The sequence below is a fragment of the Channa argus genome, chromosome 15 (assembly GCF_033026475.1).
Source record: "Channa argus isolate prfri chromosome 15, Channa argus male v1.0, whole genome shotgun sequence".
Lineage (NCBI taxonomy): Eukaryota > Metazoa > Chordata > Actinopteri > Anabantiformes > Channidae > Channa > Channa argus.
Window position 1 is genome coordinate 12,973,382 of NC_090211.1, and position 142,241 is coordinate 13,115,622.

A 142,241-nucleotide genomic window follows, 5' to 3' on the forward strand; every position below is an offset into this window, starting at 1 on the left:
GCGCCCTGTGGAGAACAGAAGGAGAGCTTTGAAGATCTTGACCTTCTGGAACAATAAAATGCCATCATCAAACACTCTCCTAAGACAGACTGCTGACCCAAAAATCCAAGTGTCTCTTTGAGATAATTCATATTAAACTTTAGGGATCACTGTGTATGGCTCGACGTGTGTGTGTGTGTGTGTGTGTGTGTGTGTGTGCGTGTGCGTGTGTGTGTGTTGTGGTTGCAGGGGCACAGTGAATGTGGATCTGGACTAGGTCTAATGCTCCTAAATGACAACAAATTCACTACCACTATCTGAATCTAGCGCATATTTGCATATTCAATGCATATTTAGCATACACACTTATCTGATCTTATTTTAGCATTATACTATTGCCATTAGGCTAAGAAATGTTTCTGACATAATTTTAGAATTATTTAGTCCAGTGAATCATTTTGGATGTTCCAGTAAGCACAGTGGTCACACTCTTATTATTCAAAAAGATTTTGAAGATGTTGAAGACAGAACTATTCTGCAACTTCATTTTTGATTCCTCCTCACACAGAATGCACAACTCAAAATTAGTTAAACAAAATAAACTAGTGAGGCATAATTTAACGAATACCAACAGGAACATAAATAAAATGTACATTTTAAGAGTGATTAGTGACATGAAGAAGATTAGAATGAAGGTGATCTACCGAAATTAGCCATTAATGGCCATTTTGAAATCTACTTACAGCCCAAAATGTGCTATTAGCTTCCCTGATGATGGTTGTTGCCACCTGAACTGTAATAGTTCCCAAAGTCAGTTCTATGATGTCACGGTTGGGGAGGGGCCGGAGGGTTTGGCTGAATTAAAATTTCAAATTAACAGACAAAAAACAGTAGATTTGATCAAAATGTGAAAGATTTCCTGTATGAATCAAAATAAAAAAACAAACAAACAAAAAAGTATTAGGGTGTAGTACCCCTTAAATTAATGATCTCTACTCGTCCTATCAGATTTTTCTAATCACCAATTTGTTTGGCTGCTTTTATTATAAAATAACTGAAGTAATTTAACAAAATATCAACTTATCTGTTTTAGTTAAGTAAACACAGCAGATGTGATCACAGACGAATACTACGGTCTTTATGACTCAAAATACCTTTAAATGAGGTAACAGGCACATTGAGTCAGCTGAGGAGTCTCCAAATATAGGCACATCCGTGTGCAATATGGAACTGTCTGTGTCTTCAAGGTCAAGGCCAGACCGCCTTCCCTTTGATGGCAAAAGGAGGAAAGGCTGCTGTTGTACACGTAAAGAAAGCTCTTGGATGGTTTGCACAAAGTGGAAGAGAAGCTCAGTACAGAACAGAAACCAACCTGGTAAAGGTGGTAATGACCAAGCACCTTACTGACCCTACTGACAGTTTCTGTGCTCTTACAGAAAAAAAAAAGAATAAAACGAGCCTTTGATGTTAAATAACCTTACATTAGCATAAATGCCAAGAGGTGTTACGGGGGAAAGATGCCAGCTGGGTCCTCTTGCTGCTCCTGCACAGGGCTGAAGGTCTCCTGTCTCTGTCCACATGTTAATCTTTACAGGGCACTCAAGAAAGTGGCATTGACAGCCTAGATTTGAGGTCAAAAGGGGGTCAGGGGTCAAGCACTTCCTGCTGACATGAAAGCACATCCATGCACACCTTACTCTTGGTATCTGCCGTCCGCCCGGAACATCTGTACCTACATAATCTGGGGCTCATCGGGGCCCAAACAAAAGCCATGTGTTAATTACCTTTGAAGGTGTAATGACTTCAGGGCCACAGCCGATCTTCATCTGCTTTCAAAGTGAGGGCCAGACAACAGGTTATCCTTCAGACACGTTACAGTTGTCCTCTCTCCTTACCTAGCATGCTCTCATTTTAACCGATGAACCATGACTTTTGGTTTACCTTAGACACAAATCTTCTCCACTTTTAAATCCACGGGTACAAAACTGCCTCACTAGCACTTTTATAGGCTCTTAAAGATGTAAATTAAAGGATGGGTTTAGAATTTTTGAAGCTGGTCTTACTACAATATTGGTGTGCTTTTATGTACATGACAACAGCTCTTGGTTGCTACAACTGTCTCTGTTTGGAACACGTGTTGTAACAAATTTCACCTGGAACATGACTACGCTGTAAGAAATAAGGGCCAAGATGCACGGCCATCATTTTGTTCAAAATGCTCTCCAAATATCAGCTGAGACTCATAAAGATTCAACTGCCCAACCAAGTTCAACTGAGTCAGTGTCTTTAAAAGGTAGTGTGTTACAAACACTTTTCTGTGTGGTTGTCATTCTTGCACGCTTTGATGTAGGGATATATCTACTACCCGTTATGTGTGGGTTTGTTGTTCTAATCTTCGCTTTTTACTTCAGAATATGTCAATGGTGAACGTGAAAGCAAATTTGTACTATGCAGATTCGATAGCAGGTTTTTTTTTCTTCTTTCTTTATGGTTTGAGGGCCCAGATAATTTAATAAAACTGGCTCTGACTCTGTGTTTGGATTATATTTGTGTGTGTGACAAGAGTCACTCCAGCATTTCTCCTGTTGTCACCCAGACATCCTGCATTGGTTTCTGCAAAGGCAGTTCATGTTTGCAACTATGCAGGTTGTTTTGAAAGAAACAAACGATGGGTGAAATTGTTTCCACAGAATTACCCTGAGAGACCCTGAAATGTTCAAGTTGTGGCTGGTGACGGTCAATATGGACATAAATATACCATTTGCCAGAAACAGTTCATTTCTTTGCAGCTGTAACACCACAAACTAACAGCTGACGAAGATACAAGTGCAAATAAACAAGCTCTCTTTTGTTTTCCATGAATCAACCAAACTAAAGTCGCCATTATAACAGTTTCTAAAATGCTTACCATTCATTGCTATTAGCATCTCACCCACACTACACTGCCACAGTACGATATTTCCCACAGCTTTGTAGAAAGAGTAATATATTATTGTAAACATGAGAGTTTGGGAAAGTGTTTATGCATTTATGTTTCCACCTGTTTTCATTGATGTGTTCTGGTTTATACGTGTACATATTGCTATTTGAAAACCTCAAAATCACACGTGAGTAAAAGATTTGCCTCTGATGCAGCTAAAGGGCAGTAAAAACAAGTAGATTTGTTTTAAATAGGGTGTATCTTTAAAAAACAACAGCTCGGTTGGACTTAGTGGGGCTGTTGAAGTTTTTTTATGGGTCTCAACTAAACTTTGAAGTGCATTTTACGTAGAAAAAGCACTGTATCCCCTGCTTCTTGCAGCATAGTTGTGTTCCAGGTGAAATTTCATGCAGCATGAAACTTCCTACAGCTTTCCAAAAAGAGACAGTTGTGAGCCCCCTGGCATTGTATTAAGACGGGTTTCAAAAATCCTAAAATCCTAAAGGCTCTGACACATGAGAATTAGGCCTACACTTGTCCTCCAGATGTGAGGCCATTCACTCTGATGGAATTTCTTCCTATTCTCTTGATGTTTGGTCTTAATTTTCTTTGTAATGCCCACTTCTAGGAACACTGCTTAATGTGCCAATTATTTACTTTTGTGGTTTACATCAATTAGTTTCTCAGTTTACAGACCTACAGTGATGAGAAAAATAATTAAGTGCAATTAGTCATGGACTCACTCATACAAATAGCTCCCATTTATTCCTTTTCCTGCACTTTTTTGGGGGAATGTTCATACAGGTCCACAAGAAAAGGTCTCATAACTGAGATGTGAACTAATAAAAGATTTTTAAAAACTATCAAAAGGTGCTGCTAGTAATCTGCTAATTAGTCATCACAAACGAGATGATGTGACCCACCGTTGGCTCCTCTTGCTCTCCTTATGAGTAAAGACTGAGTAACACTTTCTTCTTCCCACAAATGACCACTTCTTCCTGCCACAGGAGAAATGGAAGTGTGTGCCGTATATTCCCAAACAGATATGTTACCTTGTTTTGAATAAATGTTTCCACTGGCTGACCACAGGTGACCTCAAAAACAAAGATGAGATCTTTACGGGAAGACTCACAGATCTCAGTGGCTTAGGTGGCTTTGTAGGAAGCATACTCTATCTCAGCCAAACTGGCCTCAGTATATCTCTGTCTGTGTCTCTAATTAGATCACACAATGATTATTATACTTGCCAGTGTTTGTAAGAGGATATTTGCTGTATGCATCTCAGTACATCAAAGAGCACGCGGACTTGGCAGCAACATGAGTTACTGTCTATCCCACTTCAGCCTCATGAAGATATGCAGTCATCCTTTACATCCTTTTTGTTGAGAATAAACAAACACACTCCCCAGTCCTTTGAAACTGTTTTTTTTTTTTTTTTTTTACTTTTGAAAATCTTGAACTCTAGTTTTCAGGCAGGAGGTGGCCAAGGGGCCCCCAGACACCATTTGAACCTCAGGTTATGTGCACGACAGTCTGTAAGATATAGAGAGGAGAGCTGAGCTCCTGACGTACAGGTAAAGACAGACAGTGGTTCCATGAAGCTGACGATCTGCAGAAAGGCAGCACAGCCACCAAGGTTGGTCAAAAATATTCACCTTATACAGCAGTTTCCTCAGTTTCCTGCAAAGGCAAACACTTCAGATTCTACCTTGTAATTTATCAACTTTCTCTTCCCATGTGGTGGGAAAATCAAAGGAAGGGGAAATGTGGAGCTGAAAGATTGCAGTGCATAAAGATATTTTTTATTTTCCATGTTCATTTTGTCTCTTCGTGCTGGCAATTAATATTTATCGCGCTCCATCTGGTTTCACTAGCGTCACAAAGCACACCGAATTAAAGAATCTTCAAAAAGTGCCAATTCTGTTGCAGAAAGAGGCCACACAATGTGTGTCTCAGATGTGTTTCTTTTATTTTGAGACTGATGGTGTAAAGGCCGTGATGATGATTTCAGATTCATGGGAGAAAATTCCCTGGTCTGGAAGAGCCCATGGAAAGTAATCAAGTAGCAGAGTGATGTCATTCTGATGAAAGGGAGTCTGTCAGATGGTTGGCGACTATGGGTGCTGTTTGGCATGGGCCACAGCCCGCTATACTCCAAAATATGACATCAAAGCAGGTACCAGGCCAGGCCAACAGGCTGGCACTAATCATTGTCTTCTCTGATTACAGCAGAATCATCTTCTTGCATAGAGGATAAAAGAAAACGGCTGCTTGGTGTTAATCGAGTGTCAAAAAAATAATGAGGCACATACCATGTTCTAATGGTGCCCCAGTGACTCAGTAGACTGAAGCGCATACTGTGTACTAACAACATTATGGGCCAGTTTCCCGGATTAAGTCAGACTACAGTGCTTTCAGTGGATGTTTCCAGCGAAATTGGCCTTTAGTCTCAGTCTGATCCCCATCTGAAAACCTGGCACCAGGTTTTGACCACACATCAGATTTATGTTGAGTGCCAAAAAGTCTTTATCCTACGCATGAAACCAAAATTAAACAAATCTTTCTAAAATAATGGTACATTCTTTAAAGCCTACAGACTCAAAAACTGTTTCAAATAGAGCTCTCATATAATTGAATAATGGCCATGTTTTACAGCAGGGTGTGGACTTCAAAAGAATTTCCCCATAGAGACCAGGTTAAAGGACAGAAAATTAATACTGTGTTATGGGTCTACTGTCATGACCTGTAATAAAGACTTTTCCATGTCCTTTGGCAAATCTGTGGCTTAAAAATTTCCAAAACAAACTGACACGAATCTCCTGTCTCCGTGGAGATGAGAATAGGCACAGGGGAAGCAGACCTGCCGCCTCTCTGATGATAATAATAGCAGGTCTCAAATGGTAATTGGTCTCTGCGCCCTCCTCCGTCGCTACCTGGCAGAGGGCATTACATAGGGTGATTCAGGTACTAGGCATGAATGGAAAACTTCTGCAGCAAGGCACCACATGCACGTGTTTGTACCTCCAGGACAGCCTGGTCCACCTCACTCATCTTCTAGCCAACACATTCCTACACCCATGCAGGCACACAGGCAAAACTCGCATGTACCCCCACCCCGACAGACACAAACATTCGTCTTGCTTAGTGTGACTGACGTGACAGAACTGTTTACAGGCAACAGCAGCTATTTTTTGGCCATCATTCAGATGAAAGATCAACAACAAACAGCTGACCTGGCAGCTGAACTATTTGGTTACCTCTTGGTGCCAGAGAGACCCCAAATACAAGCACTCGTATCTTGAAAGAGTTCATTTTTATCAAACAGGGCATCATCTGTATCCAATAGACATCCTCCTCTTACGAAATGAGAGCCTGCTCGACAGATGTCTCCTGCTTCTCTTACTCTCTCGTACTCCCCATTTACATCCACATCTTAGATGGCACCTCTTGACTTCAGTCAGGATCAAGGTTGTTTACAGATTCTCTGGGCAATATCAGGAACATGTGGTGAGGGTACATGAAAGGAACTCAACGGCGCGTTAATACCCAAAAACTCGGTGCGTGTTTGTTTTGGGGTTTGAACAATAGCTTCAACATGAAATTAAAGGGGACCTGCTTCCGGAGGTTTGCCTCAAGGTGACACAGAACAGAAACGGAAGCTCAAAACAGGAGTGAAAAGCCTGAAATGTCAAAGCTAATAGTCGGATCAACCTGTGATTGACATTAAAACGTTGGCAAAAATCTATCTTATTCGTTTTTCTTAAAGTGCAATCCAGTGACTGCTTTTTTTAATGTTAAAAACTGAAGAACTTAAGAGTCAGTACTGAAAAAAACACAAAACTCATCAGGGTCTTAACAACACTTGGACTAATTTGTAACACCTGAGTCATACATTTCTCATTGCCTTTTACCCCCTGGCTTTTAGCAGATTTACCCACTTTAACACTTTGTGGTATAATACCACTAAGTTTCAGGCTCTGCTGCTGTGACCTTTGTGGCATTTAGAGCTGCGGTTGAATCCCACAATTCCCAACCTGATATATATATTATTATGCAGGTTTTTGTGCTCTGTGTAGGAGAGGGTGTCAATTTAAAGAAATTTTAAAAATCTCTTCTGAAAATATAATGAAATATAAAGGTTTTATAGATGGTGCTCTCTCCTTTGTTCTTCCATTGAGGACCTCCACCTGTTTCTGATGATGTGAGCCAGAGCCTGTCCCTTTCAAGAGGCTGATCCTGCTTGATCTCTTTGATGTAACCTGACCTAACAGGTCCAACTAGCAGGATTTGATGATCACGGATGAACCCTTGACAACAGCATGTGCAAATCAAAAGTAAAAGGCACAGGGAGATAGACAACGGGGATGTGTGAGCACAACTGGCAGGCTTCGTATATGGAGAGCGCTCACAGTGCTATGATGTGTCTAAACGCCAGGCAGGCAACGGTCACATGATCAACGCTGCCAGCCCAGACTTAAGCAGTAAAACCTGTGGATCTGTGAGGGCACATGCAACTGATCGGAGATGAAAGACAGGCTTTGACTTTCACAGGAGGCCTGGAGTTGGGGTTCGGGCTATGGGGGCACTTCTGAGAGACTGCCATCAGAAAAGCTGGGTCATTTTCAAATGACCTAAATCTAGGATTAACGGACTCGGACTTGCGTGGTTACATCTGTGTCTATGCAATACAGACAGCGGGAAGCGAAGAAAAAGGGAGAGAGAGAATTACTAGTGAAAGCTAGAAAGGCTTAGCACTCAGAGTTCAATCAAAACACAGTAAAGAACAAACCACTGTGCACAACCAGTAGCAAAGCCAAGCCAGTCTCCAGCTTCATACCGTTTTAACACAGTATCCTTCATGTTCCCTTTCCCTTGAAGTTAGACCATATGCAGTTCACACTTCTTATTCACTTGGGTCAGAGGACATTTTGACTCACCGCTGGGGCATCTCTTCATAGTAGTGAGTGTGTCAGAAGCCAGCATCCATCTGCGAGTGATTTACATTTTGGAGGATGACGTGTGATAAAACAGAGAGGTATGGGTCAAAGTGACTAGACTCAGTCTGTGACAGAGCCTCTCCTCCTGGGCCCTACCACATGTTTTAATCTATACAAGCATCTATTTGAAGTTCCCAATGAATACCATCAGTCCTGCTGGCGACTTTATATCCATCTTACCTGGCTCAAAACGATCCAACATCCTTTAGGCAGCTGATAAACCATGGAGCTGTAGCTAGTAAGACGTTCTTTCTGAGACCACATCAGGCAGTTTTACTGCAATGCTGTGGCTTAGTTTCTGTCAATATTATTCACATTATATCTCGTAACATGTTGTCTAGAGTTACAAGCCCCCTCCCCTCCCAGCAAAGTGTCAAATTAATTTCCACTTCCATCATGGTACGCTTGTGGTTTGTCTCTACTGTCACAAGAGGGGAACCTCCTTAACAATACACTGAACAATACACACTCCATTAATGCCATTTGTTTCACCAAGACTAGTGACTCTGGCAGCTGCTTCCATAAAAATCACCTTTTTGGGGGGACTCAGCAGCCTCAGTATGAGCTTATGTTCTGCATATTGATTACTATTGAACACCACATCCCTGCGGCACTTTACAGTGTTACATCCACAGACCTGATACAGCATTAATCAAGAGGCTGGAGTTTATATTAGAGCTACAGTATAGTAGAGATGACATAAAGCTGAGTTAAGTCATTTTAATCTGACACAACATCACTGGCCTGTTACATGAACAAATAAGCACAAATGCATCAAACACACAAAATTTAGAAGTGTGCATAAGTATTAATAAATTGTATATGTCTCACAAATCCTTTCAGTCCTTAAAAAAATGAAGAGATTGAGCTCAGTCTAAGACTAAAGTCACCAAAATACCACTACAAGTGTTACAAACCATGTTTGGTCTGCACTTCAATGTGAATGTGTTCTTAAAATGACAGGTTGTTCAAGGAAAACCTACCTCAGCCTTTAGGAAGCATTCATTTGTTAAAAGCAGGCTTCCCATCAGGATGTTCTGCTCAACTTAAAATATACAGTAGCCTAGGAAAGTTTGGAAGAGACTGAAGTGGGAGGAAGGAGGCGAGGGGGGGGGGGGGGGGGGGGGGGGGGGGGTAAGACTGATGGTTGCTTTGATCTTTGGAGGCCCTGTCTGGAGATAAAGAAAAAGAAGTGTCCAAGTCTCTTCTTTTCTTAAACTTAACAAAACATGAAACATGAGCAAGTCCACTATACAGAAGTAAGAATTTAGTTTTTTGTGAGAAGGATGAGGACACTTCTACTACTGTTACTATTTGCATAGTTTCTCTTAAAAACAAGAGAAACTGAACTTTTAGTTATGATAACAACAATAACTTTGCTTGTTAATGAATTTACAATACTTTCCCGGCCAAGCATTGTTCTCTCTTTACGTGTTTTTATCATTTTTTGTTGTTGTTGATGTTGTTTTCACTTGATTTTCAGGCATGTGTGTAACAAGATGCGTATTCTCACTTCGTAAATTTGTGAAGGAATGGGAAATGGGCAATAAAAGCTGCCACATCAAATAAAACATCGCGGATCAAAAGAACCAACGCCGGGACATTTTTCCCCTCTATAAATTAAAAAGGGGTAGTCTGCCACGCTTGATCATGCCCCCGAGTCCTGCCCCGCTCTTGTGATTGGCTGGACGGACACACAAGGGGGGAAAGTTTGAATAAAATACAAGAGCATGGCACAAGTGTTGTCGTTCAAGCTGGTGCGCTTGGTCCAGCAGCGCTTCACTTGTACTGTGTAGATGGGCAAAGCCATTAGAAGTTTGAAATATACCCAGACGATCCAATGAATGATTGTAACTAATCTGAAAGTACTGGTAATTTAGTCAATATTAAATGTTGATTTGAGAAGAGAGGACGACAAGTGTATTTTAAATCGTGTGTAATAGTCGCTCCCTTCTTAGCTCCATCAGTAGAACCTGTTGCCTTGACGATACGCTGAATTTAGAGGAAAGACATCAAACGCTGGGACAGGATGACGGCGATCAGAATGGTTTCCACAGTGCTGCTGCTGGTGCTGATGCAGTCTGGAGCTCTTTGCGCACGGAGGTTCCGGGGTGGCCGCAACCCGCAGCCACGACGCCCACCGCCTCCGCCGACATACCGCGCAGAACGCGGTGACACCACGGAAAGCTTCCCTTTGGATTTCACCGCCGTGGAGGAGAACATGGATAACTTCATGACACAAGTCAAGAACCTTGCGCAGTCCCTGTATCCGTGCTCGGCGCAGAAGCTCGACTACGACATGAAGCTGAACTTTTTGGAGAACACGTCAGTCACATGCAACGACGGAAGTGTGGCGGGGTAGGTACAACTGAAAATAACATTGTATCACCGACAGGTCAAAGCAGGGTCAGCTGTGCAGCGGCGCCGTGGGGCGAGCAGGAAATTTTACTTTACATAAAGTCACTTGAGCAGGACGCACCACGTCCTGTTATCCAAAGTATCTCTCATGTGTCTGGCTATAAGCCAGTTTGGACAGTGCGCAAAACAGATTCGTTCTGCTTAACAGACAAACATTTAAATAATAAAATAAAATAAAATAAACAAGTAAGTAAAAACAAACCAAAATAAAGAAAAGGAAATCTCAATATTTCAGGACAAAATCAAATTCAGTCGGGATAAAACAGACAGCTGCTCTGGGTCAGCAAAGCGTGAAATTTGCGGATAGCCACATGTCCTATGCTTCATTTCCTTTGCTTCAAATTAGAATGCAGGATTTGCTCCGCAGAAAGTTTAGATTTAGGTTTTCAGACCCCCGCCCATGTCTATGTCTTTGATCATTTCACCCAGTACACAGACTGTCAAGTGCTGTTTTTACAGCAGTTTCATTACTTTCTAGTTAACAATTTTTCACTACTTCCCTTCTTTGGGTAACTTAAAGATGCAAAACTCCATCAGTGGGTCCTGATGGGTCTGAGTTTGGTAAAGATCTGTGAGATCAACAATAGATCAATTCAGCAGAAATCTATTTCATCAAATGTTCATCTTACATCTCTCTTTTAATCCATAAACAATGTTCAACCATATAAACAATAAACCACTTTCCTTTCTGTGTCAGGAGTCAAATTGTGGGTAAAACATATCTTTATACAAACAACACCGTTAATAAAGCTATGGCAGGTGGGAATGACTTATAGAAGGTGTATTTTTTTCATTGTAACTATGGCCAAGGACTGTAAATTTTACTTGTCTCAAACTGTCAACATATTATTCAGAACTGAAATTGCTCATTAATATGTGTAGAATTACTATGATTTGCAATTTTATTATTCTGTATGACTCCTTGGTAAATGCTGCCTGTGCCATAACTTTGATGCGTGTGCATGGGAAGCTATGGGACCAGTTCAGTGATGTGCAGGCTGGACTGAAATTGGTTTTGTTACTGTATGTCTCTGTGTATGCCAATTTGTATACTGTCTAATCCCTGTTAAACCCTAAAGTGCCTGGTAGAGAGAGCTGTCTGTTCAGTAAAGCTCTCAGCTCCTTAGAGGCGCACAATGAAGACGAGCGCAGGGGACAGTTATTGGCAGATGGCTGTTCATTCACTACGGTAGATGTCAGTTGAGATGCAAATCCTTCATCTGCTAGTGTTATTTCTAGAGAGATATTGTCACAGGTACAGAAGAAAAGCATATAAAGTAAAAAAAATGAAAAAATCATTCATTGGTCAAGAAGGTCAAACTGTGTGTCTCTTCTTCTGTAGTTGCACTTGTTAAGAGTGAGTAGGCTAAAGCAGTGCCTTCCCATCATGGCTTGTTCAGCTTGCCAAACCTGCCTTCACTTTGTTGTTTGAAAGTAGTAAGCAGAGTGCACTGTCCTCAGTCTGCATTATTGACTGTGGTCACATAAAAACAGTATTAACTGCAGCCAAAATGTCTGAGCAAAAGCTCAGACCTTAGGCCAAGTCTGTTTTCTTTATAGTCACTGTAATGTTTTTGGCACTCGCATGAGTTCATTCATTGTTAGAGTCCAGTGGATTCTCAATGAAACAATAAAAATTGCCTCATAGATACAACTAGAACACTTCACTCCTGTGGCCAAACCTGCTTTACAGACTGTTTTATTACCCTCATTTATTATGATTACGCTAAACTGCCATTGATATTTAATGAAAATCCTGTAGAAATCCTATCAAAATGTCCTACATGGGAGAATCATAATAGCATTGCCCTCCTCTGGGCTGACAACATACAGCACACAACTCATTAATTCCAGCATATATGAACTGGCATACAAATTCACTTCATCTCACCAAAGGTGCATTCAGGGGGAACAGACTTGGGTGGGTCCTACTAATGCAACAGATAGCGTACTCATCTTATCATATGATTAGCCTGAGCAGGAGCCCTGATATTCAACAACCTTGTGTGTGAGGACCCTACTAAAGACTGATGAGCTCAGAGAGAGAAAACTATGATGGTACTTTACCTATTTATGTTACATTAAAGATCAAAAGCAATAGTGGAAATTATGTTTTTGATCACTAGATCACTTTCCTAAGTGTGCGCACATACACCTCTTTGTTCTTATCTTTGCACTCACTGAATTTAAATTGGTGCAATTCCACCTTTTTCTGTCACCCTTTAGAGATAGTAATCAATAATTTAACATGTCATCCTTGTGTAGACAAAAAGGTGATGTCATGTGTATTTTTAAACCATCACTGATGGTGGAAACAGTGAGGGCTTTGCCTTTTAGCATTTATCTCCCAGTGTTTGTGGCTCTATCTTTTTAAGATACCATCATGCAGGGAGCGTAAACTAATCCTTTAAAAGTATCTAATCAGTTTCAAATATTATTACAGTTTGCACACAAGTCGAGCATTGTTAACATGCTCTGACAGCATGATTTCATATTCCTTGGTCTCTTGTAGGTACTACCTGAAAGAATCCCGAGGCAGCAGACGGTGGTTGATATTCTTAGAAGGTCAGTACTGATGACTAACTAAACTCATTTACTTTTATGCCCAAGCTAAGGTTGTGTAAAAAACATATCTAGCTGTGTTTTTTGTGTGTGTATGTCTGTCCAGGTGGCTGGTACTGCTTCAACAAAGAGAACTGCGATAGCCGATACGAGACCATGAGGAGACTGATGAGCTCATCCAAGTGGGCGCAAACTAAAAGAGGTCAGGATCACATAGTCTGTATAGTTCAACTCATACACATAAGAACCACTGATACTCCACCTGTCTGTACCAAATTCTGACCTCCTCACATAGTAAAGAAATGTACCCAGATCCAACTGTAACAGGTAATTAAAAGGATCGGATGTATCTGTACTCGTCTGCAGTGTTATTGAGACTGACACCCGCTTATATAGCTGCAGTGCAGGGCTACCTGGCGCCCGCATCTGTACGAGCAGAGACGCCTCCCTCTCTCATTGCAGTGTAATGACTGTAATCCATGGGGTAATGATGATGAAGAAGCAGAGGATCTGTCTGGGAGTGCCAGGAAGCCTAATGATACATGTTGATCTGTCTCTGCAGGCACGGGGATCCTGTCTCCGCTGCCTGAGGAAAACCCTCACTGGTGGAATGCCAACATGGTGTAAGTTGATTTGTGTTTGTGTGCTTACTGATGCTAAATGTTTAATCCCACCTGGCACTTTACCATTATGTTGCTTATGCAGTTTCATCCCGTACTGCTCCAGTGATGTGTGGAGTGGTGCTGCAGCCAAAACTGAAACAAGTAAGAAATAACTAAAGACTTAAAAAAAATCTAAACATTTTTCTGTCCTCACAGGAAATGTTGTTCTACAGTTCTATTCCTGCTGTTTTGTGTGTAGGTGGCTATGCCTTTATGGGATCGCTGATTATTCAGGAGGTTGTGAAGGACCTGCTGAACAAAGGTCTAGACAACGCTAAGGTGCTACTATTAGCAGGAAGCAGGTATGTTCATGTGTGAAAATGTGTTTAGAGATTTGAAATTCACATTGTTAATGTCGCTCATATTTAATTTTAGGTACTAATATGAAAATGTGTGGAAAATGTTTCTCCTTGTAGTGCGGGAGGTACTGGGGTCCTGCTAAATGTTGACCGGGTGGCCGAGCTACTGGAAGGCCTAGGGCACACTGGGATACAAGTGCGAGGTCTTTCTGATTCTGGTTGGTTCCTGGACAACAAGCAGTACCACTGTACTGACTGCGTGGACACTGTCAGCTGTGCTCCCACTGAGACCATTAAGAGAGGCATCAAGTAAGGGAGCCAATCAATCTAATTATAACATGAGAAACATCACCATCTTGTGAACTGCATATTTCAGTAAGGTGATGAAATAATCAGGTTGCCAATTTATACATCATGTCCTCTGTGTACTTTTCACCTGCCTCAACAGGTATTGGGGAGGGGTGGTACCAGAGAGGTGCAGGAAATCCCATGAAGGAGAGGAGTGGAATTGTTTCTTCGGATACAGAGTCTTCCCATCAATAAAAAGTGAGTTTGTGTTGTTATGCAGAACGGGGCCTAGTAAATGGTAAATGGCCACTTATAAAGCGCTTTACAATGTGGATTCTCATTCACACACACACTCACACACCGATGGCGGTGGCTGCCACACAAGGTGCTCACCTGAGCCACCGGGAGCAACTTGGGATTCAGTATCTTGCCCAAGGACACTTCGACACATAGCCAGGACCGGGGATCAAACCACTAACAATGTGGTGCATGGACGACTGCCTTACCATCTGAGCTACAGCTACCCAGGTGAATCAGTGGTAGAGCATCCAGTTGGAATGCAGAAGGCCACGAGTTCAAATCCCACCCACCAGGTGTGGCCCTGGCTAGCCACCAAGCATCACCTTTGTGCCGGTCCCGATCCCGGATAAAAATGGGGGGGTTGCGTCAGGAAGGGCATAGACTCATGCCAAATCAACGTGCGGAACACATTTAGCTGTGGACACCCCTGGAGGGACAAGCCAAAAGCCGTTGACCTCTGGGTTTTTATGCAGTACATGCACATATTATACATGCTGATGCTATTGTGCTTCAACAACGTATCCATTGCAAACAAATCTTCTTGTCATATTTTCTAATACATGCTTGATAAACACAACACTCCTCTATTATTCCTCTATTTTCTTTGTGCAGGCCCTGTGTTTGTGGTGCAGTGGCTCTTTGATGAAGCTCAGTTGACCGTGGACAATATTCAGCTTACAGGCCAACCTGTTCAGGAAGGCCAGTGGCGCTACATCCAAAATCTTGGCATAGAGCTGAGAAACACACTCAAAGATGTCCCGTAAGTTTATGACTCTGTATTAGAAGGGGAATTTAGGGAGGCTTATTGCACACTAACTTTTAATGTATTTCTATATTCAGGGCTATGTTTGCTCCAGCGTGCCTCTCTCATGAAGTTATCAACAGAAAGTGAGTACGAATTCATTTTTTACACCTCTGTTGCCTATGTACAATCATCAGGGACATGAAGCTTTGTGCTTGAGATGTTGCACCTGTGAGCTGACAGCACCCCCTTGTGTTGTGTTCTAGTTACTGGATTGACGTGCAGGTTAAAGGAACCTCCTTACCCCGAGCGCTGCACTGCTGGGACCGCAGCCTGCACGACAACAGAAACAACAAGGCTCCGCCTAAAGGCTGCCCAGTGCACCTAATTGACAGCTGCCCATGGCCACACTGCAACCCCACCTGCCCGACCATCCGGGACCAGTTCACTGGACAAGAGATGAACGTCATTCAGTTCCTCATGCACATGGGCTTTGATGTACAAAAGATGGCCCAGCAGCAAGGCATGGACCCTAGCAAGTTACTGGGCATGCTCAGCAGTGGCAGCTAAAGAGACACAAATACACTCAGTATCTCCAAGCTAAGCCCAAGCAGGGCTGGCTGGTCTCTCTGGCCAGTCTCCCATGCCAGATACCTCCAAGTACACATTCACTCACATAACCCATTCTACCTATGATTATTACCGTCTAACTTTTTTGTTTACTTTAGCGAAAACCTCAGTCACGCAAAAGATCGTAGATTTGTCCCACAATCCCTCTCCTCACAACTCAGTAATTGCAATAAATACAGGGGAAACTGCTGTTCTCCATTTAAATTATCTTTTGCTTTGTAAAAGAAAAAAACACATATATCATGAATGTAATCCAGTTTTAAGGATGCTCAATGTTGTATTGTTTTTTTTAATATTATTTCCATCCTTCCATTTAGATAATATTTAGTCATTGTTATATAAAAAAAGAAAATGCCACAATGTAAAGATGCTGTAATCTAACCAATATTGGGTAAATCACACAGTAAACTACATCAAGGCAGAAACAGGGAAAAGGTGACAAATGCACTGGATCAGGAATGAGATTTTGTCTTCAAGACTAAATCGATGGCAGGAATGACAGAGATGGACAAAATACTCACTGTAATAATCATGTGGTGCACGACCTAGTTGGATTAACACACTTACAATCACATAGTTAGGCCACATAAACAACAGCCACAACCACACAAATATCAAATGGTATTAATGCTAATAAAAACTACTTAAAGGAAATAGTTACAGGGAGGAACATGTCAAAAAGATAAAGAGACAATGCTCCACACTTTGTATTATTGTTGCAATTATGGTGGAATACAAGAGAATGTTCCACCACGGAGGAATTTCTCATCCCTTAAGGGGTTGGGATTTAAGTGAACAAATGTGAAGATGCCGTGATGGCTGGTTCAGTTGTGTTCCGAAGGTGATTGTGGTGCTAAAGTGGACCTGGAAACACTTTACATCCAGTCCAGCCTACACCTCTTTGTCACATATCACTTCATCACACAAAGACTCTTCAAACCTGATCAAAGGGTACACATTCACGTTAGGTTCAGCAATACTCAGATCAATGCAATGAACTTTCAAAGGGAGACAAATATTGTGTATTATATATATTTTTGGGTATTTGTATATGTTCTTTCAAGTGTTCACTATTGTAACTCCCTTCTTATATTTCATAATAGAGATCACTTTATAATATAATGACAATGTTGTATGTAATGATGTTTTTAAAGGACCTCTATTTCGCATCCCACCAGAGAAGGAAAGGTACTACAAATTGTAATTTTATTCTGTAACATATTTTTTTAACAGAAAAAAAACTCAAGCTACATTGGTATTTTACATATTTATTTTGTTATGTAAATCATATTTATAAGTGCTATATTCACAGAGAAGTGATTCTTTGTAAATTGTAAATACATTGCTGTTTTTTTTTTCATTGTGTTGATTGCATGTCTTTGTATCAGACATAAAAGAAAGGACACATTACATATACTATGTAAATATTCCCGTGGCATTTTGATGTTTTGTTGTTATCATGGTAAATTTTATTATTATTATTATTATTACTATTATTATAACTAGTAGTGTACTGAGTTAAGGTAACAGTTCCATCAGGCTTCCTACTTATCTTATAATAGATATAAGCCTGTACACATACTGATAATCCAAGCAGCTTGTTAAATCTAAGAAATTGGTCAATGGTCAATTTGCTAAAATAGTTTATGCTAGATAAAAATAGATTTTTTGAATTAAGAAATGTTGGTATTTTTATTGAATCGAAAATGACAATTATACAAGAATATAAAACAACAAAGGTCTTATATTTACTTGCTAAAGCAAGTACCCGATTTGATGACATTGGTGCCTTGGTACTGAGCTGAAGCCATTATAAACTTCTGATCTTGTTGTCAAAATCACAGTCCAGGACAATTTAATGTGCCAGTCACAGAGAGGTGTGTAAGCTAATTTAAGTTATTTGTAAATTGATCTGTAAGGTCGCCAATGTCTGACAATCTTTAAAAAAGTCAGTTGAACTGTGGTCCCTCGCAACCTGGACCAGGATGAGTGGTCAAAGATAACTGATGGATGGACAGATGAACTGTGGTTAATGGTCTCTTTTTATTCCACATGTTCTTCTTACATGTGAAACACCTACACACAATGTAGCTCAACAGTTTGGTCAGCGATTCCGATGTGTTACACTAGAAGCTGCAAATGTAGCTTTGAGGAACATGACTGACACAGACATGAGGAGTGGGCTACAGAAGTCTGATTACTCACTTCTGTTTGTCTCCACACTGCCAGATCTAATTTCAGTTTACATTTATAGTCTTCAATAACAACTGAAGAAAAAGTTCCCTAGGTTTCATCTGAAGCCAGACAGGGTTTAGCTTTTTTTGCTTTGCATCTTCAGGACCTGTAAAGAATTTTACATCCGTGCTTCCCCATAACAGATATTTAACACAATCTATACCCTTATTTAGAACACGAGGCCAACATGGAGCCCAGTTAAAGTAATCTAATTTATATTAGTAATCAGACGTGATGTTGTGCACTGTACTTCAAAAAGTCCCAGCACACTAATAAAACATTTTATAGTATTCTTAGTAACTGCTAATCCACATCCACTTCCCTCTCACATGAATAGCTCAAATCTGTCATCACTTGTGTATAATCATGCCTCTGCACCTGTATGCAATTTCTGTCTCTAATGCGAGTCTTAGCCTCTCTCCCTGTCATTATGCTGCACATAAATGCCAGTTTCTTACTGAGGGAGCTCTGACGCAGCCTTTCTGGGTGCTCCCTAGAAATACGACTCTCATACTGCCTGCCACATGTAGGCTGCCACCCCTCTGTGGAATATAGACCCCCTATTTATAGATCTGGCAAGGCCTGCAACCCTGGGCTCGGCACAAACTTTCATTTAGACAGCCACCCCTAGCAGTCCACCAAGTGCACACTGACAACATAGGAGGGAGAGGGAGTCTGTTTGTGTGAGTAAGAAGGAGTGGACGACTAAATCCAAGAGGCAAAAGCAGACTGAAACAGCAAGACAAAGAGCAAGTGACAGACCTAACAGTTTGAGAGATTCTGATGAGCAGATAGGAAAATCCAAGGATCGAGTCATTGAGAAATGGAACTTGACTGACAGGACAAGAAACTAGTCCACCTGTTTGGCACTGAGGGGTTTTGTTGGAAGAGTGATCTGAACAGTGGACAGCTTATTGGACAAGACCTTACTTCACTTTGAACTTTTGATACACTGGGAAACTTGGTGAATGAAGAGAGCAAGGAAAGGAAAAGGAAGATTTCTGAGGACTTACAACCTTTCAGTAAGAGCAGGATCATCATCTTATTCTCTAAACCATTATACTAAAAAAGTAAACACTATAAAGAACTGACACCAGCGTGATTTATAGGAAACACATTTTATATGTTTAGTTTATAGACAGCCAAGAAAAGCAGTTTTAATTTTTAAGACCGATTTAGGTGCCCTTTACTATAGCAAACTACTCAATGAACTTCTACTTTGCAGTATATAAATGTAACTAGATCTTAAACACACTGCTGTAATTACAAAGCAAGATCCTTGAAAAATTACAGACATTGGTAATTAGGGACCATCTATAAAAGGCAACCAAGGAAAGGGTGAAGTCTGTGACCAAGGAGACATTAAGAATCTAAACAAGGAAAACAGCCGATTCAAACGCAAACCATGGATTCTCACGGAGGACACTACCTCAACAAAGATGCCGTGTTGTCACCTTTAGGTGCTGCCCGAATGTGCCAGCTGCTTCTTGGCTGCACCATAATGGCCCTTGTGTCCCACAGTGCAGGCTACACTGCCACCTACGGAACCTTCTGCATGTTTGTGTGGTGTTTTTGCTTTGCTGTTACACTGATTGTGTTCACCTTGGACATCACGCGGCTCCACACATGCATGCCCATTTCCTGGGATAACTTCACAGTGGCTTTTGCCATGCTGGCAACACTCATGTACATCACTGCCTCTGTAGTCTACCCTGTGTACTTCCTCCAGACAGATTGCTCGGCTGAGGCCTGTGAGGTCCAAATCTATCGCATTGCTGTCACTGTCTGCTCAAGTGTCTGCTGCTTCCCCTATGGAACTGAGGTGTTCCTAACTCGAGCTAAGCCAGGGGCTGTGGTGGGTTACATGGCCACTGTTTCTGGCCTACTCAAGGTGGTCCAGAGCTTTGTGGCCTGCATCATTTTTGGAGCCCTGGCTAACGATAGTGAGTACAACAAATTCATTGCAACACAGTACTGTGTGGTGGTATACAGCCTGTGCTTTGCTGTCACTGTGATCGTGATCATACTGACGGTCTCTGGGAGGACCTCTGCCCTGCGGTTTCCCTTTGACCGCTTTGTGGTTGTCTACACGTTCTTTGCTGTGATTCTATACCTCAGTACTACACTGATTTGGCCCATCTTCAGCTTTGATAAGAAGTACGGGAAGGTTGCTCGTCCTGATGACTGCCCACGTGGACATTGTCCCTGGGATAGTAAGCTGGTGGTGGCAGTTTTCACCAGTGTTAACCTTATCCTGTATTTTGTTGACCTGGTTTATTCCCAGAGGATTCGCTTTGTCTCCAGCTCGGCTAACTAATAAACTAAACTCAAGACTATTTAGCCTTTAACTAAGGGAAGGCAGTATTTAATCAATGGTGTCATTTATATGTGTGACTTTTTTATCATTAGTAATCATCTGGTACTGAGTCTGTGTGCCCACCAGTAAAACTCACATTACCAATGATACAAACACTACACACAATACAGATTTCAACGACTTTCTCCAGTTCTGCAGTGACCTACAAGTGAGAGCCTGCCAGGTGTACGGATAAGCTGATCTCAGCAATTCTGTCCACGCAGGAGCCCGAGATATACGTCCATCACAGCACCATATACCCTCGTCCTCTCCAAGCTGCTTTGTTCTACTCAAACAAGGTGGTCCCGTGGGAGTGTGTTATAAATTACTAGAACAGTGTTGCAGTATAGACTAAGCCATTAATTTCAGTATTTTACATTCAGATTGTGCACTGAAGAAAGCTTTTGGTTTTGACTTTGTAGCCACTTTCTGTATTTTCTTCCAATTTGTATTCCTCAAATATGTAAAGTTAAGGAATATTAGGTTAGTCCTGTCATCCAAAGAATGTTAAATGTACCATGTACTTTAGTTTGCAAGGCAAAACTTAAACAACAGTATAATATAGTTTATTTGCACAATTATATAGTGTAACTTTTTCCTTTTGCAACGTTTCTGATATTTAATAAAAGCTAATATGTTTTGATCTCTTTGATTTGCTCTGCAGTAAGTGGGACTTGTTTAATATGTGACCTGTTACAACTTTAAACGTACATAACATAATAAGACCAGAAATCTAATTCGTAACTTGTTAAAGGTCTAGAATTCAAAATAATTATATGACTTTTATATGTCTTGTAATATTTTGTACATTAAATTGTGTTAGCTTTAATTGTCAGATTCTGGCGATGCATCAGAGTTTATATCTGTTAAATGTGCACAGTGTTAGAAAACACTTTTTTTTTCTTTCCTGAAAAGCCTTTTTTAAGAGTCGGAAAACCTCTATCACACCAACCATTACCGAAGCATTACATTACTACTGGTGAATGCATCAGCAGCTTGGAGATGAGCCGGATTTTCAAGCTTTTTGCCAGTAGGTGATCCTGCAGTACTGGAATCCCGGACCAACTTCACTGTCCCACGGAAAAACCTGATGCAACTGGCCCGTCATTTACAGAGCGTGTTTTTATGTCTTTAATTGGTTAAATGTGGCACGTGTCAACAAAGTATGCGAGCTGATTGGCTTGCTCGCATGTCAATCAAAACTCTACCCTCACGTACAGTATAGAACAACACAGCTGGACCACGTTGACTTGTTATAATTTCAGGTAATTGTGTTAAGGTTTTTCTACAGGCTGTGGTTTGGTTCGGTGCTAAAATTAAGGACACTTTGGCAAAATTGTAAGGGGTTTTCTTAATTAAACCTTTGCTGTAAACATTGTAATACTACTCCTACGTGTTGTTAGTCGCCTCGCTCAATAAGGAAGTAAGTTTGTTTGTAACCACCACGCAGAGCAAAGAAGCTGCATAGAATTGTTAAACTTGGAACAATAACACAGTTATTGAGTTAAAATCGATTTCTAACTGCTGACGTTGCTGTTTAAACTCTGTACACATAGGTACAATGAGTGTAGGTTTCATAGGAGCGGGCCAAGTGGCCCACGCTCTGGTGAGAGGCTTCACAGCTGCAGGTGAGATTTCTGTATCATATGTGCAATAACAGTTATGTATGTCTTCAGATTTGACTTGTGTTAATGTATGTTGATTGCAATCAGACACGAAAGTGATACTTGGACGTTTTTTTTTTTCTTTGCCCCTCCAAGGCGTGATTGCCTCCCACAGAATCACAGCCAGTTCCCCAGACACAGATCTACCTACGGTACAGGGACTGCGGGTGGGTAAACCATAAAGGATGGAAATTAAAGAGTCTGTGTCATCAAGACCGTATTTAATAAAGAATGCTTTTTTATGTTTTAGTTTTTTTGTACAGTACAATATTAAAAGATCTGTCGTTTGTACAGAAACTGGGTGTGAATTTTACCACTAGCAACAAAGAGACGGTGAACAAGAGTGATGTTCTCTTCCTTGCTGTCAAGCCCCACATCATTCCATTTGTACTGGATGAGATTGGACCAGACATCGAAGATCGCCACCTTATTGTGTCCTGTGCAGCTGGTGTCACCATCAGCTCAATAGAGAAGGCAGGTTATGGCAGACCTAGGTGATAATGGAAAGACATCGTTTTCTTCCACTCAATAGTCACAATGCAGTACTTTTTGGTAACGGAGCTAGTGAAAGCACAGGATTAAAACTGCAGGATTATACAGGCAAATGATAAATGCTGCATGTAGATAAATTGTTAGTTCTAGTAAAATAGAAACTTGACTACATAATGATAATACTGTCTTTTAAACTAGTATTAAGTGTGATTTGAACTGTAGTGTAGCTCATCATTAAGATAATTAAAAATACCCACTAAAGCCTAGGTTTACAATCACATTGACCCACGTGTCCCACCCAGCTCTAGATAATGGGTGATGCTGGTGAAATAGCGCCTTTTTTTTTGGTTCGGCTTTTTGGCACAATGCTACAAAATATTGTCAAGAGGTTTCCACTTTATTGTTGAGGTCTGATTTCAGCAGACCCTGGGGGTTAAACAGTGTCTGTGGATTCTCTCCTCCATTACTAACCACTAGAAGTTTACTCAAGGGAATGACAAGCATACAACAGTAGATGAGAGCACAGGTACAGTATTTCTGCCTGCTAGACATTGTTGTCTGTTGCAGCTCTGCTGGTGTCATCAGCTGGGAGCCACGCTCAATTGGTGTTTACTACATTTGTAAGACAGAGAAATTTGATAATATATTTATAAATGCAAGGAATCCTTTCAGCCTCTTTTCTTCAGGCTGTCCATGAAATAGTGCATTCTCACCCACTGTAGAAGCTGCAGCAGTATCGCACTTCTCCCAAGGTAATGAGATGCATGACCAACACTCCAGTGGTGGTGCGTGAAGGGGCCACTGTGTATGCCACAGGCACCCATGCACAGGTGGAAGATGGAAAGCTTTTGGAGCAGCTGATGGCCAGTGTAGGATACTGCACTGAGGTGGAAGAGGACCTCATTGATGCGGTTACTGGCCTGAGTGGCAGTGGCCCTGCCTATGTGAGTACATTTTATAATTTGTAGTGTATTTTGCAACCCTGCTTTACTGGTTGCAATTGTGAAAAATGTAATTGTCATTGTTGTCCTTCGCTTTGGCGGTTGTGGCCTTGCAGGCATTCACAGCGGTAGATGCTCTCGCTGATGGTGGAGTGAAAATGGGCCTGCCTAGGAGACTGGCTGTACGCCTTGGAGCCCAAGCACTGCTGGTATAACCTTTAGTTTTTTAAGAGGGGTGTATGTGTTGTCTAAATTTGCACTACTTTTCCCCTAGATTATGTATGTTAGTCTTTCTCTAGGTATATGGGTATACTTATTTTAATGTTCATAATCTGTTCAGATGGGAATCTAATATTCTGGCAAATCAATGCAGACAGAAATTATCTTCTCGACTCAATCTGGCACATTTTCATTTTAAAAATAGGTGTATCTGTGTTGACCGTTATGTCATACTAATGTGGATCTCCCCTTGTTTTTCTTCAAAGGGAGCTGCTCGAATGCTGCTGGACTCAGAGCAGCACCCAGGGCAACTCAAGGATAATGTGTGTTCACCAGGGGGAGCCACCATCCATGCCCTACATGTCATGGAGAGCGGTGGCTTTCGCAGCCTCCTGATCAATGCTGTAGAGGCCTCCTGTGTTAGGACTAGGTAGGTTGAGAAGATAAAATGTGAGAATAGGAAATCATAATTTCTTTCATGGGGATGTACAAGAAAGGATTATAAGATAATTATTGTACCCAAACAACATAGATATAACCTTGTGAAGTTCATAATTCAGGCAGTAGATGGCGTTATTTGCAAAACATTTTATTAAGTTTATTTCTTGTTCCTGATTATCTAGCAAAAAGACTTTTATTAAGCTACTATATTATGTTGTAGTTTATGCATACTGTATTGTCTTTGTCTCTGTGTTCCTGTCTTTCTCTAAAAAGGGAACTTCAGTTTTTAGCTGACCAAGAGAAAATCTCCCCAGCTGCCATTAAGAAAACAACTCTGGACAAAGTGCTGCAGCAGCCAGGAGTAACTGCAGACGATGTTGGGGTCAGATCTCATGGGATCAGCGTCTTCAACAACCGTAAACCCTGGACCAAAAAGAACTGATTATTTTTTGTAAGGCTGTGAAACTGCAGACTTTGATGTGACTTGGCACATCTCTGGCAATGCAGCATTTTATGCCAATAAACCACTGGCAGGGGACTGTTGAAGCAGAAGCTAACCTAGTGGATTACTTTTTAGGAACAATATCTGCTTTGGGGGTGACACTTAATATTAGGAAGGACTGTATGAGCACAATTCTATTTTTATTTTGTAAAACATGTCCTTGTAATGTTTTGTGGTTTTTAAGCGGTGAACTTATTATTTATGTTTGACTTCTATGCTATTTTATACCCTCTCTGTCAGTTACTGGAAAGAATAAGAATTTGCATACCTGTGGTTGATATGGCTTTTTAAATTTTAATTCACTTGGTCTTGGTCTCACTTGGCAACATTTTGCTTATTATTTAACCACACAAACAGTGGATTGCAGTGAAATACCAAGCTCTGTACAATGTTTTGTTCTGGCAACATGTGGGACATGTATGTTGTGATTTTGTGATTCAAACGCCCAAGAAAAAAATCCAAGTAGAAAAAGTCATACAGGTGTTCTGTGTGATGTAGGTGATAGATTTATTGTACCTTTTTGTATAGAATTGTACAATACAGGTTTTTGACTTTGTCACAATGACAGGACATAGGGGTTTTCTGAAGGTGGTGTAACAGTTCAATTTGCATTTGCATTTATGCAAAGTATGTATTTCAACTATTATACTAATTAAATAATTAGGCTTAAAGCTACATTCCTCTGACGCAATGAGTTTAAATGTTTTCACAACCTTATCATTAAATATTAATGAAAACTAAGTAAGTGTAAGTGACACACTTGAGAAAAAAAACATGATTTTCTGTTAATGTGTTTTTTTAGTAAGGAAGTAGGAGCCTTCATGAATGAAGACACGTGACCAAACACGATGACGTCTGGCTTCTATACAAGAGAAAGGAATCAACAAGGGGAGCACGAGCTGACGTTTGGTAACGCTCCTGTCAGTGAAACTGAAATTCAGCTGTGCCTCCTATGTGTGCTAGTCCGCATGTTGTCGTAAGAGGAGCGCCTTGACAGCTGCAACCTCAGAGAGCGTCGTTTTAAGTCAGGTGGGGTGTGTAAACCAAGCGGAGTCGGTGGTGTTATGCTGAGTGTGCATGCCTTCGCTGGTAAGCTGAACGATGCTAGCTGTGTGGTTTAGCATACTTAGCTGCTTACACTTGTGGTCTATGCTAAAACTGGTTTTCAAACTAAGAGTGTCCGCTGTACTCAAGCGACTAACACGCATTCCCACACAAGCGGGAGTTTTACTTTGAAAACACGTACCGGAAGTTGTGTAGTCGGTGTGAAGCGACAATGATCGGGTCCTACTATGCTGAGATGGCAGCTAATCTTTTGTACACACTCATGAGCTGCGACTAAAACGTGTCATTCAAGATTTGGGATTTCTTGTGGCGCGGCGTGCAGCTGGTTCGCGCTCGCGACCTGCGATTCCCCCCAGCTGTGGAATTGCTCGCGGTGCTCCGTGTTGCTGCTCTTATAGTAGGAACGCAGAGCACGGGGATTTCCTCGCTTGCTTGTTTTGTAGGCGGGGAGTTGTTTGCCACTTTCACAAGCAGGCGTCGGGAGGTTGGAGACCGGAGTCGTAGAATGTCAAAACTGCCCGACTGGGCTGCTTTTGTCAAACAGTTTGCGGAGACGTCTCATGTCCACTGTATCCAAGCGATTCTCGGTGCTTTGTCAACTCATGCGCTTCTTGCTGTTCAAACCTGCTGCTTCATCACCCCGTTGTGAAAAGGAGCAAGAGCAAGCCGAGGCAGCGGTTTAGCGAGATCAGGTTGGTTGCAGTGTTTTCTCGTGTCACATCTGTCAGAGATGAATGTGATTAAGTCGGGAGGCATGTGTTTTTGGCCAGATGGAAATGCATGCATGCATGGATTTTAATCTTTCAGGAAACGCATCCAAACCATCGTTCCGTATTGAATTGGTTAACCTGAAGTGACAATTCATTTAACCACCGGTTAAATTGTAACAATAGCAGCGCCAAACCAAATCCCGCTGTCCTTGGCTTTAATAGTACAACCAGGCAGTTAACCATAATATTGTTTTAGTATCAGATCCAACAAACAAGCAGCGGTATTTTTATCATGCTGAATCATCACAATGATGTATTTAGACGTTCTCAGAACCCACCCCGAAACATGGCACCACCGGACAAAGGTCTGCTCGGTGGACAAGGGTCGATGTTTATCATCAAGCCGCCGTTATTAAGGAGATGAGTCGAAATGGTGCTGATCTGCCGTGCAAGTCAGTCAACAAGCTTTGAGCATCAAGTGTTGACCATCATGCATTTATCAATAGCCTCGTCTATATTCAGCTGAGAATGTGCCTTTTATTGGAGTGCTGTCATGATGTATGTCAACAAACAAGATGTTAGTACATTTAGACTAAGTGCTTAGGTTTCAGCTGCGATGTCAAATTCATTTTTTTTTTTTTTTAAATTGCACGGTAAGCAATATATTATGCCTGTGTTGTAATGGAGGCCTGCGCTGAGTGGCTGTTTTAAATTGGGTCATGTGTATATGGGATGTATATGAAGTTAAAAATACTTAAATTACGTAGTATTTCGTAGTGTATGTGATATGTTGCAAATGACTTCTATTTTTTGTTATGAACAGTACACATAATACTACAGAGAGCCAGTCGTATCATGACATTATTCAATGTGGTGTTGTACTTCTATTCTGTAGCTTTTTTTCTTTATTTGTTTGTTTTTTTTTGTTTTTTATATTTGTTGTTTTTTTTTTTGACTAGACAGATGCTCTTGTTTTCCTGTGTGTGACATGATGAAATTTGCTGCCTATTAGAGTGCACGCCTATTGAGGGCAGGTAATGAATTATCCATGGAGAATCTCTGTGCAATTTGAAAAGTCACCTTGGAAACTGTTGAGCATATAGGCAGGGCTAAACGGAGAGAAGTTGCCCATTCTTGCTCAGATATCCAACTTATTTCATCATCTCTGTTCATGCAAGCAGGGCATTGAAGTGTGTTTAGCAGACAGGCCAGCCCTACATCACAAGCTCGGATTTGCAATAAAGCGTAATGCCCATCTCTGCCTTTCTCTGCAGGTAACAAGAACAGATGAGGGCACATATCAGAGTCCAATGGGGTTGGCAGTGGTGTGTGGATGGAGGCAGGGAGTGGTGAGATCAGCTTTGAGATTTATCACCTCTTGCGTTGAGGTAGCAAAGATAAAATAAAGCTGGATACCACAGAGGTGAATCGAGTGCACAACTCATACTCAGTGGCGTGGTTTAAAATGGGCAGCCGATGGAGGGCGGAAAAGGATATGTGAGGTTGATGAAACACGAGGCAAGACTTTACAAAGCACATAGTACACTCAGGCCACCAACACCTCTGTTTTGCCAAAACAGCTGTGCCATGGGAGTAGTTACACCTATTCAGGACAATTTATAGCTGCCGGAAAGGAACACAAATGTGGGATTTGTCCACAAAAGTGCTGCTTAAGCTGCATGGGGAAATGGGAATGCCTGGAAGGAAGGGAGAAAAGGATCAATATAGTTTTTTTGCAATAGGGAGGGAATGTTGGTGATGAAACCTCTTGCAAGTGTAGTGCGGATTATGATTGCTTAGCATTGCGATATGCCCGCGCCACTTCTCAAAGTAATACTTTTATCCAGACAGGGTAGTAAGTGTCTTTGATGAATTTCTTTTTGGTGCTTCAGTTAGACTTGGCATGTTCATTACTGCCCTCTAAGTGCTTATACTAAAGATTAACCAATATTGGACAGAACATGGTCAGCGTAAACATTGAGCCGTTCACTCGCTGCTCTTTTACATGTTACCTACTTTTGTCTTGTGATGAATTGACATTAAAAACAAGGAATTTAACTGTGCCCACGTTTGTGTTAGAAGTTAACTCAAAATGAAACTAATGAATCATGTGGGGAAGAAATTGTTTGTTTCCTTGTAAAACGAAATGTACTGTTCTCCTGATATTCTGATGTGTTGTGTGCTAGATATGTATACAATTTGCTGAGGAAATGTAAAGATGGACTTTCATAAGGTAAGCGGTGCTAAGCACATTGGAAAGAAACATATCAGAACCTTTTGTAAAAGGTTGTGGGTTTCCCAATTGAATATATGACATGTTTGTAGTCTCTCTTGTTAAATGCAGGAGGAGCAGGTAACAGTAAAAATGGCAGATTAAAAATGAGTAAACCTGCTCCTGGGCAGTCTTGATTCTATTATTTATTTAAGTTTGTACTGTACAAATAGTAAGCAGGGTTTGGTTTAGTTTGTTGTTTAGTTTATGGGCTGACATTTTCCACTGTGAATGGACAGACTGGCCCATGTGAGTCTCAAATCTGGATCCTTACTGTGAGGAACAAAAAATTTAAAAAACTCCCAAATAAAAAGGTGTTTTCAGCTGGTTTTCCCCACTTAGATCATCTTTGTTGTGTGTGTGTGTGATTAGGAAAGCATTTCAATCTTAAATTCAGGTCTAAAATTAAGGAGGAACTGAGATGAGTGTCACATTGATTAACTCAGATCCATGTGGTCTGCTATACTTAAGTCTCGGTACTGAACACATGATTATTAATTCTGACTGTATTATGGTATGACGTAATTGTGTGGGGGTTTTGTGGACAATCACACTGAGGATGAGGGTCCATCAAATATCCTGTATGCAGACATCATCAATCACTTGCCATAATTTGAACTGAGTGGTGGCAGTATTATTATTAGAAATTAGCATCTTTGTTACTTTCCGGTAATAACTCCGCTAATGCTCAGAGCCCTCCACAGGAAAAATAAGATGAGAAATTTGTTACATCTTTTTTTTCTTTTGTTTGGTGATGCTACTGAGCTCAGTTTGTTTGATGACCTTTTCACACAGAGCTGTTTCAGTTGAAGATAATTCACTTCAAAACACATACGTGCTGTGGTACAAATTATATGTGTGTATCATTAACTTTACATTGGATTAAAATGTGCTGAATTGCACTATGTTGGCCTTTTTGTTGTTGCTAAGGCTGTGTTTTAGCTGTTCATTGACATATGCATTTAGTATGTATGCAACCAGTGGTATGAGGCTCCTGGCTGTTTTGCCACTGTGTGGGCTGCCTGCAACCTTTATTTCCTCTGCCAGTGCAAGGCTGGAGTATCGAGCTATTCTCTTCCTGTTTAATCAAATCCTCCAGGCAGATACTCTAAGAGGCCAATGAGAGTTCCCTTCTCCTTTCTTACTACCTATACTAACATACCCATGTGTAAACAGTAACTATCAAGCTTGGAAATACATTTTGTACGTATTGAAACATTGGTTAATGCAAATCAGCCTAACTCAAGTCTCTTTAAATAAGCCTCACATTATCAGTGACTTCGGAAAGCAGAAAATCTCTTGAGGGCAGTGATTCATGTTTTCACTTTAAACCACATGAACTGGATGCATATTTCAGACATAAATGTGCCACATGCTCTTCTGTGTGACATAATCTACTTTCTTTTATATGGCAGTTTTGTTTTTGGAAGGCATCACAAGGCATCCTTTATTTGTGTATTTTCACCTTGTGACAAATAATGTTCATGTATTTATATTTAAAGATATTATTAATTTTAGTTTGACTTTTACCAATTTAGCTCGTATGTATGTATGTATTTATTTATTTATTTATTTTCTTATCCCGTCTGCTCTGGGTAGCCACAGTGGATCACACTGTCCGCATATTGATTTGGCACAGGTTTTACGCTGGATTCCCTCCCCAGTTTTGCCGAGCTTGGGAGCAGCGCTAAGATGTGCACTGGCTTGTCCAGCCTCAGTGGCTGAGGTCGGCACTTTTGGGGTTCAGTATTTTCCCTAGGTACGCTCCAACGTGTGACATCTTCATTTAAGGCAACCCTAGCCGCTTTAAATGTAGATGCCACCATTATAATTGTTCATCATTCATATTAAGTCTACTGGTGCAATGTAAATTAAGGCATCAAAATAATAATGTTACACTCCAATTTTAAACAGGTCAATTCTAGACTCTATTTAATCTTTCAATTAAATATTAGTTTATATATTATATGTGTTGTTTATCCTGGTCCTCGTTAAAATGCAGCCCGTCGTAAAATTTAAAAACACTGAGGCAGCCAAAATTACCAGTCCACTTTTATATACAGCTAATCTTGTGCAGCAATACATTTTTAATTTTACTAACTTACCATGTTTTTTTTTTTGTTTGTTTTTTAAACAGTAGGTCTTAATTTAATTTCAGTCTTCATTTACTTTTCAAATTGTCATATGGGAAAAGGGCACTTCTGCAGGAAGGTGCCAAATCTTTTGATAAAACATCAATCCCAAATTTAGTTTCAAAATTTTGTTGATTTAAAATAAGTTGATTATTTATTATTATTATTATTATTACTATTATTATTATTAAATTTTGTTTGTATACAGCGTCTGTCTTTTCAAACTAACGACAACATCTGCAGACCAGGACAATATAATGTACAGACTGTTACTAACAGCTGTTTAACCCTCCTAATTATAGGCATGCTTGCTACTTTAATATTGCTCTAAGCCGCCACTGGTCAAAGTATTTTCTTAGTATTTCCTCTCTACTACAAGCGTATCATATTCCCCTCTGAAAGGCGCTGAATGATTTCCCCTCTCCCTCTTTTTGTCACTCTTATTTCACGCTCTGAATACTTAGTAGTTAATAGCTTCCCTCCCCTATTCCCATCCTACCTTTCTCTCACACTGTTGTCTCAATACGTAAGTTTACACCAGTCTTCCAGTAACTCTTCCAGAACTATCAGAGGAGACTGATTTTTAATTTGCAGTTAAATGGCGCCCAACACATGCAACTTGGTTGATAATTGACTTCACTCAGCTGTAGGGAGGAATGATTAGATCTGAATATCTAGGCGATCTTTTCAACTCTGAATTAGAAGGGAGGGAGTAAAGTTGTCTCTTATCAGGCATGAAGAGAGGAGAATGGCTATTTATGGCATACAGAGTGAAAATGTTGGTTGGGCATCTCAAACCTGAAAGAGCAAGTGGATAGGACAACAAATAGGCAAGTAGAAATTAACAAGACAAAGCACAATAATAAAATGCTGATAGTTCTCTTTTTTTTTTTTTTTTTTTTTTTTCAACCACTTACCTCGTCATGTACTTTTCAGTATCTTTGTGGTTATCATCATTCTATTTCCTGTGGAAAGTCCATGATAATGGAGTGAGAGGCTAGAAGTCTCATACATTATTGATTGGGGAAACTGAATAGGTGATCATACTGTCTTCACATCCAGCTCTTTTCTTTTGTGTTGTGTTAATCATCTAAGATGTGTAGGTTTTTCAAAGACAGAGAGTTGAAAGCACGGCCAAAAATACCCAATACAGTTTTGTTTTGTCTTTTTTGTGGCTGTTCAGACCGGCTTTGCGAGTCTGGACTGGACATTGCAGAAGAAAGAATTTTAAACTAGGGCTATAAGCAATACGAGCCGCATTGTTTCTTTTCTTTTCTTTTGGAGTGTATTGCATTGTTTGGTGTGAGATGATATTCAGCTGTTAGTTTCCCAGAACTGAGTTGCCATTGTTGGATGCTGCCTCTGCCTTCCTGAAAACAGTCTTTCATCAGCATGCACCTCCACTGTCTAGTTTTATTCACTTCATTAGCAAGCTGCCAGTGCCAAGTGCTCGGACGCTTCTTTGAAAGAATTGATCAAGACAGCTTAAATGTATAAGTGCTTGTGCGTTTTTTGTCTCTGTGTGGACACGTGCGTGTGATTACTTAACATTTTTTTTTTATGTCATTTATTCAGGGCAGGTTCACTGCTTCAGTTTTGCAGCAATGCTTTAATCACATTCCCTTCTGGAGCATTCTGAATTAAGGTCCTTGCTCAAGATTTTGTGTGGGGGTGCAGTTGAACCAGCAACCTTTCAGTCACAAGCTCACTTCTCTAAACACTGCCCTACATGATAATCAATGCACTGTTAAATCAGTAAAGCCTACGTCCTGTTATTTCTCCCCAGCCGTGTTTAGTATTCAGAGAGCAGGCACTGTCGTAATCTGGATTCTGAGACAGGTTGCTGGGGTTTTTGTTTGCTCTTATGGCCCTGATAATCTTGTTACACTGCTGTCAAGTGGAGCTGGCTCTCCCTGCTGCAGCCCTGAACCACCATGCGTGCCACCTCCAGCACCAGAAATCTACCCCCCTCACAACCCCCACCAGCCCACCGCCATTTTGAGAGCGCAGTTGATGGAAGAGCCTTGGATGTATCCTTGAAGAATCACCTCCTGAGCATCTTTATTCGGCCTCCCACCCCCACCCCTGTCTCCGACCCCCACCTTAGGCAGTGAATGACAGTGATAAATATTCATCAGGGGATGCAGTGCATGGTTGCTGTAGCCCCCATTCCAACTTAACAAAGGGTCCCCTAGCTAATGGTGTCCATCCTTTGCAATCCCCTGGAGAGATCCTGTGGACAGGATGAGATCATTAAACCATGACACAGGCTCAAGGCCGGACCTATCATGTCACATCAGCATTTATCCAACTGGAGTTTTTTTCCCCCCCTTGAGTCTCAACCTAAGCCGACCCCACCTTTGTGCGGTGGCCTCTATAGATTTAGATGAACACAGACAGCTTTTGAAGGTTGGCTGGGTTGCTCTCATCGTGTTAGTTCAACTTCACAACTTCCTAATTGGCACCTTGATTTTGGTCCTTGCTGAGATCAGTATTTTCTCTCAACCTGTTCTCAAGCTCCTCTAAATGTGTCTAGCATGCATTTTTCACAAGGCCCTCTATTTCTTTTTTCTCTCTCTCTCTCTCTTTCATCCTTTTACTTCCTCCCCTCTCTTTCTGTCCTTTTCTTTCTCTCTCTGTCCCTCGCATCATCCTCTCCTTCCCTTTCTTTGGGTAACCACACTCAGCATTTTCTATTTCCTGTGGGTGTGATGTCTCTCCTCCACAAGCAATCAGCTCTGATTTGTCAGCGTTCTTCCAGGCGATTCATAAAAATTCAGCAAGTACCTACAAAAGACGTCTGTGTCCCTGCGGTGGCTTCCTACCTCCCCTGCCCCTGTGCTCCAAGCTGCTGCTTTCACCTCCTCCTCTTTTTGCTAGACGTACACAAAAACCTGGAATCCTTCATAGGAGGTAATGCATTGGAAAACATTGGTCTCTATTGGTGTCATTGATTTTGGTTATCGGCAAATGCAAGTGCATTCAGTTGTGATCACATCAGTGCAGGCACAGTGAAATTTCCCTGTCATTGTTTGTGGAAAATTATAGGTGTGTTTTTCTTTTCTTTGACTCTGTTTTTGTGTTAGCATGCCTCTTTGTGTCTGTGAGGTATGACATGCCTGGTAGTGGAAAGGAGCAGCTGTGCATTGGACCTTGTCTGTGTTGTGCTGCCATGCCCTGTCATTGGTAGCCGTCTGTTGGCAGCAGCCTGTGCTGGAGGGTTACAGCCTGGGCACAATCCTTCCACAGTGTCATATGGTGAGCTTTCAGCATATCAAGCCATTCCTACTACATTACCCTGCACAGCTGTGTGACAGAATACGCCTCCTCAACCTGGACAATGTGCCATCTCTCTGCATTTTCAAGATTCCAACTGCTTTTGAACAATGTTGGGTCTAAGCTGCTGAGGAGAAAATGATAGGCTTAATATGAAATTTGGAAGATGCTGCCTTTTTCTGCTCACATCCCAGTAGCTATTAGTGGAGTACTTTCCTTTCTATTTTTCCATTATCTGTGCATCATCAGGCAGATCATTATCCCATTATGTTTTGCATCTGTGGTCCAAATGCTTACTGGAAATTAGTCACTCGAAAGGCTGGTGAAAGGTAGGTGTTACTATCACTCAGCTATTCATAGCCAGCCCAACAGGGATGAAAGTATCACATTTAAAAAGTCCTCTGCAGAACTTGAAAGGCTTTTCATATGGGCATCTGCAGCACAAACATTGCTGTTTTATGAGGAGCCAGAGGACTTTTTGAAGGGAAAACATCAAGAATGCAAGTCACAATCTGACCTCATGTTATGTCCCCAGCCTGTGTGATAGTGTCGTATTCAGGTCATTTTTAACAAGCGTCTGTCTCTCCCTGTTTGGCTCAGGTGACCAGTCCACCTGTAGCACCCTTTGTTGCCATGGAAATATTCTGGCCATCTTAGTGCACTTCAGAGCTCCGACTCATCTGTTTTCTTTCCTTCCCTCACTGAGCTTCTCTGCACACATACTTGATGACTAGTTCAGTGGGCATGAAGGCTATAAACACATGCACACACTAACAGTAAATCTTTTTATTTTGTTTGTTTGTTTGTTTCGCATTAATTTGTTTCATGCTTTGATGCTGAAAAGTTGTAAGAGTCCACATGCATTTGTTTATATGTACATACGGCTGGGCTGTGTAAATCAGCTTACTGAGGCAATGTGCTGGCTGGGCTGACTGGTGGGTGCCCGTGTTGCTGACACGGCATTAACTGTATGTAGTGTAAAGCACCCAGGGCCACAACTGTGTGTATGTGTGTGTGTGCATGTGTGCATGCTCACATGGTGGAAGGCACCCAGCCTTCTGTCTGTCTCAACACCAGCAGGTTTCAGTAGAGTTCTCGCCTGCACAGCTTGTCTTGGTGTTCCCTCAGTATGGATGTGACAGAATAAACTGCAGTGCAGCCCTGTTATTCTGGACGGTCGCTGAGGCTCTGCAGTGGTTACAGCATATCCCTTTTTATTGATTCATTGGATTAAAGTTGCTCACAGGCCAAATGTAGACAGGTGTGACTGTCTAGACTGGATAGCTCACACAGTAGATGAAAGCCCACCCAGTGTCCCCATGTGAGCCAGGGTTGTATGTACAGCAGTCAGACTATCCTCAGCTGATTCTGGCTGCACTTAATGGAAGCAACGTATCTTAGGTTTTGATTTCCAAGACATTCTAGATTGCTGCCAGCCAGATGTCCCTCCCCCCCTTATTGTGACTCGCTATGCTGCTGTCGGAATGTATAGCAGGACTCAAATGAGAGCTTTTTTCAGCACTTCCCATTGAATTGTCGTACTAAACCTGACCTGTCAAATGTCACAAAGTTATTTCTACAGTCTGACAGGTGCAGTAATACTCTGAGTACCTCTCGCAGAACAGTGCATCACTTAGAAGGAGCTCTGAAGTCCTTGACCCACTTTATGTCTCTTTGTATTTGAGGACTTTGGTGAATTTTCTGGCAAAGAAGCAAGACAAAGTTCATCCAGCATTTCTTTTTTCTTGTATAGTGAAATACTGATGTATTACAGCATTACTGTAATACTTGTGACTTTTCTTATCCACAGACCAACCAGCAGTACAGGTGGACGCGGCTCTCGTGGAATGACTACCACAAACAAGGGAAACAAGGCCTTGAAGGTAAAAAGCTTTCCTGAAACAGTGTGTGTGTTTGTGTGTCCATGTGATTTTATAAATGTTTTTAATATTTTAACTTAACGACACTACCTAATCATCATTTGCAGGTGAAGCGGGAGCCGGGGGAAAATGGCACCAGCCTGACAGATGACGAGCTGGTGTCAATGTCAGTGCGGGAGTTAAACCAGCATCTACGAGGGCTGTCGAAGGAGGAAATCCTGCAGTTGAAGCAACGGCGGCGTACCCTGAAGAACCGGGGCTACGCTGCCAGCTGCCGGGTGAAGCGTGTCACCCAGAAAGAGGAGTTGGAGAAGCAAAAAGCTCAATTGCAGCAGGAAGTGGACAAGCTGGCCACAGAGAATGCCAGCATGAAGGTGGAGCTGGACGCTCTCCGTTCAAAGTACGAGGCCCTTCAGAGCTTTGCCAGGACTGTGGCCCGAAACCCTGTCACTTCAGCTCGGGGGCCTATGGCCTCTGTCATAGGGCCCCTCATTCCTGGCAAAGTAGCTGCCACCAGCGTCATCACCATCGTCAAATCCAAAACGGAGGCTAGGTCATAGTAGCAGAAAAGGAAGGAAGAAGATCTACACGACTAAACTAGTCAGTGCATTGTAACATGACACAGGATTGTCTGTGTAAGTTCTCAGTTTTAGCCCTTGTCACTAACACTAACAAAATGTTTCCCAAATTCACTTGCAAAGTATGACTCATCTCATCAGTCTGTGCTTGTCAACAGACATGTTATACTTTAGGGTGACACAATAACAATAACCTAAAATTCTAAAATTAAGAATATCACGGCTATGAAAAAAAAAAAAAAAGAAGCCTCAAACCGTTTCATTTAAAAAGTGAACTAATTTAATACAGCTACTAGACAGTTACTTCATGCCTATCCTCCAACAAACTGAAGACAGCTCGAACGTACATCACTCAAACCCCCTTTGCTTGTTACATGCACTGACTTAAAATAGGATTACAAACTCTTGGTGTGGATGCTACAGAGGTCTTCAAAACAACCTGACTAATCCAAAACCAGTAAATTAGTCTAATTTGTTATTTGTTGGTCGTCTGTAAAAAAAAAATAAGCTTGTTCTAATGCTCCCAAATCTAGCATTGATTTCTGTTTATGCATCTGTGACAGGCTTTAATGAACTTGTCATTATCAATATGACTGGTAGATGCAATAATATATGTATGCACTGAAAATACAAAGAGGTCTTGCATATTTATGGTGAAGTGGAAACGTTAAAAATGATCAGCAGTTCTTTAGCAGTTCAGCAATGATATTGTTCCAGAGCTGGGTGCCATTCCAATATGACAAGATTCTTCTACAATATCTGAAAACCTGAATGTTATTACAGTAATATCCTCGGACTTTGTGGGGACAGTGAAATCCACAAACATTTTGAAACATAATTTTTGCTCTTAGAAAAACTATGTTCAAGTTTTTTTCTTTAATAGATCTAAAATGCATTTTTTGTAATTGTTGACAGGGCCGTCAGATATTTCCAAAAGAAAATCTTTACATAAGCTTTACTGTTTTGAATTGTTAAGGTGTAGAAAATTTTGTCTAATGTTGAGTTTTTGGTTTTTATTACTAGGTAGATTACCTTCCATTGTTTATAGAAATACAGAAAAAGAAAACCTTTAAAAAAAAAAAAAAAAAAAAAAATCCTGTGACATCTTTTTTGCAATTGTACCAAAAGTGGCTTACTATTGAAGTCTGATAGCTTTTTCTAGTGACTAGGCGCGTACTGTGGGGTAGCGCGTGATGTGACGTGTAAGTGACAAGTTGGCAGTGTCGTTCACTGTATAGATGTCAATGCTGTGCTATTTAAAACAAATCTGTAGAGCTAAAATAGGTGGTGTAAACAAGGTCAATTGTCTTTGTGCGTATTGGCATCTGTGATCTCCTCCGCTTCCTCGGTGTTAGTTACAAGTCATATTGTCATTAAGAGTTTACCACATTGAGCCATGTAAGACAGAATTGGGTGAAATGACATTAGCAAACATTATTATTTTACCTAAAGCTAAAAGTGATGCTGTCATTACAGAATCAATGAAGCTTGCACCTGGTGGTTGATGCCCTCTGAAAGCACCTTCTGTAACCTGAAAGTAAGTTACCTTAATAAAGGGAGGATCTTATTATCATATTCATCTCAGTTACTTATTTGGACTGTGTAACTAGTAACCCCTCAAATTTAGCTTTTGACAAATTGTGCAGGTAACAGAACAGTTTACATGGGCAAATATTTTTTCTCTAACTCTTAAGAAAAAATTGCATAATAAACTATAAAGGTTAACCCCCAAATGGTGCGGCATCACTAGTATAGATTTACCCACTGGTCTTCAGATTGTCGGGTGAAAAGCGGTAGGATCTGGCTAAAGGTTTGTATGCACTAAGCTCCTGCTTGTTTTGCTCAGGACAAAACAGGTCACTCTAAAAATGAACAAACCGTTCTAAATGAGAAGCAGGGAGGCATGGATGGCAGCTCTGTTCATTTTTCTTCCCCTTGTTTTATAATAAGCATGTCATAAAGGGCTTCAATCCATACTCAGATAGAGACACAGCACGACCATGTAGAATTACAATCAACAACAGCTGCCAGCAGTGCTCCTTTTTGTGCCAAGTGTCGCATCACTCTCCTGGTCCTCTAAAAGGAATTTAACAGTGAGGCAGTTTTACACCTCAAGGTGAAAGTAGTTGTGTAAAGACATTAAGAGAATGCACTTCATTCAGATCTCACTCTCCTGCTGGTCAGAACGTCTTGCGGTGTTGACGCCTCAGCAAAAATCCATGCCAGAGACCTGGGCACAGGTTATACTGTCTGTGCGCAAGTATACTATCCTCATTTTACACGCTTAGCTATCTACATTGACTGGTTAACTGTGGGAAAATATATATCTGATTCTTGACATAGCCCAGTATTGATGTTGGCGTCCTTATTGCTGTGGCAGTCTTGTGGAGTGAATCTTTTTCGTGTCAAGTGTCTTTAAGGTGTTCGAGTGGCACCGTCGAACAATCTCTCAATCTCCGCTAGGGATGACGACGCTCTTTCTCACACATACAGGTGTGTAGTGTGTAACTCCAGTAGATATTAATGACCATTGTGGAAAAAGTGACCCTTAATATGCAACTCAGTGGAAAGGTGTGTGTGAAAGAGTAGACATAAGAGTATTCAATATTGTCAAAGTGACTATGGTCTGTTATTTAGTCATTCTTGATGTTTTGTAGTTTTTTGTTTTTTGGTTGGTTTGGTTTTTTTTGTGTTTTTATGTTGCCCTCAGATTTTGCATCTCTGAATGGAAGTGCAGTTGGCCCTTGCTTTTGTTTGTTAACAATGTTAGAACAGTAAAAATGTACAGTTTTTCAAGCCTCACTCACTAATTATGTTGGTCTCAAATTAGCTAAATTGCAAGTTAATGAATTGGGCTTAAATATGTGACTGAACAATATTGCTGTCATACATACACTATGTTAGATTTTGTGCAGTGACTAAAATTTTTGCTACAACAGATTCTGTCATAAGGGCCACATGCAATATTATTTTTTTTGTTTGTTTCCTGTGGAGTGACTGTGCAAGTGAGCTTGTTTGTGTGATTGAAGTTCCTCTGCTGCTACACCAGTCATTGATGCTCGTCGTTTGCTGTAGCATCATCCACAGCATTTATCTCTTCTCACGATCTGTTAAGTGTGTATTTGAAATTGATCTTAACACTGTAATTTGTTCTGCAGATTTCATTTTTAATTGGTTATGGGGGGTTTGTTTGTTAGTTATTTTGGTTTGTTTTTTACAATTAACATATTAGAGAGGATAAATAACAGCAGTTGTGTGGCAGTTGAATTTAACAGCTGTCCAGACATTGACATTTTTTTTTTTTTCATGAAATTATGCTTTGTAAACAATTGACTGTGCAGGTTTTTTCCTCTTACTCCATGGAGTGGGTCTGTGTTTAGAAGGTATACAAATCTGACTAAAGTGAGTAATACAAAGTTAATAATCTGTTTTGTTATTTTTCTGTATGGGTTGTAATAAAATATTGCAGTAATTTGTATGAAAACAGACAATAGTTAATTGTAACTATTTATAAATTAAATTATTGTACTTTTTGCAATCTGTAGATAAGTACTATGTATTCATATATACAGTAACAACTGTGGATTTAAATGTGATTCTCTGAGGTGTCTAAGTTATTGATGTATATATTGTATGTTTGTTGATACAGCTTACTTTATTTTCTATAAGACCAATAAAATGTTTTGAAAATGATTCTGAAGCACTCCTGCTGGCTTTGGAGGCTTTTAAACACAATTGAAATTGGGTTTTGTCATATTCTGTGGCGTCATTGACCCATTTTGATACTTACAAAAATAAACTGGCGGGGAAGGCTTTTTGCCATCCAGGGTGGGTTTCAGAAGACAGCCATCATTTAGATGGCACGATTTCTTTTTCTGTGATCCAAAAAAAGCCATTGGGCGACCCACTTTGGCTAACCTCAGTGGACATATTTTTGGCCCGACACGAGTAAAACATTAGAGTCATGAAGGATGTCTAGGTGTGCTTGTCCTAGATTAGGAGGAGTAGTGAGTTAGTCATCTGTGCTCCCTGTGGGGCTCCTAAACCCCCTCTTTCTCAGTGCACCTCATCAAACATCACCTTCCGCAGCAGCATTTCATCCTCAGCACATTCATTCTCATGAGAGAACATGCAGAGACAAAGAGACAGATGGCTGAAGACAAGCTACATCTTACCACTCCATCCTGCAGGCCAAGTATAAACCCCAGTGCCTCGGCACCAATGTGGCGTGGCATTGTTTCTCCCTTCTCTTAAATGGAAGGAGGCTCCTACAGGTCTGTGTGACCTGTGCCTTAAAACAGACTCCTCTTCCTCCTAGGATGCCTGCCCCAGACAACCGGATGGCCTCTGAAGAGTTGATTAATTTGGTGGGTTGGGTTAAGGTGAGCGGGTGGGCAATCTAGGACAGCATTCTTCATCTTTACCCACTTCTGCAGCAGGTGCCTGCCCCAGTTCTCCGATCACAGCTTGTTTTACAATTAATGTTGCTCACGCTTATTTACCCACTCTATCCTGCCAAAACTGGTGTGGGGCTCCACTCTGCAAATGTCAACATGGCAGAGGACATAACTGTTTGTGAGAGATGTTACACTTTGCGAGAGGTGCATGTCTTCTTGTTCACATCTGCTGCTATTTAAAAAAACCAGAGTGATGCTGCAGAAGGGGGAATCTAAAATTCTTATCTTCAGATTAAACACCGTAATATTTCGGATGGTCACTGATATCCAGCAGTGAGAAAAGCACAATGTGCATTCCTGATCTGATGAAAAATGCCAGACAATATTACAGACATGAGTTCGTTCAATTCTGCTGCTTTTCAGGAGGTTAAGATGCACCTGCATGGCAAAAACGTGGGCCTGGGTTTCCCTCTGCTGGTGCTTTAGTGTAAAGACTTTGTATGATTTAATAGGGTTTTTCCACAAGATGACGCCACATTGTCTCAACAGAAGGATTCCCCTGCAGTACAGCACACCTTGAACAAGCAGAAATGAAGTTCAACCATGTGTTGAAGTATGAAATCCTCCATGCTGTGTATGAGCTGCATTCCTTTAGTCTTTTTTTTTTTTCACTTTGACTCTCAACTCAACTCAACTTTATTTCTAGAGCGCTTTAACACAACCGGAGCTGAGCATAGTGCTGTACATAGATAGTCAAATAAAAACACTTTAAAAGCTAAACTTAAATACAATAACAAAGCATTAAATTAATAGAACACTAGAAACAATAAGTAAAACAATAAAATCAAAACAAGGGAACAGGAACATAGTCTCAGGCTGAGTTGAACACCAGGGAATAAAAATGGGTTTTCAAATGAGTCTTAAAAATGGACAATGAAGGGGGCCTGCCTAATGTGCAGAAGTAACATATTCTATAGTTCTGAATGCGGTCCCCCGTGTGTGTCCCCTCCCGGTACCTCCAGGAGGAGCTGATCAGTTGACCCGAGGCCCCGGGAAGGAGTGTAGGGCAAAAGTAGCTCAGTGAGGTAAGGTGGGACGAGATTTAAAGATTTCAAAACACATAAAGAGTTAAAATGAACTCTAAGATGAACGGGCAGCCAGCGGAGAAATGACAGAGTAGGAGTTGTGTGGTCCCACCTGCGCGCTCCAACCAGGAGACCAGCAGCAGCGTTCTGCACCAATTGGAGATGTGCAAAGGAAGACTGGCAGTGCGTTAGTCGAGCTGTGATAAAGGCATGGATTACTGTTTCAAATTGTTCCCATGCAAGAAAGAGTTTTACCTTTGGCAGGTGCCTAAGATGGAAGAAAACATGCTTTTTGCAACTGAGAAATGGCCTGCTGTCAAAGAATTCGTGTTAATGTTAAAAGGTAAAAAGAAAATGACCCAAAAGAAGCAGCAAGACTCACACACGTTGTTCTGTCAGATAAATAGGACCTAAACCATTTCAAAGCATCACCACGGATGCCAACTAGGTGCTGTAGCCGAGATACTAAAAAATTGTACTAAATTGATTCTAGTGATATTCTATATCAAAAGCGGCGGTCAGATCTCGCAGGACACGAATTACATGACCACCAGCCTCAGCTGCCAGAAGGATTCATTAAAGACCTTTAGCAGCGCTGACTCTGTGCTATGCAAGGTTTTAAAACCAGACTGGAAGACCTCCAAAACATGTTGCTTGTCCAGGAAAGACTTCACCTGCGTATAAACTTCTTTTCTTTCCAAATGAAGGGCAGCTTGGAGATGGGCCTAAAATTAGCCAACACAGTTTAACCAAGGCCAGTTGTTGAGTGACTGAGAAGAAGTAAAGCATGTTGTAACTCACCTGTTGAACGGAAACATCTTTTATAGTGTGAAGCTTTTGCTTTCATTGTGTTTGTTCATCAGTTTGAGATGTAATAGACGTGTGTGTGTGTGTGTGTGTGTTTGTGTGTGTGTGTGTGTGTGTGTGTGTGTTTAATATCCAGTCCCTCTCATTTATAGGTTGTAAATCATATCACAGGCCATAAACGTGTTAACAGCACTTGTCTTTACTATGATCACATGACCATACTGGTGTTGCTTTACTATTAGTGTTTGTAGAACATTAAAAATGGGAAGGTTAAAAATATGTCTGACTTTCTGTTTTAGTATATGTTCGACATACAGCCTGTTTGTTAGAAATATAAGGTGTAAACATACATTCGAATTCTGGTCTGTACTTTTTAATATGTTACAGTTTGTCTCCAACATTTCTCAAGCTGGTTTTACTTCTGTTTTATTGGATCCTTACCGTTTGAGTGTAGTATAAAAACAAACTTTTATGCTAGTGAATTTACGGGGATATCCTGCCATCCAACATGGGACCAACTACAGTCCATGCAAACGTTCTGCTCTTTCTGTGGGAATCCAGATATACAGTCACATGACTGTAATTATGTAACAGCATCGCATGCGTGTACCGGCACTTCGTCGTACGATTGTCCCGTCGTCAAGCTTGTCATTATAGTCCCGAGCTTCACGTTCGGACTTTTCAAAATAAACCAAGACAGGCCATCGATGTGTTACGTGGGGTTTCGTGAATAGCTCTTCCTTCCTTTGTGGCTCATCTGTTGCCTGTAGCAGACTTGACGCATCGAGCGTCGTCTTGCGTCGCCGGCAGAGGAGGCGTTGACGCATTGCGCAAGTGCTGCTGCTGCTGCTGCTGCTGCTGCTGCTGCTCACACAGACATCTACTGTGCTGCACTGGAGAGTTGTGCCTCATCATATCAATTAGGGGGGGGGGAAGTCACCTTTTTTGAGCAGTAAGTTTAACTTTTGGAGATTTTCGCAGCAGCTGCACAATGATCAAGAACGGACATCACCACCACCAAATAAGTACAGCGGCCGGGAAAGACGCAGGGACGACTCCCGGCGCTGCAGCTTGCAGTCCCGAGAAGAGGAGGAGAAGAATCCGGGTGTGGTGTGATGGCTGGTGAGTATCTTACTGGACGGTTGCTTTTGTGATGGAGATGCTACGACACTGTATGTTTCCATCCGTCGGGCACGTTTGAATATATGTGTGAGCCTTGGAACCTATGACTGGGGCAGGCCTGCTGCAGCTTGCAGGGCTCTCACGGGGCTACTCGGTTCTCCATAGACATGTACGAAGAAATTTCAGGAGAATATTCTGTTGTGTGTATGTTGTGATGGGAGGAATCTTTGCCCAATAGATAAGCACCGTAACTCAAGACTTGACATTAAATTTATGATAATTCTGGGGCATCCCAGTATCTCAGTTTTCTATCTGAATAGTCTCATTATATAATAGAAGAAGCTTTATATTGAAATTTTTTGTTCCATTTCATCAGAGCCTATAAACATGATCAGAACATAGTATTTTTTATTGTAATAACTGACTGCAAGTATTCCCTTAAGTCACAGGTAACAGTGATTAGATTAAACAAGACATTAAACAAGGATAAACAAACCAAAAAAAATACAGGAAACCTTTACTTTTACAGTTTTGCATCTGACTTGAATTTGTGATTTTATTGCTATGAAACTAACATTGTCAAAGCAACAATTAGATTAGTGGCAATTCTGTTTTACAATTCAAAGAGACTTCGCCTTGAGCCAGTGAAGTAGTCATACTGCCATAAAGATCTACAGCAGGTGATAACGATGATATGTAGCGCTATCAGTGAGATAGAAACATATTAATCTTAATTACTGATGCGTAGCTCCATGTCAGTTGAGTCATTAAAGGCTAAAAATATCTCAAAATACCATAATCACAATACAACTTTCCTTGACAACGAATGTGGTTTCTTTCAGTTGACACAACATCCGCTATAACTGTATAGAAACAGCATGCATCCATCTACTGAGTTCGTCCTGATGTCTATTTTTGCAATAATGACAACATACCTGTAAAGCAGACGTTTATTATAATCCATAACATCTTTGGCTTTTTATGCCACACCTATTTTATAGGTAACAATGTGATTCAGTTTTAGGGTTCAGATACTGAACTACTAGGCCGCCAGCGCAATCTGAACTTTGTTTAGTATCTCTCTCATGTTTTTTTTAAATTTCCTTTCATTATTCCATAACAACACCTGTGCAGACATGGTGTCTTCTTTCAGCCTGATATAATGAAATAAGTATAATTGTGTTATAGTTATTAAAGCGTGGTGCTCATGCAGTGCCAGTCACAGCCTTAATGGCAATACAGGAGATGGATTAATGTGAGCACACAGATGTGACACGGTCAGCCACAGAAAATCATAACTTTAGGTCACATTAAAGGGAAAAAAAAGATAAAAACCAAAGCTTATTTGCCTCTACTCCTGCACCTTAATGTTTGGAAATATATATATATATATATATATATATATATATATATATATATATATATATATATATATATATATATATATATATATATATTTAAGATTGTAGTTTATTATACTGCATATTGCATATGCAGTTTGCTTTCCCATTAAATATTTCTTTGCTGAATCTGAGTTTTACATGTTAAAATGTTAAAATCAAGATGACCTTTCAAGGAATAGTTCCCCCCAGTATAATATACAACATATTATACCCATGCAGACAGTTTTAGTTTAATTTCAGAAGCTTTGACTTTTGTTGCCACTCACTCAACAGATACAGATGGAAAAGTATTGGTAGCATTCATGGCATTAATCAATAACAACTTGCCTCTCAAGAAACAATGTGCACAGGCCTCGCTCTGAACACTTATGTGAACTGGAAGAATTTCCTGCTCCGAGAAGCAAATACACAAACCTGTTGACACTGAGGTCTTTGCTTATCAAATGTAAACTGGACAAGGCTGAAAAGAAAATTCCTTTCACCCCTAGTGTATTGAGTTGACAGCAGAATTATCAGACACCTCAGATATCTGGGTAAAAAAACAGCAATCAATAATTGATTGGTTGATTAAAAGAAAAGAAAAAAAAACGTTCCCTACTAATATTTTAAGACATAGGACTATGATACAACTACAGACTGATTAACCCTAAACTTTGACTGAAAAACACCCCCTGTGGGAGTGACACCAATCTTAGGTGGTCTCTGACTTCGTGATGCAGAAGCAAAATAAATGTTTTGAATTTCTGTGTAGAAAGGCCTGGATTACAGTGGCTTTCTCTGGTAGAATTCCTGACAATTAGGTGTGGCTGCCTGTCCATGGTTTGATGAAATGTTGCAGAATATTTGGGATGCCTGAATATTAGCCGGTGGGGTGAGCTTGCAAAGAGTACCAATGTCAACAGAGCTCATGTCATTAACCCCTCTAACCCCTCCGGCCCACACCTGCTACGACCACTGCAGCTCGTGCAGCAAGGCCCGTCAGTGAGCACATTGTTTCCCGAACCCTGCTGGACTTCGCCCCGCTCGCTCTGACATCCAGCATTGTCAGCAGGATAACTCCAAGGAAAGAGTACAGTCAATTCATCTATTGAGACATCTCTGACCCTGACCCTGACTTTTTTTTTTTTTGCACAAAGGGATTTTCTGTTCTTATTTGTGAGCATGAAAAGAGGTGACAGGGGTTAAAGATTAGTTGTCAGAGAAGCATCATCAAGAAGGCGGTTAAAGTCCTCTTCCACTGTGTATCTGCTGAGGTAGTGTGCACATACTGTGCGAGCCCATAAACATGTTACTTAGAGGCTGGGGTGAAGTAATGGTGATGTGTTCATTCATTCAATGCTTATCTGAGGTAATTGGTATCCTGAGAATTATCCACGAAGAGTTCAATAAAATGCATCAGCAATGCGTCTCCAGTGTATTTTAATTTAGAAATCTCCAGTTAAACAGACGGCCCTCGTGAAAAAAACCATAATTATCATTTCTGTGCTCCCTGTTGCCATCAGTGTTTACCTTCACTTCTGTTTCGTGTCCCGTTTTATTCTTTCACAGTGTACACAGATGTCTGTCTGGCTTTGTCTTTAGAGGCCTAGCTGCTGTTTGGGTATCTGCTAACAGGCTGTACTAATTAATATTTCATCATGCCCCAGTGATACTGCCATGATCTATCCCTATTAAAAAATAAAACAGGAATACGGTCACATGTGGGGCATCTAGTTAGTATAACACCACAAAAGCAGCCTCCTGCTCTTATGTAACTGTCTGGATCTCAGAGTTTTCTTCTCTCTTCATTTACCTCCAAATGCTCCCTGCTACTACATTCTTCTAGCCCTAGCACTATCGCCTGGATCCCATTCCCACAGATTGACAAGGCACACAGAAAAACCCTTGGTTTCCCTTGGCTTCCTCAACAGCAAGACCTCCTCCAAGTTTTTTTTCCCAAGGTGTTTTCACTCAGGCCGTGTGCAGTGACACTGTAAGAGGGTGCAGATGCTGTGTTTCATTAACATAGCCCGGGGATAAAAACAACCTGGGATGCTGTTGCCTTCTACATATGTGATGTAGTATACCAGAAAAAGGACACAAATGCTAATTTATATATATTTTCTTCATTTTAGAGTTTAATAATCATTTTGTTGTCATTATGGTGACTCCAAATTACCTGCTGAGAGCGAATGGCTGATGAATATAATTGACACTGTTACTCAGTGGATATTATGGAGTTGCTTTATGATCAGGTCCTAATAAACTTAATATAATCTACATATCTGCAATTACATCCAACAACCAGACCATGTTCCTGTCATTCTTTAAACATTACCAGACCGATGCTACTGTTGGCAGTAGTAATAGTGATGGATGGCTAATGCCCATCTGTTCTCTATTACTGTGCTAGATTACCTTGTTACTTGTTATCTCAGTTTCCAATCTGCGCTAATGTGATTATCTACGGACGGTCATAGATCATAGTCTGGGTGGTGGGAGGGGGGTGGGAAAACACGAGATATCTCAAAGATTGTTTGATTGCTTTTAATGTATTTTATAGACTATTTTAACCCTTAGATGCATGAGTGACTGGACGCTACCCTAAATGGTTAAAAATGGATTTTTATGCCACCTTTGGTTAAAATATTTTTATTTTTCACTTTTTAAACATTTTTAACATTTTTAAAAGATTTTGAAAATTTGAAAAGAAAATTACACAACAGCAATAGAACAATGTCAACATCCATATTGCATTTGTGTGTTTCCGTATAAATGTTGAATGGCCACTTATACATACAGCGCTTTGTTTTCAAAGTGCTTTTTAATTTTGCTTATCATTCACCCATTCACACACACGCACACGCAGATGGCGGTGGCTGCCATGGAAGGTGCTCAGCTGACCTACTGGGAGCAACTTGGGGTTCAGTGTCTTGCCCAAGGACACTTCGGCACATAGTCAGGAGGGTCCAAGAATTGAATCACTGACCCTGTGGTTCGTGGACAACTGCCTCACCAGCTGAGCTACAGCCACGTAACTTGTAGTAGTCTCACACTCTGTGTGAGAGAGAGTATATGCATGTATGTATGTGTGTGTGTGTGTGTGTGTGCGTGTAACTTTTCTTGCCTTTCTTGTCTCATCACTGTATGCAGTTGTGACAAACTACCTGTTTCTGGCTGTGAACATTGCACACAGGTACCTTGTATCTCCCACACCAATTGTTGACTTTATGATTACTTGAATGTTGTGAATGACAAGAATGTATAAAAGCAGAAGCCTGAGTCAAAGCAGAGTCTGTGGTTTCCATGAAATTCCATAGAAAATTAATTTGGGTCATTTTTGATCCAGCTATGGAAGTTTGGGGTAGTAATAAAAAAAATACAATTTCGTAATATGTATAAATTGTAGGTTAAATATTTAAGTGGCATGATATCAAAAACATGGTTTTTGAGAAATAGCTGGACTATGAAATGATAACAACTTTTCGTTACAAAGATATTGCAAGAAAACGCATCATCGCATCATTTTCGACCCACCTATGCTTCTAAGGGTTGATGACTTTTTCTTTATTTTCTTTTTGCTTTTTTCTTAAAGTAAAATTCTCACTTTGTGGTGAGCTTCAGAAATCTGATTATTACAGCCCTTTTTGCTATATTTTTTTAATTTGAGAACTGAGTGTGATCTTGCTGGTGAAAACACCACCACATTTAAATAACTAGATGTTCTCTACTATCTTTCTATCTTCAGGAATAAAGCATAATGCACTAGAAAAGAGGCGCTATATGTTTGAAGTTTTATGAAACTGTGCTTAACCTTATATCTTCTTACATATTATTTGTTTCCTTGTTTACCAGTCCTCCCCTTAGTCTCCTGTATCTCGCTATTGTAAATCTTATAAATTATAAAACATGAAAATTATAAAATAAATACATTCAAGTTTTTCTCCCTCTTCCTCCCAGTTATGATATGGTGCATTATGGCCACTCCAACCAGCTGCGACAGGCCAAGGCCATGGGAGATTACCTCATCGTTGGAGTACACACAGACAGTAAGCATCCATTCCTGAATAAGCAGTAGACACAGTACAAATAAGGCATCAGCTGTGTAACTAGTAACCTCAGTGTTTAATGTAGAAGACGCTGTTGTGATAGTAGTTCAGCAACTTTGCAATTGAGCCTGATCCTTCTGTGCCCACTGTGACATAGTGAAAACCCAGAGTTACTGCTTTGAAGCCCAGAGTTAAGCAAATTCTCTCTCTGATGAAGTGATGATAAAATAGTTCAAGCTGTTCATGCCGAATTTCAGTCACTCAAAAACTGCTTATCAGAAAGTCATGCAAATAGGGATTTCCTCTGTGTTCTAGTAACCTCAGCCAAAGCGTTCTATGTGTGTGTCAGCATCATCATTTAATTGGAGGGTTTCTCTTTTCAAGGTGAAATTGCAAGGCACAAGGGTCCGCCAGTCTTCACTCAGGAAGAAAGATACAAGATGGTGCGAGCCATAAAATGGGTGGATGAGGTTGTGGAAGGAGCCCCTTATGTCACCACCCTTGAAACCCTCGACAAGTACAACTGTGACTTTTGTGTGCACGGAGGTACATTATATGATAAAATGGTGTATTTTTCTTAAAAATACAGATTAGTTCCAAGTATGATGCTAGATCACTTATGTAAGGAACAATTACAGGCGGATATAACATGGATGTATGCTGTTGCTTTTAGATGATATAACTCTAACAGTGGACGGGAAGGATACCTATGAAGAGGTGAAGCAGTCAGGGCGATACAGGTGAGATTTCCATTTGAAGTAGGCAGAAAAAAATACAGTTGGGATGGAATTTGAAAGGTATGTTTCTTCAGCTGTCACACAGTGTTGTGTATTGTTACAGGGAGTGTAAGAGAACCCAGGGAGTTTCGACTACAGATCTGGTTGGCAGGATGCTGCTGATGACTAAAGCACACCACAGCAACATTGTGAGTACAGCCTCTCTTTCTTTTAACTATTTCATAATGGACGAGATGCCTAATTCCCCCCTCTCTTCTCTGTAGGATAGTTCAGATTACCAGCAGCACAAGGGCAACTTTGGGAAGGTAAATACCAAATGTTTTCCCATCTTATTTTGATGCTACCCACCTCATAGCTTACTTCTTAAAACCCTATTTGTGCCTGTTTACCTTCATCTAACTTGACAGTTTTGTCATTCATGAAAAATGAGCCATGTGTCAGCCACTATTAAATACAGGCCTTTGCTGTGGTCTCACTTTCTAATGGAGTAGTGGGCTGTGGCAGTCATCAATCCTGGATGGTTTCAGTAACTCAGAGTCAACATGCTGTTATTTTAAATAGTGTGAAAACAGCAGATGCTTTGCTTATATTGGAGCCTCTAAGAAAGGAAGCTGTCAATTTGGCAGGGGTTGAATAAATGCACTGGGGATCTGTGGGACAGCTTTGAGTGGATGACCAAACGTGACATTACTGTTCCCACCACTGGGTGGCGATGATTCCTCATTCTAGTCTCACTGTGCAGATAATCTGGTGAATCTACAGTATCTTATTGCTTTCTTTATACTCATTGTGGTTGTTTCTTGATTACAAGCTGCATGGTCAGAAGGGTCACAGTCCCTGGACAGGGGTGTCTCAATTCCTGCAGACTTCACAGAAGATCATCCAATTTGCTTCAGGCCAGGAGCCTCAACCCGGAGAAACTATCATCTATGTGGCAGGAGCCTTCGACCTCTTTCGTATCTTTTTGTTGTAATGAAAATCCTACACACCAAATATGCAATTTAATTAAAATCATGGTAAATGTAATTGCTGCTAAGTAGTTGTCACCTTTGACTAGTCTTTTGTCAGACATTGGCCATGTGGACTTCCTGGAAGCAGTGCATAAGCTTGCAGAAAAGCCATACATTATAGTGGGGTTGCACTTTGATCAGGTGAAACTCCTGCTCTTTATTGTCTGTTTGGAACAGTTTACCACCTCTGTAGCGTGTGTTCACAAATGTTTATTTCTACTATTTTCAGGAGGTGAATCGTTACAAAGGGAAAAACTACCCAATCATGAATGTTCACGAGAGAACGCTCAGCGTCCTGGCTTGTCGAGTGCGTTCTTCTTGCTCGTTTATTATTCATAAGCACATTGCACCACTTCTTACTGTATATTACCTTCATGTATAACACATTTTTGTGCACTTTTTCCCAACAGTACGTGTCAGAAGTGGTGATTGGGGCTCCCTTTGCAGTCACAAAAGATTTGCTGGACCATTTCAAGGTAACTAACCGTAATCCATTTCCCTTTCACCACTAGGTTATAACGTTCTCAATAAACAGTGATTGCAACTTAATAGCTGTGTACCGACAGGTGGATCTCGTTTGCCATGGAAAGACAGAAATATACCCTGACAAAGATGGTTCAGACCCTTATGCTGTAAGACCAGAAACACTATCACACTATTGTGAATTTTAGAGAACACCTTTGTGAAATAATCTGCAGTGGCGATGAATCACATTTTTTATTCATTTCATTCTGTCACACTCAGGAGCCCAGGAGACAAGGAAATCTGCGGACTGTTGACAGTGGGAACACCCTCACTACAGATGCCATTGTACAGAGGATAATCAAGAACAGGTATTATTATTTATTTATGAGTATACATTGCTTTGGACCAGGGATTTAAGAGATACAGTCATTTTTTTATTTCCTTTGTGTGATACAGGTTGCTATTTGAAGCAAGGAACCAGAAGAAAGAGGCCAAAGAGATCGCTGTCATCCAGGCCATGAAGCGACAAGAGGAGGAAAAAACTAAAGAAAGAGCCAAGGCTGTGCTGTAGGACAATCCCCAAAAGGCACTATGAACTGAGTGTGACTGCAACAAGGATGAGCTCAATTAATTGTGACTGATGTGCAGTAGAATCTACCCTTTTATATGTATTGTGACATCCTCCACACATGGTCGTGGATAATAGCAGCAGTCTTTTCAACAGCCCACTTGTAGACAAAGCAGCTAAGTGTGCTGTGGGAATATCAGGTATACAGTGTATGCGTGTATGTGCGAGTGTGGGTCAGATTATATTAATATATTCTGTATATGCAACTACATGTTCATAACAGTGAACAAGGCACACATACAGTACACAGATCTCTAACCACTGAATTATGGACATCAAGAAAGTTGAGAAAAGAAAGAAAGTGGCATTTCTTCAACAGTTTTATGTCTTTGGATATTTTAAATTTTTCAAGTACTCTTATGTTTTTTGTGTTACTGTATATCAAGAAGGTAAGTGGGACCTAAAATGTTCAGGCATTTAACTATCGCAAAAAAATGTGATTGGATTTTATCATTTCTGTGGGGCTGCTGCTGCTTTCTACTCAACAATGGGTTTAGCCCCATATCTTTGTATATACTGTATGTACTTTATGTGTCTATTGTTAAGTGATAACAGGCTCTCTGGAGGATGCAGCGAATACTAGAGAATTGGGGGAGAAAAATTCACTGCTTTTGCCTCCCGGTTTTAACTTGGGTTAATAAGAGGCAATGAAACAGTGTACTGCACTGTCTACACAACCTACGCAGACATCATCAGAACTGTTCTGTTTTTACTGGTACGGCAGGTTTTTAACTCACAAATGATGCACACTGTCGCCTGCACACCCGACCTTTTGAGTGCAATGTCTTTTAGTTTACACTCCTTATATTTATATAGAGAGTACTAAAGAGTTGTTTTAAATGCTGCTTTTAACTTTTAGTTTTCATTGTATAGCTAGAGATCTAATGCATAAGCTCAGTGTTGTTGACTTGAGCATGAAGTAAACCTCTTACTCTCAATTTTGAGTCTCCCAAACAATTTAACCACTGTCTATACATCAAATGAGATAAAATAATATATTTTTTGTAGATGTATATTTTAATCATCTCATCCCCGTTAACTACTGTATAGATTGTTTCCTATTGTTTAAAAAAAGCATTGCAATATGTCTGTTTGTCAAGTTGGAATGTATTCAGTGTGGGCTATAGTCTATGTTAATGACAACTCCCAGTTGACAAATACTGTAGAAAACAATGGGACTACAGTGTTTCTTTGTCATTAATAATAACTCTTAAATCTAAAATGATTTTTGTGGTCTTAATTTGACTAAAAATTAAAATATCAGAGTGTCTGAGAGGATTATCATGTCTAATTAATTCCCTCAATAATTACATAAATGGGTAAACCCATTAGTGGCATAATGAAAGGTAAGGTCATGTTTTGGGCATAGATATAACCTTTGATCAGAAAAGATTTAAATTCACATATGACTCACAAAGAGTTTATTAAATGTCAGCCTATTAAGATTAGATTATATTAGAAGCAGATTGGGACCCAGCATTGACAGAGTTTCAAAAAGACATAATCTACAGTAGAGGAAAAGGTAATGGGTTAAGTAATGTTTGTGAAAGTGGAAGCATTTTACAGTAAATTTGTGTATGACCAAGCGCAGGTGATCAAGCAGATTATGAGCAATTATTGGAGAAATTCACCATTTTATGGCCCCCATGTTGTGTATGGTTTGAGTCATTCGGAAATGTCATTCAGTATTTATTTATTGATTTATTTTTTAGCAATCATGCTCTGTGCCAGCAGGCCGGTGACGGAAGGTGCATTCATAATTTTGCGTAAAAATTAATTATTTTCGGAATTCAAGATTTTTATCTTAAAAAAAATAATTCCAATTGTATCAACTGCATACAAGGGGTAGGTTCTGTCATGTGTGTTTTTGCATTGCACCTCAGTTGTTAAGTAAACTTAATGAATTAATTTTGAGGGAAACTTCTCCCGTATCTTTTTCATCCCTGGATTTAACTGACTGACTTCAACGCAGCTTGTTGGGAAAAGGCGCACACGTGCGTCTAATGAACCATCTGGAAATTAGCTGTTAGCTTTCTTGCTAACAATATTGGAAACCACTTGTTGGCTGAGACGTACACGATACCTCGACGCGCAGAGGAAACACAAAAATGTTTTGTTGTCTCAATATACTGCCAGTTCCACTGCAGGTAACACATATACAATCTTAAATTGTTCACTTGATTTTCATCTCCTCAAAAAAGAATTTAAATTTCAAGTAACTTCATTCTGTCATCCAAATCTGTTATTCTTTTTAGATGTGCATGGGAATGTGCCTTCACCAGGAAATTACAGAGGAGGCCAAAAAAGCAAAACTTCAAAACTCTAAAATAGAACAAGACCTTTGTGAACAAGCCAAGACTGAGTTGAATGTCATGAAGATCCTCATGCTTGGTGTGTGTTAAAGGAGTTTGTGTATTTTATGAAACGGGAATTGACATTTACTAAACAGGAATTTCTCTGGTTTGTTCATCAGGAGCTGCAGAGAGTGGAAAGAGTACCCTGATCAAACAGATAAAGATAATTCACAGTCACGGCTTCTCTAAACAGGAGCTCATTAGTTTCAAGGTACAGTGAATGGGGCATTGTTGTTAATTTTTCACCACAAAAGAAACTATCCCAAGCTGTCGCTTACAACATCATTTTGACTTCCATTCTTCTCCACAGCCTGCAGTGTTAGACAACCTCCTGACCTCTATGAAGTTTGTTCTTCAAGGAATGGGGATGTTAAGGATAAACCTTGCAAACAAGAATAACACGGTCAGGACACTTCTGTTCTCTACAGATGCAGCTTCATTTCAGTTTGTTCTCTTGCTAATCTGCTGTTTATTGCAGCCCCTCTTTATTACACTAGATGTCAGTGTTTATCTGTGTACAACCCTGATCATTAGGGAAAAGTTCTGATGCTGAAAGACATGACAGTTGTCATTGATGCAATGCATAATCAAATTTAATTAGATTTACATAAGTGGAAATATGTAGAGTCCTGATCATATTTTGTCTTGTTCAGATGCACGCACGTTCCATCCTATCCTGCAGCCGGTGTTTGGGGGATGACCAGGAGCTGCTTCCTTTTGTGGGTCATGCTTTCTGTGCACTTTGGGCTGACCAAGGGGTGCGAGCAGCAGCGGCTAGAGGTTATGAGTTTGAGCTGAATGACTCCGCGCTCTAGTGAGTAGAATGACCTTAAGTGACCTACGCTGCACAGCGCCACCCAATTATGACTGACAGTGGGAAATGTCAGGGGAAATTGCCCAGTAAGAAGTGTCGTCATGGCTTGTCAATATAGAGCAACAGTAAAGCAACTGCTGAGAATAACTCGCTTCAGGAAATGATTCCTGTGACATTTGGTGAATGGTAGCCTTAATTGGGACCAAATTTAAAAATAAATAAATAAATAAATAACTGTTTACACATCCAGGAAGATGGGAATGAGGGTTGAGAAGAAAATCATTAAAGTTAACCAGTTAGGGTAAAACAGAATCGTAAGTATGAAGCCATAGGTTTTGGGAATGTCTGAGAAATCGTATAATTTAACAGTATATATCTGCCATATATGTTATTGCATTATCATACATTTTAAAACACTAGTTATTAGAATACAGACATCCTGTCTTTGTGTTTATATCCAATTGCTGGCCTTCGGCCATGTTGTTGTGGCTTTTCAGTAGTTTCTTTTAATAAAAGCTGCCTGTGGAGTGTCATGCGTCTCACTACTCGACATAGCTTGTTGAGTGTGTTTTGCATAATCAGCGGAAGAGTGGATTGTTAACTGAAGAGTGGATTACATTTTACAAAATGACAGCACTGTGTGTTTTTATTTGTTTTATTTTTTATTTTTCCACTCCTGGTTTCCTGCCAACTATGGAGAGATTATTTTATAACAGTTGACCCCACACACAAGTTACACACTGCTATGAGTGATCTATCTTGTGTTTCTGCTCCTATTAGATCTTTATTTATTTCTTCATATGATTATTTGATTTTGCCAAAGCTTTGTTAGCATTTGGCTACAGTCTTTAAATCCAAGGTAAATGTTCTGGTTTTTGGTTTTGGTCATTTTAATGTTACATGAAATGAATAACCATGTCGCGACGGCAACAGAGAGACCCTCCGGCAAGTTACCATACTGAGAAAAGTGACGATGTGGTGGCTTCATTACTGGAACTCTAAGGTTGGAGGCTGGAGAATGATATGAAACTCAACTAGCTCTCTTTCAGTGTTCTCACCCCGCATTGATTCTCTCTCTAGAAATACTTGAGCAGACAGTCATGACATGCTTGACTTCTCCAGGACCTGAGGGCATCTCAAAGTGAGAAATGATTTCCTGGGTATTGGACTTGGGCATGAATTGAACTGTCACTGCTGCTCCACTGAGTTAGCTGATAGATGGAAACTTTTTTTTGCTGCTGCTGAACTGTATTGCAATATACAGATTTCTCTTTCGCATTGTTTTATTGATATAAATTAGTGGGACAAAATTACAAACACTGTTATGCCGCATAAGTTAGGTTTTTATAGAATTACAAATATGATAAACTCACTTGCGCAGTTGGGGCTTTTGACTCTAGTCTTTCTCTTTCAGATCTTGTTAATCAGCAGTGTTGCTGACATTGCCTAGTGTCACCATAAAGATTTCTGGTGGTTTTCTTGTGGATGTTCATTGCATCTAGAATTGTTGTATTTGCTGCAGGATACAGTACAGAATACTGTATGGTTTAGTGTAATGGAATTCATATATCAGCAGCATTGCTAAACCTCCAGAATAACAGTTAAGGTGATTTAAAAATCTGTCTAAAACCATTTGAACAAGAACTGAACATAAAACCTTTTGTGGAAGTATAAATTTATTGCAGGACGGTTGTATTAAAAAGCATTAATGATAAACTAACAGCCCTTATAAACTAACAACTGAGTGAAGAGGTTATAGATGGACAATGTCCCAAATGGGACATTTGGTATATTTGCTACCATTAAAATTCCGTCAAATTTATTGAACCATTTTATATAATAAGCCTATAAACAACACACCTTTCAGTGAAAATGCCTGTGTGGCGTCTTGTTTACTTTCAGTTTCTTTGAAAACATGAGTCGCATCATCGCCCCCAACTACATTCCCACAGAGACAGATGTTCTGAGAGTGAGGGTGAGGACCTGTGGAATCATTGAGACGCAGTTTCAAGTTAATGACATGATCTTTCGGTAAGCCCGATCAAACTAGCTGTGTAAAGTCACGAGTGCTTGCAACATGATATAACTATAACTGGCAATGCTCATGTTTTTTATTGCCTTAATAAAGGTAAAAACATTAATGACTCACGTCGGACTCTCTGTTCACTGGAAAGAAGCGCATCATATTTTGGCTTATTAGAGCGATGATTAAATTCATAAATGTGCACAATTAAAACAGTAATTCACCCTTCCCTTTTGAGGGACATATACTCTTTGAAGCTTCATACTGATACATGATCAGTCAGGCTATTGGTGTGTTACGGCACAATGAAGCATTAAGTCATATTCCCTGTAAACGCTCTAGAGATTCTAATAAATGAATCTTGATTAAAATAAGGATATCACATCACTAAAGCGCATGTAGTTTAACACGTACAGTTTCACTTGGTGTATCAAAAAACACGAGTACACTGGGATTCGTGCCTTTTTATCTGATCCTCTCAAGCTCACGTAGACTAGATGTGACGTTTCTTTAAACTGCCATGTTCCGTTCTCTCGTCAGATATTCTAGTTAATCACTGGACTTTGTTGAGAACTTTCACACAATTCTGAGTGTTTGTAAGTGTAAATGGTGTGTTTTGGTCCCCTTTGCGCCTCACTTAATGAGGTCCAAGATTCCCAGCGGTTCAGTTTGGCTCAACAGCTAAATCTGATCAACTGTGGCAACTTTGTTCCTTTGTTCAAAACTTCTTCCCTTCTACAATTTTTATACATTTGAAGCCGCTGAAGAGACGACCCCCCCCTCCCATATTATTTACTGTTGCACACTTTAACACACTGTCCAAGAAAGTACATTGGTGATGCTCTGGAGACTCAGCGTCACTACCAGATTGAAGGGTCTTTGACAAAAGTGTAACTCCTGAGCTCAGGGAGGCAGTTCCTGGCCTTGACTCAGAAGTGAATTATTGATGGATCCATTGCTCTGGGTGTTCAAGGAATTCAGTGTGGATAGCATAGTGATGGAGCACTGAAACACAAACTCTTCTTAGATTGTAAACTTTTGTTTTCCAAGTAAACAACCATTCAGGATGCCCCCTTTCTACTGCAAGGGTCACTATTAGAAACAAAATCCATACAAACCATAACTTGACATAACATGAATATTGCATATACTGTAGCTTCTTTTAAACTTTTTGAAATGTTCAAGAATTTGACAATTTCACAGTACTTTTAGTGTCTGCAAGGTATGCAATGCATTCAGCTCAGCCTTTGAGGATATCTAAGTCTTCAGTTTCATTAGTTTTTTTTACTTCTATAATCAGCAAAAACAGCAATTTAATACAAGTGTTGTTGATAATGCACCAATACATTTAAAGGAGTAGACTTGCAGTAAACACCATGCAACCTCATACTGTTTAGATTTTAATAGATACAGGTAACTGATGCACCTTGCACACCTGTAATGCAATTTCAGTAATGTTTTGTTGATTTGCATTTTGTTTTAATTATCTGACATTGCTTTCCATATTACTAAAACTTATGCTTGGTAGAAAGGTTTTTAGCGAAATAAAACTCTTGCATGTCCATAAGTGCTTCAGATCAAGTCAGTCTTGGGTAGATACCACCAGGTGTCAAAAAAACCCAAATACCATCTGCAAGAATTTAATATATGATCACTTTAAAGGTTTGATCCTGTTTTTTCACTTAATCTGAAAAATCTTCTAGTCATGGGTGAAGATTTTCTTTTCTAATGCTGTCAAATACCACAGTTGAAGCTTATTGTCCTCCTGCTTGTTCAAACTGATGCCTGACCTGGGAGATGAATGTTTCATTGTCTCTGACATCTCCAGCTGCAATCATGCACCTGGAGACTGCACCAAAATGGGAGCCCATTACCTGTGTCACCAAGACCCCCAGTTTCGCTTAGAGCCAGACTGTATTTTCAAATGGATTGTCCCAGTATTAGAAAGAATCATACAGTTGATCTATTTTAAATAAAAAATCTCCCTATCTAATGCCATCAAAAATACAGTTTTTGAAATAATTTTTGAATTAACTAACTTGGGTCATTTTTATCAGAATTGTATTCACTGTCTGTTATGTAAATGACCTGTTAATATCTGGCAGTGAGGTCTGTGGAAGATCTGCACCTCTGTATAAATGAGGCATTGAACATGGAAAATATCATCCCCAGTCAATCGTGTTTTCTCTTGTATCTAGGTTATATGATGTTGGGGGCCAGCGGAGTGAGAGGAGGAAGTGGCTCAGCTGCTTTGACTCTATTCAGGCTGTAGTGTTTGTTGTGGCCTTAAGCAGCTATGACATGACACTAATGGAGGACCCTTCAGTGGTATGTTAAGTACTAACAGTAAATGAAAAGGCTCATGTTGTAAAATGTCGTTAAATTTGATACAACCTTGTTCTGTTTTCTAAACCTTTTTGGTTTTCTTTCCTCACTTAGAACCGACTGCAGGAAAGTCTTGAGCTTTTTACATCCATCTCTGCGAACACGGTCTTTAGGAACACCTCAATGGTAAGGTTGTTTGTACCTAATGTAGATGGCTTTCTTAAAGATGAACATCAATGTGATACTACTAGTAGAATACTAGTTATCACTGTGTTCATGGTCTGTGTGCTAAGCATACATAGATTACCTACCAAAATCCAACATGTCACACTACTCTTCTCCATTGTTGGCAAATTTTATTCACAAATTGGTTCTGAAACCCACACTGGTCTTGCTAAACTAAAATTTTTATAGCCACACAAGGCCACTGGAAATTATCTGCATGTTCTACTTACCCATCATAATGTGAATAAGAATTTTCCTTTTTACGTTAAATTGCCTGAAGCAGTACTAGGTGACAAATGGCAACAAAAAGTATCGGTGGTAGTACTTTTTCTTTCACATGATTTTAAATTGGTTCCATTAAAGAATTATTTCACTTGAAAACACCACTTTAAAAGTAGACTCAATCTTCTGGAGCCTCAGTGACAATAGACTGTTTTTCTTTTGTTTTTTAATTGAATAATTATGAATGATTTAAAACCGATGCAATGTGTCTGCATGCTCTTGTCAAGTAACTGGATTGGATCAGGATATTGGCCTTTTTACACTGTATTTTTAATTTTTATATTGTGCCATGGCATTTATAATAATTTCTCAGTTTTTAAAATGAAAGTAAAATTTGTGGATATAATAGCACCATATAATTGTACTCGTCAAATAATGTTGCTCCTTCTGTATGTCTTTACTTGTAGACAAGCTTTACTCCCTCTCTTGTAAGGTACTACTTGCAAAGTTGTCAACTTATTTAAATATTGTTGTTGTGTATTTTTAATTCACAAGTGTGGTGGCATCTCTCTCTACTACAGATTCTGTTCATGAACAAAACTGACCTATTCCAAGAGAAGATCCTCCACTCTGGAAGACACTTGAGATTTTACCTTCCTATTTATAAAGGTATGTTTGAGAGATGTTATCAGTCTTGGGTCTGTTTTCCAGGACCATCGTTTCCTGACATAGAGGCTGAATCCAGGCCCAACACAATATCTCGACTCTGTCTGTTTAATGATTTGTCAAAGCAACGTTCTCTCCCAGGCTCACTTGTAATTCTCAAGTGTTGAAACTTAACTTAGGCGCATTAGTTTCAAATCTTGAAATTCCTGTAGAATAAATTCTTATTTCGACTGCATCCTGCACAGACCTGCTGTAATCAAATTCCTTCTTCTGAAATTGTCATAGTATTGACATACAGTCCTCTGTACCCTACTCTCTGGCCAGATCATGTTTATACATATTTCACACACATTCATAGAACATTAAAAGAGTTCATAATATTTTATATTATCGAATATTTGGTTTCGAAAAAGGATAATATGAAGTAATCAGTTTGAAATTATTCTAATGTGCATTAACTAGACTAATTGTACTTTTGACTGTTCAACTGGTTATAAGCTTTACTGAGCTCTGCTGTATGTCCTTTTCCTACCTTCACACAAATCCAGGAGCAGATATGGATGTGGATGCTGCAGCCCACCACATCACTGCCATGTTCTCTGCATGTAACAACCATCCTGACAAGCCCGTGTACCACCACTTTACCACTGCCACAGACACCACCAACATACAGGTGGTGTTCCACATGGTCATAGATCAGATTATCAAGCAGAACCTAACAGTTTTGCAGCTGCTGTAGAAGGATCCTGCTGACATTTTAGATGTTTATTTTATCACAGCTCTTATTTTGTATGAAAGCATTTTATCATGTAAAACAAGTAAATTGCCTAGTAAGGTTAAATATTTAAGCTGCACTTGCCCATTTTATTTTTAAACATTTTAAATAAAATTATTGATGATCATGCGGGTCATTTTAAGGTGGTTTATTAAGTTATTTCCACTTCACGAGATTTTCTCTCAAATCAAAGTGCATCACCACACACATGCAGATGTTTGCTTCAATAATTAACTATTGGTTGGTAACTGATTCTGGAAAACTGCATCAATTCTCGGTCAGGGTTTCCTGGTTTGTCTTTGTTTTTTAACACATCTAAACAACCAATACTAACTGAATTACACAGAAAAGGGAATTGAACTGACAGTTCATATGAATTAAAATGCACAATGTCTTGTATTCATGAATCATTTATTAATGAAAACTTAGATCCAATATGTACATTAATACACCCTTAATACAGCATAACATTTGTATTCATTTCCTCATAAAATCAATGTTTGCTGAAATGGTGAAGGTAACGCAATGTATTCCATCTATTACAGCGCCTGTTTTAAACGTCATTCAATAGTTTTTAAAATGTCACGCACTCATGAAGTTGGCTTTGCCATTCAGCTGTGTTGTCAGCTTTACATCTCAGTCTCTCTCACAATTTGAGAAGTCCAGAGAAAGGAAGACATCAGCTTTGCACTTGAATAAGCCCTTGGGATCCTGGAGTTCACAACTTTGCAGATTTGGTGTAATATCCTTGATGCAAACGGGCTGTTTTGGAGAGAAACGGTTACATTAGATGTGGTTCAAATTATGCAACCTACATTGTGAACATGGGAATCAGACAATATGATGTTTTGCATCTCAAGTATTTCTCCTGAGAGTTTAGTGATTTTTATAAAGATTTCCTCAGTATTCTGTCACTAATACAGGAACAGTTTGGTTTATGCTGCAACACACTGTCCAACTACATTGTAAGGGAAAAAGTCTTTCACTTTCTAAAAATTGCACCTATAGTAACTTCACAAAGATGTTCTCAGTTTACAAAAGCTGATGCACCAAACTAAAACTGGTAAATTACTTTGATCTCCACCAGGTACATTTAAGCTTGACAAGTATTTATCAGTATTACATGATTAATATAACTCGACAGGTGGTGCTTTTTAAGAACTTTCTACTGAATATTTTAAGTGGGGGAGTAAAGTGTATTTTTTCCAAGTACAAAAAATTTATCTGGATATGTCTTTGTCTTCTGCAGCTTAACACTAATGCCACTATTGATGCTATAAATTTCCCACAATCCTATGTAAATGCTTAGTTTCATCCCCACACAACATTTTTGGGACTACGTGGATTTGAAAAATTGGCCATCTCTAGAAATATTTTCAGAATAACATCTCTTCTGTTCAAAACAAATTCACTGGTGTAAAGTAATATATGCAGTAATTGTCGGGGTCAGCCAATAGCTAATTAAATGATTTTGATCTTGAGGAAAAGCGTGGTTAAGATGAAACGACAAAACCGGTTCTAAAATGATGAACTTAAACAAACAAAGCACTGATGAAATGAGCACTGATGAAATGACCACTGACCATCGTCCACAGGGCGGAGTTGAAATCGGACAACACGCCGTTGGCCGCAGACTCTCCGCTGTCGGACGCGTCCAGCTCGGCTCTCCTGACGTGCGGAGACCTCCGGATACCGGACAGCAAGCCGGACGCTCTGCCCACCGAGTAGTAACTTGGACCGCCCACCTGCTTGTACCATGCTTCCGATGGCCCGCTGGCGACCAGCACGGAGATGACAACGATTGTGAAGAGTTTTGCAGGCATGTCCGTGTCCAGCAGTCGGCTTTGGTCCTGCGCTCCTCGAACTTTTTATCCTTCTGGTCACCGCTCACTGCTGCTGCCCTCCCTCCACTTATGGAGACCTCGTGATCGCAAAACCTGCCCTGGGGGTGGGCTATTCACATACTCACACCCCAACAATAAATCCTCCTCAAAGCTAGTGCGTCTATGGAGCTTAGAATAATCACGAATATTCAGTTTAAATTTCTGATGGCCAGATACTGTATGTGACGAAGTCTAATAAAGGTCTTAAATAAAAGCAGGTAATTATACTTTGAGTTCATAATTAGGCCTAATTAAACTGTGTCAAGATTACAGATCATTGTGTTTAACGTTGCAGCTCATCTACATGTTTTTGTCAGCAGTTACATATTGTATGTCCAGAGCTCTGACTAATGTTTGCAATCGCGAAAACATAAACTGCATACATGAGTCTTTGGTACTGCTACAATTGCGATGTAAAATACATATAATTTGTAAGTGGTATCCACCACCAATACTTTAGGAACCAAGTCAAAGTTAAGAGTTCACCAAGCTACAAATTTTAAAAAATTAAGGAGTTGCAAACAATTTGAACATATATATATATATATATATATATATATATATATATATATATATATAAAGTAGACTTATTTATTGTGAAAATATGTCCATTGGTTTGAGTCATAAAATACTCACTGAGAAGCACTGATCACTGATGCTCAGGCCTCCTTTGCTGCCTCTGGACCAGGACATCATGTCATCATTGATGGAGCTACAGTAGGAATTCTGAAGTGTACCAGCAAATCCTACAGCAAAATGTCAGGGCAACCATCGGGGAACAGAAGTGGATCATGGAGAAACAGAGCGACCTTAAGCATACAAGCTGTTCTGCCAAAGAAACGTAAAAATTGGGAACGGTTGCATCAAAGTCCCGACTTAATCTTACAAATGCTGTGGCCAGAAGCCAATGTTTAGTAAAAGTTATCAGTGGAAAGGGGGCACTCTAAAAGACACTGCGTGATTCACAAACTTTAACATACTAAATGCTCAACAGTTTTAAAACAGTGGTTGAAACACTGTCTTGTATCATGCGAAACAAAAACCACAGTGAAAACTCAGATACAACTATGTTGAGCCTTGAGCACCACAAAGAAACACAACACAGGGTTTCTCAGTACAGGGACTGAGTTCCCTACATGTAAACGGCGCTAAAGTGGTGAGTCTGTGGTTTATGTGACCTGATTTTATGGGCTGAGAACTTGTTTTGGTGACCCCAGATGTTACCTGTTTTTTTACAGGAAGCAATTGAATGTAGATTAAGACACAGATAAGACACTTGCCCAGTGTTTTGAGTAACAATGTGACCTGCAGAGCTTCTATATAAGCGTTTGAAAGCTGATGACAATCACTGAGTGAAACTAGTGTCAACATGCGTGTTGAACACAAAAACCTGACATGGACACTGATGCTGCTGTGTTGGGCAGGTATGTCATTTAATGTTTTATTGAGATAGTCAAAACCTTAAATACCATCTCTTTCAGGTGGTCTCTGCAACAGATGGAAAGTGGAATATAAAGAGCGACACATCTGTGCATTGAAGGGCTCGTCCGTCACCATGGTTTGTTCATTTTACCACCCTCACTACCTGCGAGTGAACAGAGTGATGTGGGGTCATGTAAAGCTTCATCGCCTCAAGGGTCGGCTCATTTTTGACAGCAGATCGAGAAAAAACCCCACAAGATTCCAGTATGTTGGTGACAAAAATCACAGTTGTTCTTTGAAAATAGATCCAGTGATGCAAAACGATGCAGGAATATATATCATCACATTTAATAACTACAAAATACACACGTGGGGTGGCAATATTGCTCCAACATTAAAGGTGGTTGGTAAGTTTTTTAACATACATATGTGTATTTGTTCGTCTTTCAAAGGTTAAGACTTTTTATGCACTTTGCTCTGTTGTAGATCTGGAGGTTTTGGTGACAAAAACGAATAGACATGAAACAATGAAGGAAGGCAACTCTGTGACTCTGACCTGCATAAACAAATGTGACAGCAGCGGCCTTACGTCTGCTTTCGCCTGGTTTAAGAATGGAGAAGCTATAAACGAAGGACCTGTTCTTTATTTTAATAGTATTTCCTCCACAAACTCCGGAAACTACACTTGTTCTTTAAAGACACAGGCACGAGTGACTTCACGAGTCCTGAATATTAATGTTGAATGTGAGTACTGGACAAAAGCGAGAGAGAGAATTTAACTGAAAACTGATTTAAACCTTCACGGCATCTCTTGAGGCCTGAGACATTAAGTCACTAATGATGTTGGGGACTGTAAAAATACTGGGCTTCAAGCAAACACGAGAGTGGAGGGAGGCACTTTTAATCATTTCTGCTTTCCCTTGCATGATTTATTTTATTAAAAAGAAGAGATCAAAGCATGTTAACAAGTTGGTTTTATCGTGTCCAGCAATTATAACACACCTGCCTCTGCTTTGTTGTCCTTATAACAGTTAAAACTGTGGTTGATGTTGAGATCAAAATTGATAATCTTCAACAATTGCTGTATTTGACATTTGGATACAAAGCAGAAGTGAAAAAATTTAAATTTGCCCACCACGTTTAAGCTAATAACTTTCATGTTCTTTCAGATGGCCCTAAGAACACATCAGTGTTTGTCAGCTCAGTGACAGATGTCGGCAACAACATCACCCTGGTCTGTAGCAGCCAGTCAAACCCCCCAGTGGAGAATTATACTTGGTTTAAAGTAGATGATGAGAATATTGTAGAAGTTGGACATGAGCCTGTTTTCTTGCCTGGTGATGGAGATCAGTATTTATGCAGTGTCAGCAACAAACACGGAAGTCAAAACTCCTCTGTTGTGACTTTAAAAAATAAAGGTAATTCTACTGATGATCCCTTTTCTAGGCACACTGTGTTGTTTAGTATGCATTTAAATATAAGATCTGAAAATCTCATTTAATTGCGTCAATCTTATATAACGGTACTCTAAGCAATTTCACACAGCTTTGTTTCACAGGATACTGGGCAACATTTAGCAGAGATGTTGTAGGTGCCAGTGCTGCCATTGCTGTGATACTGATAGTGACCACTGTGATTGCCGTCAGCAGGTAAACTTTATTCTAATCTGCAGCGGGCAGATGGCAAAGAAATGTAGATGAGCTGAAGGATAGATTGCTCTTTTATAGTGATTGGCCAATTTGGTTTGAGTAAGTGAATCCTGCTTGGCTGAGAACGTTGTATATCCAAGATACGAAAGGTACAAAGTGAGTTTTATCGCCTTTATGGCTCTGTCTGTTGCAGAGTCAACAAAAACAGAAAATGGGCCAGACAGACTGACAGCGAGAAGGATGCAAAGGTAACATTTTAATTGTTGGCAATTTAAAAACTTAATATTCCAGTTTTGTTTTTTTTACATTCAGTTATTCACAACACTGTACAAGCAGCAGCAGAAATCTGTTGGACATCAGTCTGAAAAGTAGTTAGTCAGGGTAAAGGAGACAGATCCACTACCTTAGTCCCAGTGGTCATCGGATGAGAAATGTGTTGGTTAAAAGGTCATTCAGAAGCTCATAATATAAATGTAAAGGTGTATTTTTTTTCTAAGCATAAGAAAGCTTGTTCTTCATAATAAATCTTGTGACTCTATCTCAGAAAACAGACTACATCAACTGGGTCGTCTGTGATAGAGACCCATCCCACCAGAAAACCCAGTGTGAGGGAGAAACAGCAGAACTCACCTATGCAACTATTTACTTCACAAATGAAAGTCGTCCAAACATGTAAGATTTTTTTTTTTCAGCTAATGTTGGCTAATGTGTGAATGGTCTGTTTCACCTGCAGGAAGCAACAGATGAACTCTCATGACAATTTGATTTACAGCACAATGTGCTGGTGACATTCCACAAGTAAGACCATTGAATGATTTTTATTTTTATTTTTTCAGGAACCAACTGTGTCTTTCATATATTGAGCCTCGTGACTAGATACTTGAGATTTTGAGGGGATTTTGTTTTGGTGTTATATACTTTCATTTTTAATGTGTACTGTACATGCGTTACAGTACTGATAGTATTCTATGCAATAGATTACACATGAAAATGGAGTCACACCAAAGCATCCTCGCACCTGAGGATGCAGTCTTTTATTTCCTGTCAATCAACACTAAAGGACCAAAATTACAAAACTTTTATAAGAAATTAAGAGGTATGAAACTGAATTTTTGAACATTACTGCAAAGACAGGAGATGGAGGTGGCAGAGATGAAGTTAGTGTGATTTTTGTTGGGAATGATGTTGATGGACAGAATTAGAAATGAGTTTATTAGATAGACTATGCAGGTAGGAGAGGTCAGAGACAAAGTGAAGGAGGTGAGAATGAGGTGGTTTGGGCATGTGTTGAGGAGAGGAATGCTGAAGAAGGAGCTGCAAGACAAGAGGTTTGTGTAAGAGACGACAGAGATGTGTGATGGAGATGGAGGATGGTGGTGACCCATAATGGAAACACGAGGAAGAAGGAGGACAGAAAAAATAATAAAATGATAAAACTGATTTGCTTTATGCAGCCTTTATGTGCTATGGTGTACCGTACAATATAATTAGCCATTATTAAATTAGATATGGGAATTTCAATGAGGTACACAAAAACACAGCATGGTAAAATAGTAAAAAAAATTAAAAATGCACTTTTGGTTTTTCAGGTGAATGGTATCAGTGTGATGTCACAATGAGACTGGTCTGGTCGTCCTCCAGGGCTGCAGTAATGATAAAATGAAAAATAACATAATGGACACGATTTGAAACAATCTGTAACAAGTCTTACTTACAGTATCACTACAGAAATGGTTCCTGATGAAAACCTTTGTACAGCTCGACCTTTCTTTGCAATGTCTTGTAGTGTAAAACTTCCCAAAAGGGCCGACTGTGCTGACAGGCTAACTCAGTCTGATTCATGATGGGCAGTTTAAAATATAAGCCTATTAAATGTGAAGCCACTGAACCACAGTTCTTGCTCTTTTTGTTAAAACCTGAAAGTTTTGTAAAGCACTCCAGAGATCTGGTGATCACAAGATGTAGAGTTCAGACACAGACTCAAACGACATAAGGTACTTTATCAGATCTGTGCTGCTCCATCTGTGGGCACAAAGACTTTAAACAATCGTGTTTAAAACCATCAGAGTGTCAGTGTCTTTTTTCTTTTATTTTTCTTTGCTTAGAAGGAAGCAACATCATTATGCCTGCCCTGCTATATTTCCTCTAACCAAAACCTGGTTTCATAACGCTCACGGTAAACTTAAAGTCTGCGGTGTGCCCTATTTCAGAGAATTTAAACCTACAGAAAAACAGCACCGTGTCATGATTATAATACAAATGTAGGCTGGAGACCTTTTTACAAGAACTTAGTTGGATTGGGAGCTTTGTTTCAACATGCACACTGCACACAAAACCCTGACATGGATATTGATGTTACTGCTTCTAACTGGTGAGTACAAAATGTCAATCAGATTCAAGATTACATTGAAAGATTACAATTAATAATTACTAAATGTATGCATTAATCCGTTTGTTTCAGGTGTACTCTGCAATAACTGGAAAGTTCAATACACACAGCCTTATATCTGTGCAGTGAAAGGCTCCATTGTTATCATACCTTGTTCATTTCACTATCCCGCTACACTGAAAGTTCAAAGTATCAAGTGGACTCATGAAAGGAATAATATTTATACTGGTCCTTTTATTTTTGACAGTGAGTCAAACAAAACCTTGTCAAGATATCAGTATATTGGTGACAGCATTCACAATTGTTCATTTAAAATACACAGAGTAGAGCATAATGATACAGGAAGCTATTTCTTCAGATTTACAACAAACTATGAAAGTTACGTATGGACTGGTAGAGGTGGCTCAAGATTGCAGGTTGTTGGTGAGTTTTTCTTCCCTTTGTCGTTAGCAGAACAAAGTCTTATTAGTGCTTGAATCTGCAAAGTCTGAAACTCATTCAGCACTTTGTTACTTTGTAGATCTTACGATTTTTGTGACAAGTACGAATGGAAATGAAACAATAAAGGAAGGCGACTCTGTGAATCTAACTTGCATAAACAGATGTGACCGTGATGGCCTTTCATCTGCTTTCACCTGGTATAAGAATGGAGAAGCCATATATGAAGAACCTGTTCTTTATTTTAGTAACATTTCTTCTGCAAACTCTGGAAACTACACATGTTCTCTAAATATGCTGAGAGGAACAACTTCAGGAGTCGTGAATATTGATGTTGAATGTGAGTATTTAACAGAATGATAAAAATAGAACTGTAGATAATGGAATATATATAAATGCAGTCTATATTTTCCAGATGCTCCAAAGAACACATCAGTGTCTGTTACACCATCAACAGAGCTAAATGCTGGAAGCAACATTACCCTCACCTGCATCACCAATGCAAACCCTCCAGTGAAGAATTATACTTGGTTTAAAATGGGTCATGACAATGTGATCGTTGGAAATAGGCCTAAATTGTACTTGAGGGAAATTCATCCCCATGACGGTGACCAGTTCTTGTGCAGTGTCGCCAACAAACACGGACATCAAAAATCCTCGACAGTGTCTATTAAGGTTAAAGGTAAGTCACTTAACATTTTCATGTTTTTAGTCCTTTGATGTCTTTCTCAGAGGACGTCTGTTTTAATAGTTTGCTCCAGTAGACTCTTTGTTAGGTACAGTCCCGTTTTATGCATTAGCCCTGCCATGAATCGCTCTTTACGAATGTATGATCAGTTTTTGTTTAAAGATGTGCAAAGGGATTTAGTTTGTTGATGAATGTGCTGTTTTCACAAAACTAAAACACCACCATAAGGTCTGTAAAGACATGAAAACATTATTACCTTACAGCATAAACTTGTGTTGTGTTGAATTCAATTACAGTATTGTGCATGTCTTAGGCCATCTTTAGATTGGTTAATTCAACAATGCTATGATGACACTGTTTATTAGAATAAACCATACATACAATAAATAAACCAGTGTACATATAAAACACACATCCACTGGTTTATAAAATACAGCATGTAAAGTGTATTAAAAACACAAAAATGTTAGAAAGCATGTACAGCATGTCTTGAGCTCTACTGGGACAAAAATAGAAGTGGAAGACCAAGAAAACTGTCAAAATCTTTCTTAAAGTTTATTCTTTGAGAGACCGGAAATAGTCCAGCTTAATATGGAGGTTTATCCCCCACTTTTTTTTAAAAAAGGGGAACTTTAATTTCTTGGATGCTATCAACTGTCAAGGATCACCTGCAGGCTTGCAGATGAAGCTCCCAGATTCTGAGACTGGTTCTTGCTAGAATTCTACTGGAATCATACAATCTTAACCAAAAGCAGCTCAAACAATCTCTTAAATCAAACGTGAGGTAACAGAGGTTCAGTGAATCTGACCTCATCTGCCCTAGAGACTTCAAGACATGCTGTGCGAGGACTTTTGGGCAGCACTGTATGTCGTGACAAAAGCTAACAGGCTGCTTTTAATTCACAGCATATTGGCCATCATTCATTAGAGATGCGCTTATAACTGTTACGGTTGTGCTTCTAATTGGGACCACTGTTATTGCCGTCAGAAGGTAAGCTGTCTTTACACTATGTCACTATTAAGTCTCATACACAATGACAGTGGAACATATGTGTTTGTGTTTCAGCCTCCACAAAAAATGGAACGCACTAAAGACATCACAAGAGACTGAAGACATACAGGTGGCACTATCATTATACTAAATAAACTTTACTGTTGTGTTCTTGTTTTGTCTGTTAATTGGAGCTGGTTGATGTGTTGGTTGCACCACAGTTGTTTGTGAGCATGTTAAACAGGTTATCAAAAAACAAGTCTAACCAAAATCGATTTCCTTTCACCGAGTTGGGAATCAGATAAGGGACCTAACAGGCTGCCTGTGTTCTGTGAAAGTGTTGGTAAAGAGGTCATGCGGTAGCTCACAATTGGTGTACACAGTATTCTGCATGAATCTTGTCATGTGACATTTATGCATGTTTTTAGAATACAGTCTATGCAAACTGGCCTGTGTTTGAGAATAGCCAGTCACAAGAGGAAAATCACTGCGAGGGTTTAACAAGAGAGCTCATCTACGCATCTATTGACTTCTGCACCGAGAGAAAGTTCAAAATGTGAGATTTTTAATTTTTTTCACAACTGTAATCTAGCTTTTATATGATAACAGATGTTTCATTAGAGGCACATGTCCTCATTAACTGTATCACCTGCAGGCGGCAGCAGGTGGACTCCCATGACGATCACGAGGATGTCATTTATAGCACAGTATGCAGGTAAAGCCCAGAAAGCACCTACACATTTTATAAATGATGATTTATTCATTTTCATGTTTAAAGTGTGACTGAAAAAGTCACCAGATCCTCCTCACAGTTATCACAGATAGATCTTCATGTACAACAGCTCTGAGGTCACCAATAAGGGGCATTGTTGACGTGGATATGTTCTTTACCTCACACAGCCTTCTTCCATCGAAGGAATACTGACAAAATTAGAAGCCTTCTGTCTCAATGTGATGCTGACTGGACTACTGTAATTCCCTAATATCCCAGTAACTTCTTAAAAAGCACCTAGTTATTCCAAAATGCTGTAGTGAGAGAACTGACTGGAATTCCAATAGACCACTTTGATCTCAGAGTGCAAGGCTTCTTGTGGTTTCCAGAGTTTCCAAGGTGGATTTGGAAGTACAGATTCTGGAGGCAGACACCCTCCCTTTTGTTTTGTTTTTTAAATATAATCTTTAGTTAACGTGGAATGTCCCATCTCTTTGTTAAGCCAAAATGGCAGCACAACACACATACAAGACACTACATATAGATTATAATAAAAAGACAATCACAAATAAGGTTAAAAAACAATATAAGATGGTGTCTAAAAAAAGTTAGTGATCGCATCTTCAGGTGCCTCAAAATAGAGTCAGCTTGGGTTAGAGAAATAAGATTTTGGAGTTTTAAGGTTTTTTGTAATCTGAAGGGCCATGATATTGATTTTCCCATTCTCAGTCCTGATACTGGGGGACAGTCGCTTTAAGGAAGTCCTGAGTGTGGAGGGCATAAGGTCCATCAGACTTCTGCTGAAGGTACACAGTCAGGTATAAGGGGAGCAAATCACGGTTTTGCCTTTCTGCAGGTATTGGAGCTGTGTGTTTCCACTGTGCAGTAAATGGCTTCATCAACCTGCCTCTGTTGCTTCCTGTTGCTCTTCTTTTCCCTTCTCTGTCCACTTTCCACTCGAGCTAGATGGCTGCCGACCCTGAGGCTGCTTTCATCAGAGGTTTCTTCTGTTAAAGGGAATATTCTCTCTTTAGTGCCTTAGTGTTTGCTTAAGGGAGATATGCTGGCTTTTCTCTACATATCTGTAAAGTCTTGATTTTACTGTGTAAATCACTTTGCTGTGAATTAGTGCTATATAAATGAAGTTGTATTGAAGATTTTTTTTTCTTTTTTTCAGAGCACAATGCTGATATGACAACAAGGTGAGATTTTGCAGCATCGGGAGCAGAACAGTGGAGGGAAAAAAACACTTTCTTCTAATAACATTAATTCCTGTTGATTTAAATGAAGAAAGGACACATTACAAGACGTTTCTGGACACAAGTGAACGTTTCAATCCACGTTAACATCTTCGCTGAAAGCAATAGAGCCACCACCTATTTCCTGAGGTCCCCTATAATTATGTTAGTTGACCAAGTGATGAACATCTTGCATTAAAAAAACGAATCGAACTGCAAAATGGGTTAAACACGCTGCTCAGAAAATAACATGACACCACTGACAAATTTTCACATCAGGGCCTTTCTCAACCCTGCCTGCAACCCTGTAAGCTTTACATGATTCTGCAGGCAACTAATGTAACTGCTTCTGGGTCAAGTGTGTAGATGTGCATGCACACGTTGGTTGTTAAGATGCACTCTGATGCTCAGTGCAAATCTTGTTTCACCCTATTTTAAGACCTGTGAGTCTCAGTATAGTATATGGTTCAATGCCCAAAAGGTGCTGACAAGTACACAGACTGTAAAAGCTCAAAAACTATGTCATACTGTATGATTAAGTGAGGTACAAACTATTATGTTCAATAACAAAAAAATAATAAAAACAATAAAACACACAGCCATCATATTAAAGTGGTTCCTAGACTGTTGGGGAGAGATTTGTCCAGCTCAGAGTATCCTCATCCTAAAGTTGTCGGCTTCAGTTTCACTGGTATATATAAAGGCCTGATTTCATAATCACAAACCTACGTCTGTTGTATGACAGCTCCCTCCTTAAAAACACTAGTTAAGTTGTTAAAATTATGTTCCAGACATTAATGTTCTTTAACAGCTATGGGATAATACATTGAGGAAAATCAGTATCTCCGCACTCTTGCTTCCAGAAAGCTCCCTAGGTCAGGCCTCTTGTCAAGCATGATGCTCTTTTGAGGTCTTGGGTTGCAGGGACTATTTAAGTGTGTATTTGTGGGTATTAGATTAAAGTGTTTTCCGCGTTAATTAAAAAAGGTGAATGCAAACTGCACTTGGAGTAAATGTGAAAAAGTGTTACCGACCTTTTTTGTGTTAATTTTTTATTGATGATAACCGAAAACTTAAAAAGACTTGATTTTAATCAAAAACTTTCTGGTTTTTCTCCAATAATTTATGAGGGGGAAATTATACGCCTGCATGTTTCTTACGCAAACTAACTCATGAAAACTAATGTAAGACACCTATTATTTTATCAAAAGAACCCTTTACAGCTCAGTGGGAAACTATTTTTATGATATTGTATTACACAATAAACACACCTAGAGAGCACTGTGAGCCTATAAACACCCTGCACACAGCTCTGCTTACTGTTAAAACAGTACCTTTGGATCCGATAGCCCGAATATAACATACCCCTGACCTGGGAGTCCAGTCTAAGTTACAAAGGTAATGTTCCTGCATAAATTAAACCTTAAAAGCCAAAGTGAGGTTGGAGTTCTTTTGCTGAAACACCAATTTTGGGTGTTTCAGCAAGATGACCAAGGTGACTTTTTTTTTTCATAATCCTTTGGTTGAAATGAAAATTCTGTAGAGGCTTCACTCTACTGTTTGCGAGTTGGACGGTTTTGTATAGCAAGTTCTCTCACTATGGAACTGAGCAGCTCATTTCTTAAAGTAAAAGTGAAACTCCACTATGGCCACAGAAAAATACTCTGTTGTCCTATGCTACTATACTATACTATATATTATACGGTATCTATCCAGCTAACGCACTAAGCAATTAATGTGTAAGCATAATTCTGTAATATATTGTTGTATAGTAATTGTTACTTGTTGGTGCGACAATCCTAAAATAAGCTAACACCAATTCAAATCCAAATGTATCATTTTAACAGAAGTAAAAGAAGAAGTAAGAATGGAAGTCGCCACGGCGGAACATGTTCTGCACGTCAATTTGGCATGAGTTTTTTCACCGGATGCCCTTTCTGCCGCAAACCCTCCCATTTTAACCAGCCACCGAAGTGGCCCTTGGTTTTCTGGGTGGGGCCACACCTGGTGCTGTGGGATTCGAGCCCGCTGCCTTCTGTGTGGAAACTATTCAGAGCAAAGTATATAGTACACAATATATACATTACCACTTTAGAGGCTTTTGATGAGTTTTAAAATCATTGTGGAGCATGACCTCGACCCTAAAAGTTCAGCAATGTAGTCCTACAACAGAGAAAGGTAACCTATAAATAAAAATGCATTATTTTTTAAAGCACTTTTACCACCTCAAACTTACAACAACCAGCCGACAGAAAAACACACAGCCCAATAAATGTGTAACTAAACCCATCTTGTGTTAATCACTTTTTGGTGCTTTTTAAAGCATAATATTTAAACCCTTATTATCTACAGGTCGCCATTTCCTAATAGAGTAGCATGTTTACAATAATACTTCTCTGAATTGAGTTAGTATTTAGTATTTGCATATTGTTGGTTTTTCCACTTATCATAAAAACTTGTCCTGTCATCCCCCCTTAGGTCGACGCCCATTTCTGATAAAACGAAAGTTTGGAAGACGTGCGGAAATGAAGTGAGCGAGTCTGTGCCGGTGAACTGCAGGTCGGGCTTTTCCTTTGCACAGCGGCGGGACGTCTTGAGGCCGTGAAGCCGTCGCCTCCGGTGCGGTAAGGCTGCTGAAACGTCGGTTACAACGTTACGTTTGTTACGTCGTGACAAACCAGGTATGCTGTTAGCTGGGCTAGCTAATAGACGCTGGCTGTTAGTAGACACGACTGAGCTGACTGAGCTCAGTCGGATGAAGTGCAGCTTGGTTGTCACCTGTCCGATCGGTGCACCTGCACATTTTGTTGTCGCCGTTCCGCTGTGTAAAGTGGGTCAGACAGAGTAAACCGGGCTATTAGCTGTAGCTTTAGAGCGCATAATGAAGCTAGTTAGCTTACTAGCTTCTTTGGTGTGCACTGAGCTGTACTTTCTGTTTATTCATGTGTCGCTTATTCTAATATAATAATCATAGCTGCGTGTTTTGGTGACATTCTCACTTCAGCTGTCGTCAAATGAGGTTACATGCTGGACTAGAAACCGGAAGTGACTTAACATATTTTCTCAAACTAAAGACGTGATTGGCTAGTTCTTGAACCCAAAGATGTTATATATTTAAAGAGAGGAATCACTCCATACTTAGGCTTTTCCTCTTTACCGTAATGTTACTGCAGACATTGCTGGCAGGGATTCCCCGGAGCAAGGCGCGTTATAGATTAAAAGGTGCGTCGAAACATGTTTGATTAAGATATGGCCACAAATACTGACGGTTTTAACACAGAGCAGTGGCAGACATTAGCTAATTAACAGCCATGAGAAATTGGGTACCCATCCATTTATTTTTATTTTTTTTAAATGTAATTATTCATACAGCAGTAATTCACAACAAAAAGGATCTGGAGACACTTTCCATAGTAAGGTCAAGATCATACACATTGATAGACAACTAGATGTTTTATTGAGGTCCTAGTTATTTGTAAAAGTGCAGAGCATCTAGACAATAAGCCATGTTAAACAGGCATAATTTCTATTTAAAGAATTTAATTAAAATTAAGCTCAATATACATATATCCAAAAATTATAATTTCAAATTTTATGATATATTTATTTGCACCTCTAATTGACAATTACATTTTTATTATTTTTACAAGAGTCACTGATATTTTTATTACTTTATTTTTTGTCAGCATTGTCTTTGGCAAAGCATGACGCTAGTTTTTTCTCTTTATTTCTCTTTATAGAAAGGGGAAGTTGGATCATGCGCGCAGTGAGACTTCTTCTTTTTAAATGTCTTTGGCTTTATTTGCGTATGGACTTTAGCGGGACTGAACGGGGCCAAGCAGTGTCTCACTCACACTAAGACGTTACTTAAATCCATCAAGAAAATGTTCATACGTCAGTTTGTTGAGTAACACTGTTCAAAGTCCAAACAAACCAAAAAAATTGAAATATACCGTTGACGTTTTGAGGCTTCTACTGGCAAAATTGAAAGTGAAAGGAATCTGCTACATGGTGGGACTTGTTAAGGGCAAGTCCCAGTAGCATTTTTTCCCATTTCAGCTTTTCATTCCAACATATTATTCATTTGCACAGATCACTGAAGTGTGAAGATGCAGTGCTCAAAGTGTGGCCATAACATTGTGGAAAACACAGCAAGGTTCTGCAGCACGTGTGGCCAGAGGCTGATTGAACAATCTTCAAACATACAGGGTGAGTAGATATCTACTTATAGAAGTTGATAAATGTTCTCCATACAATAAGTACAATCAAATAGACTAATGTATAGGTTGTTAGTACAGTACATAAAAGATTTAGTGAAGATAGAGCACAAATTACCAGTGATCTGTGTGTCAGGAGTTTGTATTTATTAGTTGTTTATTTATTTATATCGGGTTGACCTACTCTTTTGTCACATATTTGATTTAGACATTAAACTGTTCATTTATAATTCATGAAAAATATAAAAAATATTTTTTTCAAAATTCAAAATACAGGAGCGGAGTTGCATGGCATTATCAAACTTTTTATCCTGTGTATTGTCATGATAAATTATTTTGACATGAAAATAATCCAATACGTGGTCATCAAGTTGTATTATTTTATCACAAGATGGCAGCATCTGTGTCCATGTTTCGACAGACAGCATCTGAACTCATTGAGATCTGACATCAAGGTCAAAACTATGACCTACTTAAAATGCTTATGGGAAAACTGCAAACCCAACACGTTGTTGAGCCCAACAACTTAATGATCAGATGTAGTTGTAATATTTGTAAGTGAATTACTTAGCATATTTAAAATACCCAAATGGATCAAGTGCTGATGCTGGTTTTGTATGTTTTTAAGTGAGTTAATTAGTTTAAAGATTGCAGTGAAAAAATATGTTTGCAAGATTTTAATGCTGAGTGCGTTCTTGTCAGATTAGTCTACGGCAATGCATTATTGTTTAACTCATGGAACATACTAGACTGCGTAGTTACTAATCATTCTAATACTCACTTTCACTCATGTCAGCAGTATTTTTTCAAACACATTCTTTTTATCCAGATGTAGAAAGTCAGCCCAAACCCTTAGTAGCAGATGTGGAAGGTACAGCAGAGAAATCAGTGTCAAAGAAAAATGGCCCACCTGCGGACAGCAAAGACAATAAATCCTCCAAACGACCAAATGATGAGGTAGTCCTCAACCCAAAGAAAAAGGTAAGTGTAACCAGTTTGATATTTCTTATATTTATAAGGCAGAAATGAAGTCTTTTATTTCTCATGTATTGTCTCAGACTTTGTTTAGTTATCATTCTCTGAAATTGCACCTTTAGGCAGCAGAATCAAGTTGGCCATGACTTCAGTTAGGATATAAAACAAATGTAAAAAATAAAAAAAAGCTTTTAATCAAAAATTTTAATAATATGCTAACAATTGTCATGTAGTTACATAATTTGGACCTAAGAGTAGCTAAGAGCTTTCACATTAACAGATTGTGTAATTTTCTGATTTCATAGAAAAAAAAGAAGAGGAAGAACAAAAAGAAGAAAGATAGCAGCATGTCAGTGGACCAAGATCTTAGCCACTCTGACTTATCTCATGTCTCTGTTGGAGACAAAGAGGGCAAGAGGACACAGGTTCAAATAGAGTCTACTGATGGTGAAAACTCAGACAGTGCAATGGATGAAACACCAGACTCACTCCAAGACGAGTTCTCCTCGCAGGAGAACTCGTCTTGTTTTTTAGCAGTTAACAGTACTGCTGCAGCATTAGAAGACATACAAGTCGATCAGTCTGCTTTAGAAATAGAGGACAGTACAAGAACAAAGTCACATGAAGCTCCAGATAAGTCTAAGGATTGGGAAAGCAATCTACAGAAATCCACTCCGCATGACACACTCAAGACTGCACCAGCTGACACTCCAAGTCAAAGTCCTGTCACAGCGGACAGCAAGAGTACGACTTCACAGTCAGGTTCAGGCAAACAGACGAAAGCCACTAACCCTAAAGAGCCACAGACTGACATAAATAGCTCAAAGAATGAGAAGAAAGACCCGCAGTCCACACTGGACCAGAATGCCAATGAGGACCCAAATTTGAAAGAGAAACAAACTAAACAAGAGGGTAAGGGTCAGCAGGAACAGAAACAGAAGCAGGCTGTGCCAGGTGGGCCAACGATGGTTTCTGGTCCTCAAGCATCATCAAAGGTAATAATTACATATAGTTATAGAAATCCTACATTTTGTTCTAACTGTAGACCTGTACATTTGGTTTACATATGTAATGCTATTTGTACAGGCTGACAGTAAAGGATCTAGTGTAGACCCAGCCCCATCGGAGGTACAGCAATCTGGGAGCAGGCAGGACTCAACTCCAGCACAAACCTCAGCCAGTGAAAAGGGAAGCAAAACAAAAAAAAAGGATGAGACAAAACCTAAGACCACAGCTGAACCACCACCCAAAAGGTGAAATACAGTAGTTTCTCAAATGGTTTATATTGGTTCACTATTGCCAATTTAATGTCTCTATATTACACCTTCTATTTCTTCATATATTTGTGTTTGCTTTTTAGGGTAACCAGCAACCAGACCATTGCTGCACATGACAGACTCACAATTTATTTCCATGCTGTTCTCTCCAAGGATTTCAAATTTGATCCAAGTGAAGATCGGATCTTTGTCAGGGCTGGGTCCTGCATTGGGACATGGAAAGAAAATGCAACAGAACTAAATGTGACCAGGTAATTTAATCAGTGAAGCTCATACGATGACTTAAACTGTGAGCATGTGGGAGAATGATACATCCCCAAAAATATGGACCGTCTGCAGCGGGACCCAAAAGTCTGAGACTACATTAACAATCTGTGATATTGTAATGCAGACCTAAAAATATTCAAAAAATATGTGGATTTATTGGCACAAAAAGTTATGAGTAAGAACAATTTTAGATTCTGCAATATATTCAAATAAATGCACATTTGTGGTATTGACCATAGTACAAGGCATAGTACAAGATTTTGTGTTTCCCTTTGTAGCAGAGGGAGGATTAGTTGGGACCTTTTGATGTGTGCATGGACAAACTGGGCTGCTCTATGTACACCATGTACAATAATTTATTCTTTTTTCACACAGGAGTCTTGGAGAACATGGGTTTCTGGTCGAAGGCTGTCTGACGGCAAATAAATCTAAAGCTGAATCTGTATCCATACCATACAAATATGTCATTTATAGGCATAAGAATATGGTGTATGAGTATGAGCACATATACAAACTAGATACACAGCACATCACGAACAGATGCTTATTTGTGAAATCCTTCCTCGTCAGTGATGATGGTAAATGTGACCTTTGCTTGGTCCATGTTTAATTATATTTGCTTCTATGTTGGAATTTAATTACCATAATAAGTATATATTACTAAAAATAACTATAATAATGCATTGCATTTCACAATTAAAATGTAGTTTTTTTTTTTTTTTTTTAACAGGGGACTGGCATCAATATGATGACATCATCTGTGCTGCTGAGACATCGAAGACTATGCTTACACGAATTAAGGACAAAATTTTCCAGGAACAAAGGACCAGTCTGATTAAAGGCCGAGAGATTGCAGGAAATATAATGCTGGAGACTATATTTGATCTTCTGAGGAGCTGGACTGACATAAATCTGAAAAGCTTTCAGATTCAGCTGAGTCAGTTCTTTCACGTTTATAGAGAACCTTTTGTCTATGAAGAGAGAGAAAAGAAATGGTCCTCCCTAAACTATGGGGAAGAAGAGGTAAGTTCACAATCTCTGTGTGCAAAGTCTAGCTGCACCCGGTTGTGCGCAAGTCAATTCATTTTGTCATGGGTATTTTTTTCCAGGTGAGGAAGATGCTAAAAGAGTTCATGTTTAAAAACGTGATTCCTCAGTTGCTCAAAGATGGAGACGGGAAGAGTTACTACATCCAAGACTCATTAAGAGCAGCAGTGATTATGCTCTATGTTTGGAAACAGTATCAGCTCAGACTTGAAAATCCTGAGCTCCATCGCCTCTGTTCTGCATTGTGTTTACCCAAACTAGACAGAAATGGTTTCATAAAGTATTGGACAGATTTTTCTCAGCATGTTGCTGTTCTCAAAAGGTATGTTTCTGGTCTTTTGACCAGTATCATTGTATATACAGTATCGGTAACTTTTTTTCTATTTAAATACTCAAATAATTTATTGCTGTAGTTTGCCAGACATGTTGGGGTATCTTGTAAACTCTGTGATCAAAGCGGGAATGCCTCGATGGATTCTGGTACTACCGCTCCTCCACCTCCTGAAAGGCACTGCAAAGCCATTTGAAGAACTAACATCAAGAAACTTGAAGTATGGCCCATCCTGGGCAGGTTTACCGTGCCTTTATGCAAGTACCTTCACAAACATGAACAGTCAAGAAAGGAAGTAAGTATCTCCCAAGCTTTGCCAAAGTACACAAACATCTTATAGTGCATTTATTTAAAAATAGGTGAGTAATACTATGCATCTTTTGTTTGCTCTCTTGTTTTCAGGGCACTGGTGAATGTGATGAAAAGCCAGAGTCACTTGATGGAGGTGGATGCACTTTTGGTGCGATCCTTCTTGTACCTGATGTCACTTGATGACCTTATGGAGTGTCTCATCAGTTTCAACACTGAGCTTTTAGACATTCTTCATCTTCTGACTAATAAGGCTCCTCAGGATATTTCTTACAGTAACTTCGAAGTAAGATGGTAAAACTAGATGGAAATGATACCTTTCAGGGATATAGTCCTGTTCAACAATTACATAATTATTATTGGCTTTCTGTTTTACAGACAGTATTTGACCTTCTCTCACATATCCAAGGAAATCTCATTGAGGAAAGATACAGGTGATTGGCTCTTCTAACTGATTTCCGCTTTCATCATACAGGCAATTTTTATTTGCTTGTATGATTATTATTGTATAGCCAGTTTACTTCTATTAGTGCAGCATTGATTGAATCTTGTGTTTTGCTGATCATAAAAAGGATTTACTAGATGGGTGAAATTGCCATGTTTCTTAACCTTTTTTTTTTATCATAGTGAATTCACAGAGGATTATAGGAGAGAGTGTCTGGCAGTGGCAGTAAGACTGTTACAGAAGATCTGCAAAGGAGTCAGACAAGCATCATATAACCAGAAATACTCTAATATTCCCATAGCTTGCGTGAACCTCATTGCATCAATCTCAGACTTTTCTCACCGTAAAAAGCAACAGGTATAACAAATGAATCATGTAAACAAGCTTTTGGTATTTCAGACAGAGTGAAGTTGTACTGATGGTAAATACTATACTAATTCCAACAAACTCATTTAGGAGGCTAAAGAAGGGGAAAAAGAGAATCAATATGCAGAACCCTTAATCTCTGAGGCCACGGCCATTGTGAGAGACTGGATCAGTTCGTCTTTCAGGCAGGGTTTGCTCAGCAGTGGTCTGACGTCATTGTACCAAGTTGAAGCCACAGAGGAAATTGAGGTGAGATGCTTTGATATGTATTGTAAATAAAACATTAAATTCTAACAATTCATCATTAGATGCTCACAGCCAATTTTTGGTATAGAATTTTGGTATGTTAGTTGGTATAAATGTTTTTTTTATAAAATTTTTTTGGTTGCAGATGTGGAACAACATCATTGGCATCCAGTTCAAAAATGATGATTGCACTAAAAAGTGGAGACAGACGTTCACTAGGGATTTTGAGGGCAAGTACAAAAAGGTATGTGATCCATGTTGTCCAGAATCCAGGGGAATTTATTTTAATTTAACAAAAGAACACGTTAAATATATATTTATGGTTTTAGGAGTCGACCTTGAATCAAATTGAATTCTACTGCACAAAGATGGAGGAGCTCAGTGCTTCCCATCCACATGTTGCTGCTAGTATAGAGAGGTGTGCTCTTGATGCTGTGACGTCTTTGTGCCAGGTATGAAAACTTCTCATTCACTTATGTACACATGATGCTGTGAAAACATTTAAACCATCAAAAGTAAATAATACCATGCATATTTTATGTACTCTTATGTTCCCTAATATGCTAAAAAATTACAGAAATCATAGAAAATCTACCATTTGTTGCAGGATTGGCAGTTCTTTATGTTGATGTACAGTTTTTGTGATTTTGGATGAGTGTTTAGTCACACTGCAGAATTCATTTAGGACAAGTCAGACATGCCCCTGATGGAGTTTCATGATGAATAAGAATCTAAATAACTAAAGTGCATTAATGTTTGCATAGTATTTAATATTGGTCTAGTCCTGGTCTTATTTAAGAATAAAAAAAATTTATCCTTCATTTAAACATTAATAAATAAATTTTTTCTTAAATTTAAAATAAAGTACATGGGCCATAGTTTCTCTCAAACAGACACACAGTAATGGTGTGTTTGCTGCTTTTATCATTTACAGAGCAAGTCTGAGGCCAAACTGTTAGAAAGATTGAAGACAAAGTGGGAAAGTGGAAAGTTTGGGAAGCTTATCTCAACCATTATCCAGAAGTCGTGGCCAAGGGACCATCAAGGAAATTATCAGGAAGTTGAAGGAGTGATCCTTCAGCATCTCCTCTCCTGGACTGCTGCCAAAGACATTTTCCAACTGCACGGTATCTTTTTAGAGCAATAGTGTTAAGAAACACGTGAAAACTTGCACACTACAAGTATATAGAGAACAAGATCTTATTATCTGGTACTGTTGGAGGGTTTCTGCTCTAACAGTAGGCAAAGAGGCCTCTGTTTATGACTTGGTGGCAGTAGTCAACCAGATAAAACAATGACATGTAATTCCTTTTACTGCAGGTGCAAAAGAAATGCCCATCGAGAAGCTTTCTGAAGATGCCAGGGACAGAATTGCTATAGCCATATCATCCTTCACAGCTATAAACAAACAGCTGGTCCACGGAAACATTAAGATCAATCTCCTCAGTATCATTTTAAAACGGAAAGATGCCTTCTTAGAACTGCTGAAGATTGGTAATAACTCATATTATTACTTCAAGATGTTGGTTCAAAATCCGACAAATGGCCTCATAACATGCTCATTGTATTACATATATTCATAATCCTTACATAAACATTATTTGTGTGTGGATTGATATTGCAGATTGTCTGTCTGAGAATGAACAATACAAAGATAATGCCAAAATGCGGAGGCTATTGCAGCGTAGACAGGATGAAGTGGAGGCTGTGTACCATGAGAAGAAGCTTGTGGATGTCTTCTTAACAATGAGCCATAAACTTGAGGAGCATATGACAGGTACAATGGTGGTATTAGGAGGATCTGAGAGCTTGGTTTAATCAGTTGCAACAAATTTAACCTGTACATTTTCACTTTCTATTTCCATGATAGTTAATGTTGCTGAAATTGAAGATAGCCAACAAGTCAACATTGAGGAGACACCTTTGGACCACTTTATGGAGGTTCATCAGTTTGATCAACTTCCCTCTTCCATGGCTGGTGTTGTTACCTACTTCAGTCTGGATGAAGAAACAAGAAAAATGGCAGAGGTCCTATACAACTTTAGAGACAGTTTTTTATTTAAAATGTGTTGGGAGAAACAAGCCAAAATCCTGGCCCTTGAACAAATGGAAGATGATGAGCACGATGAACATAAAGTAGTAGACATTAATGCAACACCAGAAATTATATATGAGGAAATTTTTTTGCCTTGCTTTAATGATTACCAGAATATCTACACTTGTCTGAAGAATGGCAGCATTAGCCTTGAGAAGGTCAACCAGCTATTTAAAGCTTACAAGGGCAGGTATGAAGAGCTTACACAGGACCTTGATATCATGTGCAGAATTGATAAATCGACCGAAAAACAGTGGATCCACACCAGGGTAGAACAAATCGAGCAGTATCACGAACTTCATTTGGCTGTGGCTTCAGCTGAAGTTATCATGATGGTCAAAGAGACACTTTGTCTTCAAGGTGACTTCAGGGTTCTGGAGACACTCACAAAAGCTGTAAGTGGCAATATTTATGCTTTTTCTATCGCATCCAACACTTTCAGTCCAAAAGGACTGTACACACTAAATGTCTAATATTATTACATTACTACTATGTTCTAACTAAGATATTTACTGATAATGCATAGAAAAAGATAATATCCTCATTTGCAAACCAACAACACTGAAATGGTCCCAGTGCTTTCTTTTATACCTGTGAGCAATATGGACACAACAAATGATCCAGAAGTATATGGACAATGTTGACCTTTGATTTTATTTTCCTTTCAGAATCACGCAGACTTTCAGAAAGAGGAGCTAAATCGGATTGACAACAATTTGATGCAGGTAAAGAAAGTTTTGGTTGACATCACTGAGCCCCGCAGACTGTGCTTAAAGGAACTGGACCTCAGAGGACACTTTGTAAAATGGGTGAAAGATGCACTTGAAGGTAGAAATGGTTCTGTTGTAGCCACAGCATCTTACTGTAGTTGTGTTTTTTTAGGCAAATTACATCATACGTGTTAATTTGTTTTAGATATCAATGAATTGAAGGTGTTCGTTGACCTGGCTTCCATCTCTGCGGGAGAGAATGACATGGATGTGGATCGTGTGGCTTGCTTCCATGATGCTGTCCTTGGCTACTCCTCATTGCTTTATGAGCTCAAACCAGACTCTGGTTTTCCTGCCTTCAAAGAGGTGCTTGGGAAGCTCTGGAGAGCTTTAGAAAATGACAGCAACCTACCAAAGAAACTGGTAAGATGACAGCTTGCTAATGCTACTAAAAATTGAATTATATTTAATTACATCAAAATGTTTACAGTTCAGACTTTGAAGATAATCTTCACACGTTAACATCTCAACCTATTGTTGACACTACACCGTGAAAGATGAGTAATGTTTTCTGAAGATTAAATCACTGAGGCAGATGATTTAGATTTCACTACGTCTTTAATACGTCTAGGAAAGATTCCAGCTAAGAGAAAATGAATATTAAACGGCATAATTTAAAATGATAATATCTTTTGTAGCGGGACAGCGCACGACATTTGGAATGGCTGAAGACTGTGAAGGACAGTCATGGGTCAGTGGAACTGTCATCTCTGTCATTAGCATCAGCCATCAACAACAAGGGAACCTATCTGATCAATGCACAAAAAGTAAAAACAGTAAGTAACATAATCTTTATATCTCCATGTTCATGAAGCACTAAGGTGAGAGCAAACACACTTCTTTCATGGATTATGTATGAATGAGCATTCCTATTTTTCAATCTAGTTGAGTCTCGACAGTGCCCTGAAGCTGCAGATACCAGAAGAGCATGATGAGGGTCTGGACATGCGTTACTATTCCTTGGAGGACCTGCGGGAGCTGCAGAATAAACTCATGCTGATGTCTGGGAAAGGGGATCAAGGGCAGAATGAAGTTGATCGTTTTGCAGAGGTATACTAAAATTATTCAGTTTTATTTAAAACAAAAAATGTAGATAATTTGTTTAGCACAGAGGCTGATGTGATACTACTACCAACGCTTCCAATGCTAATTTTACATGTCCTGTTGATGGTTTTAGTCACTGTTCATTTTAGTTCTATACATAGATCTGGGTCTTTGAAGGTTTATTGAATAGTTTACGAAATTAACAAAATACCTAGTGATAAGAATACATTTTACACTAACTACAACCCAAATTAAAAAAAAAAATTTGGGAGGATGTGTAAAGCAGAATGCAATGATTTGCAATGTGTATCTCCTGAATATGCTATACCTGTAAAACTTTGTATTTATTTTTCAGGTTTTTGCAAATGTTCAGAGACTTGCTGAGGCATTTATTGCCCTCCACATAGCTGGGAATCCTCTGTTCAGACAATGGGAAGCACAAATCAGCTGTTGTTTAAATGGTGAAGAACCTGCTATCATGATGGATTTCAACATGGGCAGCATTCTCAGTGTTGTCATCGTGGAAGGTAACATAGAGGAACGGCTTCCTGAACTTTGCAGGAAAATGGAGAAATGCCTGGACTTCTGGATGGATTTTATAGACAAACAAAGATTCCAATATTACTATCTGAACTATTACACAGCGGAACAGATTGTCTATCTGTGCAGCAAGCTGACTCAGCAAAATGTGACTACTCTGGAGGACCAAGTTCTCATGATGCTGTCCTTTGTCAAGCCAAATTGCATGTCCTCAGACCTGAGGCAAGCTTGGCACAAACTCCAATATGAAATCCTCACCAAACCACAAGAGAAAAATGAGGACATTGAGTTTCAGACTTTTGTTGTGGTCCCAAGTAATGAGGTGGGAGATCCAGGCTTCACCAGGGAACTGGATTCCCTGCCAAGTCTTGTGGAAAAAGCAAATGGTTTGCAAAAATTTGATCTGATATGGAATGCGTACATGAAAGATATGAAGAATTTCCTCCCTCACATCCTGGATACAAAAAGTCTTGGCCAACTTTTGGAAATACTGGCAAATGAAGATGAGAGTGCTGAGACTGAAGAAGACATTTGTTTTGATAATACTGGTAATTTCATAATGAGGCAGTTACCTCAGGGCCTGGTCCCTGGAACTCCTAACCTCATTGTTTGCCCGCACAACGAAGTCTTGACAACTTGCATCTCAATTTACATGAGCAGTAAAAATGAGACACTTCCTACATATGATGAAGTCCTTTTATGCAGCTCCTCAACACCATATGAACACGTGGAGCTATTCTTGAGACGCTGTCTCAGCACAGGCTACAGGGGAGAAAAGATATACTCTCTACTCTATGGGGATCTTCTCTCTTATGATGTGAGCTGTAAAGTTGAGAACTTTTTTCAGCGAATGAAAATTCAGAGCAGGAAGGACTACCGACTTGTTCTCATCTGCAGCTCAGAAAGAGAGCACACCTACCTTCCATCTGCCTTCAGCCAGTACAGATTGCACATGGTTCCCCAGGAGTCATTGGCGAGCATTCAGAGTTACCTCCAAAAACACTTCACTGTCCCATCAGATCAGTGCAGTGCTGCTGCTGTATTCAAAGACCGTCTGTGTGTCGGAGTGGTCTCATCCAAAAGGGCTGGTGTAGGTGCGTATCTAAATACCCAGCTTACATTGATACATTTCACTGGTGTCAAATATTTCACAAGTTTTTTTTTAATTTGTTTTGTTTTGTTTTTACAGGTAAATCGCTCTACATTAAGAGGCTGTATGAAAAACTCAAGCTCTTAAGCAAAAAGCCATCAATGATGAAATGCATTCGCTTGATTGAACCTAAAGTTGATGAGGATGTCATTGTACAATCTCTGTTGGACACCCCTAAGAGGAATGAACTCACAGTGTTTCATTTTGATGTCACGTCATCGGTAAAAATTAGTTTTAAGTGAATTTAGTTTAGCGTTCTTGGACATACCATATCTAACACGTTGTATTGACACACTGTGTTTTTGTATTACAAAAGGTGCAGAAAGGCCTCCACGATTTTCTTTTCAAATTGTTGATTTTGCGCTATTTGATGGACTCAGAAGGAAAGATGTGGAAGTGCAGTGACAAGCAGCTGTATGTCATAGAGATTTTGGAGCCAACTATCAAGTCAACCAGAAATACTTTTCAGCAGGTTAGAGATTTTGCAACTTTGGCTTTAACACTAATAATTTATAATCCAATATTAAACAATTGCTGATCTTACAATGTATTTTCATCTTTTCTCTCCATAGGCTCAACCTGTGAAGAGCGCTTTCACTGATGTGTTCCCAAATATTTTCTGTCGACCGCCCAAAGAGGTGCTAATGGTAGAGATGAGTAAGCTGGAAGATACCATTATCATAAGCGCTGATGACCCACTGATGGATAATGAAGAATTCAAAAGTGCAGCTTTTCAGAGACCTTACCAGTATCTCACACGGTTTCATAACCACAAAGATCTTGATACGTTCACTTATCAGGGTGTTGAAGGCTCGCACGTGGAATGTCTTCAGATGCTTCTTATGTACTGTGGCATTATGGACCCATCCTGGGCTGAGCTGAGAAATTTTTCATGGTTTCTCAACCTTCAACTGCAAGACTGTGAGACATCGGTTTTTTGTGATGCCACTTTCACTGGAGACACGCTAACTGGATTCAAAACTTTTGTAGTGGACTTCATGATTCTCATGGCAAAGGACTTTGCCACTCCATCACTCAGCATCTCTGACCAGAGTCCAGGCAGGCTGGAAATGGACTTGACTGGTGTCCGAGATGAAGACTTGGCTCCTTTTCTGATTAGAAAGCGATGGGAAACAGAACCACATCCATATATTTTTTTTAATGATGACCATATATCTATGACCTTTATTGGTTTCCACCTTCAGCCCAATGGACAGAACTCTGTTGATGCCATTGACCCCACATCTGGTAGGGTGATAAAAAATAATGTCATGACAAGAGCATTGTATGAAGGCTTACAGCTACAGAGAGTTCCTTTCAACATTGACTTTGATCGCCTCCCAAGAGGTGAAAAAATAGAGAGGATTTGTAATGTTCTTGGTATCCAGTGGCCTCTTGACCCAGATGAAACGTTTGAACTTACAACTGACAACATACTGAAGATGCTTGCAATCCATATGCGTTTCAGGTGTGGGATCCCCGTCATTATCATGGGTGAGACAGGGTGTGGTAAGACGAGGCTCATCAAATTCCTTTGTGAGTTGCAAAGGAGTGGAGTGGCCACTGAAAACATGAAACTGGTCAAGGTGCATGGAGGGACAACTTCAGAGGTGATTTATACCAAAGTCAGAGAAGCAGAAAGCATTGCTGCTATCAACAAACAAGACTATGGATTTGACTCTGTTCTCTTCTTTGATGAGGCGAACACTACCGAAGCCATAAGCAGCATTAAGGAGGTCCTCTGTGACAAGACCCTTAAAGGGGAAAGTTTGGAAACCAACTGTGGATTGCAGATTATTGCAGCATGCAACCCTTACAGAAAGCACACAGATGAGATGATTCAGAGGTTAGAATCGGCTGGCCTAGGGTACAGAGTTCGAGCTGAAGAGACAGATGAAAAGCTTGGGTCTATCCCTCTCCGCCAGTTAGTGTACAGAGTTCAAGCATTACCACCAAGCATGATTCCTCTTGTGTGGGACTTTGGACAGTTAAATGACCACACAGAGAAAATTTACATCCAACAGATTGTGGAAAGAGTGGTTGAAAACAATGCAATTAATTCCAGTTACACCGAGTGGATCACCGATGTTCTTTCAGCCTCACAGAAGTATATGCGGGCAAGAAAGGATGAATGCAGCTTTGTCAGCCTAAGAGATGTGGAACGCTGCATGCTGACCTTTGTTTGGTTCTATGACAATCACGCCATGTTTTTTGCAGAGCTTGAAGAATTTGAGAGGAAACAACAGAGGGATGAAAATGAAAGGCATCTGAGACCATCTGAGAGCAGAGATCCTGTTCTCTGGTCGCTAGTCATGGCCATAGGAGTGTGCTACCATGGCTGCCTAGAGAAGAAGGATAAATACAGAAAGAAAATCAGTAAAAGCCTGCCACCACTGTACAACCCAACAAAAATAATGCAGGAGATTTCAATAATGCAGGATTTACTTTTGAGTGGTGTGCCAATGGGAGACACTATAGCAAAAAACCATGCCCTCAAAGAGAATGTCTTCATGATGGTTCTCTGCATTGAATTAAGAATCCCTCTCTTCTTAGTTGGAAAACCCGGAAGTTCAAAATCTCTGTCTAAAACTTTGGTGGCAGATGCGATGCAGGGCCAAGCAGCTCATTCGGACCTCTTCAAAAGGCTAAAGCAGATCCACTTGGTGTCCTTTCAGTGTAGCCCTCACTCAACACCAGAAGGTATCATTAATACATTCAAGCAATGTGGACGATTCCAGGAAGGAAAGAACCTAAATGAGTACATTTCAGTCGTGGTTCTCGATGAGATTGGGCTAGCCGAGGATTCTCCAAAGATGCCACTGAAAACCCTCCATCCACTACTAGAAGAGGGATGCATCGATGATGAGCCACTACCACACAAAAAGGTTGGATTCATTGGCATCTCCAACTGGGCTTTAGACCCAGCAAAGATGAACAGAGGCATTTTTGTCTCCCGCGGTGACCCTGATGAGAGGGAACTCATTGAAAGTGCTAAAGGCATATGCTCATCTGATGCAGTGGTTTTAGAGAGGGTCAGGGATTTCTTCCAACCCTTTGCAAGGGCATACTTAAACATCTGCCGCAAACAAGGCAAAGGGTTTTTTGGTCTGCGTGACTATTACAGTTTGATTAAAATGATTTTTGCAGTGGGAAAAGCTTCTCAACGAAAGCCCACAGCAGAAGAAACCGTGAAGGCCGTGTTGAGAAATTTCAGCGGCAAAGATGATGTGGATGCGGTTGCTGTTTTCACTAATAGACCACCCAACCTGGAGAGCATTAGTGCTATTGAGTTTGTGAGAGAGAACATTCAGGCAGTTGGACAGGAAGAAGAATGCAGGTACTTGCTTGTGCTAACCAAAAACTATGCCGCTCTACAGATCCTGCAGCAAACATTCTTTTCAGAAAGTGGTCAACCTGAAATAATCTTTGGATCCAGCTTCCCGAAAGACCAGGAGTATACGCAAATTTGCCGAAACATCAACAGAGTAAAGATCTGCATGGAGACAGGTCAAACTATTGTGCTTCTAAACTTGCAGAACCTTTATGAAAGTCTGTACGATGCACTCAACCAATACTATGTCTGCCTGGGAGGACAGAAATATGTTGACCTGGGACTGGGTACCCATCGTGTGAAATGCAGAGTGCATAAAGACTTCCGGCTCATTGTCATTGAGGAAAGAGAAGTAGTATACAAACAGTTCCCAATACCTCTTATCAACAGACTGGAGAAACACTACCTGGACATCCAAACTGTCCTCAAAACTGAGCAGAAGAGAATGGTAGATGAATTGGAGACATGGGTAAAACTTTTTGTGTCTCTCAGCAGTCAACACGCTCCAATATCTAGGACTTACAAGTACCACCCGCCAGATGTCTTCATTGGCTACCACTCAGACACATGTGCTTCTGTGGTTCTTCAAGTAATAGAGAAGCAGAACAACAGTTTGGAAATATCAGAACCTGAGGGAACAGTACTTGATGAGGCTAAAGTTACATTGCTCAAATGTGCTACACCAGACTCAGTGGTGCGGTTGGACTGCACTAGCCTCCCAAAAATCGAGAGTGAACATCTGGCAAGGGTCTACTTTGAAGAGCTGAATAATAACTGTTTGGCTGACTACATAGTTGCTCACACCAGGCAAGAAGCCTATTACAGATCTTCCTTCACAGAGGTAACTAAAGTTTCCATACAATACCAGTTTCAGATCTATCTCGCAAATGTAAATATTAATAAAGCCGTACTGATTGTAATTTTTAATTATAGGTGACAACTTTCTCCAGACTCTTGACAGCATCTGATTTGGAACCACTAGAGCAAATATTGCACTGTGTTGAGCTTCTCTCACTCCAGCAGTTTGACACAGAACATTCATATCTGAAGAAGATCAGGTTTGTTAAAATACTGGGGAATGCATCAATTTACACTCGTATGAGTCACAGGTCATTAACCTCAACCTGGCTATTGTCAAACAACAAAAACAATGAAAATTATTTACCAGTGAATTCTGGCATGTTTAAAAGGAAAACAAAACAGTTATGAGTAACAATGTTTAACTTCTCCAATCTTAATTTATGAGCTCCATCTAAATTTCAACTCCATGTTTTCTTGTAGGAACTTCCTTACATCTGAAATGAAGAGCAGTAACGCTGGAATCTGCAGCAAGATCCTCATCATTCAGTGTGATTTTGATGAAGTCTCTCATAGTTCCAATCTTATTGCATCTGCAAAGTAAGTCCAGGATTTCCTCTCTGGTGAGTAAGCACTACTTTGTTTTGCCTTACTGACTTTTGCTCTTCGTTTTTAGGTATTCGTCCATAAATGAAATCAACAAGATAACTCAGGAGAACATGGGATGCAAGGTGTTCGTCTACTTTATCACAAGACTGCCGAGAATGGAAGGAGGGACTTCCTATGTTGGCTTTCATGGAGGTAAGGGTATTACAACCTATGATTATGAAATTTAATCTGAACAAATTTAATATCAATAATCTATATCCTGTTGATATTCACAGGCCCCTGGAGATCTGTTCACATTGATGACCTCAGACAATCAAGAGACATTGTTTCTGACATTAAAGCCTTGCAAACCATGACAATCAGTCAAATGTTTGAAACAAAGACAAATCAGCCTGAATGTAAGAGGATGATGAGTGCTTAACAGAAAATCATTTAGATTTTGTATATTGTTTTATCATATTAGAGTCTATTGTGACCTTAAATTACAAAAATTTGTATAGATATGGAGTTGGATGAAATGTATACTGAGAATGACCAGGAGGAAGCAGAGGAAAATGTAAGTACAGTCAACATGTATTTCAGCCATTTTCTATTGTGAGAAAACCAAACCTTGATTATTTAATTTTTTTTTTTATCACAACAATGTACTTAGTAATGTAATAGTGACATGTCATCATATTATTGGCTACATTCAACGTTTTCTGCCATGAATGTCCTTCTCCTACAGGACCGGGTTAATGTTCTCGACACAACAGCACTTCTGCAGAGCTGTGTGCATAGTGCAGTAGGCATGCTGAGGGACCAGGTGGAAAGTGGCCTTCGCAGCACTCAGAGAGTCGAGCTCTTGCTGACCCTCTTCAGCGACAGTGATGAAATTAAAGGTACAGTACTTTTTTTTTTTTTCTGTTAAAGCATTTGCAGTATTCAACATGTTGTCTAATGATTGTTAGGTGAATTTCTGCAAACTGTGAAGAGGCATCTTCATTCATTGCTTGCTACTCATGATGGTAATACCTTCAAAAGCAACTGGGTCACTAAGGAGGCTTCAAACATTGATGCCTTGCAAGAAGGAGGCACCTTCAGGTGAGCGCCTTAGCTGCACAATTCAAAATCATAATTTCATTTATATCTTTTTTTTTTTTTTTTTTAACTTTGACCTTTTTTGGGTCCATGACAGGAATACATTATGGAAACGTGTTCAGGCTGTGGTTTTTCCCCTCTTGGCGCAACTGGTTTCCGTCATTGATCGTGACCAAAACATGGACATCCTGCTAGACACAAAGTGTGGTGAATCTGTTAAGAGGCTGTGGCTTGATATCTTTAGCAATGATAAACTACTGGAAATCCCACAAGTGCCACTAAACCACAAGTAAGTTCTGGCAATATCACAGTTTGCATAAAGGATACCAAAGTCCTAAAAATAATATAGGTACCATGGTGTTGACTTGCATCCTTCTGTGTTCATAGCTCTGAGACAACAACGATCCTTGTACAGAACTACATTTCCCAAGACAAGATCATGAGCTGCAGTATGCCTTTCAGTTGGAGGATCAAAGACTACCTGGAGGAACTATGGGTTCATGCGCTTCAGCATGAAGGTAATGGGCTGTTATCAGATATTATCCAATGTGCTGCAAAATTAACATGTTGCTAGTTCTAGTATGATGTGTTTGCTTTAACAGTGAATCTATACTTGTGTTAGGTCAAACTCAACAAGAGCTTGAAAAGTTCTTTTGGAAGACACCATTGGGACGATACATTGCAAAATCAGATCCGGAGATGCAGACAGAGTTTTTTCAACGCTACCTTCAGGATTTCATCTCTATGACAATGAATGTGACTTGTCAAGAAGCTCTGGAGGTTGTTTTGCTATAAGTCTTAAAAGCCTTATATTTCATGGTTACATCTGTGTTATAGTGTGTGCACTAACATACTTTTTCTGCATTTCTAGCTTCTGTGTGGTGCATTGAATTGTTGTGTCAATGAACTGCGATTGCAGTTCCGTGAAACTGAAACAGTGGCATCTCTTCCATTGGTCCATGCCGCTTATCACATGTTCAAAAACCGACTGCAGAATCTCTCCAGAATGATCTGCATTGAGCCCCAGGTGATCCAGGACCTTTTGCGGAAACTTCATGGCAGTGGCTCTGATGAACTGGTGAGACTCCAAACACTATTTTAGTATTTTAAGCAAAGCTTGTCTTTTTCACATTGTTTAGCTTTTTAAATTACCCATGCATGAAACTGCCTTTAAGATTTAATTATGATTGGTAATCTTTAATATTGTTCACATTGCCCTTGGTGTAATATGTAGTCATATCCTTCTTTGCCAAAGGTACTTGATGTGTATGCTGCTTTTGCATGTGTGGAGTACCTAGAGCCTAGAGTTCTGGAAACAGATGATCAAAGACAGACCTGGCTCAGGCAGGTTAAAAAACTTCAGGTTCCCATTGAGTTGATCTGTTCAGAGGACAGCATGAGACATTATGGAGAGCGGACCAAGGCACTTGTCTGTAGAGTCCAGTTAGTAAACCTTCCTAAATTATTTCCATATTTTCCAAATTGTCTTAGTAGTGCTGCGCCTGCATTTTTAAAGCAATCTTTAAATGGTGTAGCTGGAATGTGTTGGTTATATTGTCATGTTTCTTTGTTAGAGCGGGGTGGAACCGGATATTTTCTCTGTCTCTGTTTGTGGAGCACATGTTGTTGGGCATCGAGGCAGTGGAGAAGAAGCTGACACCTCTTGTTTTGGAGCATACTAAGAGACTTGGTCAGGTTGGTCGGAGTTCTCTGAACTTTAACGAAACTTTCATGATTTTCACGAAATGAATTCAGTGAATTACAACAAAATTGCATTCAGTATCATTCTTCCACGTATAACAAAATACATTTCCTCTGCTCTCCCATCAAGATTCTGGAAAACTATTCAGACCTCAAAACTCAGCAGTCATTCGAGGCAGTTATTGTTTTGCTTAAATCCTTGAAAGAAGCAGCTGTCCAGTGCATCTTAAGGTAAAAACAATTTTTTTTTACTTTTATATTTTTCTGAATCTTCTCCATCATTGGGCTTCACCTGTTGTTATGTTTTATCCAGATTTAGTTTTGCACAGTGTCCAGTTTGTATAAGAGACCCCCAGAATCCACTCTGCCTGCCATGTGAACACATCTTCTGCGTGGACTGTATCAAACAGTGGCTGATCCCTGGTCAGATGTACTGTCCCCTCTGCATGCAGCCAGTTAGTGATGACTTTGCTATGGTACCCTCTCATGCCATAAGGTTAGTAAATGCATGTGGAATAGAAAAGAACAGAAACCAATTTTGCGCCATCAATCGCTTGATACTATCCCGTTATCTCCTAGTATGGGAATCTTACACATTACCTGTGTTTCTTTGTGTAGGATTCGCATCAACCAGCATGTTCAGTTCAGGAAGCAGTGCAATGCTTTCTTCATAGACCTGGTGTCTACTGTGTGCTTCAAGGACAACTCACCGCCCTGTTCAGCTGTCATTTGTCATTTGTTGTCCTTTCTAATGGTGGAGATCAACCCTACTACCATTCTAAGAGGTAGAACAGGCACCCTTCGGAATTATCTGACTGGCATATACGTGTCGTGTCCTGTTCATGCACATTTTGTTGGTGCTGATTAGCCTGTTTGTTTTTTTGCTAGGTAATCGGCAAATTCTGACAAAGGTGCTCTCTCCATTTGATGACTCTGTGGATAAAAATCCAGTGGTTCGGTCAGTAGTGCTAAAACTCCTGCTAAAATACAGGTGAGATGCCACATTTACACTTTGCTTAAGGTCTGTCTATATATCTTTATCTCAAGTTCTGAGTCGTGATTGTCACTTTGAATTAATTGCACTCCTTTTGAAGCTTTGATGAAGTTAAACATTACCTGCAACAGCATCTGATGGCAGTTGAGCGGAGCAACGTCTTGGAGCAAACAGACAAAACTGAACTCTACTGCTTGTACATTAACTGCCTGGAGGTACAAATAAATCACCCAAATTTAATGTGGATTGCTGTTTGTTACAGCTTGTTTTCACTTTGTGAATTAACTTTCCTTTGCCTTTTAATTTCTCTAGGATTCAATGTTTGAGAGGTTACATTTCAGGTCTAATGCAGACCGGCAAAAGTGGCTGCAAGATGAAAGTACCTTCTTGATTGACCACTTGCAATCACATGGTGAATCTGCTGAAAAAGCCACTGTAGAATACCTGCAGCAGGTGGCTAGAGTGCGTATGGATCTGGATGTGGCTGCTACCCTCATTGTGGATAGACTGGAAGCCAATGGTCTGAAACTTAAAAAAAAAAAAAATGTTTTGGTGTCTCACATGCACTTTTTATGTGTCAGAATATTTACAGTGTGTTGCCTTCTTTGATTTTAATACTCAACTAGAGTCTCAAGAAGATGGTCAAAATGAAACCACACCCTTCCTCACCAGCGTAGTGAACTTGTGTAAGCACAGTGGAAATGATTGGTATCGTGTCTATTTGATTCGTAAGATCAGCAGCCAGCATGGAGTGGAGTTTGCTTTGAAACTCCTCAAAGTGGAAACAATGCTCTGGCTCTTCCCCGAAGAAATTCTGCAAAAGGTTCTGTTGTCCTCTATGTGATATTACTACTACTACTACTACTACTACTACTAATAATCCATTATATAATATATATAATAATATATACATTTTATTTCTAAAGCACTTTCAAGACACTCAAAAACTCTTTACAGAGATAAATAATATATTATTTTCAATGTTGGTTAACAAATTTTGTTAATGTTATGCAAAGATAAATTAAATATTATGGTTACATTTTCATTTTGCCCAGGCTGAAGAAGCTACCCCAATAGACCAGTATCTTGTGTGTGGGGAGGACTACCAGACCATCCGAAATGCTGTTGCAAATGTGGTTATGAAAGGCAAAGTAGAGGGACTGGACGAGGCTTGTAAAGTACGTAATGTTTTTGCCACTAACAAAAGTAGAGAGACTCACCTTTGTCACCTTTACATTAATATCTTGTTGTACTTTTGCATGTTTTCTTAGACATGCAGATGCTCACCACAGAGGACAACAGTTTTCCTTCTGTTGGCACTGTGCAGAGAAGTCACCACTCTCTACAGAGAAACCAATGCAAACTTCCATCCTAAACCTCAGGTAGATCATATGATCATATGAGCTGCTCATCTGTTACATTTATTTACACATATTTGCACTTGTGTTTGCAAATGACAACTTTTTTGTTTTTATAAAGGAAACTCTGGTATAGATGTAGCCCCTGAAAGTGTCATAGTTTTTGTGTGCAGTGTGTCTCTACCTCTTAAACATGGGTCGTGATGAGATTACATTATTTTTCCAGACATGTTCAGTCACCCTGTCTCCTAAAAAAATCACGAGCAACTAAACTGCAAAATCATTTTGAAGGGAACATTTGATATTTGGATTATAGCACACTTCAAGGTGTCACAAAGAAGTTTGGCCTGATGAAGATAAAGAAAAAACACCAGCAGGCTACAGTAATTCCCAGGCAAAACCAGTTTTTACTTGGGAATTAAAAATGCAGCATATGAAGTAAACTGAACATCGTTAGATTGATAGGATCATATAAATAGTGATACAGTGATACAACACCGCATATAACCTAAGTCTTCCTTCAGGGGAAGAGGCTTTGAAAATAAAACAGTAAAGTGCACATAGTCCTAACTCTCCCATATAAACACTGAAAGCATCCGTTATGTCTAATTATAATTCCGTAATTATTTTAATTATTACCTACAACATATTTAGGTTCCATTAAACTTTATGTTTGGGAAAGGTTCATGTTCTCATGCCTCTTAAATAATATTGGATATATTTCTACTCCAGTACGTCGTTGGTGTACAAATACAGTACTATTGGTACGTTACATTGTGGTATGTACTATGATGTGCGCATGCTCCGGGGAGCTGTACCTCTGAGTATATGCTGAGCGGCACCTACAGACAATATGCTGTCATCACTTGCCATCTCACGGGACAAGAGAGAAGCAATCGCCGTAAGACTGACGAACTCACGCGGCAGAGACAGACACTTTGAACGGCTACATCTGTATGACATGAATTGTGTTTTTCTTACAATAATGAGCACTTATTTTTTACAATAAATCTCACACAATCTGCATTGGCCAGCAGCTATGGTCTTTATTGCATTCAGTAGGCACACTGTACACAAAGGAGTTTGTTTTTTAAAGACGATTAGGCTTTAAGCTACTATTACTGTCATTTCTCATGTGGAGTCAATCTACATAATCCATTCCCCCATACAACATATAAAACGGATTACTTAAATTTTATACCATACAGTCACTGTACAGTATATGTACGTATATTGTATATGTTTGTACCAACAGCAATTGGAAGCCCTGAAGTCCTACATTCAGACCTCCAAATTCCTTGGCAGCCAAGAGGTAAAAGCCTTTGCTCAGAATCTTGTGACTAACCATCTTGGACCAATGGCTCTTCAACCTGGGGCTTCTAGTGCCAAGTATGTGTTGGTGGAATTAACTATCCACCTGGCTGCTGTCCTGCTCTGTGAGAAACAGGGGATATTAACTCCCCTGCAGCATCTTGCAATGGCACCAGCCAACATGCAGGTATGTATAATATCACATGTTTTCAGTTAGGTCAGTGCGATGTCTATTCCTTGGTGAAGTGAATTGAGTGTCCTTGTCTGTTGCTGCAGGCAGCCTTCTTACCCACAATGCCAGAGGACATGTTAGTAGTTGCACAACAAGCTCTGGGACCACTCCAGTGGTACAGTAAGTAAATAATAAATAATTTAAAATAACTATATTCACACATGTGAAATAATTGCAATTGAAGATTTTATACAGATGCCAATTGGATAGTCATTTTTGATTTACTTTTACCATAGATTGTCCAAATGGTCACCCCTGCACAATTGGAGAGGTACATTATATTAAGTTTGACTTGCCATAAGTTTTTAAGTCTCTCTATATAGTATTCTTTTTCATATATTTAAGAGTTTTTCTTCTGTCCTCTTCCTTTGGTGCAGTGCGGCCAGCCTATGGAAAGAAGTCACTGTTTAGACTGTGGTGCTGAGATTGGAGGAAACAATCATCGCCCAGTACTTGGATTTCATGTTGTTCAATTGCAGTACGTTACCTATGTGTTGACCAATCAGAAATGAAATTTGGTAATTTGGTAAGATTACAGCCTGCTGCTTACAGGGTAAGTACAGCGAACTCACGATGCACTTATTAGTAACTACGGTGTACCTCCACAGTACCTATGGAAATATATTTGTTGTTACTTGTTAACAATACGCAAACTTCGGGGAATAAAAGGATAACAAGATCAGAATAAGAAAAATACCAACAGTGTAAGTATTTTGTAGATAAGGAATACTTAATATTATTAAATATTACTATTATTATATATAACATGATACGTGCAAATACATACAGTGTAACTATGGTATATTTAAGAAGAGGGTAAGAGGCTCCACTTTAAATTACAGCCCATATTTGATGTACCCAAAACGTAACCCTCTTCTTGTCTGTAGAGACACAGTAGTTATACCGTAAGTATTCGCACATACCATGTAATTATTTAAATCCCCTTTAACTACACAATACTTACACTGTAGAGATTTTTCTTATTCTTATCTTGTTACCCTGTTATTCCCCAATGTGGAGCTACACCACACTTACTAATAAGTACAAAGTAAGTTCGCTGTACTTACCCTGTAAGTCGCAAGCTGTGATCTAAAGCGTTACCGAAAGTGTTAATATTGAAAACAGTTATGGATTTTTTCACTTAATTTCAACTTATTTTTGCATTATCTTCCGACAGGGGTGACCGCACTCAGAGAGGCCATATTCTTGGTGACCCCCGTCGCAGGGACAATCCAGACATGTTAGATACAAAGAGCATGTCCCCTGTTTCCTTCACTATTGTCCGCATGCTCACTCACATGGCTATGTTAATTGGTGCCTGCAGCCATCCACAGGTAGCTTGGACAGAAGCTAATGGGAAAACATTTTTCCTACAAAATATTCTTGTGTGTTTAAATGTGGAGTTTTAGGAAACAAACAAACAAAAAATGCTCCTTTAAAGTTTGCACAATGCTAACATTTTTAATTCCAGCACTTGTTCCAGTCCTGCTGTTTCCAATAACTGAGCAGTTATTATTGTGTTTGTAGAATATCCATGCCATTATCAAGCCTCCAGTCCACGATCCAGGAGTATTTCTACTTGAGCATCTGCTAAAGGACTTGCAACATCTAATCAGATCTCTGGGCAAGGGGACAGATGACACAGTCAGCACTGTTCATCTGCTCATCAGCAGCCTCCTGGAACCTGATCAGCAACTACAATGTAAGGAATAACTTAATACAGCTATAGCCACAATCACTTCAAACTATTATACATAATGAAATAAGGTGTATTTATTCTGATTTCATTGCTGATTAGATTCCTCTAAAACCATTACCTTTCTCTTATTATATATTTTTTACTGACTGTAACTAGCAGGGGGGAAAAAAAGGAGAAAAGAGAAATTGTGCCCTCTGGTGTCTGGACTATTTAAGTGCTACTGTACATGTTATGAAGGTGTTTATTTATTAATGATATAATGTGTAGTTTTAGTTCAACCATCCATGCATCCATCCATTATCTGTAACTGCTTAGCCTGTTTAGGGTCATGGGGGGGCTGGAGCCTGTCCCAGACCTTATAGGGTGAGAGGCGGGGTACAATTTCAAGTCTTTATTTAGTTCATTCCAGTAAAAAAAACAAAAAAGAAGTTACATTTAAATTACATTTAAAGCCAGGTATACTTATTTCACCTTTTTAGCTTTGCAATTGTTCCTAGAGGAAATGGGGACCGTAATTCATTTGGTAGAACAGTTGTCCATGAACCCCAATGTTAGAAGTTTAATTCTTTTTTCCTTACAGCCATAGTTCAGTGTCCTTGACTAACCGTCCAACAACAATTTCCTGTGGGGATCAATAATATTGTATTTTACATTTTTTATTTTAATTGCACAGTTTGATTTTCTAAAGTAAGACTGTGTAACTTATATGCGAATATCTAGATTTACTAGATTACCTTCCACTATTTGATTTTCTCTTGTTTTAGGGCCTGTTCCAAATGACAATCAGCTCTCCACCAAAGAGGCTAGAAATGCATGGGAGATGGATGTGAGCAATGCCATCATCACACCTCAGCTCAAGGTAGAAGTTTTTGTTTTATAAAGCACAGAATTAATTTTTCAGGAACTAATCAGAGCACGCATTTACCAATGGCGAGTTTCGGGGGATTGGTGTATGGCTTCTCCTGTCATATGCAGAAGTGTCTTTGGGCAAGAAACTGAACCCCAAGTTGCTACTGGTGCTCAGCTGACACAGGTGTCCGTGTGAGAGTGGGTGTGTGTGAATGGGTGAATGAGAAGCAGTAAAAAGTGCTTTACATACTGATAAGCTAGAAAAGTGGTATTTGAGTTCTGACATTTACCATCTTCTGTCATCGTCTCCTCCACAGCATTTGGACAGATGTCTTAAGGAAGTTAACACATACATCCAGAATGACTCGCGCATCTCTGCTAGCCCAATCATGACGCTCATATTTGGCAATCCCCGCCTCTTGTTGGCCTCACTTCCCCAAAATTCTCTCATCCACGGTTCTGCCATGTGGAGCTGCAGAGAGGAAGTGTGTTTGCTGAGTCTCACCCACATTGTAGAACAGAATGATGGCAAAGACAAACTTCCTGTACTCTGGAGATTTTTGCATAGGGTAAGAGAACCGTGACCAAGTGCACTTTTCAGCATATGATTCAAAAGAAGTATAAGGGTAGAAAGGGTAGAGGGGCCATGTTCATTTATACAAAACAATCCATTAAGAAATTATTCATTTTGTTAATTTTCTTTTTTCACATGTCTTTTTGAGCTGGTAAAGCATTTCTGAAGTGTATTGCTGATTTCATGTATTTATTGATTTATTTAGGAAGCAGAGCTCCGGCTGGTAAAGCACCTTCCTGACATCCTCACACTCCAGAGGGATCTGGTCAAGAAGTTTCAAAACAATTCAGAGCTGACTTGTGACACTATTGATGAATTTCTTAACAGTCAGAAAGCAGGTATTGAAACTCACAGTGTACCCCAGTTGTTCTTGGGCTTTTTCAGTTGTATGACTCACCTACACAAGACACACAAAGTTTCCTGCAACCCCTAATTACTGTACTTCTTTCCTGGAATTGTCATAGTATAATAGCTGGCAACACAGAGTTTAATGGCCTCCCTGCCAAACAGTGAGTTGTTGTAACCTGGAAGGAGACAATGAGTATTGAGTATAAGTATTCTTAAAAGAGCCAAATCTCTTCCACAGCGAGAGCCAATAACTATGTCTTATACTGTCCATCTATCCAGTTTACTGCAAATCTTGCAGCAGTTTGTCTCTGTTTTAAAATTGAACATTTGGAATGACATTTCTTCATGTGTTCAGTTTCCCTGAAAGCTTGGTACAACAAGAACATCGACATTTTCCTGACAACATGGAATCAGCTCAGAGTCTCGTTGGCAACCAACGGTAAATGAACAGTACGCAAAACATACCACAAACACTGGCCTGTCCAACATCATATTCTAATGTAGATAAAAATGTTCTTCTTCAGGTGAGATTAAGATTCCAGCTGAGCTCCACCAGAGAGATCTGGATTTAAACAGTGACTTCAAGGTGCTGTTACCACGTCGACAAGGCCCAGGTCTTTGCTCTACAGCCCTCGTCAGCTATCTCATTGCTCTGCACAATGACCTAATCTACTGTGTGGATAAACACACTGGAGAGGAGACCAGGTGGGGGCGCTCATGCCACATTTTCACATGCTTGTTTGTAACAGGGCTGACTTGAAAACAGACTGAGGTGGGAATAGAGATATGAGTTTGTAATGACCAAGTCATAGCTGAAACAAACTTTATGACCACAATACAAACACACTCTTGTTAAGCTTACTCTCTATCCTTCCCTCAGCTACAAAGTGAGCCCAGCAGATCTGACCGACCTGCATGTGATTCGGTATGAGCTGGAGAGGGACCTGATGCCCCTGCTTCTGTCTAACACCCAGTACAGTATAGAGAGGGGCCAGGAGACCCTTCATGAGTATGATTTGCCTAAGATCCAGCAGCAGATTGTTTCCCGTTTCCTGCTGGGCAAACCTCTCATCACTCTCAATGTGAGCAAATGAAAACCAGAAGCAGAGCACAAAGGCTTTGTTTAAAAATGTATGGAAAGAGACAGTGTCCCTCATGTGTGTTGTTGTTTATTTTTTTTTACCAAAGGGTATTCCAACACTAGTGAACAGACATGACCGCAACTATGAGATTATCCTGAAGGATGTAAAGGCAAAAGTCAAGCAAGTAAGTTGTAATATACACTAAGAATTGTTCATCACTATCACTTAGTAGCTGTCCACTCATGCATGTCAACGCGCCAACAGGAGCCTTTGCAGACTCTCACCCTGTTTACTGTGGTGGGCGAGCTGCACTCCTACAGCGACGTGTGTGAGGCCTTGTCCAAATTGGAAGTGGCCCTTGGCTTCCTTGCCATGACTGGGGGAGAGCCTAACATGCAGCTGTCCTGCTACCTGGGGGAGGTGCTGCAGATGGGAAACCAGATGGCTCCACATATTCTCAAGGTCGGCCTATCTCAGCCTCTGGTTACTTCATCCATTATCTCTCTTCCACAGAAAAACTAGCACCCTTTTTTGCTAAACATTTATTTTACCTTGTATGCAAACACTTTGCTAGATATTGTTATCCAATCCTTAGTGCTTTACTTACACCCAGGATTTAAATTAATACAGCCAGAATTGCTGTGGGTTTTTTGATGTGCTAGATATCAGAGAAAACTTAATGTTTTTCCTGTTTTGACCACAGACCCTGAGCATGTGCAATCTAAAGCATTGTGTGGCTCTGTGGCAGCTGCTAGCCTCACTCAAATCAGAAAATATGCTGCGACTAAAGAGGGTAAGACACTATACTATCAGTATGCAAAGGTGAAAATTATGGTATTTGTGTTTTGACTGCCAATAGTTGTTTTATTATATTTTAATATTTAGTCTCTTTTTTTTTTTTAGGATCCATTTTTGGGGGTGTCAGACAAATACAAACAAGCTCTCAGTGAGGATGAGCACAGTCTGCTGACTGGGTTTTTCTCTAAGAGCAGTGGTGACATTTTCCTGTTAGAGATGCACGAGTTCCTTGTTCTTGTCCTTAAGAAGCCTAATGCACCTGAAACCTACAGACCTGAGTGGGGGTAAAATGTTTTTAATAATTTTTATTTATTACTTAAAGCTAAAAAAGACAAACTAAATTTGAAGTTTAGTTTGTTCAGCGCTGGTTCTCCACAGTAGCCTCATTTATTTAATAATTGATTCAAAGCTGATTTGCATTAGCAATCTCAGCTCTCTGATTTAAAATGCACGGTTTTGTCTTTTAAAGTTTGAAAGAAACACTGGTGTCTTACCTGGAGCGCAAAGACCTGGACATTCCCTCTGACGTGGAGGAGTTCTTCCCATGTGAGATCCGCCTGTCCCATTATGTTGAAGCCTGGAAGTTCATCGTAGCCTTCAGGCAAGAACGTAACCAAAGGCAAGGAAGTCGAGATTGAAAGGGTTCATTTATTTTTTTTCCCTCTTCTCTTCGTTCTTTATCTAATATTGTTAAATAATATAAAACATATTGAAGTGTTGTTGTATTCTTACACATATTTAGGCAGAGGAGATGTGCCTTATGAAAGTATTAATACAAAGCATCATAGTGCCATAGAATGAATGTGTAGTTTACATTAACAACTCACTTTTATAAATATGTGAACTTGCTTGCACTTTACTTGTAAGGTGAATATGTCACAAAGAGGCAGAGAACAATCTGATTTCTACTCAGGAGTAAAATGTTGAACAATTGTGGGGACTTAAATATTACAATGACCTAAATCATGTTAGCTTCTTACTTTCTTTTCCATCAGTTTTTTTCTCTCACTATTATGTTACAATGTCATATATGTACATTGCATGTGCTTTTCTTCCACCTTTTATATTCACTTTACTTATAGGACCAATTGCATTTTCATTAAAGTTTACATGGTAACTGCTCTCAATAAAGCATAAAATGTTTATTTGTCAACTCATTTGTGTGTCTATTAAATAATATAGGAACGTATATTTCAGAGGCAGAGTCTTTTGCAGTACATGCTGGTCTTAATAGTTTTAGTGCTCCCTAATCAATGCAAATTATTACCATCAATTCTTAAATTTGTTTGTGATTGGTTTATGGCAATTTAGGTATCTGTAGTTAATCTCAGCTGCCATTGAAGACAAACTGGATTATTTTCATAATTAACTAATAATTGAAATCAGCTTGGCCTGAAATCCTCTTATCCTGGTGTGTTGGGACAGTGTAATTTGTGTTATTTGGACATCATACACATAGATTTATCCTTCTTGACCAACACCTAGGTTCCACTGGTACTGTATCAATTTTATATCAAATAAATAAATAAACTAGGACACACTAGGATTGAGTCAGGCTGGGGCTGCATGTCATGTCCCCTCTTCTCCCATTTTGTCTACCTCTTCACTTAACACCATCAAATAAAGTCAGAAAAGCCTCCAAGATCCGTTTGACATTGCACATATATATTTGCACGCCTTTGTTATCCACAACATTGACTTCTAAAACAATCTACACTGTGTGAAAAACCCACAGACATCAATGGAAGTGTCTCTACCACAAAAACTGTACAACTGGGTAGATCTACATTAGGTTGAACTTGGTGCCTTACCGTATATCTCAAGCTTATATATACAGTGGAAAAGTTAGTGTTCTACAATAAATTCTTCACAGCATTACTACTGTAGGTCAAAGTAAATTCCTTACATCACTATCAAAAGCCAAACAGAGGCAGATCATGATGGAGTGCTCAGGAAATGGCTGCCCGCCTAAGGTTACATGACTTTCTGACCCTCTGTTGGTGGGAGCTCAATGTGTTTCTGATCAGGCTGATGGAAATGATAAGGACAAGGCTGCCGCTGGACGGCTCCTTAATTCAATTTCCTCAATACCAAAGCAGTGTTTAGCATAACAATGACAAATGGAAGCATGCGCCTGTGAGAGTAAACCGTGCCAGCGACCACCCTCTGGGAGTCTGCAGTTCGTATACACGATATCGACGAGAGTAGTTACAGACTGAAGGTTTCACTGTTCCCAAGATATGGCTCTAAATACAGCCATGAAGATGAAGCAGGTTCCACCAGACTAAGGTGATTCTGACACTTATCTAACCTTGCTGCTGGTCATTAGTGAATCCAAATTAGAGATGCTCCATCCTGTAAATCAAGCCTCAGTGAGCAAGTTCAATCACTTTCACTTCCACTTATGTAGATTTCAAAGCCAGCATGCTACTGCCTCAAATGAATGGACACAAAGAGGGCAAATTCTTCACCCGACTCTTTGTTTGTCTCTTTATGAGGAGAAATTAGGGCCAAAACTACTGTGCAACATGGCTCATAACTAACAATATTCATGGTTGGTGGACAGTTGGAATAGATCAGGAGCATGATGGTGTAATTATTAACAAATTTCACAGTCATGGCTGTGTATTTTTATGAGCTACAATGCATCTGCTAGCAATACAATAAAAGTATGTTTGCACAACTTTCTAAAGAAGAACTAGTTAGTGGGTCATGGACAGTATGTGTCCTCCCCTTTTCCGTGAGGACAATTGTCATTCATTGGCCATTTGCTCTCCAGTTTCAAAAATCTGTATGCAAAATGTAACCTTTTTGTTTTGTCATGAATCATATTAACATATATATGACAAAATCAGCCTTCCCGGTGGCCATGTTGCATCTTGCACCACTGGATTCCTGTAGCTCTTTCTTAACTGTGAACTGTTAAGAAAAGGTAAGAAATGGCACAGAAAGATGTTTCAAAATCCAGTAATCTGAATCTCCTTTCCTTTATACTTATCTTGAGTTACTCATGTGTATCTAGCCTACTTTAGAGAGACCCTATGAACTTCACAATCCAGCTAAAATAATGTTCATCACTGAATTGTCGCTGTGTCTTAATCTGTGGAGGAGCTTACCAACTTAACCCTTGCAAAACAGCCTCAGATATTCATCAGGTTTACACCTTGGGTATCCGATATCATTCGCAGGCTCCAAGGTGCTCCGTGCCAAAAGGGAGCAAAGATTTCTAAAGATTGCAGCATGAAACCGGTACCCGTAAATACCTCAGAGACCTTAGAAAGCAAACCAACAGGCTACTGTATTTTCTATGGGGCATTACATTTGCTTTACTGGTGGTCTGGGAAAATGTTTTCTTTCAATTAGCCCTTCAGGGTGCTGATGTTATTGCATTATTATCAAATTAGTGTATTTTAATTACTACGTCATCTGAAATGTATGTGCCAGCAGGTCACACTGGGGTGAGAGCAGAGACCATGTCCAAACTCCAAAGACTGCCCAGCCTGCTGTGCAAGGCTGAGATGAGGCAGAGAGAGAGAGAGACGGAGAAAACCTCTCAGTGAGCACATCTGTGAATTATATTAGCTAATTGTGTGCACTTCTCCTTGCTCTCAACACTTGGGTTGTCCTCCAAGCACAAGGAAGAAATTAAGAGCACTGCTGCCATGTTGTTCTATTAAATACGTGAAGAGAAAATACAATTACTAGTTAAGTGGGAACATACCACATGGGATTATGAGAGGCACAGCATTTCAGGGTTTCAGAGCGAGTTAATATTTAGCCTAACGCACAGGTTTTCCAGCAACATCATTTTACAGCAAACAGGAAACACAGAGAGCAACCCCAAACCAAAATGCTGCAGTTACAGAACTTATCAACTCGGTTAATACAGCTCACTCTCATGTTTTGCTGTAAAATACAGATAAAGCAATTTAAAGTCTTTCAGAAGTTAGCTACACGGTTATTGACTTTATTGCTACTGAGTACTGGGTCCTCAAAGGCAGAGAATCCCGCAAAACTCACCTGAGGCAAAGAAAGTTTAAATTCACCCGATTCATTTCTGCAGCTTGAATTTCAATACCAAACTGTCTGCTACAGCCATACAGCTCAGCCTTTGTGTTCCATAACAATAACAACACATATTGAATCAGATTGTTATGGTAAGAAGATAGGGTGTTTCAGAATAATAAGCATTTCCAAAAAATAATATGAAGCAAATGCAAGGTTATGTATCACGTATGCACTGCTTGAAGTTAAAGGCATTGGCTTTAGTCCAGAATTGCTCATCTGTGCTTTTTGTTAAGAGGGAAACAGTTTTGGAGCATTATGTCACGGCTGGGAGACAAATAGTCTTTTAATATACTGTAACAGAAAGAGTTTTGGTCTGCTCTCATTTTCCTGCAGGTGATCATATTGGCTATCAGTGCCAGTGAGCTAGAAGCACAGCTATTGTCGTAGTGGCGTTCACAGTATTGTTTTCCTTAGGACGCCCAAAGATAAAGCTGACGTCGTCCAAAGCTGCTGTTGCTCATGAGCTGTGCTTTTAGGAGCAGCACCTTTGTCATCATGTCTTTAATCTACATATGCTGGATGTTAATCCCTTGTCAGCTCTCTGTGATCCCATGGTCCCACCACCCTGTCCATCCACCACTGGAAGTCTGGCCTGAATGACAGGTGTCACATCCTGTCTTCTGTTGAGAGTCTTGTTTTTTCTGACCTCTAGTGGTAGAAATACTTTTGCTGCAATGATGTGCTCTGAGGGTACGGTCTGCACGCCCTGCCATCACTGTACCCAGATTTCACTTAGGAGCACATCCACAGTTATGATTATGACACAATATGACTTCTATACAGTAATTCATGCTTTAAGTTATCTTACTAATCGGACTAATCTCTTTTATACTTGGTGTCTTCATCGATTGTGCCTATAAGAGATACTTTGATGAGATATTAAGTTTTAATCATTGAAAAGAAAAAAAAAACAAATTAACACTCTCTGTGTGTTGGAAGACAAACAGCTGCTTCTCACTTTATTGTTTTTCAGCAGATTGTCCCTACTTTCCCAGCTTCGCTTCATGGAAATTTAGCACTTCATCTCTGCTGCTGAGTCTGTGTACCACTCACCACACTGACTTAATGCTGAGTGGTGGTGACAAGAGTCACTTGTCATTTTGTCCACATTTGACCAAAGAGGACTGACAGGTTTCCACTTTGCCTCTCAACCCTTTTTTTTTAACTGTCTCCAAAAGCCCGTAGTCTCTTTCTTTTTTCTGCCCAGTGATGGATGACCAATCTTTAAAAAAAAAAGACATTTGTGCTGGCCATCTTTATAATTCGAGAGTTTAATCATAACTGTCACAAAATTGATATTATGTAAGCTTTACAATAATATGCTTGTGTAGACTTCTTGGAGATGTTTGGATTTTGTTGCATAAATCAAACAACAAAGTATCAGTTTACATCAAGGCTGAGAAACGTCTGGAGCTTTTACAATAGAAATCTATCCCTTAAAAGAGAGAAAACTGTTGCTGCCTGGCACAGAGCGAAGAGTGTTATATAATACAATTAAATACTGTTCTCCCTTTCTTCTTTGTCCCACTGTCTTTCCTCCCATTTGCTTCACTCACACTCATCTCTTTTTCTTTCATTCAAGCTTTCTTGCAACTCCCTTCATTCATTCTTTTCTCCCTGATGTGCTTTGTTGTCTGACGGGCCTTTGGCTGTGAATAGATAATGACTGTGCAAGAGGTTTTGTTTACCATGGATACCAGAGGATTAGAGTGATTACTACTGGTGCCAGTGTTGTAACAAGCTGGGGAAGCCTTCAACGGTGTATGGAGGTGCTGACAGTCATCCTGTACAACATTAGAGAACTTGGATTAGGGGTTGTTTTTGTCCACCTGGTGATGAGAGACTAGAAGAAAAGCCTGGATGTCTCAATGCCAAGTCCCAGAGGAACTGGGATTCCCAGTCTCTAAAGTTATTATGAACTTGTAATTCTGCAGATACGTGTTAGCTGTAGCCCACAATATGAAGTTTTAGCAAAGGAAATGGCACCACTTTCTACCTTGACCTTTCACCTGTGTATTCCTTAATGCCAGTGGCAGCCTATAGAGGGAAATGAGTCCTCAGCCACTAGCTGAGCTCTGGTGTGGTCAAGGCCCAAGCCGGTGCTTAGTTTCACAGCTCCTCTCTTCTTGGCCCCAGCACAAATACACAACACGATCTTCGGTTGCACTTGATAATATTTATCTTCAATTATAATTCCACAGATATGGATTCTTGAGTGGAGTACAGTCACAGCGGACAAAGCAGAACAGCCTTGAACCCCCCTGCTAGGCCTTGCTGAGGTTGCTTCTAGCATGAAACCCCAGACAAATCATGTTCCCTTCAGCAGTGGGGCAAAATAAGCAAAATTGCTATTAAGACCTCCAATGCAATAGAGAAACACCTGGCTGTATATTTGTCTTGTGATGAGTACGTGTATTCCTATGGCGAAATGTGAAACAGTTATAAAACATGCTAAGTGTCACATGTGAGGGGCGGTCACAGTTTAAACAAATCAATCCAGCTTCATGCTGCAGCGCTGTCGGCTTTAACCCCTCCTGAATTAACCTTTGCAATGTCAAAGATGAGCAAAACTCCATAGACCATGAGGCCAAAACCCATTTGAACATGTCAGTTGTGACAACAAAAGTGGACCAGAATCCTTGCAGTTTGTTGCAGGCCTTTCTTTGGACCAGATTTGCTGCCCAAAAAAGAAAAATAAGGAGACATGAAAAGTGACTTAAAACAGTGCACAGTGCATTAAGTAAATGTGCTACATTTAACTCACATGTCCCAAAAATGTCATTATTTAGCAGTTATTTACTATACTATATGATGTCAGGTGAAGTTACCTGTGATTGTAAAGGAGACTCATCCCTTGTTTGCATTTTTGGTAAAAATCCAACCTTGTACATAAGGACTGCTATTCAACCTGGCCAATCTGAAAAAAAGTCATAGCTATGCATCTTATTGCATCAAACTGTGCCACTCATTATGTCTTAAAATCATCTTTCTCTTTTCTGGTCAGCCAGCATCCAGTATAAGCTGGAGCTCTTGCGGAGGATCAGCCTGTGATTTGTTGGTTGTCTTTGTTGGCTATTAGAGATGGCATCAGTGGATTGAGGATTTTCTAGCAGGGGAAGTGGATGGAAATAATGAGGGGAAGGAACGTCTGCCAGCCCCTGCTTTTTTAACCTGCACACACATAGAGAGATCTGTGTGTAATATTGTTGTTACTGGCAGGGCTTATTTTGGGCAAGTCAGCACTACACTGTGATGCCCAGGAACGACATGTGTGTCATTTCCTGCCAGGGGCAGTCGTTTGGTTATTACTGCTGCTCACTGGCAGCCCACTCATGTTCTGATTTCGAAAATGAAACATGTATATTTTTCTTTTGTTGACAGCCACAATATTTCCAGGCAAATCAAGATTGTGGTTCAAGAAGGTTTGCACTCTTCGAAAAAGCTCATAATGAAATATATGAAATGTCTGAATCGGGCCATTTATAAATATGCTGCAGAAGTGCTCTTGGCTTTGAATAATAGCCTGTTTACTCTACCTTGTAAAGCCCCATAGAATGGATTTCCAAACTGTATACATAAAGCTTGCACCCACAATACGGACTAATTACCAGGTATCTTGAATTACACGACATTTAGCTGGTGATAACAGGAAGGTCACATGTAATTAAATGTTATTAATGAGCATACTGACTAAAATGACTGTTGTTTGTTCGGCATCTAAAGTTGAAGTTCTTTGTGACGTGTGCTCCTCCTTTCCCTCTAAAAGTAATTTGTAAAGTTCATCGGCCGCTGTCTCTTTGCATTCAACAGTTAAAGAAATGTGGTTTATGCAAAGTCTGAGGCTCAATTCCTAACATTTACCGTGTAGCGCATTTTTAAAAAGAGTTTAAAAGCTTAAAATCCAACCAGACCCAATTTATGTTCTTAGTAAATGTAAAGTTTTACAAGGCTGTGTATTTGTGTAAACCATGACAATACACATTGTGATTGTTATGGCTGCCCTCATTCCAACTTTAGTAGTACAGCATATAATTATCAATTATACTACCCACCAATTAAAAATTTCCTCAGTAAAACAAGCATCAGTTCATTCCACCACTTTACTTCTTATTTATTTCACTTGGTCTACCACTAAAATGCACCAAAAGGGACCGGCACAAAAAACTAACCCTGATGATTTTAAGAGGCAAGTGGCTCAGTCTCACAGGGCCCCACAGCTGAGCATTAGTATTCCACAGCCATCAGATTGTTGGCTGGGTGGATAGCACAGACGGTGGTGTGAACAGTTAGCCAACAAAGGGCTAATGGCTGAGCTATTGGCAACAAGCAGCCGCGTTCATTCCCCCAATAGACACAATTACATGAGGGTATATGCGTTTGAACTCTATGCACTTTTGAGATTATGATGATGGAAGTGAGTTGGTAAAAATGGTGGTGCGGAAGGTGTGAAAGGAAACATTTGGAGACATCCGGAGACAGTCGTGATACAGCCAGAAGAACAGCCTTGAGATGTCAGAATACACCCAAATAACTGTAGAGGGGAGGAAGATCACGCCTCACCTCTTGACCTCAGGGTCTGAGGGTTTCTGAACAGGATAACAGTGATGAGCTCATGAATACCATACATGACATTTGAGCAGATAGCATTTACTGTCGTCGCATGCAGCGGTACACTTTGTGGGGTTGGGGCAAATTGAAAAGAACAAATTCAATCTGCAAATGACTTTTCTTGATTTTCAGCTTTTCATCAGTTACCACAGCACCTACATATAGCTAACAGCACACTCACAGTTAAAACAAGTGTATCTATTCACACATTCGTCACACACACCAGAGCTGAAGATTATCTCTGGAAACACTACTCAGATTGTATTTTGTGTCTCACTAATTGAATGGGTATCAGTTGTGATCCCTGGCAGTAGTTCGAACAAACTGTTAAACTCCTTTGGGCTGCAAAGATGAGCGCTGCTGGAGGAGGAAAACTGATAACCTGGGATGGCCTCACACCCACACAGATAGCACCACACCGTCTCCTAACTGGTAGACACTGTAAGATAATCAAGGTCAGCTCAACTTGTAGAGGATGTTTTAAGCAAAATGAGGAACTTGCAGTGATTCATAAAAAAAGCTCATATAGCTTCCTAAGACAATATTCATTTCCTCTGAGGTGAACATTGGTTTTTGATCTATGTCTTTTGACTCATTCAAGCTACCCAGCTAAGTCCTGATAGTCACAATAGAGGACAACCTGGCCTTTCCAATGATATCTCATGTGTTTGGGTGGATGAAGGGAACTTTGTTTTGATGCTGAGGCAATGTGGAGACTGCAGCAAAATGCACTTTTTCCCCCTCAGTTATCAGGAGTATAGCATCTGCACAAAGGAGTTTTAGAATTTTGTAAAGAAACATGGAATGTCTCATCAAATAACAATTATTGTCTAGTTGTGGCCATTATTGATACTCATAGTAGATTATTCATCTTCAGACTGGAGCGTATCCCAGGTGTCATTGGGGATGAGGTGGGGTACACCCTGGACAGGTCGCCAGGCAACACAGAGAGACGTACACAGACAGACAACATGCTCATATTCACCCTTACAGGCAATTTAGAGTCACCAATTAACTTAACATGCATATTAAAGAAACTGGGGTACCCGTAGAAAACCCACGCAAGCACAGTGACAACATGTAAACTCCTCACAAGGAAGGGTTTCGATCTAAGACCCTGAGGCCGCAGTGTGAACCACCAAGTTCCCTTAATTGATTATCTACAGTATTATATCTCATTATAGCTAAATCTTTCAATAGAGGGCAAATTAAAGACAGGGGAAATAATGAATCAAGGACACTTTTTGTATTAAACTGGAATATGATAATAAGGAATCTGAGACGGGAAAAAAGATTTCTTTCATCATGTAAAGTAAGTTTTGGTATATCATAACATGGTGTGATAATGCTGACTGTAGAAATGATCAAAATATAGTGCATCCCCTCTGTTGTTTAATTTAAACCTGTGCATGCACGAGTGGATTCTTTTTAGTCCTCCGGGTCAAACTAAGGACTCGGGAGCTTTTTTTGAGTCAGGTTAAACTATGTCAGACTTTGACACCAGACCAAAATCTGGTCAACCGTGTAAATCTCTGACATGCTGTACATTATGCAGACGATCTGAAGAATAACATTAATAAATCTGGTAACGGACAGGATGGAAGGGGAGGAGGCTGCTCGGGGAGAAAAATAGTGAAACAAAAATCAAATAAGTATTTCATTTCCTTTTGAACTGGCAGAGAAGCCTCAGCGTGCGCCTGCTTTATATCACCATGTGATGACTTTACCACACAGCCTTCATCTCCCCTTTGGACTCATCCATCTGCAGGTCCTTAGTGCAGATAAGCAGACAATGAGAGGTTAGAGTTCATGCCAGAGAGGTGTATAACATACTGTCTCTAAGAGCTGCCAATTAATCACCTGTCATGAGGTGAGACACAGAGAGATATAAAGTGGAGCGTTTTTTTTTCATAGGATTTATGTCCCTTTGTTTTGGAAATATTTTGTTCTTTTTCTACTATTCAAACATGTAAAAATGCGTTTTGAATAAAGCACCACAAAGTCTTAATACTTCACATAATTGATCCCATTTTGGATGCTTATGTAACATGTGGAAGAGAGATTCATACGTGTCTAAACTCCTCGTGATGTTGTTTTACGATAACAGAAAACGTATTTCTGCATTTCTTATAAATGAATCCACTCCTCCCAGCACCCTAACTAAAAATTCTCTTAAGTTCTTATACTCTAATGACTTATTCTTTTCCTGTTTGTGCCACAACAATCCATAAAAGGAAAGGGAACACATATGCATGCACACATGCACAGTGTCAGTTACATGCCTTCTATTAATGCACAGCCACAAATTAAACAACAATTTGCTAGCTTTACCCGACATACATACAAGAGTTCATGTGGATATTTCTGTGAGCAAGGTTTGATTAACGTGCAAACATTTTTTCTCCTGTTTTTTCAGAGACTTTGTCCACTAATCAGCAGATATGTGGAAAGATTGTTGATACTAATGCTGTATGGCAGAGCGTTCCGATGCGCTGCTGATAGACTGTTTGCTTGGACAGTGCTCCTGTGATTGAGAGGTGATGATGGCCAGAGGGAAGTCATCAGTCAGAGTTGGCTAGTGCCGCTGGTGCTAACAGGTGTGAATATATCTCTGTCCCCATGTCTGTAGCTGAGCTCCATGGAAATGCACATGTTCAACAGCTGCATAGTGTGTGCACGCGTGTGTGTGTGTGTGTGTGTGTGTGTGTGTGTGTGTGTGTGTGTGTGTGTGTGTGTGTGTGTGTGTGTTAATGGTAGGATGATGGGATTATTCTCTCAGGGAGGAAGGCCTGAGTCCCTCCCTCCATTTTGTGTGAGTCTGTCAGCACTGCATCTCCTCAGGGTCTCTGTGCTGTAATATAATGAACCAATATGTCAGCTAGCTTCTGCTCCTGAAAGTGAGAGTATAATAACCTCAGGCATGAAGGTCCAGAGGTGACAGGAAGTCAAGAGTGCTGTTCCTGAACCCTTGTGTCACCCTATATGTCCCCTACAAAAGTCACCTCTCAAAGTCAGTGAGCCGTGACAGAGGAATCTGTTGCTGGCTATGTGGAAAGCCAACTTGACTTCCTCTGTGTTGGCCTGGAGCAGCAGACTTCAGTGGATATTTGGGACAGGGCTAGAACGTGTGGTTTTGGAGTGACTAGCCATATTATCTGCTGCACTGACTGAGCTCAGAAAACAGTCACTTGAGCTCTTTTCTGCGCAAGTTGTGGTCTGCGGCCCTTAGTTCGTGCTATTTATGACAGGCTATATACAGACTGGTAAAGCAAATTTAGAAAATTTAAGACAGATTTTCTTCACAAATGGACAGAATTTATCATTATGTAATGGTACAGAACTTTTTTTGTGATCATTTTGTGGTGGATTTGACTATATTTTTTACAAAAGCAAACTATTACATAACACTCCTTATTGTAGTCAGGGGGAGATGTTAGGCCACAGGAGCTCACACTTTGACATAGTAACACTTACTATAATTGCATTTGTGCTGTGTTTGCCATGGAAATTGCCAGTGGTTCATTGACACAGCGTGTCACCTAATGGTCTCCTGCATGATTTTGGCGGCCTGTGTGATCCCAGAGATGTCAGCCTAGCTAATTATCACATCCTGGTAGAGGGAGGATGCCAAGGGATGATGGCATGCTTTTCTGTCACAGCGTGGGACAGAATGAGGTAATGTGTACTCCAAGGGACTCCTCCCTGTGCTGTAGAGCCTGGCAGGAATAAACAGCATCACAGAAAGACTGAGGCCCACTTTTTTAACTTTTCTGCTCATGTGTAAACCATTTTCATTTCTGCCCTGGCGTTACCTTTGGCATCTGCCAGTTTTTGCATCTTTGACGTCAGCATTTGTTTTTCCCTATGATACTATTAATGGTACATTCGATTTTTGCCAGGACTGTTGAAATTCATACGTTATGCTCTGTCACATCCAAGTAAGCAAAGTTAAGACACACAAACTATATAGTTTTGGTTACTAAAAATGAGCACTGTATATTTGGCAGAAGAGGATGTCTGTCTGGTTTCATAACACATTGGCTAGCCAACAGTCTGATCAGTAAATTGCATGGTGGATGGATTTACTCTCTTAGTTTCCCAAAGACTGTATCCTCCAATCCACTCCCTACAGCATAATCTGTTGCTTTCTACAGCAGAACACATGCATGGGCTGTTTTTTACAGGAATATTTCAGATGGACATGGCAAATACGTGAAACTTGGGCATTTGGGAAAAACTGTGGCATCACAAATAATGGTTAATGCGCTTTCACCTGAAAGTTAAAGAGGGGAAGAACCTACTTTGTCCTACCTTTAAAGCAACTGAAGCTATAACGCCTGACATTGTTAATGACAAATGTAAAGGGACTCAAATTGCTTTACACGAGACAGGTGTTGTGTGACTGTTTATTGTATCTCTCAGACATCTTTTCTTCCACAAGAGGTCTGATTTCAACTACTGTAAAATTTTTAGTTTCCACTTTACCGATCTGTTGCATGTAAAAAAAATCTCTCCTGCAGTACCCTTGTTGATCTAGCGATGGCAATCTGGCTCCATTTAAACAGGTACAGTCAAGCCGCTTGTCAGGTTTTTAAATGGGCCTCTGTCCCAGCATGTTCAGGCCAGGAAAAGGAGAATTACAATAACTTATTAAGATGTATTGACACCAGATGTGCCCTGCCCCTATTCTACAGATGGGGCAAAGAGGTGCAAGAACTAATTGGCCATGTGACTGGCCAACATGGTTCATTAACACATGCACATATGAATACATACATACAAGTAAGCACACATGCATCTATTCATGCTTGCGGTTTTCTCTAATGCATTCAGATTTCATAGAAAAACCTCCATGAAAACTGGAACAATGCAGAAAATGTATGGTTTAATGTCATTTATAGAGAGCAGGCACGGTTTTAGGTTTGATAAAGATCTGGAGCTTAACCTTGACATCTCTGAACGAGTATAAAATTATCCATTCAAAGATAAATACAGCCAATATAAATAAGTTATAAACTATTAATATAAATTGCTGTTGCGTTTTAAGAGATTTTGCCTCCTTTAACATATACTTTTCTTATTTATACAATCCAGTTTTGCCAGATCCTCAACAAATTCTTTACTATGAGTTCTAGACTATAATATCGAGTTTTTTTTTTGACAGTCTCAGAGAGGTGTTAATTCAGCTCTGCGTGCAACTGAGGCTGTAGGTAGTGGTGGATCGCAATACATTTAAATGTGTATCTAAAATGTTCATCCCTGTAAATGCTGAGGACAAACAGAGAAACACCTCTCAGCATAATGCAGTCCAATTTAATCTAACGCAAACAAGAACTTCAATGACAAGCATACTTTATAGTTAATATCCCTATTAGTCAAACCTGAACATTATTCTTTTTGGAAGATCATCAGATTTTACAGGTTTACTTGAAGTGGCCACTGATCTGACATGTTATAAATTGTGTGTGAAGCGGTATTTTAAGCAAATGTACAGTATGTACAATATAGCAAACGTATTCAAATGTATTTTATTTCACCTCAGGGAGAAACTTGAGTTAGCATGCACCACACAACAGTAAACTTACAGCATAATAAGCAAATATGTTATCATTAAAATTTGTTTCTGTCATTGCAAACACAACAAGTATGGCCTGAATCACAGCAGCAAGCTCTGTGAGAGATTTTAAAGTCTAGGACTGGGTGAACATAGTGTTTATGTATTTAGACAGCAGGCACACACATACATTTAATGCCAACTGTACTGAAATATTATGGTAAAGATTCCAAATTGAATCGTGGCTGTTCCACGCTGTGTTGACTTGCTTCATTGTAGTGGCACCAGTGAGTGAAAGGAACTGAGCAAAATGATTACATACATAAAGGAGGAGTTGTTCATTCCATAAGCACTGCACCGAGCATTTTCACTCATTGGCACCTACTCAGCAATGATCTAAATGCCACATGTAATGAACACAATATTTAATGTTTTACTGAAAAGATTCGGGGCTCTAATCTCCTCAGCCCACCCCAGGTGCTATGATGATGACATGCAAATCTAATTTGGTTATTGTACACTGACTTCAAATGACTACACTTGTAGTAAATTGTCTGTGACAACCAATGTTTTGTTAACCAGTCTCAACTTGTCATGGTATTGTTTCCTGCAGCTTCTTAAAAAGACAATATCTCTATAACACACACAGTTTTTCTTGCTACATTTCTCACTGTACAAAAGCTAATCTTATATACAATGTTTTTCATGGAGATTTTTTTTTACAGGGTTTTATATTGAACTGCAATACATTTACATTCTTTTATTTTGTTTTTATGGTATGTTAGTCATCTCACATGTGACTGCTGCGAATTTGAGTACAGTTACATGGCTGTTTCCACAGTGAGCATGGGGTCAAAGGTTATCGGGGAAAGCCCTCTTTCTAAGATGATGCTGCTGATATGGGATCTAACAAAACAAGAGAGGTTGTCCTTTACATGTCAACGTATCCTTTCACAGGATTATTAGCCTGCTGGTCAACTGTTTCTCCAAAGTGTCCGACAAAACCCTTTATTGTTCAAGATGTGATTATTTTGTAGTTACTAAGGGCCAGACTACTGGAAACAAACAGATTAACAGTGGACTTCTGACCATTATTAACTGACAACTTACAAACTTCTTTTTAGGAAACTGAACATAGGCACTTTTGTCTTGTTGGGAAATGCAAATACATTTTGAGCTTTTTTCATTTGTGTACTTTTCTCAATACAGTGTATGTCTATAGAAATGTAGCTCTCTGTGTATTTAATTAAATTAAACTTTATTTACAACAAAGTCATCTCAAGGCAGAATAAAGTCAAGACTATAAAGGTGTATAGAGAAAACCCAACAAAATCCCCCTTGAGCAAGCCCTAGGCAACAGTGGAGAGGAAAAACTCCCTTTAGCGGAAGAAACCTCCAGCAGAACCAGGCTCAGGGTGGGCGGCCATCTGCCTTGACTGGTTGGGGTGAGTGGAAAGTGAAGAGAGAAAAGTAGAGAGCAAAAAGATAGTCGCTGTAAAGAAGATACTTTATCAGACAAGAAAAAGACAATAATAAAAATGTACAATGTTTAATGTAATTAAACATATCTGAGCCAGAAAATTTATACAGAAGTATTAAACTACTGTAAGCATTGCATATTACTAGTTTAAATGCATTATCAAATGTTTTCACTATATTACTCTGCATCTTTGTGGATTTATTTTTACTCATAAAGGCGCTTTAATTTGAAAAGAATCCGTTTAAGCTACTGGTTACATACTGTAGGATCTCAACGAACGCAACATTCAGGACACTCAGCAGGATGTCTTTTTTATTGCTCGTAATATGGGCTAAAATCATTTGTTCAACAGTATTTGAAAACCTCCTTAGCTTCTAGCGGGCAGGAGGGGGCTAAGACTTGGCCAGTGTTAAAACAGCAATGTGGGCCCAAGGTGCCATTAGTGGCTGTGGAGCAGCTGGAAGTGATTCCAAAAACATGGCGAGGAGGAGGCAGTTTAAAACCACATGGTTTCAACTGAGTTTTCACACTGTTCTTGGCAATTTACAACTAATGGCTTCACACAGCCTCAATGTGAGTTTGTATTGAACAAGAAAGACAACAATGATGACTGAATTAAAGATGTGCAACTGTGGTTTAATGCACAGCACAGCAGCGGTGCTACTGTGTCGTAGGTGTTAACGGGTCTTTTGCAGGGTATGTAATCCCACATGGAGAGTTAAGGAAGGCCATCTGCTTCCTGTCTCTGACCCAGAGAGAGTTTGTTCTGGGTGTCCAAAAGTGCTGCCTTGATTTTATTCAGCACAAGCCAGATGTTGTTTCTTTTTCATCATCATTTTTGTGTGAAATGCTCACATAAATCAGGTACAGCTTGCAAAGCAAAAGTTTCTTACCACATGGATCTTGGCTCCACAGATATTTGTATATGTTTGCATTTCATAGATATACAAATCTAAGTGAGACTGGGTAGGTCCAATGAACAAAACAGATTTCCAGAAGCAGTTATCAAGTGCAGACAGTCGGTTAGGGTGATCATTATTACTATTCATTATTCATTATTTTTAATTTCTGTCTGCAACTGATAGGATTCTTATGCAAAATCTTACAGTTTGCTGCCAGTGGAAAGCACCTAAACTGTCTCTCATTCCTAGTCTTTTGTGCTTGGCTGTCTCACATACAGTAAAGCAGGTAGACAGGGCTGTTTTAAAAGCCCACCTGAATAAACTTCCTGTGCTATCTGCTGTCATTATGGGATTATCCCTCAGGAATTCCTATGAACACACATGCACGCACACGCCAATACACACATATGCAAAAAGAAACAGACACATTTGCACACACTGTTTTGCTAGTTTTGTAAGGAATTTCTAACGCGAACGGTGAATAATAAGAGTTTTAAAACCGCTAAATTGCTCATTGGTGCAAAGTGATTTAAATGAGACAACACATGGGCAAAATACATTCATACTATATGTAATGGGACATAATTTTAGACCCATCTTTTGAATTACTTTGTACAACCTCTGAATGCACCCCACCCTGCTGGTCAGCACTAAATGACTATTATTCAGTGTTAAATTCACCAGATCTAATAGGCTATGAGCAAGATTTAATTTATCAGATTTGCAATGTTATTATCCAATCTAAAACAAGAATATTTTCCTCTCAGGTTGTACTCAACATGCAAACAGACTCTCACTGTAGACTGAAATGAGGGCGGCGTGATGTCAACCTAATCAGCTTGTTGTTTCCATATCTTTGAAAATAAATGGCCCTAATAGCACATAAATGTATCCTGTTTTGTTAATAGCTGAACTGGCTATTTCATCCACGGGTCCGAGAAGTTGTTTAGTATCTGTGCGATGTCTATCTTGAATGGTTGCAGTCCATTTGCACAGGGTTACAGTTGTACATTTTGAACATTGTTTTCTGTAACTCAAGAGCTCAAACCTCACGAGTGTCACCTATAACTACTGTAACTATCAGATCTTAGATTCTAAATGCTTCAGTGATTTTAACTCAGGACATTAGGCCTTTAAATTCACAACAGAACGCTCTCTAAATAAGCAAACATGTGTGACGTATTGTTTTGTGCTTTACATAAATAGCATTTATCTTAAAATGTATTGATACTTAGAGGGGAAAACAAAAACAATATATGTATCTTTTTTCCAAATAATACAAATATCTGAGAGCACATGCCCACACATGTACAAAGCATGCATAATACCAGAGCACATACATATGCACAGAGATTTCTGGTTCATTGATTTCAGTCACTGGGCCACTGTGAGTCTTTAAAGCATTATGGCTCCATGGGCTATGAACCAATGAACTTTTGTATGAAAGCACTTAACGTACTCAAATTGCAGGGAAAAAAAACCGAAACAGATTTAAACACCATCTTCTTTCCAATGATGTCAGGCTTTCATATCACTAGAACCACGGCCTCAGCAGCACAAACAGCAACTACTGACATGTTGCATCATACTGGGGATCCCACTGGAGTAAAGCTTACCCTCAGAGGCCTTTGCTATACCCAGAGCACGCATTTCTTTCTCCGAAAAGACATACTGATTTACATTTATGGACCATGCAGTCTTACAGTATACAATCCCATTGCATCAGTAAAAACAGACTTCTCTCCCAAATGTGCAAATCTGTGGTTTCATTCTTTTTTACTGTATCTTTGTCAGCACATAAGAAGCACACAAGTACATATATTCTGTGGGTGTTTTCGTAAAATCGTTATTTGCTAATGTCCTATTTTATATTCCCTATTTGATACTTTTGATACTTTTTCCTCGCCATTCCATTTTGATAGGAATGGCCCTCTAATGTATTGCTGTGTAGATGGCTCGTAACATACTGTATAACTTTCCACAGTTGAAAATAGGTTTGCTATTCTTGCATTATGTAGCAGAAAAGGTGCTCAGTAATGTTAAGGGAGTTTTGTTTCTACTTGACTCAAATGTTCAATATAATGTTGTGGAATTCAATTTCAATTTGTTTCACAACTAAGTACTTTATGAAATGTAATGTATTTCAAAATTAATCAGTTTGAACATTTTGAATTCATGTTAAAGTTACATGCTAACATACATTTGTGTGAACCACTGAATATAATATGATATGATATCAGTTTATTTTTTCACCTGCAACAAGCAAAAGACAAGTAGACTGACGTCTACTGTGACTGATGCATTAACAGTAGAAGACATGTGTCTGTCATGCTGGCAGTTTCCTGGCCTTGACTAGTGTCTCCAACACCTGGGAATGATGGGATATTTACAGAGTGTGTGGGGTGCATATAGTGAGACTAGCGGGTGGCCAGGTCCCTTGGCTCCTGCTTCTCCGACGCATGTGCAAGACCTTCTGTATTTTTAACATGTGATGTGTTTGGGGGAGCGCATGAACATCCAAATATTTTTCTAACTGATTTTCTGTCAGCAGCCTTCCCAAAAATTATGCGTCTGATTCACTCTGTCATGTATGAAAAGGTCCTTTCAGTGTAAGTGCAGGTCCTTACCAAGCTGAGCTTCAGACAGAAAGAGTAAAGACTTCTTAAAATAAAGGTTACAGATTCTTATTTCATATTGTGTACTCTCAGAAGCTGATGATAAATCTCCTTAGTCCTCATTGGTTTATACAAATAAAGGAAAAGTTGCATTGCGTGCACGATTCAAATGTTGCTGATTGTTAAACATACACAACTGTCATTCTTTTTATTTCAGTTTTCCTTATTTGACTTTGGTTGCCAGGCAGATTTCAAATACTTCCGCTTAGATAAAAAAAAAGTCCCCTCGAAAAATATATAGTCTGTTAAGACGACAGTCACAGAGAAGTAGTTTATGGATTTGTGAAGTGCCATAGCCACGCAGGGACATGTATTTAACTTTAATTTTCTCAACAGACAAAAGCCATTGCAGGTCTGTCACGTCACTCTAAGGATGTTATAAGTAAAAAAATAAGTAAAACGGTAAGCGTATTTTGGCAGAGAGGGTACAGTGTGTAAAATTTATGAGCTGCTGAAAGTGGCACTGTAACAGATATTTTAACTTGTAACATTATATCTCAGAAAGTGCTTGTATTTATCATACACTAGTTTAAAAACCTTCTGGTGTGCCAATCACAGCCAATTTCCCCTAAAAAAAGTAACAAGTGGGAATTTGCGAGGAACATATGAATTATGCCAATAAATAAGGATACCTGCATTTATTCATCCAAGCTGAGATTGTCATGTAATGTCCTCGGCGTCCAATCACTGTGGTGTGACGCCTATCAGCAGTTTACATCCCTCTGTTCGATGGGAATATGAGGGGTCATAGCTCCATGCCTGCTTCATGGTGGAGTGAACATTTGATTTACAGAGCAGGTCAACCTTTTAACCCCCAAGAAGAAATGTAGATTTGATGATTTCTTAAGTTGACTTCTTAAGTTGATCATCAGATGAAGTGAAGTTAAGCAAAGTTTACTGCGCAAATTTTGTCTGACAACATGGTGAAATCCTACCTTTTCCATACACTCCCACTGTATGTAGTGGAGTAGAAGTACTCCACACATATATTTTCAACCTTTACAACTTATGTTATTGGCACAAAGGTTGCATTTACAATTTGCTCCAGCTTCCCTCCAAATTGTTCCCAAGCACAAGGGGAACATTTTTTTTTTTCTTTTATTGTGTTTCCTCTTGAGAAAAACTTTACAAGCGTTTTTCAGCTGACCTGTTATTTTTTCAATGGAAAAGAGGTGTTTAGAAAATAGGTGCAACGTAAAAGATCCGCATAGGTTTAAAGCTAGGTAGTGCATGTTACCAGCCATCCTAGATTATTAGCCAGGACACTGAGTAATGAATGTAGTAATTAACACCCAGTGGAGTAGTGTTGTCAATGTTATGAGGTGAGTGACATGAGGCAGACCATGACTTAAACAGGTGGAAGCAAAGGTCAAGGGGAGGTGGGGGGAGCAGGTTTCTGGAAAAGACCATTATCAAACATGCAGAGTGGGAAAGGAAATTTAATTTCCTCAATGGCCACTGTTAAACTCATATTGGCTACTTGCACAGTAGTCAGATATGACCAGACCAGCAGGGTGGGTTTTACTGATGGAGCTCCACTGCAGCATATTGTAGCCCCTCTGACTTAGGCAACATGTTTGACTTGTGTTCTCCCTCTACAAAAACTACTTGAAGGCCTTCCTAACCACTGTGGATCCCAAACAACAAGCTACTGGCAAAATGGTGGGTCCTCCAGTATCTTTTAGATGGATGTCCCAGGTCAGAAAAGTCTAAAATGTTGCATTGGTCTTCACAGTTCCCCTGAGACCTGTATGGCTTTTTTGTCCAGTATATAAGCTGTGGTCCTTCCCTGCGTGTCTAGACAGAGGAAAAGGGAGAAATATCCACCAGCATGTACTGTAAAAGGACTCATTCTGAGGGGCGGGAGTTTAATTACTTTTCCCTTCCCGATAACCTCTTATTAAGTCTGACGTTTTCTCTCTCCTGCCAAAAATTTAAATAGAAGACAGTAAATACATCATTTTATGGAAAATACAACAATTGTGGGACATGTTGTGATTTATGTTAGACATCTGTCGACATGCTGGTCACCAAATGTGACTAAGGTCATTTGTTTGGAAAAGGACAGAGCGAATGTGCCATCTCAACATAGTGGTTTACTAAATGACACTAAAGAACCTTGTTGAACTTTTGAGTTTTTGCTTTGATGTTAATTAAAGTGCTGCAAGATTTACCCAATTAAAATGTTCCATTTTATTTCAGGCAGCTCTCATTTTCCTCTGATCACCACGTGGATAACAGCTTTGCATCAGTACCACAGCCAGTTACAACAACCTGAAGATACTGTACATTAGGCTGTTTGTTCTAAAATGGTGAAAGGAAAAAGTGAAATGCTGCTACTAGTGGAGTCATTGTATGGCCGCAGGATATTGTGGGACCACAAAAGAAACCCGAAGAGAAGAAACACAAATCATAAATGAGCTCAGAGCTAATGTAATCTGACGTTGTCAGTGTTTCTTCATCCCTGTCAGTAATGTACAGCTTGCTCAGCCAACCCAGACAGATCAACTTTCATTCATTACAGCGCTTTCGATGACTGACAGACTGAACAGACCTTGTCCTACCACCTCCCTCCATCTCGCTGGCTACTGAGCATCTCCTGTCACCAGGCCTTGTGGTGTTAAACCACCAGCCCAGCCAACGCGTCATGACTGGCAGTGGAGAAAAAATAAACAGCCTTGGATTATGGTAATTGGTTGGTCAGCTCTAGTTCAAGTGCGGCACTGAAAACACGCTCAATTAATCAACTGTTCTGCTGAAACCTTTTATAACGAGCACAACAATAACCCTTTAACAGATGGGAGTCATTTTCCTTAATTAAAAACAGAAATAAATACTGTCTTATAACAACAAAATCACTCTGGTTGTAACACTTCAGGCATCCCCTTCACGATTTTTCTAGCTCAGCCACACACAAAGAGAGTGTGATATCAGGGCCATTCACTGGGATGTTACTGAGACATTTAGTGTGAATATGAAATCCATTTTGTAAGAATAAACAAATGATCAGAGGTGTGTGTGATACCTGCAGGGTTTGCATGCTGTATTTTTAGCTCAGTTTGTTCACACTACAAAACCTTTAATCGCTCTCTCACGGTGGAACTGTTGACAATCGAATTCGCTGCACATGCTGGCACATGAAAACAATCATCTGACTATGACTAAAAGCGGCACGAGCTTAAGAGTGGGATTAGTACATTACTAGTGGCTCTTTCACATGTACCCATCATAAGTAGAATTTGATGCCAGGGCCCTGTGCAGTCTTGGCTACGCATGCTGTGAGGACAAATCGCCATAGCCGCATCCCGAAGACTCTCAACATTTCTTCTCCTCTCTCGATCAACCCCATGAACCTCTGTGGGCCAATAAAAAATAAAAAAAGCTACTGTGTCACTTCAACCCCACTTAGTCAGAGAGGTTGGGGAGCTTGTTTGAAAAGGTTTCTCTCGCTGAATCTGTTTCTCTTCAGATTGACCTGGACTTGCTGGTGCTGGGGTAGTTTAGAGCGGACTTTGGGAGGAGACAGACTGTAATCTCACCCTTAATCCATTTTAGTCAACAATAATACACTACCTCCAGTCCCAGGGTGGGGCTCCAGAGCCTTTCTGAGCCCCAGATTTACATCTCAGTGAGGCAACCCTGAAATACGGCTTTGATTTATTCAGGTTTTATTTGGCACAAATCATCTTAGTCACAGATCACATAACTCAGCCCTCCCCCCCAGGCATTAATAGAATGTGCTTTGAGTTGTGCCTAATTGCAAAAGTAGGTTGATGTCACATGAGCGTTTCAGCGACTGCTGGTTTCTATAGCAGCTGCTTCATTAAAATAACACTCAAAGAAATAAATTACCTTTGAGAACTTTTACAGACTCTCTCTAACTTTAGACTTCATCATCATAACAGGTATTAACGAATTTGGGGAAACATGAGATCTGAATGATATTTTATAGTGATTTGCAGACATCTGAGATAAATCACTAACAATAGAAACTCAAACTGGTTGAAAGGTTACCCACAAAATTAGAAATACTATCTGTTTTATTATCCTGCTATATCCTATGATTACTTTTTATTAGAAAAAAAGCACATCAAAGATGGTAAAATTCAGTGACACGATTTAAACATTCAGTAAGACATAACTTATTTCACATTATGGCAGCGTAGGATTTGGAAAAAATTACTTTTAGTCCAACAAATTGCATATTGACACCCACTGAACACAGATATTTTATGAAACAAATAGGTGCACAAAGTGATAAATCCATTGTTCAAATGTAATAACTAGTAACTGCAAGGAGATTTCACACTGTTTCTACCAAAAACAGAATTATCAACAGCTTTTAGCTTGTCCCTTCTGGGGTCGCAACAGCGGAACGTGTTCCACATGTTGATTTGGCAAGATATTTCTCGCGGGGCCAAACCGCGGCCTACTGCATCCCAACCCAATGCTCTATCACTGAGCCACCAGGGCCTCAGTATCAAAACCAGAAATATAATGATTCTTTTTTCGTATTGTTTGTTATAAAATGTTATGATCAGAAAATGTCGTTTGAATTCATATTTGTACTAAGGATAAGTTACATTTTAGATAGAAACTTTGAGAGTTTGAGTAAAACCCATACGTGGACACATAAATTTAGATTTAGACCAATTACATAAGTGCTCACCCTCTATGACACACCTACTGTTTTTTAGACTCTCTCATCATTATACGCAGTTAATTACTCTTGCTGAAGTTTATCCTTCCCCATTGCACCCCTAATGGCCCCAGCAAACCCTGACAACCGCCTTCTTTGTTCTGCATGTCTCCTCCAAGTGATTGGATGTGTTAATATCACTTGGTTGATTGGATGCGATAAGTCTTAGTAGTGTCCAGCAGAAAGCTCTGCCGGCATCCAAATCTCTCGGCTGGCTATGAATTGCCCTCTTTGTCTGTCCCCGCAGATCCAAATCATCAAGGCCAACGCTGTTCCCCTGTGCGCTGTCACCATGGGAACAGGGATGGCAGTCGCCAGCGGTTTGCTGTTTGCTTTGGCTGGAAATCAAAGCACGAGTGGAGGTGGGGATGGACAGGGTAGAGTGGGAGGTGATGTGGCTTTAGTTGGGATGGTAGATGTGATATAGCATCTTGAAGTACACCGTGGCTTTGTCCCACAAACAGAAAGCCACAGTACGCTGTTACTCTCTTAGGACAGGGATCAGGTTTTCTCTACCAACTCTGCCTTGTCATCATCCCCACATGCAGCTCCTGATTGTGACAAGATCTGCATGTGTCACAAGCTAAAGCATGTCCTCCAAACCTTACCATACCCCCCCTCACTAAATCTTTTTACCCAAGAGCATATGGTTGAAACTCTTGAAAACAGATATATTGACCTGTTCTAAATGTGACAATATCACCCACTTCCCAAAAATCAATAAAGCTGCTGTTCACAGCCCATAAGCTTAGCAGATCATGTTACCTATGTGTAGCAGGATTATTTTGCAAGTGACAGGTACACTTTTGTTATCTTAGAAGGAGCTAATGACACGTGAAGCTGACTGAAAGCAAACAGGCCATTATGCACCAAAAAGCCACACTGTTACTCTTTTATTCCCCACAGAATCAGAGGAGAATTTCTGAAAGAGTACAGCTCCTTTATGTGCCAATTCATCAGGTGTCGAAACTGAATTTTTAGTTATCGCCAGTTTCATTGTACAAATAAATTTATCGTGATTTTTTTCAGATTCAATGAACAAGGCCATTTATCACTGTCAGAACTGCGACTCTCTAAAAACTCCTTCACCCTAAGAAATCAGTTTTTTTGACAGGCACTCTAGAGGCAGCCACAGCTATGGATGAGTGGGCGCTGTAGGGGGTCTTCTGGCTTACAAGGCTCTGATGGCCTCAGGCCCTCTCACATTCAGGTGTAAAAACCCCTCAGCCAGCACCACCGGGCTAACATTGCTAGGGACTTGCAGCGCCACAGTGTCTGCTGCAGCTCCCTAGCCACCACGACTGCTACTAAAATAGAAGCAACCCCACACCAAGATGGCTTCACAGCTAGCATATAAAATCTGAATATTCAAGGGATTTGCAGCTCATCCATCATTTTTCCATACTGAACAAACATTGCAGTTTATTTATTTATTTATTTTTGCATTTGGTCAACTGATTATGAAATTGAAGTTTTGCAGCAAATTAAATGTCTTTGGTGGGAAAACTCAATCATAGATGATTTAAAGATTTTAACTGTCCATAACCTCAAAGTTATTTCAGTTGTATAAATGCAACACTTTGTTTATTTGGTTCAGAGGGATCATACAGAATGTTGCAGTTGCAAAGGTAGCTCATGAAGTTTTGTTCTTCACGGGTGTAAATGTTTAAGTGTTTTTTTTGCAAAATGCAGTTTTTGGTTAACACTGTGAAGCTGGTGTATTAAGGTTTTCCAAAGGCCCAATATCCCAATATAGCAGTTATCAAAATCAAACATGTTCCTTTAGCACTCTTGATTCCCCGTCTGGGAATTGTCCCCCCAGGGTCAAACCTTGGCTTCTTCTTCCCTGTTCTGCTATTTGCTCAAAGGCGAAGGACTGCAGTGAAGGCCTTTCCTGCTACAGAATTCCAGCTAAAGCCAAAGGATGGTAGACCACTGGTAACATTTGTGCATCAGAAAACACAAAAACAGATGAAATCTTGTGAGGGCAAGTCGACGCAAACGGGGTTGCGTTTACCAAAACAAGCCAAGACACTGACCCCAGGAGGAAGTATTTAAAATGGACAAAGAAGCCAGATGAGAGGGAAGATAGTGGGAACTGTCTCATCAGGCCTTATGAGAAGTATCAAGTACAACATACTTCTGAAAATGACTTGAATAGATTGTTTGACAGACGAAATCAATCTGAAATGAAACCCTTCAGAATATTATGAATAAGGAGAATTTGGCTGGATCTCAGGGCATTTTCTTGGGCCTCATTAGTGTCACTAGTGATTTCCCCTAAAAAAATTGAGCTTAGGTCTCCTTGAGGGACCCTGTCCCGTGGAAGCGGATCTGTCGAGTGGGGTGATTATGATGGGAGCCTTTTGACGCATGTGTACTTTTACAGTGAGAGGGCATGCATAATGCATGTGGCTTTAACCAAACATCCAGCGCCTGACTCTGCGGGGGTGTTATCTGGTGTGTGACTTGGGTTCTCTTCCTGAGTGGGATGGTGTATCAAATTCTTGGAGGCCCTGCTTCCTCTAGAGTACACACACTCACTGACTGCAAGCGTGTGCACACAAACACATACTATCATGCTGTACATTTCCCAGCTGATTAAGGTCCAGATGTTGTGTTGCAATATTAACATTTTAAAGTTTAATTGGAAGGAGAAATAATTTTGGTTTCCAAAAAGGATGCATACAGGACACATAACAGACATGTATCTTTTTTTTTTATCATAGAAAATCAGCTCTGTTTGGATGATAACTAAAAAGATGTTCTTGGAGGGAATGTCTTCCTTCTGGCTACAGCGCGCTCATGTCTAGCCTCTCCCCTGAGCCCCAGTGGAGGCTGTGTGGGCTAACTCCAAGACATCTGGCTTGATAGAGAAAGTCTGGAGTGTCAGATTGAGTCACAGACATAAACATGCAGAGATACTGGCTTATTGTTGTGATTATTATTTATCAAATCATTTAACTGATCCCAGGAATGGGGAGCAGAGAGAATGTGATCTCAACATATTAATAACACTTACCCCGTCATTTGCACTTCAGTTCATTCTTTGCTTCACAAGGCAAATTTCATACATAGTGATGTCTTACAGTGTCCTAAAACTGTTTGTGCCAATTTATAAATAACTCATGAATGTAAAAAAAATATTGCACATTACGTTTGCCTATAGAGAAAATAGCAATACTAGGCCTTTGTCACAGTGCACTTTGTTGATCTCATAGTTTGGAAAGAGAGACTAAATTAAACACAATGTGAGTAGCAAAAGATCTGTCATCAGGACCTATTATAAAACCAGGTTAGGTCCACAGTCCACAATCTTATTACAGTAGTTTTCTTAGCTTCTGCTGAAAGAGAATCATACCCAAGGTGCCTTCTAGGGTCCATTTGGCCGGCTTTTACACTGTGTGCATTATATGATTGCTTTGTGGTTTCAGCCAACAGTGGGCCTTTCCTGAAAATGAACCCCTCACTGCGAGGAGCCGACTTATATCTCTGTGTTTATATCTGTCAAAAAAATGCCAGACTCAGTGCTGTGAAGAATGCTCCTCCGCTGATGCTTGGAAGTACCCTCCAGCTAGTTTGCCCTGGGCCTCGGAGGTGTGGATTTGAAGATTGATCACACATGTTGTCAAAAATGAGCTTTTGACAAACACTGTGCATATCTGTAGCTTAATCGTTTCTAAGAAAGTGTTAAAATGCCAATTTATGCTGCATAAATGTGCAAAGAGCTCCACACGGCATGGTTTTCTCATCTTGTTATTTCTTGGGTAGAAGTGTTATTCCTGACTGTTTTTGCTCATTTCAGCTTTCCTTCCATGGCCCCCTTTAAATCATAAAAATATTTACTGAAAAGGTTTTAGAATATTTGAATTATTGAGACTTGCTGTCATGTATTTTTTACACCCCACTTATGCTGTCTAAGTGGTCTCATCAATTTAACATCATCATATTACAATCTTATTAAAATCTTAATCTGTTAGTAATTATTACAAAATACACAGTACTTGTTTTATTCATAACAGTGAGCTGTTTTACTCTATCCTATGATGAATTTGGAATTTATAAATGTTGTTTATTTCCTTCTAAAATGATGCAGTAACCTGTAGAAACAAAAGTTCGACTTAAGGACAACAACCACAGATATGAAACACTTGAGGTATTAAGGCAAGCATGGTGTGGGCTTTACCCAGTGTTGAGTAACACGGTAAGTGTGGAAGGCTGCAAGTGTGTGAAGGCCAGGCTGGGGTAGCTTCCCCTCTCATTTACAGTAGGTTGTGTGAGAATATGCAGAGTGCAGGTCCAGCACTACAGCTGCTTATTTGTTAAGGAGCAGCCACAGCAGTAGACAGGAGCAAGAGCAGCAGCCAGGAGTTGTCCTCTAGAGGCCTGGCCTGGGGGCCAACACAGTGTCTGACTAAAGCATAAACATAGGGGACCTCCAAACCCAGAAGGCGGCACTACTGCCAAACACCACCCACAATACTTACCGCCATCGCTACCACTGCATTCACCACCATTCAAAAACCTTACTTTGCCACTAACAGTTTGTTTTAGGAACGAGCATGTGGGGCAGCAGAAACCTGACATGGCTCATGTTATGATTTTGTAGTTATATACTAATTAAGCGAAATGGGAAGTGATGAAAAAGTTACGACGATAGAAAATAGGTCAGGGTGAAGTGTAGTGTGTTCATTCAGGTCTTAACGTGTCAGCAGCAGACTTGGTTGAAAATATACACGCTGTGCATGGCCCTGCCAATATAAACAGGACAGTTGATACATAATGTATTTGTCAAATTCATATTTTGACTTCGAACAGTGACTTTTGCCCATTCGATGAATGTGTGAGGTCACTGAATTCACTGAAATAGATGGAACAATCATACTGATAGGGGACAGTGGGCGTATCGCTCCAAACGGTTCCTGTGACAGTGGTGCAGTCTGTACCGATGTGTGTGGGTGGACACTCAAGCCTGCAACTTCTCTTTATTTAGTGCACTTTGTGTTTCCAGAGCTGAGCACTGCACAAGCTCAGACGACATTTCAACACCACTGAGCCTGTCTTTGCTCCAGTCAGGCCAGCAGCTTCCACCCCCTCCTTCCTCTGTCACTTCCGGAAAGAGGACGGGAGACGTCTCAGCCGGACTGGCATCAAAAGGAAAGGAAAAGAGATGAGGAAGAACTTTGACAGGTCCTGACCTTCTCTTGTGGAGCGACTTCAAAGACAGACGTGAATTGATAGTGTAGCTGCAAAAGACAACATCTTGTAACTCTTTAGCTATGACTGGCTCTGACTGAGCATCTTCTACCATTGTGCTTTCATCTGTTTTAGACCAGTGCTTAACCACTGTTTTATCTTTTGTTTAGCCATTGCCCACTGACTGTGAGTCATGTCATATGTTTGGAGTTTTATTATTCCTCTCCTACTCAGGTGGCCTGGTCACGCTTTAACAAAGGCAGAGGGCTAACTGACTCTAAGATACACAAACTAATGTGATGGAATGTGTCTCATGGTGTGGAGGGTTTCCTATGGTGGGCTAGTAGGCAAGAAAAGTGTCATGTTATTTAATTACATGCAGCTTACAACTCTTGTCTGCCCACAGGGCCACCCCTTGCCCTCATCTGGTTTAGTATGGTTGCCTTTGCTGGAAAAATATGAATATGAGCTTTTGTTTGCACAATTTTAATTAGCCCTTAATTAATATTGTCATCTCAAGACCAGGCCTCAAATCAGGCTGGCAAATCAAGGAGACATTCTGTGTGGAATGTGGCTCAATTTAAACACAAACTGAAGTGAGAGACATCGGACAGAGAAGGTGAAATCCTCCCATTATAAAAACAGAATGAAATAGATCCTGGCCTCATGCGTGGTATTGCTAACATGACAACACAACATCTGTTTTTGTAGGCCCTCTAGACTCAGCCACCAGACAAAATTATGTTTTATTAAGGAACTAATATTTCCTCCTTAGTGGTGTTCAGGACGGAGAGAGGTTTGTATTGCAGAAATTGAAAACGTTACTTGGTGAAATTGAGAGTTACCTTGGTGATGTCCTTGCCGTCATTACGGAATTTACGGAAAACCGAAACCATATCCTACTGAGGGAAATCAATATTTGCTTGTTTGAAAAATAACACTGCACCTTTGCTCCCTTGCACTTATCCCATCCTTTTTTAAAAGTATCTGAAATGCATACATACATGCTGGAGCAGCAGTGGGAAAGAAAGACAGCACAAACTACTGTAAATGTCAAGCATGTAAATAACTCCAGCACTCGATTTTGGGTCAATGGCGTCTCCCTGCCACCTCACATTCTTATTTCCAGACACACAAAACCAGAAGTAGTCTCTAGGGCTGAGTGAACACCACATGAAGGCTGTCTTTGTCCTCTATGGCAGTGGTACCATAGCTTACTAACACTGCAGCCCTGGCCTGCAAACAGCAGTGTGTCACCCAGGAGGTGTCGGCAAAAACAGACGAGTGACATCATTTTTTTTTTTTTCACCACCATGTTTTCTTGTGTGCTGGCATGTACATGGCTCATTGTTTGTGTTGACTGGTTTGCATGTAGATTGTGGGCCATTTGGTTTTTGGCGCTATGTGGGAGCATAAGACTCAGTTATGGGCTCGGCCTGCTATTAGCTCACTTCAGAAACCCAAGGTGGTATTGTATTTAAAAAGCCACCATGACATTCTCTCACACCGACACTCTCTCTGCATAAAGTTATAAACAGGCTCCAGAGAAGGCCACCTCCTGTAATTATTTGCTCACTTCATGCTGAGTGAACAAAGAAGTTGCTTTCTCCAAGTGGTCTGCATTTGAATGAAGATAAACATATATGCATGGAGATGTGTGAATTTTAGTGCCAAACTGTGGATTTAACAATAATACATACAGTACATTGACAAGCACAAAAAAAAACGTGCAATATTTGTTGAGGTGTATGTTGTGTCAGTACTATTATGTTTTCAGTCCCGGTCGTGTCATGCCTCTGTAAAACTGTCAGTGTCACTTTAAGACCCAGAAATGTTGCTGGTTCAAATCTCTCTAAAGCTTCAAGTTTGTCAGCTCAGGTGAACTGCCACCTTGGTGGGTCAGGTTATTGCTGTGGGACCATTAACACAGTTATTACAAGACTTCTGACTTACAGTTGGATGCAAAAGACATTTTGTAATGGCAAAAAGAGTTTTTTTCATCAACATAATTTTTAATGATCCTTGAGCTACTATAAATGTCCATTCAATAGAAATTAATCAAGGGGAATGTAAACTTTTGCAATGATATAATTTCATATATATATACTAACTGAAAGGGCATTGTTATTGTTTATATGCAATGTTGGGTTTAGGGTTTGCATCCTCTTACACTGAATTTCAAACTTAACCCTAAACCTAACACAATAATAAAGAAATGAATGCCAAGTGTTGCATCCCTTTGTGTAGATTCAATAAAAAATAACTTTAATTTCTGGTGAAGGAACATTTGTTTTAGCTCAGAGTGCATTAAAGTTTATGTTGATGGAAAAAAAATCTTTGTCTTTGTCTTTGTCTTTATCTTTTTGCCATTTCAAAAAAAGGGGATGCATCATTTTTCACCCAACTGTATGTAACGTCACCTACACTAATACTCAAAGAGCTTATTTAATATACTGATAGTACAGCTTTCATACATAAGTAATGCAAAGCTACAAAAGAGTCAGGGAACAAGTATACAAAAACAGCAATTAAGGAAACTATACTTTGGCAAAAGTATAAATAAACATTATCAACTACTGTCAGCAGATATCTAAAATTATACCTGCCTTGTTTTGGTGCTTGCAAATGACACAGACTGTATACAATCTATTGCCCCTGTCTCAACTTGGCAGGTAGACACAGGGCTGGTGGGAACCACTTTTTCCAGAAGTCACATGACATATTTCCAGACTGTTGGCAATGCCAAACCAAACGGCCAACCTCCATACAGTCTATGAAGTACATGCAGCTGGTTTAGGGCCAAAACATTCTGGGAATGGATCCACCAGTGGTGGTTTGGTTGTGAGTCTATGTCTCTATCTGTGTGTGGTGTGGCCTGTGTGTGTGGACATGTGCGTGTGTGCATACTCATAATGAGTATGTAGGTACCATTGCCAACTTCCAGTACTTACATCCACCTATCCAGCTTGCTCTGGTGCGGTACATGGTCTGTCTGAGCCAAGCCAAATAGCTGCTTGCCCTCCTATTCTCCCACAGCCTTAGAACTGGCCCAACAGACAGCAGACAGGCACACTCCACCTCTAAGAAAAACTAGAAGCCAGATACCACAGCACACCTTGTTCACAGTTCATAGCAGTGTACCACAATGTACCACAGTGTGCTGGAATCTTAACTGGGGTTTTGCCATTTGGTGCAAGGTTTTATTTTGAAAAAGTAACACAAGTGAATTTTTGTTTTCACCATGGGCTATCCAAATAGAATTTGATAAACCACTTTATTTAGGTTTTATAAAGGAGTCTGACGTGTAAAATATGACTGGGTAGATTCTTTGTACAAGCAGGCAAAAGCAATCACCATAAACTTATTATAGTGGGAGATCATGTTGTGGCTGTACATTGAGAACATAATGCAGTGACCTAATATTTAGACACAAATAACTTTGCTGGGAGGAGCACAGCTGATCGCTCAACTTTCTCACAGAAGACTGAGCATGGGTATATCTAGTATAGTATAGTCCTGTGTTTTGAAGGCTCTAAATAGTACATCATATTGTCATATTCAGTATCTGTTTATCTTTTCATGAGTGCTACAAATGAGATTCTACTTCGGATTTCACAGGAGAACGGTTGTAATTTTCTTGTTTGGGGTGGTTCTCCTTTCCTCTGATCCTCTATAGCAGGTGAAATACACCTTTGAGTGCATGGATCTCAGGGTTGGCCAATCTAAAACCAGTTGATGGTGTGTTTTTCATTATCTTGCTGCATGGTGAAGCTCCTTCCAATCAATTGCTCTGTATATTTGCAGACAGGAAGTTGCTGTGCACTGTGACCATCATAAGTTACATTATCGAAAAAGATTTTTCAGCCTGTTCCAGAATCAGACATTCCAGCCCAAGCCATGACACTATCCCTACAATGCTTCACAGATGACTTTGTATGGTTTGGGTCATTCACTTTTAGGCCTGCATTAAGTGATGGTAGGGCCTAAAGGCCTAATGACCTTTGGGAAGGTTCATCTTGGTCCCAGCATCTTGTGGTATGCCCTCTTAATGTTCATGATCTTTTTTGAATTGTGAATTGTAATACTTTCACCCCTGTTATTTGGAGGTTGCTGGTGATGCAGCTGACTGATGTTTTGAGGGTTTTTTTCTTTTTCGCAGCTTTCACAGTTCTCATCAGTTGAACCTTCCACCTCTCACTTTATGTACAGTGCTTAGTAAACCAGTGGTTTCTTTCTTTGTCAGGACATTGCAAATTGTTGTTTTGGCTTAATCCAATGTTTGTGCAATGCCTCTGCTCATTAAAAAAATGCAGTTTTCACAGGTCAAAACTAAGGTTAAATCCAAAGTAACAATCAATCTGACACACCTGGGTAAAATGAAACACCTTCCAGTAACATGTTCCTACACTTTGGCTCATTTATATCTGACAGGAAGTGTATTATTTCCTTTTATTTTCATTATTATCAAATTCTGTACAAACAGTACTGTGGAAAGGTCTTAGGCCACGATCATTTTTGCTGTTTTTTTAGCAAGTTTGCAGTGCCAATCCACATCCAGGTCTCCTATTAAGAAATAACCAGGAAATATATAAAATAATGTTTAAAAATCCCTTAAAACAAATTGACTGGTTTTGGGGAGACTTCCCCAAGAAGTTTTGGGTTTGTAATGAACCACTTTTTAATCACAATTAATTGCCTCTAACAGGAAAATCCTGAAATGAGTTGGTCAGAAACAAGGAGGTAAATGTCAAAAGACACTGTGTTGAAAGAAGCATCATTTGATACAACAGTTGTTTGACACAAAGAAGAAGCATCACTTGACTTTAAGTGTACTGGCCTGAAGCAAACTGAGTGAAGTTGGAGAGTCACTTGGTTCCCTGTGTGTGCAGTTAAAGAGGTCAAGAGTTTGAATGGTACTTTCCACCATAATAGGGCTGCACATGACACTTCTGGCCTCTGCAGGGAGAGCACCAAACACCTGACCTTCCAACAATAGTGAGTGGGAGTTCAGATTGTAACGATTTATGAGAGAAGGTGAGAGGGTCTGGCATAGACCCTGCCCCATTGCTGACCCTCAGGGGTCCTGCTCTCCCTTGTGTGTTGACAGTGTTACTGCGAATGTGGAACCCTGAAAGATTGGGTGTGCTTTTCCCCCAATTGTCCTTACCCCTATAAACTGTGGCAAGGCTACCAATAGGCTTTTCCGCTTTGAATATCTCACTCTTAAATGGATCTCTCAGGTATAGGGGCCTCTCACCGTGTGCCTCCAGTGTGCTACTGGAGCCCCAGGACTGGATTCATTAACTCTGCATTGATTGCTCAAGCTTTGAAATGTCTGGCAACTGCAGGTATAATATGACTCTATTAAAAGGCACGGGCAGTCCCCAAAGACTAATTATGCCCAAGACAAGTTAGTTTGTAAAGGTGTTATGTTGTGTGTATTAAACCCACGTTTCTCTAATTTGATATATGAGAAGTCGTGTTTTAGTATCAATTATTAAGTATTTATTTTGCATTAACAATGATTTTTTTAAGCTAGATAAACTTTCCTTTGGATTTCCACAAAAAAACAAAAAAACAAAACAACAATCAATATATATATATATATATACATATATATATTTTTTTTTTTTTTCAACAAGAGGGTATATAAATTCAGCAACAGTGAAAATATATTTCAATTTCATCATATTTAGCTCCACAGTAGTGTTACCTGCTGGACCTGCTGGACCTAAATTCCATAATAACACTCACACTTGTGTCTTAGCATGTAGTTCCTTAACTATGGCAATAAAATAGCAGCAAAATTGATCTATGTGACTCCATATTGTCTGTTAAAGGACAGCAAGACAATAGACATGAATGTAATTTTGCTAAAGGTGGATTTAGAAATTCAACAGTAACCTCTCTTTCCAGAAACAGTTGTTCTTCAAGTGTATAATCCACATTCACACATTACAATGTCTGCATGTTTCTCTGGACGTGTGCTGTCTTCTAAAGAAATTTGCTCTTAATAAACTGTTTACAATTTGAAAAAGGGAAAGTATATCAGCCATATCTAACTCACCTTCAGTATCTCACTGGAAAATGGGTCTCCCTCCTTACAAATCCCAGTTAAATCCCCACTTATGCTTGTCGAAGCTAGACCAGGAAACTCGCCTAGATGTGATTATTAAATGCCTAATTGCACTGACCCCTCCAACAAGAGTGGACCATCAGATGTGTGATGCTTCAGGGTGCCGTGTCATATCATTGAAGCTGTGCTTCATGTCACTGCTGTTGTGAAAGAAACATGGGAGACAGCTTTTGCATTTTGACTCTTTTATGTTGTTCTAAAACAATCTGGTTTCCAGGTTCCAGTGGGCTTTTTATAAGATGGGACTGAAGCTCTCACCTCACCCACTGTTGTTCCTACTTGCTCACAGACACATAGTGGTTGACTGGAACCACCCAGCTGTTTTTGATGTGTTATCACAAGTTTACCCATGCTGGAATAATTATGTGAATAGGCAACCACATTTCCAGGTTAAAAAAATGACTCCATGTAGGAAATTTCATTGTGTTTTGCTTCCAAAATGAAGCGTTTTCTTGTACTATAATTATCAAATAACTTTATCCTTTATCAGAGATACAGAAGCAGTTTAGGCAGATTGCTTAAACCACATGTAGTTGTAACTACATGTGGTTTAAGTGCTTTTATAAACAATAATTTATTTTAGAGTATAAGGCAGAAATGACTGCTGTTCTATTTTAGATACTACTTACTGCCACCCACTGCAATGCAGTTGAAGTTGTATGAAATGTTTTGAACAGTTTGAAATACATTGAGAAACTATGGAGGGTTAATACATGCACAATTAATCAGTTTAGTAGCAGTAGCCTTTCTTCATTACAATGCATGGTCCTTTGTAAACAATATACTGTAAGTATGGATGCATGTTAGTTGTTGCCACAGTCATTTATAAGCGCAGAACACATGTTTCATATTCTTCCACTTTAATTAGGCTGGACTGGAAAAACTGACCACACTCCTTGTTTTTTTGGTGTAGCCCTGTGGAAAGGTGTGTGGTGGGCCTGAAAAATTAATACATGCATGGCATCTCTACCTGAGAGATTTATAACCAAGTATGCTGGAGACAGAGCAGTGGTCAGACATTTAAAAAAGCATGTAAAACAAGACTCAGTTCTAACATCTGACAGTTGGTTACTAAAGCCAGTTACCACCAATAAACAAACACACTCCTTTTCTTTAACCATTTAAAAGGTCTTAAAAATGAATCAAAATATTCTCTGTGGTGAAGCCCTGGGTTTGAATGAGGTAGTTTATGTTTAACCACCATCTACATTCACCAGTACTATATGCCTAAATTTGTGCTGCATTCGTTAACAGAGCAGATATTCACATACGTCTAAATAAGTGGGTGTTTGTATCATTTGGGTGTTACCAGTTTAATACCATAGAAGACAGACGTGTAGGATGTCAATAACAAAATCTCCAAACTCTCACTTCATAAACATGCGTAACAAACTTTTATTTCATATTTTTGACAGTCTTTACTACTTATAAGAGAAATACAAAAATACACAGAGATAATCAAAGGACATGTCACTGTGGCAACAGTATGCGTACAGATGTGTGGCAGAAAACCTACTGTCAGCATCATCTGAACTTCAGAAACAAGGCCTGTAATATTGTCAAGTGAGTCAACATTTGCAATGAAACACCTGAGCAGAGTTTCCAGTAAAACCGAGATGGGAAGGGTTTCCTGACTTGGAAAAAAATACACACACAAAAAAAAAACCTGGATATTTTTCTAATTAAAGAAATATTAAGAATAGGGCCCTTTGGCCTTGTTTGTTTCCCCTAGAACTTCTTAGAGCATATAAATCAGGCAATAAAGGTCGAAAGTAACAGGATGTTGTAAACAAAACGAAATGTGATGGCAGAGAATATGCCATTCTGAGTTCTTCTGTGGGATGATCATTTACTTTACATAATTAATATGAAAGGTTTATGTGCAATTACAATATTCCACCACCAGCAGTAGGTTCGAAACAGTGAGCCAAACACATGATAACTTAGCGATTGCGCTGGATCTTGTACAGTAGATTATTTCCTGTGATACACAAGGCAGTTAAACGGGTGACAGCTTGTTCCTT

At 39.8% G+C, this 142,241-nt stretch overlaps 9 protein-coding genes across 23 annotated transcripts; 8 read left to right on the forward strand and 1 right to left on the reverse strand.

Annotated features, from left to right (window-relative positions):
• Positions 1-9,483: 9,483 nt before the first annotated feature.
• Positions 9,484-17,382, forward strand: notum1a (notum, palmitoleoyl-protein carboxylesterase a). The gene is made up of 11 exons (XM_067478290.1): positions 9,484-10,254; positions 12,827-12,879; positions 12,983-13,078; positions 13,439-13,499; positions 13,582-13,640; positions 13,738-13,840; positions 13,955-14,146; positions 14,286-14,383; positions 15,038-15,185; positions 15,266-15,313; positions 15,434-17,382. The coding sequence occupies exons 1-11, from the start codon at positions 9,926-9,928 to the stop codon at positions 15,735-15,737; spliced, it is 1,491 nt and encodes a 496-aa protein (XP_067334391.1). The 5' UTR covers positions 9,484-9,925; the 3' UTR covers positions 15,738-17,382.
• A 1,245-nt stretch (positions 17,383-18,627) lies between these two features.
• LOC137099842 (myeloid-associated differentiation marker-like protein 2) lies at positions 18,628-21,397 on the forward strand. Its single transcript, XM_067477160.1, has one exon. The coding sequence runs from the start codon at positions 19,438-19,440 to the stop codon at positions 20,347-20,349; it is 912 nt and encodes a 303-aa protein (XP_067333261.1). The 5' UTR covers positions 18,628-19,437; the 3' UTR covers positions 20,350-21,397.
• Positions 21,398-21,537: 140 nt separating this feature from the next.
• pycr1a (pyrroline-5-carboxylate reductase 1a) lies at positions 21,538-25,388 on the forward strand. Of its 4 annotated transcripts, none has more exons than XM_067477155.1 (8): positions 21,538-21,653; positions 21,945-22,016; positions 22,149-22,219; positions 22,347-22,526; positions 23,267-23,488; positions 23,602-23,694; positions 23,971-24,134; positions 24,419-25,388. In XM_067477155.1, exons 2-8 carry the CDS (start codon positions 21,950-21,952, stop codon positions 24,585-24,587), a joined length of 966 nt encoding a protein of 321 aa, XP_067333256.1. In that variant the 5' UTR covers positions 21,538-21,653; positions 21,945-21,949; the 3' UTR covers positions 24,588-25,388. The 4 variants fall into 4 exon arrangements, with proteins under 4 accessions (XP_067333256.1, XP_067333260.1, XP_067333258.1 ...); XM_067477157.1 differs by lacking the exon at positions 21,538-21,653 and adding an exon at positions 21,669-21,726; XM_067477158.1 differs by lacking the exon at positions 21,538-21,653 and adding an exon at positions 21,787-21,811.
• A 107-nt stretch (positions 25,389-25,495) lies between these two features.
• On the forward strand, positions 25,496-36,830 carry LOC137099843 (transcription factor MafG). Of its 5 annotated transcripts, XM_067477165.1 has the most exons (4): positions 31,759-33,739; positions 33,913-34,084; positions 35,913-35,985; positions 36,090-36,830. In XM_067477165.1, exons 3-4 carry the CDS (start codon positions 35,950-35,952, stop codon positions 36,540-36,542), a joined length of 489 nt encoding a protein of 162 aa, XP_067333266.1. In that variant the 5' UTR covers positions 31,759-33,739; positions 33,913-34,084; positions 35,913-35,949; the 3' UTR covers positions 36,543-36,830. The 5 variants fall into 5 exon arrangements, with proteins under 5 accessions (XP_067333263.1, XP_067333264.1, XP_067333262.1 ...); XM_067477162.1 differs by lacking the exons at positions 31,759-33,739; positions 33,913-34,084 and adding an exon at positions 25,496-25,736; XM_067477163.1 differs by lacking the exons at positions 31,759-33,739; positions 33,913-34,084 and adding an exon at positions 25,496-25,676.
• Positions 36,831-43,653: 6,823 nt separating this feature from the next.
• Positions 43,654-53,520, forward strand: LOC137100328 (ethanolamine-phosphate cytidylyltransferase-like). Of its 2 annotated transcripts, XM_067478086.1 has the most exons (14): positions 43,654-43,971; positions 48,507-48,549; positions 49,314-49,402; positions 49,787-49,948; positions 50,076-50,142; positions 50,243-50,327; positions 50,403-50,444; positions 50,951-51,095; positions 51,208-51,290; positions 51,379-51,456; positions 51,560-51,625; positions 51,716-51,781; positions 51,894-51,982; positions 52,071-53,520. In XM_067478086.1, the coding sequence occupies exons 1-14, from the start codon at positions 43,965-43,967 to the stop codon at positions 52,183-52,185; spliced, it is 1,137 nt and encodes a 378-aa protein (XP_067334187.1). In that variant the 5' UTR covers positions 43,654-43,964; the 3' UTR covers positions 52,186-53,520. The 2 variants fall into 2 exon arrangements, with proteins under 2 accessions (XP_067334187.1, XP_067334186.1); XM_067478085.1 differs by lacking the exon at positions 48,507-48,549 and having other exon boundaries at positions 43,655-43,971.
• Positions 53,521-53,643: 123 nt separating this feature from the next.
• Positions 53,644-61,725, forward strand: LOC137100329 (guanine nucleotide-binding protein G(o) subunit alpha-like). Its single transcript, XM_067478088.1, has 10 exons — positions 53,644-54,389; positions 54,498-54,633; positions 54,716-54,807; positions 54,907-54,999; positions 55,250-55,410; positions 57,313-57,441; positions 59,632-59,761; positions 59,873-59,944; positions 60,787-60,874; positions 61,420-61,725. The coding sequence occupies exons 1-10, from the start codon at positions 54,351-54,353 to the stop codon at positions 61,608-61,610; spliced, it is 1,131 nt and encodes a 376-aa protein (XP_067334189.1). The 5' UTR covers positions 53,644-54,350; the 3' UTR covers positions 61,611-61,725.
• Positions 61,726-62,040: 315 nt separating this feature from the next.
• Positions 62,041-63,891, reverse strand: LOC137099971 (neuropeptide B-like). Its single transcript, XM_067477472.1, has 2 exons — positions 63,230-63,891; positions 62,041-62,408 (listed from the first exon to the last, which is right to left on the reverse strand). Exons 1-2 carry the CDS (start codon positions 63,467-63,469, stop codon positions 62,283-62,285), a joined length of 366 nt encoding a protein of 121 aa, XP_067333573.1. The 5' UTR covers positions 63,470-63,891; the 3' UTR covers positions 62,041-62,282.
• A 937-nt stretch (positions 63,892-64,828) lies between these two features.
• Positions 64,829-75,149, forward strand: LOC137099394 (B-cell receptor CD22-like). Of its 5 annotated transcripts, none has more exons than XM_067476166.1 (15): positions 64,829-64,953; positions 65,438-65,695; positions 66,121-66,369; positions 66,510-66,600; positions 66,794-66,848; positions 67,145-67,272; positions 67,437-68,971; positions 69,062-69,412; positions 69,510-69,767; positions 69,843-70,109; positions 71,022-71,106; positions 71,182-71,236; positions 71,535-71,662; positions 71,762-71,821; positions 72,996-75,149. In XM_067476166.1, exons 1-7 carry the CDS (start codon positions 64,899-64,901, stop codon positions 67,474-67,476), a joined length of 876 nt encoding a protein of 291 aa, XP_067332267.1. In that variant the 5' UTR covers positions 64,829-64,898; the 3' UTR covers positions 67,477-68,971; positions 69,062-69,412; positions 69,510-69,767; positions 69,843-70,109; positions 71,022-71,106; positions 71,182-71,236; positions 71,535-71,662; positions 71,762-71,821; positions 72,996-75,149. The 5 variants fall into 5 exon arrangements, with proteins under 5 accessions (XP_067332267.1, XP_067332265.1, XP_067332266.1 ...); XM_067476164.1 differs by having other exon boundaries at positions 64,830-65,358; XM_067476165.1 differs by having other exon boundaries at positions 64,830-65,358; positions 68,190-68,971.
• Positions 75,150-75,539: 390 nt separating this feature from the next.
• On the forward strand, positions 75,540-106,042 carry rnf213a (ring finger protein 213a). Of its 3 annotated transcripts, none has more exons than XM_067476161.1 (67): positions 75,540-75,680; positions 77,149-77,265; positions 78,103-78,254; positions 78,554-79,243; positions 79,335-79,501; positions 79,609-79,776; positions 80,168-80,370; positions 80,523-80,815; positions 80,902-81,161; positions 81,253-81,465; positions 81,573-81,765; positions 81,858-81,913; positions 82,107-82,281; positions 82,381-82,539; positions 82,682-82,780; positions 82,866-82,988; positions 83,471-83,663; positions 83,857-84,030; positions 84,161-84,313; positions 84,407-85,026; positions 85,300-85,459; positions 85,547-85,764; positions 86,040-86,177; positions 86,287-86,451; positions 86,801-88,079; positions 88,175-88,356; positions 88,452-88,607; positions 88,708-92,307; positions 92,400-92,524; positions 92,748-92,864; positions 92,941-93,065; positions 93,149-93,271; positions 93,374-93,429; positions 93,601-93,754; positions 93,824-93,956; positions 94,051-94,242; positions 94,341-94,471; positions 94,576-94,733; positions 94,825-95,031; positions 95,209-95,396; positions 95,528-95,648; positions 95,785-95,885; positions 95,968-96,150; positions 96,273-96,439; positions 96,543-96,645; positions 96,749-96,863; positions 96,961-97,168; positions 97,275-97,471; positions 97,704-97,826; positions 97,920-98,030; positions 99,262-99,504; positions 99,594-99,669; positions 99,786-99,820; positions 99,927-100,027; positions 100,727-100,883; positions 101,077-101,251; positions 102,013-102,107; positions 102,415-102,666; positions 102,877-103,009; positions 103,375-103,458; positions 103,544-103,724; positions 103,900-104,101; positions 104,208-104,285; positions 104,366-104,563; positions 104,805-104,894; positions 105,005-105,183; positions 105,369-106,042. In XM_067476161.1, exons 2-67 carry the CDS (start codon positions 77,166-77,168, stop codon positions 105,535-105,537), a joined length of 15,675 nt encoding a protein of 5,224 aa, XP_067332262.1. In that variant the 5' UTR covers positions 75,540-75,680; positions 77,149-77,165; the 3' UTR covers positions 105,538-106,042. The 3 variants fall into 3 exon arrangements, with proteins under 3 accessions (XP_067332262.1, XP_067332263.1, XP_067332261.1); XM_067476162.1 differs by having other exon boundaries at positions 75,541-75,675; XM_067476160.1 differs by having other exon boundaries at positions 75,584-75,737.
• The last annotated feature ends 36,199 nt before the right edge of the window (positions 106,043-142,241 follow it).

What these genes read in the sequence shown, in the direction of transcription:
- notum1a (XM_067478290.1), top strand. Translation starts at nt 9,926, where the DNA reads ATGACGGCGATCAGAATGGTTTCCACAGTGCTGCTGCTGGTGCTGATG. An exon ending in AACGACGGAAGTGTGGCGGG is followed by an intron (nt 10,255 to 12,826) that starts GTAGGTACAACT and finishes GGTCTCTTGTAG; the next exon opens with GTACTACCTGAAAGAATCCC. An exon ending in TGCAGCCAAAACTGAAACAA is followed by an intron (nt 13,641 to 13,737) that starts GTAAGAAATAAC and finishes TTTTGTGTGTAG; the next exon opens with GTGGCTATGCCTTTATGGGA.
- LOC137099842 (XM_067477160.1), top strand. Translation starts at nt 19,438, where the DNA reads ATGGATTCTCACGGAGGACACTACCTCAACAAAGATGCCGTGTTGTCA.
- pycr1a (XM_067477155.1), top strand. Translation starts at nt 21,950, where the DNA reads ATGAGTGTAGGTTTCATAGGAGCGGGCCAAGTGGCCCACGCTCTGGTG. An exon ending in CTACGGTACAGGGACTGCGG is followed by an intron (nt 22,220 to 22,346) that starts GTGGGTAAACCA and finishes TCGTTTGTACAG; the next exon opens with AAACTGGGTGTGAATTTTAC. An exon ending in GCCTCCTGTGTTAGGACTAG is followed by an intron (nt 24,135 to 24,418) that starts GTAGGTTGAGAA and finishes TTCTCTAAAAAG; the next exon opens with GGAACTTCAGTTTTTAGCTG.
- LOC137099843 (XM_067477162.1), top strand. Translation starts at nt 35,950, where the DNA reads ATGACTACCACAAACAAGGGAAACAAGGCCTTGAAG. An exon ending in AGGGAAACAAGGCCTTGAAG is followed by an intron (nt 35,986 to 36,089) that starts GTAAAAAGCTTT and finishes CATCATTTGCAG; the next exon opens with GTGAAGCGGGAGCCGGGGGA.
- LOC137100328 (XM_067478085.1), top strand. Translation starts at nt 43,841, where the DNA reads ATGATCAAGAACGGACATCACCACCACCAAATAAGTACAGCGGCCGGG. An exon ending in CGTTGGAGTACACACAGACA is followed by an intron (nt 49,403 to 49,786) that starts GTAAGCATCCAT and finishes TCTCTTTTCAAG; the next exon opens with GTGAAATTGCAAGGCACAAG. An exon ending in ATGGTTCAGACCCTTATGCT is followed by an intron (nt 51,782 to 51,893) that starts GTAAGACCAGAA and finishes TGTCACACTCAG; the next exon opens with GAGCCCAGGAGACAAGGAAA.
- LOC137100329 (XM_067478088.1), top strand. Translation starts at nt 54,351, where the DNA reads ATGTTTTGTTGTCTCAATATACTGCCAGTTCCACTGCAG. An exon ending in TACTGCCAGTTCCACTGCAG is followed by an intron (nt 54,390 to 54,497) that starts GTAACACATATA and finishes TATTCTTTTTAG; the next exon opens with ATGTGCATGGGAATGTGCCT. An exon ending in AGGAGCTCATTAGTTTCAAG is followed by an intron (nt 54,808 to 54,906) that starts GTACAGTGAATG and finishes TCTTCTCCACAG; the next exon opens with CCTGCAGTGTTAGACAACCT.
- LOC137099971 (XM_067477472.1), bottom strand. Translation starts at nt 63,469, where the DNA reads ATGCCTGCAAAACTCTTCACAATCGTTGTCATCTCCGTGCTGGTCGCC. An exon ending in ACTCCGCCCTGTGGACGATG is followed by an intron (nt 62,409 to 63,229) that starts GTCAGTGGTCAT and finishes TCTCCAAAACAG; the next exon opens with CCCGTTTGCATCAAGGATAT.
- LOC137099394 (XM_067476163.1), top strand. Translation starts at nt 68,917, where the DNA reads ATGCACACTGCACACAAAACCCTGACATGGATATTGATGTTACTGCTT. An exon ending in CTCAAGATTGCAGGTTGTTG is followed by an intron (nt 69,413 to 69,509) that starts GTGAGTTTTTCT and finishes GTTACTTTGTAG; the next exon opens with ATCTTACGATTTTTGTGACA. An exon ending in AGTGTCTATTAAGGTTAAAG is followed by an intron (nt 70,110 to 71,021) that starts GTAAGTCACTTA and finishes TTTAATTCACAG; the next exon opens with CATATTGGCCATCATTCATT.
- rnf213a (XM_067476161.1), top strand. Translation starts at nt 77,166, where the DNA reads ATGCAGTGCTCAAAGTGTGGCCATAACATTGTGGAAAACACAGCAAGG. An exon ending in GGTGAAAGATGCACTTGAAG is followed by an intron (nt 85,460 to 85,546) that starts GTAGAAATGGTT and finishes AATTTGTTTTAG; the next exon opens with ATATCAATGAATTGAAGGTG. An exon ending in TCTTAACAGTCAGAAAGCAG is followed by an intron (nt 103,010 to 103,374) that starts GTATTGAAACTC and finishes TCATGTGTTCAG; the next exon opens with TTTCCCTGAAAGCTTGGTAC.